At 35.9% G+C, this 129,607-nt stretch overlaps 6 protein-coding genes across 10 annotated transcripts; 3 read left to right on the forward strand and 3 right to left on the reverse strand.

The window, feature by feature from the left end:
• The first annotated feature begins 215 nt into the window (after positions 1-215).
• LOC123308669 (bifunctional glutamate/proline--tRNA ligase) lies at positions 216-62,343 on the forward strand. Of its 3 annotated transcripts, XM_044891434.1 has the most exons (19): positions 216-366; positions 420-770; positions 1,738-2,011; positions 5,889-6,208; positions 6,265-6,436; positions 11,223-11,456; positions 11,522-11,666; positions 14,920-15,167; positions 15,230-15,434; positions 15,488-15,712; positions 28,591-30,072; positions 33,479-33,907; positions 37,034-37,186; positions 37,243-37,360; positions 37,530-37,796; positions 41,844-42,085; positions 42,144-42,304; positions 42,357-42,500; positions 62,140-62,343. In XM_044891434.1, the coding sequence occupies exons 1-19, from the start codon at positions 324-326 to the stop codon at positions 62,297-62,299; spliced, it is 5,373 nt and encodes a 1,790-aa protein (XP_044747369.1). In that variant the 5' UTR covers positions 216-323; the 3' UTR covers positions 62,300-62,343. The 3 variants fall into 3 exon arrangements, with proteins under 3 accessions (XP_044747369.1, XP_044747371.1, XP_044747370.1); XM_044891436.1 differs by lacking the exon at positions 28,591-30,072; XM_044891435.1 differs by lacking the exons at positions 216-366; positions 420-770; positions 1,738-2,011; positions 5,889-6,208; positions 6,265-6,436 and adding an exon at positions 10,533-10,645.
• A 4,879-nt stretch (positions 62,344-67,222) lies between these two features.
• On the reverse strand, positions 67,223-85,332 carry LOC123306512 (NAD-dependent protein deacetylase sirtuin-2-like). Of its 2 annotated transcripts, none has more exons than XM_044888554.1 (7): positions 85,146-85,332; positions 84,901-85,073; positions 84,510-84,606; positions 81,089-81,445; positions 75,304-75,496; positions 71,109-71,295; positions 67,223-67,512 (listed from the first exon to the last, which is right to left on the reverse strand). In XM_044888554.1, exons 1-7 carry the CDS (start codon positions 85,159-85,161, stop codon positions 67,402-67,404), a joined length of 1,134 nt encoding a protein of 377 aa, XP_044744489.1. In that variant the 5' UTR covers positions 85,162-85,332; the 3' UTR covers positions 67,223-67,401. The 2 variants fall into 2 exon arrangements, with proteins under 2 accessions (XP_044744489.1, XP_044744490.1); XM_044888555.1 differs by lacking the exon at positions 85,146-85,332 and adding an exon at positions 84,664-84,830 and having other exon boundaries at positions 84,901-85,043.
• Positions 85,333-85,582: 250 nt separating this feature from the next.
• On the forward strand, positions 85,583-90,542 carry LOC123306511 (26S proteasome non-ATPase regulatory subunit 2). Its single transcript, XM_044888553.1, has 2 exons — positions 85,583-87,346; positions 89,356-90,542. Exons 1-2 carry the CDS (start codon positions 85,717-85,719, stop codon positions 90,381-90,383), a joined length of 2,658 nt encoding a protein of 885 aa, XP_044744488.1. The 5' UTR covers positions 85,583-85,716; the 3' UTR covers positions 90,384-90,542.
• Positions 90,543-96,929: 6,387 nt separating this feature from the next.
• LOC123307201 (F-box/LRR-repeat protein 20) lies at positions 96,930-129,387 on the reverse strand. 2 transcript variants are annotated; one of them, XM_044889419.1, is made up of 8 exons: positions 129,022-129,387; positions 113,784-113,947; positions 110,068-110,265; positions 107,642-108,103; positions 102,444-102,635; positions 102,289-102,390; positions 101,963-102,175; positions 96,930-98,133 (listed from the first exon to the last, which is right to left on the reverse strand). In XM_044889419.1, exons 2-8 carry the CDS (start codon positions 113,808-113,810, stop codon positions 98,026-98,028), a joined length of 1,302 nt encoding a protein of 433 aa, XP_044745354.1. In that variant the 5' UTR covers positions 113,811-113,947; positions 129,022-129,387; the 3' UTR covers positions 96,930-98,025. The 2 variants fall into 2 exon arrangements, with proteins under 2 accessions (XP_044745354.1, XP_044745355.1); XM_044889420.1 differs by lacking the exon at positions 129,022-129,387 and adding an exon at positions 128,780-128,936.
• On the reverse strand, positions 115,521-116,312 carry LOC123308807. Its single transcript, XM_044891659.1, has one exon. It carries the CDS (start codon positions 116,310-116,312, stop codon positions 115,521-115,523), a length of 792 nt encoding a protein of 263 aa, XP_044747594.1.
• On the forward strand, positions 123,545-124,438 carry LOC123308813 (uncharacterized protein KIAA2012-like). The gene has a single exon (XM_044891667.1). The coding sequence runs from the start codon at positions 123,545-123,547 to the stop codon at positions 124,307-124,309; it is 765 nt and encodes a 254-aa protein (XP_044747602.1). The 3' UTR covers positions 124,310-124,438.
• Positions 129,388-129,607: the final 220 nt, after the last annotated feature.

The following is a 129,607-nucleotide window of genomic DNA, read 5'->3' on the forward strand; positions in this document are numbered from 1 at the left end:
CTCTGAGTTCCTGAGAGGAAATCTTTGGTAATATTCTACCAAAGAGGAATCTCTGTTATCTCAAAGATTAACCTTTCTCTTTGGTAATCTGTGGACATACCACAGATTACAGAGTAATCTATGTAATCTCTGTAATCTGTGGGGCATACTGCTTCTGTGGCCTGCGCTGCCAACTAACCTCATTTCTAATTTCATTACACTTTCCCTGTGGAGATTTGTGAAAGTACCATATTTGGCCAACCATAGCGATTTTATTTGTATTTTCCAGTTCCAATTTCATTTCTAATATTATTGGTCAATTTAAGGATTGAATATTTCCTAAAATGACGATTAAACTATCTTGTGATAAGTTGAATCCACCTCTAGGTGAGAAAATTGATGATGCACATGAAGAAAAATTATATCATTCCTTTTTTCAGGCGCACTATTTGCTGCTAATTTAATAAACTCTACTAAAAATGACACTATCAAAGTTGAGTGGGGTCAGAAGAACTCTATCGAAAATGCCTCTTCTGAGATGTTATGTGAAACCACTCAAGACCTAATGAGAAAAATAGCTCACATATTCAAAGAATTCAATTTGTATGGATGTACCCCTCTGGAGAGGACCCAAATTGACCATTGGTTATGTTATACTTTGGGACCTCTAGCTGCACAAAATGAGTTTTCAGCAGCTTTATCTAATATAAACAAAATATTAGGACCAGTAACATATTTTGTTGGAAATCAACTTTCAGTAGCTGATTTTGCAGTATTTGCTTGTCTCTTTGGTAAGTGATTTAATGTTTGGGGAATTCATCAATTTTGGATGAAAATAAAAATGAATGGTTTTGAAGTTAGGTTAACTTAGGTTGGGACAGTAAAAAATCAAATTTATGAATGAAAATATCATTTTCAGATATTAATTAAATGAATAAACGATTGGGTTCAGTTATTTAAGCGCTGAACAGGAAAAATGTTACAATTCGACGAATTTATATCAAAAATTCGAAATTTTCATAAGAACTTCAAAAAATCATATCTTTTAAACCATATGTCTGCTGAAGTTGAGATTTTAAATCGATTTCTCATACGTTACTTTATTTAGGTATAAAAAAGAGAGATCAAAATCGGAGATTGGCACTAAAGTAAATTTTTACTTCTTGATTTCTGTATTGACGGTGGGCTTTGTAATAGTTCATTCTTTTTGAAGCTAAAGTAGGCATTTCGATTTAAACCCTTCCTGGATCATCTTCAAAAAATTTCAATCAAACCTTGTGTGTAATATCTTCCATATTTTCATTAATATTTCAATATGGATATGTTCAACTGAAATCCTTGATACTTACAGCTGCAAGGGATAAAAAATGGCCCCTCATTATCACCTTCATCCTCAAAATATTTCAATAACAGAGCTATCATTAATTTCTAGCCTAATTGGATAGAACATGCTATCCTAGCAATCGGAATGGAACTTTTTGAGATGAAAATTTGATACATAGTTATGATGAGAAGTGATTGTGAAATATTAGTATAACAGATAAGAACTAATCAAAGATAGCCGAAAACCAAATTTTATGGATTTATCCTAATTCTTTGACTGAAATTAATCGATAGTGCATTGGCAACATAGCACAGTGTTGACATCATAAGGTCTCAGAAGTCGCTTGATTTTGTGTGAATCCCAATGTGGTTACTAGCTCAAATAACGATATTCTGGTAACTTCAGTCACATTTATTTTTTTATTTTTCTTTCAGCAAATAAACAATGGCAAAGTCTCAAATCGAAGAAGTCGGCCCCAAGCAACGTTTTGAGATGGTATAAATTCATAGAATCTCAAGACTGCGTCAAGAATGAAATCAATAAACTAACCCATCCAATTCTTGAAGCCTTGATTAAGAATGCGGAAGTTATCAGTAACGATAAAGAGCAACTTACGGCGGGAGGACGTGCTAGAGAAGGAAAATTTGTTGAGCTTCCAGGCGCCGAAATGGGAAAAGTTGTGGTTAGATTTCCGCCTGAGGCTTCAGGGTATGTACAGAATTGAACCCATGAAATTTTGCAACAGCATGTGGTCAACTCCTTCAATTTCCGAATTTTTTTTAAGGGTAAAGAATTAGAAAACCCACTGTAATACACCCACATTGTTAGTGCCCTCTTGTTTTGAGTTTGGGAATTTTCATATTCTTATTTCCAAAAAAACGAAGTAAAATAAGATACAGGGAATCCCAGTTTGGTCACTTTATTTATTTATTTATTTTTTATTTTTTTTTCTCGGTTACCTCCCTTATTTTTGAATATAGAGAATTGCTGCATTCGCGATAGTGTGATACTTTTAATCAAAAATGGTGCAAGCAGATTTTTAATAGCTCAAAAGCTTGAGATACAGGGTGGAACTGATTACTGTTCAATCACCCCTCAAATTTTTGTTGTAGAATCCAGTGATATACTTCTTTCCTCACACTTTTATTTTTAGTTCTGAAGCGAACATGTTCTTGTAAATGGAACAGCCTGTATATTATTCTCGAATTTTCTATATTCGTTAGGTATGAAGGGGGCTTTCCGAAATATATAACTGTATTCAATTATCTTCAAAAACAAGCTCCGAATTCGAATTTTTTTCCAAATTTTATTTTTATTATAATGAGTAGATAATTTATCTAGAATAAAAAATCAAATTGCAAAACCTTCACTCGCTCTTATTATTAGTGAGATGTTTCTGCAGTTTTGGTATTATTAATTTACAATACAAAATATTTGATTTATTTTACATTAATGGAGGTTTACGGAAATAATGAAGAGATATGATGGTTTGTATAAAACAAACAAGAAGCTTCTTAATCATTTCAACCGTTTCCCAAAAAAAAATTATTTTAAACACTTAAAAATGAAAAATAAAAATGGGTATTTAAAATTTAAAGCGTTTTATTCCACAAGTTGGCAACATCGACTGAAATATGCGTTGATAATAAAGGACAACAAATGCATTATCTTGATGAGATAGACGAAGATGGCTGTCTATGAATTCTGCGACGAACGTGGAAGGTCGTAAAATTTTATGGAATTTTTATGGCCGGTTGCAGTTGAAGCTCGCCAGTAAGTAGGCGAAGCTGATCGGACATTGGTCTCTTTATTTTCTAGTAGGCGCTGTTGACAAATCGTAAACTTGAAACCAAGCGATTTAAATTTCAAAACCCCATATTTGAAGAATGACTTTGAATAGTTTCCGCGTTACATTTGGAAAAATCATGAATGAAACTCATAATTATTCAGTTTAAACTTGCATATGCAGTGATAACCCAAATTGAGAATTCCCCATTACATTTTCAAAAGTGACATGAAAATTTTCAGAAAAACTTGAATTCTTAGCTTGTTTTCGAAGACAATTCAGTATGATTATATACAAGCTGTATTCAAAGATGAGACTTTTTTTGGCAGAAGTCAGAAGTCATGAAATTTCACGAAAAATTTCCTATATAAAATATTCGAGATGACGGAGCTATTAGCCCTGGAATTTCCACAAATTTCATTAAATTTCAAGTAGAAAACTGTGGAAGGCATCGGAAAAAGTAAACATAACCAAAACATATGGCTGGACCATAGACTTAATGAGCTTTATTAAGTCTATGGGCTGGATCTCGGGCGTAGTCAGGGGGGTTTGGGTGTTAAATAATTTTTTGAATTTTTCATTTATTTTTAAATTTTTCCACAACTTCGTTATTATTTTGATCAGTTCTTCGTTCTGAACAACAAAAAAGGCCTCACCTTCTAATAGACCCCGTATTTTTGGAAATCATTCATGTCTAATGATAATAAAAAATAATATACATGGTGTTCCATTCAAAAAACATATGTTTGTTTCATGACTTCAAAGCAAGAGGTGTTATGAAAAAAATAAACACTCAAATCGACTCAAAATAGGCAAAACATTCAATTAGTGCAATACGCTTTCCCAAGCCTGTGACGATGTTAATTGTGGTACAAAGATTATAGAGATACTTAAGAGTTACCCTAGTGTACTCTAGAGGTACTTTATACTCCATTCACTTTTATTTTAGCACTCGGTTGGCCAAGGAAATTTGACACATTTCACTCTGTATAGTACGAAAATGAGGGGTTATGACGCTCGTTATAGTTATTTTCCTATCAAGTGCGGAAAGTGATACTTGCCCGCACGAAACTGCCGTTGCCCGAACGATGCGAAGCAGAGTTCGGGTAAGCAGTTGAGTGCGGGCAAGACACTTTACGCAAGAGTTAGGAACAATATTTTTTCTACAAGCGCTTGAAATATATAAATATATCCATTTCACGAAACAGATCATATCTCATTTGATTGATTCATATATAATGACAGACGTAATTCTGCATGTCGTTACTATGGGTTTCTCATCGTTGACGTTCTGAGCATAGAAACATGATAGAATTTAATTTACTCTATAATATTTGCGCAAATGCGTGCGGGAAAGAAATAGCAGGCGTTTTTCGCGCACCCTTTGGGAAAGTGACTCTTTGCAACTTGGAATGCGTGCGGGAAAAAGGTTGAACGCGCACGCTTGTAGACAAAACATTTTTGTGTTTTAAATCAACGCTATGTTGCCCGTTCTACGTAAAAGTATCTGTTATTACGTATTTTATCACAATGTCGAATCTCTTCGGAAAATATGTGACGAACATAATTGAAGTTTATACGAACTGATTGAAGGCATACCAAATCCAGTTATTTGCATGAAAAATACCAGAGATCAGTATAATATCATAATATGCACAAGCTTGAAGAGAGTTGATATTCGTTATCTTCTTTGAATACGTTACATCAGTTGTAAATTTCTAAAATATTAACCCAAAGATGAAATGCATATGATGCAGTGATTGGGAATGAGTACCTATCTCCCCAAGGAATTAAAAGATGATTACAAGAATGTTGAATTCTTCAACAAAAATCATTTTGCATCGATATAAGTGAAAGGAATAATTAAAGGAAGTTTCAAGTCAAGAAGAACTTCACCTTTGAACAAAAATTTCACATGAATAAACAATTAACAGGACAGCTGTATTTGTGGCTGTTCATCTAAATACATAGATATAATAATAATAATTAGGTGTTTATTGGTACCTTAAGACATTTACAATGTATAGGACAAGTCAAATGAAAAGTAGAAAAATCAATAGTCGGGAACTTATTCTACGATGACATTCATCGAAAATCCTGTAGTAAACTTTTCGCATTAATTCACTCAAACATAAAATTCTCAAATGCCACCACTTTTTTGGGTCTCCCAATAGAAGGAAGTTCTTTGTCATCCTCTTCAATCGCAATCTATCTGATTGTGGAATTATTCAGCTGAAATATAAGTCGTTTAGATTCAGATGAAACATTATATGAATTCTCTATTCTCTTAAATTGAATATGTTCGCTACCGTCTGACGTATTGTGGATTTTAGAATATCAGGGTATAACTATTTGCATGAGCGGACCTGAAACCCTGTCCCTTTTTTCAATCACTTTCGGCATTTTCGTAATAAAAATTGATATTAGTTGTGGCAACGGCGTTATGACATTAACGACATTTCATAAGTGCCAACCTTACTCCGTTCTAGTTACAAAAACTTGAGAAAATTATTTCATGGCCAACCGACTGCTAAAATAAATGTGAATGGAGTATAGAGTACTCTAGAGGTACTCTATAATTTTTGTTGTGGTATTTTTGGACATTTGACTCAATTACTTCTGCATCTTCATACACTAAAATTGAAATTTGATAACATGCAGAAACTTTGAAGTCTAATATCTCGGAAACAAATCCTTATACAAATATTTTATTTTACATTATTTCTATCAAGAATATGAGTCTGTATACGTTCCTTTATCGTTCGCCTCGAGTTTTTAAACACCCTGTATTTGCTGCAGGTATCTCCACATAGGCCATGCTAAGGCTGCTTTATTGAACCAATATTATCAGCAAGCCTTCGATGGTAAATTAATAATGAGATTCGATGACACAAATCCTGCCAAAGAAAACACCCACTTTGAGGAGGTGATTCTCGAAGACGTGGCGATGTTGGAAATCAAACCAGATAGGTTCACCTACACATCAGATTACTTCGACCTGATGTTGGAATATTGCGAGAAAATGCTCAAAGATGGCAGAGCCTACGTGGACGACACCGATCCGGAGGCGATGAAGCAAGAACGTGAGCAGAAAGTAGAATCGGCCAATAGAAATAATTGTGAGTTGATGAAAATATTGTTATCGGCATTTTCAATTAACCTTATTCCATTCAAGCCGTAGAAAAAAATTTCAAAATGTGGGAGGATATGAAAAAAGGAACAGAATACGGGCAAAAATGCTGTGTTCGCGCCAAAATAGACATGAAATCTCTGAATGGATGTATGAGGGATCCTACGATATATCGCTGTAAGAATGAGGCACATCCAAGGACTGGAACGAAATATAAGTAAGTACAATTTTGATCAGTTTTAACTTCATGACGAGCAAATTTGAGACTATCTGTTTTTTGTTAATCAACTTTATCTCATATGACTCCTCTACTGTTCTCTGCTAATACACTCTACCCTACTCGAATCTACTCTACTGTGCCTAGCGGGTTTTTCACTATAATTTGACACCCCATTTGACTTTGTCACAAATATACAAAATACGCTTTGGCTAAAGTTGTACGGGATCAACTTATTGTTTCCAAAATGATTTCACAGGAATTATACAGGGTGTGTCTCATACAAATATTTTAACAGTAGATTCTTGAGATCAAAAGAAACACTTTTTTCCTATAACATTTTTCCCGATTCTGCCCTGATAAAAAGATATAGCCATTTTAGGTTTTCATAATGAGCTGTGCCACCTTTGGAAAAACAAAATTACCTTCAGAATAATTAGCTAAATATGTGACACTACACATCCGTGGATCTTTTAAACAGAGTTGTATTCAGCCAATGTAGCCAATTTTTCAAATTTCACAGGTACTTTTTAATTTTTTAACGTCGAATTACTCGAAAACGGCGCATTATATGAGAAAATATAATATAATATTATTTTCAAGAGTTGGGTTCTTTGAATTTTTGGTATTTTTATGGTACGTAACGGTCATAATGAGAAAACTGGAAGACGTGAGTGATATCTTTTGTTCGAAATAGATTCATCGAATAAAAAAAAACTATATTCTAAAATTCATTTCGTTCGATGAAACCGTTTGTGAGTTAGAACTATACATAAATAACATTTTTTATGGTTTTTCAACAGCCTGTATCTTTAACCGTGCCGATTGGGAAAAAAATGGAAAAGGAAAAAAGTGTTTCTTTTGACCTCAAGAATCTACTGTTGAAATATTTGTACGAGTCAAAGACTCACCGTGTATATAGGGTGAACAGCATCTGCTGTTCATGTCTTAATTTTTTTAAATTAAACACTGTACATTTTTCTATTGTTGGTTACCACTTTCTCTCCTGATCTCGAATATACAGGGTGTCCCTCGTTGGTTGTCCTATTAGACGTTTACAGAGAACAGGATCATAGGATTAGTTCTGAAAATTTGGGTACTAGGGTTTACGCATCTGATCTATACTACTAGAATATTTTCAATATACAGGGTGGTCCAGATCGTAACCAAGAAATTTTAACCACGCATTCTACATCAAAAATAAGCCCTAGATTGTCATATAAACATATGTCGAGAAATGTTTCCTCCCCGAGAAACGGGTGGAATTTATAAAAAAAAAATGTTTTTCATTAATAACATTCACATTGCTTGAATATTTTTGAAATTTGAGACAGGTTTTGAGCGTCAAGGAGCACTTTTTGCATAATATCATTTCTTTTCTATTCTATGCGTCCGTACTGCAGCGGAACTGAATATTTTCAGAGAAAAAAATGATACGCCACTGGTTTCTCCGACAATAAAAATTACTATTTGAATCCTTATTTATTTTGGAGCCAATTCGTTCTCCTGACTTTTTGCTGTACGAGGCACCGTTTCCGGTTAAAAAAATAAAACATATTCTCATGCATGAAGAAATGGCCAAAATTTGATATGGTAGGTACATAATAATAATAATAAGACCTTGATAAGCTTTTTATTGCTATATCAAACTTTGGCGAATTCTTCATGCATGAGAATATGTTTTATTTTTTTAACCGGAAACTGTGCCTAGTACAGCAAAAAGTCAAGAGACCGAATTTGCTCCAAATTAAATAAGGATTCAAATAGTAATTTTTATTGTCGGAAAAACCAGACGTATTATTTTTTTATCTGAAAATATTTAGTATCGCTGCAGTACAGACGCCACTGGTAGAAAAGAAAAGAAATCTGAGTATTTTTGTCTTTGTTTTCCCTATCTCTATTCCTGATACTTTCGGAGATTTGACGATTTTCCTCAAAAATTGCCAAAATCATGGATCCAATAAAATAGCCGTAGAAAATATACTAACTGACAAAGAAACTGCAACACCCAGAAGGAGCTGTTTTAATTTTAAAATAAAGATAGTATAGCAAGGAGTAAATGATTAAAATTTGGAAAAAAAATCGTGAAGGTTTTTTTGAAATAAACATTTTTTGTTACTTAAATATTGTAGTAGTTTTTTTCAAATTTTTTAAATTTTACAACAAACCAGCTGTTCGAGGAGATCCAATGTCGATGTTTAGTTGTTGTTAAAATGCCTAGAGCACGTGTACGCGGAATTTATCGCCAGCTAATTGAATTTGAAAGAGCTCCAATTATTGGTTTACGAGAGGCGGGGTTATCATTTCGATGAATCGCTAACCCTATGAACAGAAATCCAACTACTGTTATAAGATGTTGTCAAGCGTGGTTCGATAATGTCCAAAATAGAAGAAGAGAAGGCAACGGACGTCGAAGGAGCACAAATTAAGTTCAAGATCGGCTAAGACTTATGAGACCATTAGAGACCGATTTGCGACAACTCGATCTTTGGCTGATGAGTGGTTAGGAGAACTGTAACTGTTCGAACGGTTTACCTCCGTATAATGTCTTTTGGACCTCAGCATTATCGACCCCATCTTGTGTCACCTCTTACGGTTGAGCATCGACGGCAACGATTACAGTGGTGCAGAGAACGACAATAACATTGGGTGTGGAATGGCATCAGGTCGTCTTTTCTGATGAATCTCGATTCTCCTTGGGTGCACATGATGGCCGAAGAAGGGTAAGACGACGTTGAGGAGAAAGACGTGAACCTATTTTTGATGTTCAGCGGCATGTACACCGGACAGTAGGCGGTATGATATAGGGTGCTATTGCACATGGAAGTAGGTCACCTTTAGTTTTTATTCGAGGTAACATGACAGCGCTGCGTTACCTTCAAGAAATAGTGGAGCCATATGTTCTCCCTTACCTTAACCGGCTCGAGAATCCAATATTTCAGCAAGATAATGCTCGAGCTCATGTTGCCAGAGTTAGTTTAAACTTTTTTGAAGCGACCCCTGCGAATCTTTTGCCATGGCCGCCCAGAACCCCCGATCTCTCGCCCATAGAGCATGTGTAGAAGGCTTGGAAATTTACCTCAGCTCCCACGGACTTTGGCGGCTTTGAGACATGAAGTACAGGTAGCTTGGGATAGTATCCCTCAAGAAGAAATAGACCATCTTCTTGCATCAATGCCAAGACGTGTTGGGGACAAACACATTATTAACAAATTTAATAAAAAAATGTGAACCCTTCGTTTTTGTTCTTCAAATTTTAATTATTTACTCATTGCTATACTATCTATGTCTTACAAAAAAAAAATTCGAATTTAAACAGCTCCTTCTAGGTGTTGTAGTTTCTTTGTCAGTTAGTATATTTAAGGGAGCAGAAATTTTGGAAATAGGTCACTATTATACTGTGGATGAGTGTCGTGTAGAAATTCTTGGCTTGTTGTGTACAGGATGTTCTCAAATTCTTCGTCTTGTCGCTTGATACAAAAACCTCAAGAAGTTGATCTTTTCAAATGTAACACCTTACTTTCCATCTGATACTTTTAGAGAAAATCAAAATGCACATCTAATGATGTATAATGTTCCTATGCGAAAACTTGGTTTTGAAAAAAAAGGCAAATTTCTATAGAAGTGAGGTTTTTCAGAATACCACAATTCCTTTTACGAATGGGACAAGCACCTTCAGTCGAGTTTTCAATGATCTCAGAATCTCACGAAATTAACGTGGCAGTAGTCTGAAAACCCTAACCTTCTTAGAAATTTGAAATTAAAATGGCTATATCTTTTATCGGGTCCGAATCAGAAAAAATGGTATAGGAAAAAAGTTCACCAAAAATTGTCTATATGAAATATTCAAGATGGCTACAACACCTAGAAGTTGGACAAATTTTCATCAAATTTCAAGTACGGCACTGTGGAATGTTACTACGACATCAGAAAAACGAAACAAAACATGAACATGTGGCTGGACAATGAATGATTGAGTACTTCAGAGTTTATCTTATTAGTTGCATCAGGTCACTTGAAAGAATTGTTGTATCGTGCAATTTATGGTGAAAAAATGTAGAAAATTGAGATAGTTTATTGAAAGTGCTTATGTTGACCAAAGTGCTATCATTGTTTCCCCATTTTATCCCATTTTTACGACGATTGTTGGAAGGTTCAAATAAGAAGAAGATTGTGATGCCCATTGTGAAAAAATTTCGAATCTTACTGATGAGATTTTGAACTGCTATTCTATTTTTTAAACTTGTGCCCTTAGTCTTTTCTGTCAGTTGGTACCGAAATAAGCCATTTCATAAAATCGTGTAAGTTACTGAATAACGTGAAAAATCGGCAATCCTAAGTTTCTATTTTCATTCCCAGGTAAAATTCGTACAGGTCGATATAACCTCATGGTTGAGTCAGACATAAGGAGATAAGTTTTTTCCACTGCTTTGCGATAATACAGCTAACAAACGGTCTAGGGTCGTATTAGGATCTATTTCAGTAATCATTTTCAATTTTTTTTCAACTTAGTCATTTTGAAAGTTTTGTATGGGTGATTTTTGGTGAAACGCTTGATTTTGACCAGTTCTACTTTGTGTTGAAAAAAGCCTCGCCTTTAAATACACCCTGTATAACGCCAATAGTCAAAAAGCTACAAACAACAAATCCACGCTTGACATTTCTTACAGATACAGGTTAATGCTCTGAATCTCTTTCATACAACACAGTCTCATATTTTTCCATTTTTTATTGCTGATTAAGCTTGTTACCCACTGTATTTTGATGATGAAGAAACGACTTCCAGGGTTTATCCGACATACGATTTCGCTTGTCCGATTGTTGATGCCATCGAAGGAGTTACACATACTTTGAGAACCATGGAATATCACGATAGAGATCCTCAATTTTATTGGTTCATTGATTGTCTGGGATTGAGGAAACCTCACATCTGGGAATATAGTAGACTATCTATGACGAATACTGTCCTTAGTAAAAGAAAACTTACCTGGTTTGTGGAACAAGGGTTGGTTGATGGATGGTAAGTTCTTCATTGGACTAGGTCTTATAATAATAGTCCATTAATTTCATACATTTTTTTATAAGGGATGATCCTAGAATGCCAACGGTAAGAGGAGTTTTAAGGAGAGGTATGACAGTGGCAGGTTTGAAAGAATTTATTATAGCGCAAGGGTCCAGCAGATCAGTCGTTTTTATGGAATGGGACAAAATTTGGGCGTTCAATAAAAAGGTAAGAAAAAAAACATCGACAGAATTGAATTTAGATCTATCTGCGGAACGGATCAAAAGTTCGGTAGATTTAATACACATTCAGGAGTATTTCTACCTCACAAGCCATGTTTTCGTAATCTGATACAGTTTGAAAAATACAAAATACAACAATAACTTATACTGGGTGATTCATAACTATTGGGACATAGGTTGAGGGCAGATTGTTTGGACAAAAATATGGCGATAGGACCAAATATCCTTCAATAAAATATTGCTGTGGAAAAAGATAGAGGGCGTTAAAGTTGGATTTTTTATAAGGGGACAGAATAGTATTTTCTTCGAAGTTCTTTATTAAAAGAATTAGAAAGGGCATAGAAATCGGAGGAGGCCACGTAGAACATTTAATTTAAGTTTATTCTTTTTATGTTACATTATTTTTAATTAGGCTTTGTCGTCGAAATAAATAAATCAAATTAATAAATCGTTACTTCAAATCCCCGATGTTCTGAACTGTTTAATTGTGTTTTTCTTAAAAACGGATGAAAAATATAGAGTGAAATTATTAGCAAAAAACTAAAAAAAAATTCGACTTTAACGCCCTCTATCTTTTTCCACGGCAATATTTTATTGAGGTATATTTGGTCCTATTGCCATATTTTGGTCCAAACAATCTGCCCTCAGCCTATGTCCCAATAGTTATGAATCACCCTGTATATCAGGGAGAAATAAAAACTTCTCTCATTCATAATATATTTTTCAATTGATATATTACCAGAAAAAACAAATGAAAAATACAATAAGAAACACAAATATTTTAAGATATGTGCAGGTTATCCCAAATTGCTCGATTTTGGCTGTGTCTGGTATTTCTAGACTAGATTGGTAAAAAAAACTTTGATAAGAGTCCTGGTCTCGATTTTCGTAAAAAGTCTACAACTGAAAAACGTTTCACGATACATGTCTTCATTTGTCTTGAAGATTTGACAAAATTTTGATATTTTGTCAATTTCGAAAACGTACCACATAACTTTTTTACGTTCGAAAATATCTGAAAACAGTAAAAACTTTCTACAGGCACTTTTTTATTGGAAATACGGTACCATATTCAACTTTTTTTCATCTATTGTACTGAGGGTGGAAAAAAACAACATTATTTAAAACACGAATGCATTCTTTTTTTGGCCTCATATTATCCAAAAAAAATTAGCCTTTCGAAAATATATACGAGGATGTTATCTAGTTAGCGTAGACCAGTTCCATGCATAGAAAAAATTTTGCGTTACCATAGCAACGAACAATAACTCATCAGAAGAGTCAGTGTGAAGTTTGAGGTCAAAAAAGTAAGCCAGAGTTACGCAATAAATTAAAAGAAAGAAGATGTCCACCGAAATTGTGGAAATCGAAAAATTGGAGTATAGAGCCATCATCAAATACCTGTATTTGCTTATACTGTCAAATTGTTGTCAAAGTTTTATGAAACCTGCTGTTAGTGTTTTGTTCATTCATTAATCAATTTGTATATTGTGTCACATATCATAAAGAAATCAAAAAGAAATCACCAAGACATAAAGGTCTTGCATATCTCTGTAAGGTTTTTTTTTAAGTGTGGTTCTGAAAATTCTATGAATAATGCCTACATATGAGGGGTTCATAGCTGAAGTGAACCAAGTCCATGCAGTCTAGTTTTGAGATAAATAGCTTAGAAGTTGTTTATCACCAATTAATTCAAAAGTGACTTCTTTAGATTTTAAAAGACTAGAATTTAAGCATGTGCTTGCATTCATATTACACAAATCTAAAGAATTCACTTTTGAATTAATTGTTGATAAACAACTTCTAAGTCATTTACCTCAAAACTAGGCTGTATGGACTTGGTTCACTTCAGCTATGAACCCCTCATATGTAGGTATTATTTATTTTTAACTTTAATGGAATTATTTGGTATTATTTATAGAATTTTCAGAACCACACTTAAAAAAACCCTTACAGAGATATAATGCAAGACCTGTATGTCAGTATAGTTTCTTGGTGCTTTCTTTATGATTTCTTTATGATATGTGACACAATATACAAATTGATTAATGAATGAACAAAATACTCATAGCAGGTTTCATAAAACTTTGACTTTCCAAACAACAATTTGACAGTCACTCGGTTCCCAAATGGAAATCAATAAAACCTCTAAATTTCTGAATATATTGAAAGAGTAGCAACTGAAAATCATTGAATGGACCTATAAAGGTCATCATTTCCCCTTAATAGGCCGTTCATGCAAGGGATGCTTTCTGCATACAACAATTTACGTGGATGAACAGTTCTCAATTGTCCTGCAGTAAAATGTTCACTGCACGTAGTAGTCAGTAGTGTTTGCTAAAGTAATTGTCTTCAAGCCCTGAGAATTTTATCCACTTCGTAGCACTGAAAATTAGAATCACTGAATGACTGATTCACATTCCACTTCCATTTTCCTTAGTTGAGTGAAAAACTCTCTAAAATCTCTAAAAATCCATTTTATCATTTGATCCACCGTTCTTCACCATTCAATAATTTTCGAACAATAATTTGCTGTTTTCACCAAGAAATAATACAAAAAAATTCAATAATCAGCTACTAGAACGAGCCAGATAAACAAAAAGCGGTACTAGAATCTAAACACTCAAAACCTCTTTGATCAAATCTTTCATCGTTTTAGTAAGAATATGGCGGATTTGGTCACGTGACATGACGTGAGCCAATCCGCATTCAGAATTAGAGATCATAGCATTGAAATCTGTGCTTCTAAGCCGCCATATTCTTGCTAAATTTCCAATTGTCGCTACTGTGTTTGATAGAGTCACTGTATTTAGTCGCCCCTTTTCCCATCTTTATACTCTACTAGCTGACCCGGCAAACGTTGTTTTGCCATATAAATCATTTCCATATTGTATCATAAAAAAATAGAAATTAAAAATTTTGTCTAAAAAATAAAAAATAAAAATTTAGGTGTGGACTACCCCTAACATTTAGGGGGATGAAAAATAGATGTTGGCCGATTCTCATAGATACCGGATAAGCACAAAAAATTTCATCAAAATCGGTCAAGCCGTTTCGGAGGAGTATGGCAACGAAAACTGTGACACGAGAATTTTATACATTAGATAATCTTTGTATGGCAGATTACAGAAATCTTTCAATGACATCCAATAATACCAGTACCACCCAGCGTCAAAACTAAAAACTTGTATTATTTCAGTATTCGATATTTTTAATTCCGAAACTTGATTACTTTTCAGGTTATTGATCCAATTGCTCCACGTTACACGGTTGTTGATTATGACACTCATGTCCCGGTATCGGTGATAGGTGCTAAAGAAGAATGTTTGTCCGTTCCTAAACATCCTAAGAATCCAGACATGGGACAAAAATCAGTTTGGGTAGGTCCCAAGTTGTTGATCGATAGGGCAGATGCTGAGTGTTTGAAAGAAGGGGAAAACGCCACTTTCATACATTGGGGAAATTTAATGATAAAAAAAATTAACAAGTGAGTTCCTTACTCGATGAATTAATCCGACTTTATATCCATATCTCCCTATTATATTCTAGGAAAGATGGAAAAGTTTCGTCGGTAGAAGCTGAGCCTAATCTGGATAACAAGGATTATAAAAAAACTATGAAAGTCACTTTCTTATGCGACACACCGAAAGCGAAGTTTACGCATACATTTTGCGTATATTTCGATCATATAATCAGTAAACCTCTTCTCGGCAAGGACGAAGATTTCAAACAGTTCATCGGTCACGAGACGAGGGTAAGTGAGAACTTTATATTCGTCCATTATTTCTTATAATTTTCCATTTCCAGAGGGACGTACGGGTTCTTGGTGACCCAGAGTTGAAAAATTTGAAAGAAGGAGACATAATTCAAATTCAGAGAAGGGGTTTCTTCAGGGTAGATGTACCTTTTGGAGAAAGGAGCCCCTTCACTTGTAAAGAACAACCGGTTATTTTGTTCTACATTCCCGATGGTTCGGCCAAAGACAATTCTGCCTCCAGTGTGGCTGCTAAGCAGAATAAACCCGTTAAGAAGGTAATTTTTTTTAACTCGAATAGGAATTTTACAGAGGATCAGCCTCAGTACAGGGTGGGCAAAATTCGTTGTCTACTGAAAGGATCTCAAGAACTATAACAGCTAGAAGAAAACGGACAAAATTAAAATTTCAACTTTGGTCATTATCTCCGTTTCTGTTTGTGCTAGAATGTTGAAATGAAAACATTATAGAGACACTTTTTTGATAAAGACCCAGTGGCGTACTATGTTTTTTCCAACATTGATGGGGTATAACACAAAGATGTGTTTTTATAAAAACAGTAATTTAAAATGACTTAGAAAGACTGAGGGGTATGTCTGATACATTTCTGAAACGGGGAAAAAGTGGCATTTTAAACTGCTGTTTTCATACGAAAAAAAAGGTAGAAGAAAACTGATAACACATTCTCGAGCTCTTTTTTCTTGACTAATCCAAAACTGTAAACAAATCCAGCCTAACGGTCATAGATTTTGAGTTATGAACGAAAATTGAGACTCGTATTCGAAATCCGTTGGTATATTCTACAGGCACTTTTTTATGAGGAATTCGAATATGATATTATTAAATTTTTTGATCCAGTCATTTACGAGATACGACAGGGTTTTCTGATTTTTCAAATGTAAGCTATAGTGGAAAGTTCTTTCATCTTGCAGGAATTTTTTTGCTGATTTGAAAAATGTATAATATGTTGCTATTAACATGAATGTTACACGACCAAAAAAATTCGATACTTTTTCCTGCTTTTCGATTCTCTGTTCAAATATAAGTAGGCTTGCTTACCATAGCAACCGTTGAATATGCATTATATTTTGTTAACCTGAGCCTCTATGATTGGAATCACGGATTGCTGAGTAAATATTTCGATGATTAATTGGTCGTCGTTTGTTCTCGCGATATTTGGCATGCTTATCTTACGATGGTTCACAATTCGAACACTAACAACCGCTAGTGCGCTTTTATTTTAGCACTCGGTTGGCCATGGAAATTTGACACATTTCACTCTGTATATAGGAAACTCTAACGATTTGTCAAAATCAGCTAAGCGTTCGCTGCCGTGGGGCACACAAGCTTTTCCCTCCATTGATTCGTGTGCTGTTTTGGTCGAGTATTGTGTTTTGTGCATGTTTTTGGAAAAAATGTTCTTCCCGACGTTAGATTAGAGTGATTAGACTATAACTTTCTAAGAAATGCCTCTTTACACTGATAATATAAACCTTTGTGTGCCCCACGGTAATGAACGGTCAGCTGATTTTGACAAATCGTTAGAGTACTCTATTACGAAAATGTGGGGTTATGAAGCTTGTCAAAATATTTTTGGGTTTTAAATCAACGCTATTTTGCTCGTTCTACTGAAAGGTTTCTGTTATTACGTATTTTATCACAATGTCGAATCTCTTCGGAAAATATGTGACGAACATTATTGAAGTTTATACAAACTGATTGAAGGCATACCAAATCCAGTTATTTGCATGGAAAATACAAGAGATCAGTATAATATCATAATATGCACTAGATTGAGGGGAGTTGATGTTCGTTATCTTCTTTGGCTAAAGTTTGAATACGTTATATCAGTTGTAGATTTCAAAAATATTAACCTGAAGATGAAATGCATATGATGCAGTGGTTGGGAATGATGAAGAAATTAACAGATAATTACAAGAATGTTGAATTCTTCAACAGAAATCATCTCGCATCAATGTAAGTAAAAGGAATCAAAGGAAGTTTCAAGTAAAGATGAACTTCACCTTCGAACAAAAATTTCACACGAATAAACAATCAACAGGACAACTGTCGCGTATTTGTGGCTGTTCATCTTCATCTTAATACATTGATATAATAATAATAATTAGGCATTTATTGGTACCTTAGAACATTTACAATGTATAGGACAAGTCAAACGAAAAAGAAAAAAATCAATTTTCGGGAACTTATTCTACGATGACATTCATCGAAAATCCCGTAGTAAACTTTTCGCATGAATTCACTCAAACATAAAATTCTCAAATGCCACTACTGTTTTGGGTCTCACAATAGAAGGAAATTCTTTATCATCTTCTATATTCACGATATTTCTGATTATGGAAATATTCAGCTAAAATATAAGTCGTTTAGATATAATATGTTCGCTATCGTCTTACGTATTGAGGATTCTAGAATATCAGGGTATAACTATTTGAATGAGCGGACCTGAATTCTAAATAGCACTTCCTGAAACCCAGTCTTTTCTTTTTTTTTTCAATCACTTTCGGCATTTTTGTAATATTGATTGATATTAGTTGTGGCAACGGCGTTATGATATTAACGACATTTCATGAGTGCCAACCTTACTCCGTGCTAGTTACAAAAACTTTAGGAAATTATTTCATGGCCAACCGACTGCTAAAATAAATGTGAATGGAGTATACCTATTTTTCATCATCTTAATTTTGTAAAAATTATAATTATAGGTAACTATCGTATTTTATTTATATTACTGACTCTAAGTTTCTTTCATAATTAGAAAAACGATTATAATAATCAGATGAAAGTCTTTTACTCTCATTTAAAGGATATCGATATATAATAGTTATTTAATCAATTAGGATATTAATGAAAGCAATTAATGATTGGGATATTTTAACGTGCAAGCGAAGCGAGCACGTTAATGTTCGAGATCATTAATCGCTCAATTAATAAACCACTTGATTACAAGATTTTTTCCGCCGACCACATTTTGAATTGAATGTAAATTCTTGATTGCAAAAATGTTCTATCGATACCTAGTCAAACTTGACACCTTATAAATTTTCTTTATTCATATCGGAATGTTGATATTTAAACAGCCGATCGAACAATTCCGTAGAGGGCATATTCGAGTTGTGACATTTTGAGTAAATCACATTGATATCATTCCCTATAATATCTGTTAAGGAATGTGTAGAGCTGGTGGAAGCTGGAGTTGTAGTACATAGATATATTGATTACTCTCTAACCATCATAATTTTTTTGCAACCTCCATAATTCATCTCTTCTCAATTCACCCGCTAGGTATTACGAAAATCAATGCGACATACAAATAAAATAATTATTTGGGAAGCTGCTGAAAACTTCTATGTTCGATTACCCATGACAATAATGCATTAATAGGAATTTAACCAATAAAAGGGTTCATCAGCAACTAACTTCGTGTACGTTAAACAGTGCTATATTGAGAGGTCGGCGGAAAAGAAATAAATATTCGACAGTCGGTGATTCCTATCACAAGGTTGAGATCACATAGAATAGGGTATTTTCCTAAATCTATGTTATAGGGAACTCTAACGATTTGTCAAAATCAGTTGAGCATTCGCTGTCGTGGGGCACACAAGCTTTTCCCTCCATTGATTCGCATGCTGTTTTGGTCGTGTATTGTGTTTTGTACATGTTTTTGGAACAAATGTTCTTCCCTACGTTAAATTAGAGTGATTAGACTATAACTTTCTAAAAAATGCCTCTTTACACTGATAATAAAAAGCTTTGTGTGCCCCACGGCAATGAAGGGCCAGCTGATTTTGACAAATCGTTAGTTAGAGTACCCTATATTAATAAAAGAGGATCTATGGTTTACTTCAAAACGCTTTATTGTTCAAACGATCGCACCAAATTGGAAAATTCTTTTTTTGTTGTGTTTATTATTGTTAGGGCAAGGTTTATATAAAAAAATATTCCCAAAAAAAATTGAACAGAACAGAAAAAAAGGCATTCCTTTTTCTTACGACCAATCGAGCAATCACGATGAGTTAGTTATTATTATCTACCCTAGAAATAATTTAAATGGCAAAACTAGGTTTGCCGGGTCAGCTAGTTTCAAAAAATATGTTATTAAAATCCTCATAACTCGAATATATCGAAATATATTTTTTTCGAACTTTAACATATTGCATTTTGTCTGTATTCACTCACGTAAATTCTTATTTAAGAAGTGCACTCTTATGAACATTTTCCGTCATTTTCACAATCCGGTAACGCCCATCGTGTCAATAATGGTCATGAAAGTTATCTGATCAACATAGACTAAATAAATAGCAAGTTTTGTGACAATTGACAAGAAAAACAAACAATGACACAAAATGTCATCGGTTTTGGGAAGGTGTAGACACAGATTACAGAAACAATTTTTTGTAATCTGTGGATATAGAATTCTATATATTCTTGATCGGTTCCAGTGTTGTCGAATCGATAAAAATTACAAGACTTCAGTAAAGGCATTCTACGTCACGAGATTTTACATATTCGAATGTTTACTAAGTTTCCAAAGGTGTATTTCTGAATTTTGAATTGACTCTTTTACGTGTTGGATGACTCATGGAAAGGGGTTTCCAAAAATAATCTTAAATTCGATTTTGGAGTTTAAGGAAACTTGCCCATTATGTGGAGTTCACGAACCATAATGAATTTTCAACGGTCGCTATGGTTACGCCAGCCTACTGAATTACAGTGAATCGAAAAGCAGGAAAAAGCATTTTTTTTTTCTTATGTTACATTCATATGAATAGCGACATACAGGGTGTTTCATCATAAACTGGACAAACTCATATGACGTGTAGAGAACATCGGGAGAATCATTTTTTCTTATGAAATATTTCCCGTTTTCGAAGCATAAGGGAGATACACGGTGTTTAATGTCATTTTCGAGCGTTATTATATTGAGTGTGGTCGGTTATGTATAAGACTGGAAGTAATGGTTTCTTGTCATATCGTAGTATTTTTGGATGCTTCATTCAGAAATGGTGTAGAGCACCGAAAAAAAAATTACAAAATGGCGGAAAACCTGCAATGTTCGTGATTTTTTTTTTCGGTTGCCAAATTGATTTTCATTTCCTAAATTAACACAATTTTTAAAGGATATCTGTGAAAAATTTTTTTCAGAAATCGAACACAACTTTTTTTTTACATGTCTACAGCGAAAAAAAAATTTCACTCGAAATTGATGAAATTTTTCACGATTGTACTTACTTTCATACCTAACACGAATATCAAAACAGAATCGAAAAATATCAAACGGTTTCGTTTTTACAGCCATTCAAATGTCCCGTTCGAATATCTGAAATAATAAAAAAACATGACACAGCTTGTGTTCTTAGGCCCATAATTTTTGAATTTGTATGTCGAAACATTCCAGATTGCAAAATGAATTTAAAATATCAGTGAAACTTCATTGACGGTCGAACTCCCTACTCTGAGTTAAGTATTAATGTGAAATATGAGTCTGTTCTAAGGTTCTGAGTATACATATTAATTTTCGTTGCCGAGCAACAGTAGCTGATAGAATTTGACAGGGTATTTGAATTTTACTGAATAATTCGAGTATATTGAAACGATTTGTATGCAAACGAAATTGAAATATTCACTTTTAGAAAAAAATTATATGGTTCAGGCTTATTATGAAGCGAATTCCTCAGGGAGAAAAGCAAGGGAAATTTACGCTCGCAGATTTCCAAGCCGAAACGTTCCTAATTTTAAAACTTTCATAGAAACAGTGCGTAAATTACGTGAAGAAGGTATTCTTCACCGCAAGAAGAAGGAAACAATCCGAAATAACGAAGAACGTATCCTGGATTTAGTGAGTGAAAATCCGATGGTATCAACGAGAACTCTAACAAATCATCCAAGTGTGAATAAGAGTAAATCCACTGTATGGAGAGTTTTGAAAAGAAATCGCTACCATCCGTACCATTTCCATTCATGTCAAACCTTAGAAGAAGGTGATTTTGAGAAGAGGAAAGAATTCTGTGAATTTATTTTAAGAAGGAGAAGGACACGTGAGAATAGGAATTTCCTATGTCTCATACTGTTAACGGATGAAGCAACATTCCACAGAGATGGTTTCTTCAACAAAAAAAATAATATAATATGGCAAAGGGAAAATCCACATGCAACAGTAGCAAAAAATAGCCAGAAGAGATTTTCTGTCAATGTTTGGGCGGGAATGAAGGATGGATTCATTATAGGACCGTACATTCTTCCTGAAACATTGACTGGAAATGGCTATAATCAATTTTTGAGGGAAACTCTGCCCGATCTATTGGAAGATATTCCCTTGAGTCACTTTCAAGGAATATGGTACCAGCATGATGGTTGCCCTGCTCACACAGTGAGGAGTGTACGAGAATTTTTAGACTCTCAATACCCTCGCCGATGGATCGGCCGATTGGGACCTGTCGCATGGCCTCCTTGTTCTCCAGATCTTACACCTATGGATTTTTATTTCTGGGGTCATATGAAGAGTCTTGTTTATGATAAGCGAGCTCCAGTGACTTCGAGAGGAGAACTGATTCAAAGAATCGAATCAGCCGCCGAAAAGATTCGCCGAAACCCGGAAATGGTTCGTTCGGCGGTGGATAGTGTGGCGAAAAGGGCGAGAAAGTGTATCCTGAAAAATGGCAATATTTTTGAGAACGAATTATGAATAAATTTTATACTAATAGGTTTTTTTTTGTTGCGTTTGTGAAATTGTGGAATTATTCGTAGAAATTTCCGCAATAATGCCATGCCATTAATATCTGAGAAGTATTAACGGCCAATTTCTACTCAAACTGCATAAATTGGTTTCAAGATAGTTGCAATATTATATTCAGTTAAATTCAAATACTCTGTCAAATTCTATGAGCTGCCATTGCTTGGCAACGAAAATTAAAAACCTTTGAACAGTCTCAATTAAGATTCCACATTTATTTTAATAGGTACTTAACTCAGAGCAGGGAGTTCGACTCTCAATGAAGTTTCACTGATTTTTTTTAAATTCATTTTGCAATCTGAAATGTTTCGACATACAAATTCAAAAATTATGGGCCTAAGAACACAAGCTGTGTCATGTTTTTTTATTATTTCAGATATTCGAACGGGACATTTGAATGGCTGTAAAAACGAACCGTTTGATATTTTTCGATTCTGTTTTGATATTCGTGTTAGGTATGAAAGTAAGTACAATCGTGAAAAATTTCATCAATTTCGAGTGAAATTTTTTTTTCGCTGTAGACATGTAAAAAAAAAGTTGTGTTCGATTTCTGAAAAAAATTTTTCACAGATATCCTTTAAAAATTGTGTTAATTTAGGAAATGAAAATCAATTTGGCAACCGAAAAAAAAAATCACGAACATTGCAGGTTGTCCGCCATTTTGTAATTTTTTTTTCGGTGCTCTACACCATTTCTGAATGAAGCATCCAAAAATACTACGATATGACAAGAAACCATTACTTCCAGTCTTATACATAACCGACCACACTCAATATAATAACGCTCGAAAATGACATTAAACACCGTGTATCTCCCTTATGCTTCGAAAACGGGAAATATTTCATAAGAAAAAAATGATTCTCCCGATGTTCTCTACACGTCATATGAGTTTGTCCAGTTTATGATGAAACACCCTGTATAATACACTTTTGAAATCAGCAAATAATTGCAGCAAGATGAAAGAACTTTCAACTATAGTTTACATTTGAAAAATCTCGTATCTCGTGAATGACTGGATCAAAAAATTTAATAATATCATATTCGAATTCCTAATGAAAAAGTGCCTGTAGAATGTAACAACGGATTTCGAATACGAGTTCAAATAAGCGAGTTATTCAGCTTAATTGAAAATTGATTAATTAATTACAATTTCTCAATTTTCGTTCATAACTCAAAATCTATGGAAGTTAGACTGAATCTGTTTTCAATTTTGAATTAGTCAAGAAAAAAGAGCTAGAGAATGTGTTATCAGTTTTCTTTTAGCTTTTTTTTTCGTATGAAAACAGCAGAAATGTATCATACATACCACATACCCCTCAGTCTTTCTGAGTCATTTTAAATTACTGTTTTCATAAGAAAAAATATATCTTTATGTTATAGCTCAGCAAATATAGCTGTTGGAAAAAAACATAGTACGCCACTGGATCTTTATCAAAAAAGTGTCTCTATAATGTTTTCATTTGAACGTAATATGTCATGCACTTTCCTCTATCTAGTTGGCTTGAAAAAGTTGTAGTTCAGGTATCACCAATTTTGCCCAAGTTGTCCCAAGCAAGATGTCCAGTGAGGGTATCTCGGAAACTAGAATAGCTAGAGCAAAACCCGATAACACTCACCAAGCTTTTTTTCAGAGAAACAAAGAATAATGAAAACCGTAACTTTCTACGGTTCTTCGTTATGGAGTTATTACCAAAAAATGAGATTTTGACGATTTCGAAAAGTTCTCAAAACTTTTTTGTCTTTGAAGTTGCAGATGTGAAACATGAACCATTTACAAGCACTTTTCTACGTAGAATTCAATGACGAGCCAAAAAAAAATTTTCATTTCGAATCATCAGATTCTACGTATAAAAGTTGCGTTCAAAAAAACGAAAGTTCGATTCGAAATAAAGGAATATTTTTAGTTCGTCAGTGAATTCTACGTAGAAGGTTCTTGTTTCAGATCGGTAACTTCAAAGACAAACGAGTTGTGAGAACTTTATGAAATCGTCAAAATCTCAATTTTTTGCTAATGACTGAAAAACGAAGGATCGTAGGAGGCTACTTTTTTCACCATTCTTTGTTTCTCTGAAAAAAAGCTCAGAAACTTGTCTTCGGTTTTGCTCTAGCTCTTTTAGTTTCCGAGATTCCCTCACTGGACATGAAACATGTCCATAAATTTTAACAGAAGATTCTTGAGGTCGAAGGCAGCACATTTTCCTCTTTCCATTTTTTTCAATTATACTCTGTTGAAAAGAAGAAAAAAAAAACAATAAAAAAATTTAAATTTCGGTTATATCTGGCACGCATTTCATGTTGTAAAGTGTCACTTTCCCTAAAAGGCGAGAAAAACGCCTGCTATTTCTTTTCCGCAGTCAAATGTATGCGGAAAAAAGTATTTCTTTTGACCTCAAGAATCTACCGTTAAATGTATATAAGTCAAAGACTCAGAGGTGAACCAGTCCAAAGTTCAAGGTGAACCAATCCTGGGTATTCTTTCATTTCACCCCATTTTCATACTGAAACTGAATGTGATTTTTTTGAATCATAATTATCATTTTACTATTTTTGAAGACTTTGAATAGCCGAATTTTCAAACCAAAAATTTTGACTAGCAAAATTTAGAATTTTAACTCTACCATGGCTCATTTTCTGTCTTGGAACGTCAATGCAACGACGAAATGAAAAATAAATTTTCCAATTGAAGAATTTTTGTTTGAAGCGGGAAAAAGCAAGTTATTAATATTTTCAAAGTGAATTTTCCGATTGATTCTATGTATATTCATTTCTTATCAATTATATTGGTTCTAATTGATGCAAAAGAGCGTATTCAATGTAAAAAAAAATCTACACACAATTACACTTGTACTATTTCGAGAATTCCTGGAAACCTTGTTTAAACAGTAACCGTACATTCAGGAAATGAGCGAAAATGAGTGAAAATTTTGGGAAAATCTCTCCACATTTCTAATAGAATTATTTTATTGAAATATGAATTACAATATATATTTTTAGATAGATTGGTTGTAAACGAATAAGATTTGCGAGTTATTCGGATTGAATTTTTTTTTAAGGAAATTAATCAAAAACTAAATTTTGGAAGAATCAATTTGATTTCATAGGGATTTACTAGTATACCACAACTTGGGTAAAAACTCAACGGATCATGAGTTTTGGGATTCTCATGAAAATAACAAGTTGAAAATGGGAAGTTACACCTCTTTCAATACTTTTGCTCAGGAAGGTTTTTTCGAATGTTGACGGTTCTATTTACGAAAGCTACCCATCAAAAATATTCCGAAAAGTGTCCCCTCCCGTTTTCTGAATTTTTTTCACAAGAATTCTAATAACTCATAAACTGTCGAGTTTTCACTCACAGCATGACATACTGTTGAAATTACCATCAAATCAGCTATCTAACGGTGCCAAAATATACTGGGTGTGGGATTTGCAATAAGAAAGTAGTACGACCGGAAATTGTAGAGGCTGGAAAATATTTTGGGAAGAAAGTTCTTCATCGGAAACCGCAACGTGTAAATTTTCAGCCAAAAATTATGATGAGTTCTTCATAATCGTCTAATAGGCCATCGCGGTGACTCCCCCTCTATATAGGTAGAAAAAAAATGAAAACCGCGATATTTTTGCCACTATTTTGAGTAACTCCAAAACGAGGTTTTAGAGGAAAGCTCCAGAAACAAAACATGTAGAACATAAAATATAAATAAAGTGGCATAATTCCCTGAAACTCTTATATCTAGGGGTAACGGGTGTGGGAAAATACTATAGATATAAAATATGAAGTTAACCATTTTTTTACTGAGCAAAAAACATCCATACTGAAGTGGCGAAAGTTTCTCAACCATACTTGAACCTTGGCCAGCAGACCTTAAGTAGGATAGAAGGGGTCTTTTCATTGGAGAAGACCCTATAAACCCATTTCAGAGCCTCATGCTCTACAGACATCAGATTAGCTTATAGAATTTGTATTCTGATTGCTAATGAATAAATGAAATGAAAAAAAAAATACTTGAACCTGATGGTAGGTTCTTAATGAACGAAGACGAGCTGTGTCAGATTGGCTGAAGCCGTGATAGGTTGACTTTGCCAGAAGTCTCATATCTCAACAGGCAACAGGTCCATTGGCTTGTATGCAGATTTTGAGGAACGTCCTGAAAAAATGCTTGTCAACATATTCTCCTACTGCAGCAATGTCATCATGGCTGCTGCTGCGGCTTTACTGTTCAATATTTTCGCCATAGCTGTCTCGACAATTGCTGACATGAGTATGCCTGTAAGAGGTGTTGGAATAAGATTCAGATTTGATGGAGGCCTATTTAACCTGAAGCGCCTCATAGCAAAAACTCGTTCAAAGTTTATCCAATATGCAGACGACTACGCACTTATCGCTAGCAGCTCAGAGGATCTACAGATAATGTTGGACACCTATAAACATATATACGAAGCTTTAGGCCTTAGACTCAATATCGAAAAAAACAAAATCCTGGTAAGTCGACCAGAAAGGCTTCAAACAGATGAAACTCCAGAACAGGTTGAGCAGTTCAAATACTTGGGAAGCTTCATAAATACTAGGGCTAACCTAGACACGGAAATACACAACCGTATCAATTCGGCATCACGGGCATTCTGAAAGCTAAAAGACAGAGTGTTTCAAAATCACGACCTCAATCTGAAGATCAAGACAGCTGTTTACAAAGCAGTCGTCCTCCCAACGCTTCTTTACGGAAGCGAAAGCTGGACGCCCTACAGGCGACACATTAAACAGTTTGAACAAATGCAACAACGTCATCTAAGACAAATAATGCACATCAGATGGTTCCACAAAGTTTCAAATGCAGAAGTCTTGCAGCGCGCGAGTTGTATAACAATCGAGACTCAAGTAACGGGCCCGTCTCAGATGGAGCGGCCACATTCTGAGGATGCAAGACACAAGACTTCCCAAAGTAGCTCTGTATGGCGAATTGATAGAGGGAGCCCGGAAACCAGGAGGCCAGTATAAGCGGTTTAAGGATATACTGCATCAATCTCTGAAATCAGTTAATGCCACTCATAACTGGGAACAACTAGCGGTAGACAGATCACAGTGGAGGTTTTTGGTCCACAGTTATAATGGAGACTCGAGAAGAACAAAGCGGCGATCGGATGTGGTTGGTGACTATACATGCCTGGAGTATGGAAGGATCTGTAGGTTACGGTTGGGTCTCTTTAGTCACAGAAGGGCACAGAGTCGCAATTAGCCCCAATAAATTATAAGTTTAATCGCATCCATAGTTTTGTTTTTGAGTCTTTTTGTAGATTTATTCTCTGTAACGAGATACAGCAATGAATGAATGAATGGTGGCGAGCTGAGTGTGTGTCTCTGGGGAAGGTGCCCGGAAACTTGAGAAAGCTAATGGAATAAATGTTTATGCCAAGAAAAAAAGCTGAGCATTGCTTGGTCAGTAACTTCTACTTCTTCTTTTAAGAGCCTGTGGCGACAAAAATGCCACAATTCGACAGAGAAGAGTACCTCTCACCATAGCAATCGTGGGTGTTGTATTTCGTAGGTGTGGTATCCTTACCTTTCAAAATTGATGTGGATGAACGGCATACATTCAATGTTTAGACAGCCTTACTTTGGAATTTATTCATAATGGTGCGGCTACAGTTCTTACCCACGGAAGTCCACTGCACTATGCGTAGGTTAGGATAGGTCTCACCACTACCGGTTTTTGACCGGTTGAAAAATATGGTCCAGGCTGTGACGCGCTTCGTATTGGTCGTAGAAAAAAACTTTTATATGTATAGAAAACTTGAAATTTGTTGTTCTACATATTTTGTTTCTAGAGATTTTTCTCTCTAGCAACTCGTTTTGGGAATATTCAGAAAAATCTGAAACTAGGGCTAATAAATCGAAGTTTTTGGGCTGCCAAAAGTTGTGCCAAAATTTCAGGGAACACATTTTTTTACTCAATCACTTTCTTCAAGAATACACAAGATAAATATAAAACTACTGGACCTTTAGTAAGGTAAGACATCCTTTTTGAATAATTTTACCGTACTAAGAGACAATGTGCGAATTTTATAGGGAATTTTAACAGGTTTCCATGTAATTCCGAATGGCCGAGTTCAGAAACGCTTGCTAACATTTCGAATATTCGAAAAACCACTTACAATGAAAATGTTTTTTTTAGATTCTTTTTATACCTTTCGGTTGGCTTAATCATTTAACCAACTCCGGAAAAGCACCGGCACACAAATGCAAGTGATGATGTCATTTCGGCAACACAGCATTTCAGAGTAACCTTATGGCCTTTCTCATTTCTAGTAGGCTCATACACCATATCATGCTTTTTTCCTATCCTGTCTCTCCTACTGCTTGAGAATATACTTGTGCTCTCCATGACTTTTTTAATAAAATTTCAGGAAGAAAATTCCACGAGTGAACAAATTGTTTCATCAGGAGGAACAAATTCAGCTCAGAAACTGGACGAAGACATTATAAAACAAGGGAATATTGTCAGAGAGCTCAAATCAAAAAAAGCGGCCAAGCCAGATATTGATGCTGCTGTTAAAGTTCTGCTTTCTCTGAAGGCAGAATACAAGACAGTTGCTGGAAGTGAATGGAAACCGGGCTGTACGCCTCAAAAAACAGTAGCTGAGTCTAGGTCTGCTGAAAACCAAACCAACACAAGATCAGCAGAAAACATAAACGAAAAAATTATAGAACAAGGTAACCTCGTGAGAGAGCTAAAAGCGAAAAAAGCAGCAAAGGGAGATATTGATGCTGCTGTTAAAGTTCTGCTTTCTCTCAAGGCAGAATACAAGGAAGTTGCTGGAAGTGAATGGAAACCGGGCTGTACTCCTCCAAAAACAATAACTGAGTCTAATTCTGCCGAAAACCAAACCAACACAAGATCAGCAGAAAACATAAATGACAAAATTGTAGAACAAGGTAACCTCGTGAGAGAGCTCAAAGCGAAAAAAGCAGCAAAGGGAGATATTGATGCTGCTGTTAAAGTTTTGCTATCTCTCAAGGCAGAATACAAGGAAGTTTCTGGAATTGAATGGAAACCGGGCTGTACTCCTCCAAAAACAATAACTGAGTCTAATTCTGCCGAAAACCAAACCAACACAAGATCAGCAGAAAACATAAATGACAAAATTGTAGAACAAGGTAACCTCGTGAGAGAGCTCAAAGCGAAAAAAGCAGCAAAGGGAGATATTGATGCTGCTGTTAAAGTTTTGCTATCTCTCAAGGCAGAATACAAGGAAGTTTCTGGAAGTGAATGGAAACCGGGCTGTACTCCTCCAAAAACAATAACTGAGTCTAATTCTGCTGAAAACCAAACCAACACAAGATCAGCAGAAAACATAAATGACAAAATTGTAGAACAAGGTAACCTCGTGAGAGAGCTCAAAGCGAAAAAAGCAGCAAAGGGAGATATTGATGCTGCTGTTAAAGTTCTGCTTTCTCTCAAGGCAGAATACAAGACAGTTGCTGGAAGTGAATGGAAACCGGGCTGCACGCCTCCAAAAACAATAACTGAGTCTAAGTCTGCTGAAAACCAAACCAACACAAGATCAGCAGAAAACATAAACGAAAAAATAATAGAACAGGGTAACCTCGTGAGAGAGCTCAAAGCGAAAAAAGCAGCGAAGGGAGATATTGATGCTGCAGTTAAAGTTCTGCTTTCTCTGAAGGCAGAATACAAGACAGTTGCTGGAATTGAATGGAAACCGGGCTGTACGCCTCCAAAAACAATAACTGAGTCTAAGTATGCTGAAAACCAAACCAACTTGAAATCAGCCAAAACCAAAGGAGAGGAAATCACAGAACAGGGTAATCTCAGAGGAAAAAAAGCAGCCAAGCCGGATATTGATGCTGCAGTTGAAGCTAGCTCTAAGGTAATGATCTCGTTATACTAATTTCGTGAGCACCGAGTGGTAGAGGCAGGAGGGGATAAATCAGCTGATTTAGTGGGTTTGGAAATCTCTTGAGCGAATCACCGCGAAAAATGCCAAACGAAAAACGAATAACCGGAATATAAGTACACTCTCGAGCCGGAAAACAGTTCGAATATAATACAGAAAACCTTCAGAAATTAAAAATTGTCCAAAGCGAATGTAAACAAATCGAACAACTTTATCTCTGGCTTGGCGTTTCTTAAATTTTCGGAAGGATTTTTATAATTCTCGAGAACATGTGTCATTTTCTATGTGAACCCTACCTGGAAACGCCTTCGAATGGCAAGAAAATTATTTTCCATATCCCGTACCACGATCCGTTACCCACTTTTGCGCCTCAAATATCGTCTCAATTTTCGAAATTTCAAGATCACTTCGCTCTGTTTCCTCAAGTCAATAAGGTCCATTATTCCAAAGCTACTATAGGTGTTGCGAACGCAACATTATAGAATAATAATCTTCACTCGCTTAAAGAAGAACAGTGAGCTACCTTGTCACTGGTTACGCAGAATTGCGGAGACTAGAAATGTAACTTGGTAGAGATCGTATTGCAAGGATAATGAAAGACGGTTAATTTAACTCGTAACAATTATATTTACAGTCAAACCAACTATTGAGCAATTATTTACATTATTTGAGTAAAAACATCAGTGTTACTAGAAACTGGGTTTTTTCACGTTCTTAGCTCGGAATCGCTGAATGAGTAAATGGAATTTTCTGACCTTATATCCCTTAGCTTTAGATTTATTGCAGGTTGCAGGCAGTTCAAAGTATACTCCAATCGTCTGGTTGAGACCTTCGGGTGGAAACTAATTGTCCTCTTTTTGATCGATATGAGTGTCCTGTGTTTTGGGAACCTCAACTCTGCTTAAACTACCTGTTTAGATACTCGGCCAAACTCAGTTGTACTGGTGATTCAATCGGACACAGTTCACTGATTACTTTTCACAAGTAAGGATAAAAGATGATGATAAGCGAAACACACTGCTTATCACGGTTTTGAAGACTTTTGAAAGAAACAACGAGAGAAGAACAAAACTAAATGAGAGAGAATGCCAACAAGAACTACACCCCTGTGGTGCTTGGGTCGAACGCCTTTGTTTCTTGAGTAATTCTCGGCTAATGTAGCGTGGGTACCGCGGTCCATCCCTTGGAAGAGCGTCTGGGGAAGTTTTGCGTCACATGTGTGACAACCAATGATATTTGCAGATTTAGCTCATTACCATATATGGACATATTTGGGAAGCAGGTACGCGGCAAGATCCCTAGGAACTTTCGTTCGTTCCTTGGTTGCGTTTTTTATCGCAACAATAGGAGACCAGCTGATATTGACTTATCCTCTCTTACTTCACAGCTACGATCGGAGATCAGCTGCTATCGACGTATTACAGCCGCTGAATATTCAAGTTCTTATTAAACTTGGACCAGGTCATAGATCAATTAATCTATGGGCCCGGTTGTACAGTTGAGGTTCAAGGGGTGTTCAACGTTGAACTCAGCTCAACCTTTCAATTCAAAATTGAACGGAATTGTCAAATTTGACTTGAACTTAAATCTTCCCCTTAGGCCTGTTTGCACCAATACCCCTTAAAACGAGTACTTAACTAAGTGTCGTTTATAGTTAATGGACGCTTAATGTTATTCCCAGTTGCAGGACTGTTGCTTAACAGAATCTTAAGTAAGGGTCCCTTAAGTTTTTTTTATCTAGTGATATTTCAGTTTTTTATTTTGGTGCAACTTCATTCTAGTCCAATAAAGCCATTTCATTGGTTGGCCGGTTGCCGATGATCGTTGTCACTTCATTAACCTAACTTTATTGTCCTGTCAGTCAGTGTCAAGGATATTATTATAATATTATCAAAGAGTAACAACTTCTCGTTGTTGAATTAGCATTAATATTGATAATGATGATGATTGTCAAATAAAAGGTACCTAAGTTTATATAAGTACAACACTTTCTTTGTAAGGTCTTGTGTGAATTTGTTTTACTAATGTTGAAGAGGAACGTGAAGAAAATGTCCTTATTGCTCTTGTTAGTACGAATACGGTAAATGATTGCCAAGCAAGTGGTGGTAATTTACGAAGGGCACTCAACTTCTCAACAGAAGAAAAGAGTTTGTTGCTAACTATAGTATGATTTGTGACACCAAATTGAAAATTAAAAAAGACTGATGGCATTACAATACAGGCAAAAGAAAAGGCTTGGTATTCAGTAATGAATTCATTCAATTTTCGAAATCCATCAAAAATGGGAAGTTCTGCAGCCAGTTCAACAAATTTTGTAAAGTTAGAATTCCGCCCTTAAATACCTAAGTGGTCATTACAGGAGCGCTTAAATCTAAGGCTAGCTTTAGCCATTTAAATGTCACTTAACAGTTGTGCAACGTAATTTAAGTTACGGGTTCATTTTAAGGGACACTTAACACTAAGTGCGTTTGGTGCAAACGGGTCTTAGTACGAATACGGTGAATGATTGCCAAGCGAGTGGTGGTTAATTACTAAGGACACTCAACTTCTCAACAGAAGAAAAGAGTTTGTTGCTTACTATAGTATGATTTGTGACACCAAATTGAAAATTAAAAAAGACTGATGGCATTACAATAAAGGCAAAAGAAAAGGCTTGGTATTCAGTAATGAATTCATTCAATTTTTAGAATCCATCAAAAATGGGAAGTTCTGCAGCCGGTTCAACAAATAATTTTAGTGCAACGTAATTTAAGTTGAGGGTTCATTTTAAGGGCGTTTGGTGCAAACGGGTCTAAATCTTTAATCTTTGTATGCCAGAATCTTTCATAGGTATGTGAAAGGTTATGTTGAGATTCGTGAACAACCAGTCTTTGAAAATACTTCTTCCCAAGGGGCTGAACTGTCGAACAAAGTTGAGTATGTATGTACGAAAAATAGCAATAAAATAATAACAATCAAATAATAAAAAGGAAGAACTAGAAACTAAAATTGTGTTTATGGAAAATATTTTAATTCCATGTGATGATCAATACAATGGGTTGAAAAACAAAGTTTCAATATTGTGGTAGCTGTTTATAGACCTCAAAATAAGTAAAAAATATAAATGTGGGTTCGCAAATGGGCCGTTTTGGAGATAAGTATTTTCGGTTTTCAAACCTACTACTAGCTCAACCAAATACGATATTCGATTTATTTTCATTGTCGAAAACCCCAATATACAAATTAACAGCACAAAATTATAATTAGTTCACCGTGGACTTCTGATTGATGTTATTTTATGCAGGCATCATTAAAATGGTTTCATTGTATGTACATATTTTTATAATAAAACTGAAACTGTAGAAGTTGCTGTAGAAAAATTATATATGCCCTATTTCAGGCCCCCTCAGGTGCAGAATCCAAGAAAGATGAGGACAAGAAATTGAAAAAACAGACCCAATTAGGTTCGGAGGCCAAAAAAGAAGAGAACAGGAATGTGAAAAAACAGACCAAATTAGGTTCGGAGGCCAAAAAAGAAGATGACAGGAATGTGAAAAAACAGACCCGATTAGGTTTAGAAGCCAAAAAAGAAGAGGACCTCCCCAACTGGTACTCACAAGTGTTGACGAAGAGCGAGATGATAGAGTATTTCGATATTTCCGGTTGCTACATTTATAGGCCGTGGTCTTATGCAATATGGGAAGAAATCAGGAACTGGTTAGATAAGGAAATTAAGAAACTAGGTGTACAAAATTGTTATTTCCCAATTTTCGTATCGAAAGCAATGTTGGAGAAGGAGAAAACACATATTGCAGATTTTTCGCCAGAGGTAAGTAATGAAAAATACTGCACAATACTAAATGATATTTTTACCCTGAACACGAACGAAGTCCGGCCCTGGAATATCTAAATAGTTCTTGCCTTATCCTCTGTCAACAACGTTCCTAAATTCCAATAAATTCCGTCGATTATTTCGGTTTTAGAGTACTTGTTCCTACGAATTCGGAAAATCATCCTGTAGATATCTGAGAATATTTACAGTCATATAGTCAATCCGTACCCAACGAGTCATACTCTATTCTGGTGAGAGTATGAACGGGGTATCCCAAATAGTTTGATTTCAGCTGTTTTTGGTACTTCTTGACTACATAGGTAAAAAGAAAGAAATTGTTCAAAAAAAAGTAGTGGACTGTAAAAACATTTATTGTATATCGTCCACAATCATAAAATGAATAAGTCACCTGCATGAAGCTAACACAGTAATTAAAAATAAATATTAACAACATCTATTCGCGAATCCAATTACCGTTGAGGGCGCTGCGAAATGAAAACAAACTTTGACGTTTGTCAGTACTCTTTTCGAGATTTGTACCGCCTAACAGAGTTTTTCTAGAAAATCAAGATATTTATCGGAATTATCGGAAGTGAATTGATTGATTTAGTTTCGTAAAGAAAGATCAACATTCTTTGGAAATATTTCATTTGAAAAGGATGAATTTTGGAATAAAATCCAGCGATGATATTGGTGATCCACTGTACCTAGACACAAAATCCTATTATTTCACAGATTCTTTCTTGAATTAAACCTAGCTAATAATGTTGAGGCAGTAAATACTGAGTTTGTGAAGTTTCTATTTGAAGTATTTCAATTCCATGTTATGATGTAGGTATTCCTCATACTGAAATCTCAAGAGACATAAATATGATTCAGTTCATGGAACAAGATCTACACATGAGAAAAAGCATTCATTTGGAAGTATGAAAATTATGAAATTGTATTCCTAAATCATCAATTGAATTTAGCAGAAAAATCTCGCAAAGAAAAATCGTTTAACCTTACTGCTGCCAGTTGAAAGCACTGATATAAATACCTTTTCCAATATTTTTTCGGAATCAATATTTCTATTCAGAAACCCAGACAATAATCCCAATATAACTTCTCCAAATAATAATTATAATACTTTGTTGGACAACGTGAGATAAGAAAAAACATAAGGAACTAAACTTGTTTTGACTTTGCAGTACTGACAAAGTAGTTTCGGAATTCAGTCGGCAGAGGGCGTCTAGATTTTTGGATTCGCCAATAGACTCAGAGAGACATCATTCAACTAAAAGCAGAGATAATCCAGAGCAGTTCAAATGAGAAGTCACAGACTTAGACTTTGAGAAAATTCGATAAATTCAAAATTAACACAATATTTATGGTGACAGAGCAATCAATGAAAATTGATTGCGAGCGCCTCTTTATTTTATCAGAAAAACACAGTTATGAATTTCAATAAGAAAACTGAGTTGTAATAGTGAAATAGGCCTAAATTGTCTAAGTCTGGTCTTCAATGAGAGATCAATACTTGAAATATGAGCTGAGCAATAAAAATAATTTAAATATGAGCAGATCATGAATATTATAAGTTAAATGAGAAGAGCAAGAATATGATAATTAATATACATAACATTGGTCTTGAAGAGTGCAAAAATTTATCGATGAATACAACATTTACAGAGACGGACTGCTTACAAGTAAGCACGATCAGAACTTCCATCAGAAAAATAGAAGATACAATTGATAAATTATGAGAGGTACAAATCGAGAGTATTGATGAGGGAAACCACTAATCGTTGGTTTCCAGAAGTGTAGAAGGCTGAGAACTAACATGTATATCGAGCACGATGAATGAATATGAGAAGTAATGAGAGTTCAAATTACAATGGGTAGATCATACCAATTGAGTGTGCACGATTAACGATTACCAGAGCAGGCCTTCTAGGGTAGTTACTGATTATTGCATTTTTATGCTGATTTATCCTTGAGTATAAGTAATATATCGACATATATACAGGGTGAGTCTTTGACTCGTACAAATATTTTAACATTCTTGAGGTCAAGAGAAGCACTACCATAAAAATACCAAGAATTCAAAGAACCCAACTCTTGAAGATAAGTTGAACGCTATCTAATGAATATTTGAACGTTTCGTAAAATGATAATATTCTTCTAATTTTCGAGTATAATGCGCCGTTTTCGAGAAATTTGATGTTCAAAAATTAAAAAGTATTTGTAAAATTTGAAAAATTGGGTACTTTGGTTGAACACAACTCTATTTGAAAGAGTGGCACAGCTCGTTATGGAAACTTAAAATGGCTAAATCCTTTTATCAATGTCGAATCGGAAAAATGGTAAAGAAAACAGTGTTTTATTTTACCTCAAGAATCTAATGTTAAAATATTTGTACGATTCAAAGACTCACCCTGTATATATACATATATTTCTGAGCAGCAAAATTTTTTTGTTTAAGAAATCAAAAAAAGGATGCATTCTTATTTGAAATAACAAAGTTGTTTTTCCACTCTTAGCACAAGAGATTAAAAAGAAATGTCTTGAAGATATAACCAAATTTTGATATTTTGTCGATTCCGAAAATGTGCCATCTCTTCTTCATATTCAAAATTATCTAAAAACAATAAAAACTTTATACGGGCACTATTTCATTGGCAATGAAAATCATCATTTCATTTCTTTTTAATCTCTTGTACTTGTACTTTGTGAAAAAAAAACTTCGTTAGTTCAAGTACGAATACATTCTTTCTTTAATCTCATATCATGAAAAAACATTTGCTGTTCAATATAGTGTAACATTGCCAGCGAAAACATTTCCCTATTTAGTCTAGAACTAATAAAAACAGCCAAAATCAAGCAATTTGGGATGCCTAGTACGTTTTATTCCCGAAAAACTCTGTGTTCGGAATTGAAATTCTCTTTTTGTGTATTGTGTGTAGTTTACCTGATTATTATGATTATTATATTATTGATTATTTCTCTTCAACCCCATCTGAATAGTCACGTGGTATAATTTCCTCTTAAGCAACTAACGACTAGTTGTTCTGTTTTTTATGTCAGTTAGGTTGAACAATTTATTTTAACCGCATATAAGTTCATTTGTTCACTCGTTTCAAGGTGGCTTGGGTGACTAAATCGGGTGATTCTGAAATGAGTGAACCAATCGCAGTGAGGCCAACTTCGGAAACTGTCATGTATCCAGCGTACGCAAAATGGATTCAGTCATACAGAGATCTTCCTATCAAGTTGAACCAGTGGAACAATGTTGTGGTATGTGCCGGAAGTACTTCATATTTGTTCTGTTCGATTAGTGATCAAATTTTCAGAGGTGGGAGTTTAAACATCCACAACCGTTCTTGAGAACCAGAGAGTTTTTGTGGCAGGAAGGACACACTGCTTTTGCTACATCAGAGGAAGCCAAAGAAGAAGTTACTGTTGTATTAGGTAATTCATTTTTCTCTATAAATTTTTGTCAATTCAATTTTCCTAAATAAATTTACGTTCTCTGTCCAATTGCGGTTATCCTGGGCCCACTGCTTTCAACAACGTCCAGCATATTCCTCAATAATTCCTTTCAGCTTCAGCTTTTAATGAACAATTTAAAATTTCACAGATCTCTACGCTAAAGTCTATACTGATCTCCTTGCTGTACCGGTAATCAAAGGTAGGAAAACTGAAAAAGAAAAATTCGCTGGGGGAGATTATACGTACACAGTGGAAGCTTACATCTCCGCTAGTGGTCGTGCTATACAGGGTGCTACCTCTCATCATTTAGGACAGAATTTCTCCAAAATGTTCGAACTCACATATGAAGATCCTGATACTCAAGAAAAGAAATATGTATATCAGAATTCATGGGGTTTGACGACAAGAACTATAGGTGAGTTAATGGAACTGTACTGATGTTAACAGCGAGTAAAAAATCGCACAAAATTCGCACTAAATCTTCGTTTAGTGCGTTGTCCAAAAGTTGGTCTTTTTGTTCATTAGCTAGTTCTATTTAGATTGTGACTTTTTTTTCATTTCCAAATGTAATATGGTTGGCTTTGTCCCATGAATTACATTTTTCGTTAACAATTTTCCTCCAAATGAATTAAAATAAGTTCATGTGTGTGAAGTTGGTCCAGCACATATCGATTTTTGAAAAAAAAAATTTTTTTGCTGAATTGTGCTAGGTTTGTGCTACTTAGTGCCGTTGAAATTTTTTTCAATTCTATACGGTTCTCAAGATATTTCACAAAATACAAGGGATGGGTCAGCCCAGCACTTCTAGAAAAAATGGGTTCTTAAGCTTGAAATAGATTGTGCTATACATGGCTGAGTTGTACCGATCGAATTTTTACGAAATTTTCTCTTATGTCCCAGAAAGTCGAAAATGAAGGAAAAAGTTAGACCAGCACTTTTGTTTTTTGTTCCTGAAAATGAGTGAAATAATTTGTGCTGGTTTGTGCCGTTGAAAATTTTACGAAATTTTTTCTAGTTTCCCGAAAAATAAAGATTTTGGAAAAATATTGTCATAAATTATCAGAATAACAATGTTGCCAGAATTCCGCTTTTATAAGAGTCATCTCTCGTAAATGGGAAGTTCTCCTCAATTTGGGTTATCAGTGCATATGCAAGTTTAAACTGAATAATTATGAGTTTCATTCATGATTTTTTCAAATGCGCTTCGTTTCTAGTTTACGATTTGGCAACAGCGCCTTCTAAAAATAAAGAGAACAATGTCCGATCGGCTTGTTTGTAAAATAACAACTGTTGATTTACAGCCATCATAGGGCGAACCTCAACAGCAACCAGCCATAAAAAACCCATAAAATTTTACTACCTTCCTCGTTCGTCGCAGACTTCGTAGACAGCCATTTTTGTCTATCTCATCAAGATAATGCATTTGTTCTTTATTATCAACGCATATTTCAGTCGATGTTGCCAACTTGTGCAATAGAAACGAAACGCTTTAAATTTTAAATACCCATTCTTATTTTTCAGTTTTAAGTATTACTTAAAATATTTTTTTTGGGAAACGGTTGAAATGGTTATTTCAAAATGTGACGTTTCAAAAATATTTCATAAAAAATACATCATTTTCGTCAGAAGGAGTATTCCCTATTGAGCTTGATGAACTCCATCTTGGGTAGCCGATTAGCCGATGATTATTATTGTTCCTGAATAAACCTTTTTGCCAAGAAGGTGAGTCAGGCAATAGTTTAGCAGATGAAGCCAAAATTTCATTTTCCCCGAGAATTAACTTTTTTCTTAATGACAGTTTAATTCTGGCAATACACTGTGTTATACACTTCATATAATTAACGGGTCGTATGTTGTGTATGGAGAGTTGCGATCCTCAACGGTATAAATATTAATCCTGTTGCCATGTACACTGATTTTAAAACAATTTTTTCAATATCCACCATTCAAGGAAAAAGTTGGGAATTTTTCTGAAAATAGCAAGGGCACAAGTTAGCACAAATATATCACAAGTATGTAAAAAAATTTCTACAAAAAAAAACACGAAAGTGCTGGGCAAAATTTTTTCCAAAATTTTTATTATTCGAGAAACTTGTAATGAACGTATATTTTTCTAACAAAAATACACCCTCCTTTTAGAATAATCCCTCTATTATATTTGGTGGGCTGTGGGGACAGTAGGTTATTAAAACACTGTTATTCTATTGCCAACGTTTCGAAATTAATTTATTTCTTTCTCAAGGCTCTAAAATTTATCGTGATTTAACCAAAATTCGGATGAATAAGATATTCTGACGCCTACACATTTAATACCATCATCCTCTCAAACATAACAAGAGAATCCAGATGACGAAAACCAACACAGAAACAAACTAAAAATAAACTAAATATAATAGAGTTCATAATCTAGGAACGCAAAATCCATATTATGATGTTTCAGAATAAAATCTTTTAGTTTCATTTTCGTAATTTTATTTTTGAATTAATTTTGGAGAGAAATATTTTCAGTTTCCAATTCAGGATTCCGACATCGTTCGGAATTGTAAACATTCCGCACCGTTTTTATTCCGTTTTCAGTTGTTCATCCCTTACTCCCCGGTTTAAGTTCCACTCCTCCTGCTGAAGAACCCCGCTGGCGTAGATACTCAGGGGGTTTAGAACACACTTTGGAGTGGCGAAAAACTTCCTTCATCCCTTACTCCCTAGTTTAAGTTCCACTCCTACTGCAAAACGCACTTTGAAGTGGCAAAGATCTTCCCCATCCCTTACTCCCCGGTTTAAGTTCCACTCCTACTGCTGAAGCACCCCGCTGGCGTGGATACTCAGGGGGTGCGGAACGCACTTTGGAATGGCTAACCCTCCTTCCTCCCTCGTTTGTCCGACGCTCACCGCTGCTGTTATCGAAGAACCCAGCTGGCGTGGATACTCAGGAGGTGAAGAACGCAACTAGGGGTGAGCTGTCGGGAATCTGTGCTGTCTTGTTTCATCCCCTAAACTGGCTGTGGTCCGATACCTGTCCGTTAATTGTGCGTCTTAGGTTATGGCTGGCGAACACGTCCGTAAACCCCGTATCACTTCGAGATCGGATCCTGTTTCATTCCGTCCATTTTGTCCTGTAAATTCACTGATCTCGAGTCTTTCACTTTTATAATAGTGCCATTTGTGTTTCCTTTTACGAGTCGACAAATATAATTTGTGTACGTTGATTTTGACTTTCACTGGTTGTCGCTAACACCCCAGACACCGACGAACCTTGTCTTCGGCTCGTAGCTACCAGGGTAGGTTTGCTATTTTCCCTTAAAGAATAGCTGGCGCTCGAGTACCCCGGGAAAAAAAAGCCGTGACAAACTAGAAAAATTTCAACGAGTGTAGATTCTGTGGGGAGAAGGAGGAAACTCCTATTCACCTGGTTACGGAATGCTTTGCCATTGCAAGCCAAAGGAAAGAGTGCTTTGGACGAGAAACTTGTAGGAGTGGGGAATTATCCTCGTTGAAGCCGTCCCAGATATTGGATTTCATCAGATTTCTGGATCTGGAAGGCGAGTTGTAAAGGGCGCGATGAAAACAGCTCTGTTAGGGGGCACAATAGACCTTAAGGTCGCAGTGAACTGTAACCCCTTCTCACTATATACTATATATAGTACACGTCTACATGTGTAACACAATTTTTTTCCATATGTTTTCATTAATCAAAAAACGAAAGTGCTGGGCTAGCTTTTTTTCTCAATTCGACGAATTTTCGAGAAAATATTCACGGCACAAGTCAGCACAAATGTAACACAAATTATTTCACCCATTTTTAGGAACAAAAGTGCTGCGCTAACTTTTTTTTCGATGTCGCAATATTCGAAGAATTTTCCAAAACGAATTTTCCAAAAAATATTTACGGTATACGTCAGCACAATTGTAGCACACATTATTTCACTCATTTTTAGGAACAAAAAACAAAAGTGCTGGTCTAACTTTTTTCTTCATTTTCGATTCTCAGGAAATTTTGCAAAAATTCGAAAGGCGCAACTCATAACATGTATAGCACAATGTATTTCATAAAATAGACATAAAAATCCATTTTTGGCCCTTTCCATACATTTTGTGGAATATCTTGAGAACCGTATGGAATCGAAAAAAATCTCCACGGCACAAAACAGCACAAACTTAGCACAATTCAGCACAAAAAAATTTTTTTCTAAAATCGAAAAGTGCTGGGCCATCTTCACACACATAATGAGTTCACTCTCTGTATCCAGATTGATAAAACTTATTTTCGTACATATTCCGCTTGAAAAAAATAACAAAACTAAATGAATACGGCATTGCATATCTTTGAGGAGGAACGAATTTCTCCGGGTCATCCAGTTCAACATGAAAATATGAATTTTGTGCGTTACTTTTTACTATCTTTGGGTTCTGATGACGTTGTTTTCCTCTGTTTTCTTTTCTTTTACTATTCGGCCCGTTTTAGGAGTCATGATCATGATCCATTCAGACAACCAGGGTCTCGTGTTACCTCCAAATGTAGCTAGCGTACAAACTGTAATTGTGCCTTGTGGAATAACCGCAAATTTATCTCAAGAAGGACGAGCAAATCTTCAGTCTTCATGTAATTCGTTAGAATCCGACCTGAAATCTGCCAATATTAGGGTATTCGGAGATTACAGAGATAACTACTCTCCCGGTTGGAAATTCAACCACTGGGAACTCAAGGTATGGAACTTTTAAAATAACCACCCGGTTCTTCTACAATGTTTCGTTTAAATCTTAGGGTGTACCAATTCGAATTGAACTCGGTCCCAAGGATATCGAGAAGAAACAGTTGGTTGCCGTACGAAGAGATACAGGTGAAAAACTGACAATTCCGCTGAAGGACGCCGTAGAAGAAGTTCAGAAACTGTTGAAGGCGATACAAAACAATCTTTATACAAAGTAGGTATTTTCGAATGAAGAAATTCGATTTATTCATGTTTCTGAATCTTAGGGCATGTGAAGAAATGAAGAATCACGTGGTTACCTTCAAGAATTGGTCCGATTTCGTGCCGAATTTAGAAAAGAAGAATTTGAATTTAGTTCCGTTCTGTGGGAGCGAAGAATGTGAAGACAGGATTAAGGCTGACAGTACCAGGTAATTCATTTGAAATGCTAGTTTTAATAAGTGGTTTTTCTCGCTTTGGATAGTATGCAGGCTCATGAGGGTTGCGTTCACAAACTTACTCTGAGCAAGCTCTGAGTAAGCTCTGATTACCCGAAGCGTTCACAAACGTACTTTTAGTTCCTCAGAGTATGCTCTCTGAGCATGACCATACTCATACTCTACTCTCGGAGTAAGTTTATGAACGTACCCTATATACTTCATTCACTTTTATTTTAGCACTCGGTTGGCCGTGGAAATTTGACACATTTCACTCTGTATAGTACGAAAATGTGGGGTTATGACGCTCGTCAAAACATTTTTCGGTTTTGAATCAGCGCTATGTTGTCCGTTCCACGTAAAAGTCTCGGTAATTACGTATTTCATCACAATGCCGAATCATTTCGAAAAAAATGTGACGAACATAATTGACGTTTATACAAACTGATTTAAATCATACCAAATGGAAAATACAAGATATCAGTTTTTAAATATATTTATTTTTGCTATTCATTCGCGTCTCGTCTTTTATGCAGTGCATATGTATCAGATACGAGTCCCGAATATAATTGATATTTTCGTGCGGTTCTGAGGAAAAGTGAAATCACAAATTTGATTTTTCTTGCTCCTCCATAAGTGAATTCCGAATTTCAAGTAAGTGGATGAACACTGAACGATTTTCATTTTACTATTTGTTTACAAACAAAATTCAGTTGAATTAATTCAACGACCACTCCGCCTGCGGCTTATCGCGGGCGGCCGCAAAAAAATGTACGAGACATATTACCACAATAAATTTCCTGTAATATAATCGATACGCACCAACATAAGAAAACAATTACATGATGTCAACTTCTGACTACAGGGGTGCATCTAGCCCGAATCAACCAGAAACACAACCACTACAGTACTCCCAAGTAACCAAACAATTCAAGTACCCTTCAAAAAATCAAGCAATTGTTCTAAATTACTATGAATCACTGACTTTGAATGAATATGTGAAAGCTATAGCTGAAAAGGTACAAGCCAAAAATATCACTCACGTCTCTCGGATTTCTAATAACAGAGTATGCATTTATCTCTCATCGAAAGAACTCGCCGAAAATCTCACAAACCAACACAAAACCCTAACAATAAATAATACGGAGGTGGAAATGAGAATGCTGATGACACCGTCAAAAAGAATAATATTGTCCAACGTTTGCCCGACAATACCACATGACTCTCTACTCGCAGAAATTAGAAAATTGGGCTTTGTTCCTATGTCAAATATGACTTCTTTACGAGCAAGCTTGCTGGGTGAGGAATTTTCACACATTATGAGTTTCCGAAGGCAAGTATACGTACAACCAAATGAAAACTTAGAACTGCCATCATCAGTGGTCATCAATCACGACGATACAAACTACAGAGTATTCCTAGCTTATGACGTACTGACATGGTTCGCATGTAAGGAAACAGGACATATCGCCAAAAACTGCACAAAAATACCGAACTTAGATATTGTACAAACTGTTTCCGCTGAAATCCATTCATCGAATTCAAGAACACCAGAAACGAACTATGAGGAAAACGAAGAAAGCACAACTTCCGCCGGACCGACTCAAGAACAGGAGAAAACAGTAGCAACAGCAATCATGTCACAAGACCATCCCTCATATGCTTTAAACAAACATTATGAAGAAAACAAAAACAAAAGACCACCACCACCTTCTACAACTAGTTCGTTCAACTCTACAGTAAGCAACACCAGTCAAATCCCATCGCCAAAAAAACACAAAAGGAAAAAGATAGCGGAATCAATACAGAGTGTCTCTGTATTGGAAAAGATCACACCAGTCAAAGAACTCATTGAGAAATCACCTGAAGAATATGTCTTGAACTACGAACAATTTTGTAATTTCCTCGAAACTACTCACGGCTCGAAAAATCCACTAAGCATAGCACTTACCTACACAAGTAACATACCAGGACTTTTAGAAATGTTGTACAAACTCCACCCACACATAGAAGACAGAGCAATTAAAGGGAGGACCACAAGAATCCGTAACAAAATTAAGCGACAATTAAACCCTCAAGATTTCTCAACAGCCTCTGAATTTGACTCTGATAGTTCAACTTCTGGAAATTAAAGAGAACGATAAATTTATACTTCAATGGAATGCGAACGGAGTTAAAACACAAAATGAAAAATTAGCGCACCTAATAAATCTAAATAAACCACAGATAATTTGCCTACAAGAGACCAATTTCAAAGACGAGCATCACAAGCACATTAAATATTTTCAGTGTTATCACAAGAACAGACCTAATACCACCAAAACAAGCGGAGGAGTGGCGACATATGTACGAAATTGTTTCAATGCAGAAAAAATAAACATTTACTCCCAACAAGAAATAATAGCAGTTACAGTTCAATTCTACCAGCAGAAGATCACAATAGCGAATGTTTATATTCCTCCGAACTCTGACACAAGCACCATAGAAGAACTTGCCAAAACAATAGACCAACTCCCAAAACCACGCCTCATCCTTGGAGATTTCAATTGTCATAATACATTATGGGGATCAAAATTCACTGACAGAAGAGGGAAAGAGCTAGGGGAATACTTGGACAAAAACAATTTTATTTTGATGAACAATGGGAAAGGCACCAGATTCAATATTACAACGGGAGAAAAAACCTGCATAGATCTCACATTCTGCGATCCCCAGTTACTCATCTCTCTACAATGGGATGTAGCCGACTACCTATATGGAAGTGATCATTTTCCTATATTTATTGAGCATGAAGAACTACAAAAGAGAACGAGCACCATACAAACGACTAATACATGGAATATTAAATTGGCAAACTGGAGCAATTTCACTGCAATGATAGAAAATGCAATTCCGATAATTCAACCAACTACAGATGTCAACTATAATGCAGAAATATTCGCTTCTATAATAACAGAAAGCGCTAATGCAAATGTGGGAAAAACTAAACTCCCCCAACAACGCTGTGTACCCTGGTGGAATAACGAATGTAAAATGGCCATAGCACAGAGCAAACACGCCTATTATACATACAGAAAGCGAAGAACAACAGAAAACCTAATAGAGTTCAAGAGACTAAGAGCTAAAGCTAGATACATAGTAAAATCAAGCAAGAAAGCCTCATGGAATGAATACACCTCCTCAATAACCCCTGAAACACCATCAAGTGAAGTATGGAACAAAATTCGTCGAATTAACGGGGGAATAACTGTAAGAAAAATAACAAGCATTGTACATAACGACATTATTATATCGGACGACAAAGAAATGAGCAATGCTTTCGCAGAATACTATGCCGAATTATCTAGCGATAATAATTACCACCCCGAATTCAGAACCATCAAATCAGATACCGAGAACAACGGAAATTATTACATACAGGAAGAAACTCTAAATCATAATGAACTGAACAACCCCATTACAATGAGAGAACTGAATAGTGTTTTGGAGAACGGAAAGAAAACTTCGCCAGGGCCTGACAATATACCATACATATTCATGACACATTTGGGACCAAAAGCAAGAGAATACCTACTTGAACTTTACAACCAAATTTTTTCCACTGGAACATTTCTCACAATTTGGAGAGAGGCTATAGTTATCCCTATTCTTAAACCAACGAAGAATAAAATGCATGTGACATCTTACAGACCTATCTCACTCACCTGCACAATGTGCAAATTATTAGAAAAAATAATAAATGAGAGACTCTCATGGCATCTTGAAGTGAACAACCTCCTCTACCAACAACAAAATGGTTTCAGGAAGCACAGATCTACCAATGACAATATTATAGCCCTGGAAAGTTACATACATGACGCTTTCGCATCAGACCAAAAAGTACTTGCCGTTTTCTTTGACATAGAGAAAGCGTTCAACATGACGTGGAGGGCAAACATCCTTGAAACACTGAAATCATGGAACATTTGTGGAAACATCCTGCTTTTTATCCAGAACTACCTTAAGGACAGGATTTTTAGAGTCAAGGTGAATGGAACAACATCTAGTCAGCAATGTCAAGAGAATGGTATAGTTCAAGGCGGCGTTCTCAGTACAACTTTATTCGACGTAGCAATACAGGAGGTGGTGAAGAGTGTGGCAGAACCAGTAAAAATTCTGTTATTTGCTGATGATTTTACAATATTCGTATCCGGTAAAAATGTACTTACACTACAACTGCTGATACAACAAACCATAAAAGAAATAGAAAGGTGGAGTTCTTCAACTGGTTTCAGTTTTTCTACTCAGAAAACGAAGGCAGTTATCTTCTCCAAAAGCAGAAATAAAGAAACAATTCAACTTCAGCTGAATAACCACACTATACACCAAGGGAAACAAGTGAAATTTTTAGGGATGATTTTTGATGACAAACTAACATGGAAGCAGCACATAGACAGCATAAAGATCAATTGTACACAAGGCCTAAATATTATAAGAGTACTCTCACATCACACATGGGGGGCTGACATAGACAGCCTCACGACCATCTACAAAAGTCTCATCAAATCTAAACTGGAATATGGTTTTCTAGCTCACCTCAATACAAGTAAAACAAACATAAAAGTTATCCAAAGGATAGAGTCCAAGGCCCTACGATTGATTACAGGAGCCTTCTGTACAACACCCATTAAGAGCCTGTACTGTTTATTAGGAGAATTACCCCTTGAGCACCGCTTCAAAAAAACAACAATTAACTACGCTATAAAGAGAACCACCCACCCTACTCACCTTAATCATGAACTGATTTCCCTAAACTATTTTGAAGATACATACCACAAAAACCCAAATATAAGGCCATCCTTTCATCGTAGATTGAGTTGCTACTTAAATGATATAAACTATGTCATTCCTGACCTGCTTCAGGCGTATAACAGCCATACACCGCCTTGGATCGTCCCTACAGCTCACACTAACACCAGGCTTACAAAGTACTGCAGAAACCACATAAACCAACAAATAATTCACAACCATTTCAAGAGTATACAGGATGAATATATCAACGCACAATTCTATTATACTGATGCATCATCAACAGACGGAGGAGAAACAGTTGGATTCGCGGTAGTTAGTCCTAGAGAAATTAGAAAATACAAGATGGAAGGAAGTGTATTCTCAGGAGAATTGACGGCAATACACCACGCACTTTTAGAAATACTCGATGAGCAACATGAACAAGCTCAATACGTAGTATGTACAGACTCCTTGAGCGCAATTAAAATCATCGAACAAACATACCCCCGTCACCCTCTGGCCCAACAAATACAACATCTACTTTACCTACTACACCAGCGTCATAGAACAGTCACCTTCATATACGTACCGTCACATACCGGAATAAAGGGAAATGAGTTAGCAGATGAAGCAGCTAAAGAGGCACTTGAAAGCCAACACTGTAAGAGAGTCTTCATTGGAGAAGAAGCCAATATTCAGGTGAAGAGGAAAATAGAAAGCAAATGGCAAGAAGAATGGATAGATAGCCCATCACATCTCAAAAACGTTAAGCCAACCCCATTGAGGAAATCATTTTACCCAAGCGGACGCAGAAACCAGATTAAAGTAAGCCGCTTGAGAAGTGGACACACAAAACTAACACATGGATTCCTGCTTTCAAGAGAAGAACCTCCACAGTGCGACCTATGTGAAACACGAGTGACAGTTAAACACGTAATAAGTGAGTGCACAAAATTTCAGGCAAAACGGCATGAGTGCGGAGTGAGTGCGCGGATAGAAGTTGCGTTGGGAAATAACAACAAAGAACTAGAAAAGACACTTAACTTCCTCAAAGAAATCGAACTTTATTATAAGATATAGATCAGGTACTAACTCTCATTAATATAGAGTATACACCCAAAATGATATAGCACATAATCACACATGTGACTCCAAATTTCTAAATAGTGGCCTGTGCTAATGACTCTCAGCGGTTGAAGCACAAGAATTTTAAATAAAAAAAAAAAAAAAATTTTTGCTATTGAAGAAAATTGAATTATTTACACATAATATGCAGTAGCTTGGAGAGAGTTGATGTTGGTTATCTTCTTTTACTAAAGATGGATACGTTACGTCAGTTGTAGATTTCAATATGTAATATCAACCTGAGGATAAATGCATACGATGCAGTGGTTGGGAACAAAAATTTCACATGAATAAACAATTAACAGGACAACTGGCTCGTATTTATGGCTGTTTATTTTCAAAACTTTGATATAATAATAATAACTATGTATTTATTGGTACCTTAAGACGTTTACAATAGGACAAGTCAGATGAAAAATAGAAAAATCAATTTTTGGGGAACTTATACTACGATGACATTCATTGAAAATCCTGTAGTAACTTTTTGCATTAATTCGCCCAAACATAAAATTCTCAAATGCCACCACTTTTTTGGGTGTCCCAATAGAAGGAAATTCTTATAGTTGATGCAAAATCGGGATTTACTCGAGCGTCGTGGAGACCTAGTAGATTTTGAAGATTAGATGGTAGAAAGAAAAAAAGGTTCCATGATATATGCACTTTCAGCTGTGGGGAAAACGTCTGCAGGTTCTCGAAGATGTAAAAAAAATCGTCAGGTGTACATACTCGAGCGTGTCAGATTAAGATACTGTATATGCCCTACGTGTCTCTGATAATGAATTCATGCTCATCTGACAGTTTGCGCGTTGGGACTGGCCGTACGGAAGAGTTGTCAATGGTAAAAAAAAAAATTTCTAACATGTCAGATTTTTGGAGGATATGTTAATTGGACCTAAAGGAAGCTACTTTTCCAAATTTGGACGTGACGCAAGGTCACAGCGGTCCTTTGAAAATGTAAAAAAAAATCGTTACTTGTACATACTCGAGCGTGTCAGATTTTCATACAGATGGTTAATCTCGGTGTTGTAGACGTGTTGACCCATTAATCTGACACTAATGGGGGGGTTTTCTTAATCTGACACTTTGAAGATGATAAAAATCCCTTTTTCTCGAGTATTTCCCTCCCTGTACGTTTTGTATTCATTATGAATGTTGTAGATAATAAAATTCTACACAACTTTTGTCTGAAGCAATTTTACATACTGTTAACCGTTCTCTAGCTAGAGGGCGATAAGGGCGAGAAGCTTAGCTACACATGCGAAAGAGCAAGGTCAATGTAGAATTCATAGACTTAAAATAACATGGACTCCGCCTGTGAGAGAGAAGTCGGTAGGTTGAATAAGATGGAGAGTTTGTGGGCAAGCTGTCAAAAGATTATAGAACACAAGTTTATGCGAAAATTTTCTTCAATAAATTTTAAACAAGCTTCCGAGAAGACACACAGGAATTCCATAGCATTCCTTCGAAATCAATTATGTCAAAAAATATGTGAGTTTTATTCAAGAATAGATGTAATGAGAATAATAATCAACGTATCAACACCTTGTGGGCAAAGTCTGCGAAAATTGTAAAAATTTTCCATAATAAATGTTCAACAAGCTTCCGAGAAGGCAGACAGGAATTCCTTAACATTCCTTCGAAATGGAAAATATAAAAATTAAGTGAGTTTCATTCAAGAATAAATATAATGTGAATAATACTCAACGTATGAACACCTTGTGGGCAACGTCTGCGTTTATATCCATCATATGATTTTGACATTGCCCACACGGAATCAGTTCATCTCTTTCTTATTCGATTAGAACGCATAAGCTCTTCTCTCTTTAATGCACCCAACCTCTCGATCTACTGAAAAGTCACGTGACAGTGAGTCCATGTATTATAAGTCTATGTAGAATCCCAGTCTAATCTACAATTATCAAAATGACAAGGTATTTCTATGATGACAATTTTGAAATTAGTCACGAAAATTTTAGTGTTGTCTGTGTCTGAACCTTAGAATGTACTATTTTCCAACGAGTGAATTTTCGCTTCAGCATGTATCGCTAAACACCTCGCATTAATCGTCATATATCGCAAAAACGTTTGAACGTAGACAAAATTGTAGGGGGCCTGCGAATTGACAGCCGAGGTTAGCAAGCAGGCGAGACAATATAGACAGTTTTTTGCCGAGGTGCATATTACATTTTTGCGTTTCGCATACCTTTTTGTAAGTAAGAACTCACCTGTTTGCTGGCCTCGGATACGTCACCGTAATTTCCAATTCTCTCAGCTCTGGGGGAGTATTACTGATATCGATTTCGCTCTCACTATCCATTCTTGATTATAATGAACACTTATTCCAACTACGTTCTTATTTCATACTTCTAAAATCTAGCGGATTCCGTAAAGAATTAATTTGAGAGCAGAAAATGACAGTTATTATCATAGGCACTTATGTTTTTATATATGCAATTCCGATAATTCAACCAACTACAGATGTCAACTATAATGCAGAAATATTCGCTTCTATAATAACAGAAAGCGCTAATGCAAATGTGGGAAAAACTAAACTCCCCCAACAACGCTGTGTACCCTGGTGGAATAACGAATGTAAAATGGCCATAGCACAGAGCAAACACGCCTATTATACATACAGAAAGCGAAGAACAACAGAAAACCTAATAGAGTTCAAGAGACTAAGAGCTAAAGCTAGATACATAGTAAAATCAAGCAAGAAAGCCTCATGGAATGAATACACCTCCTCAATAACCCCTGAAACACCATCAAGTGAAGTATGGAACAAAATTCGTCGAATTAACGGGGGAATAACTGTAAGAAAAATAACAAGCATTGTACATAACGACATTATTATATCGGACGACAAAGAAATGAGCAATGCTTTCGCAGAATACTATGCCGAATTATCTAGCGATAATAATTACCACCCCGAATTCAGAACCATCAAATCAGATACCGAGAACAACGGAAATTATTACATACAGGAAGAAACTCTAAATCATAATGAACTGAACAACCCCATTACAATGAGAGAACTGAATAGTGTTTTGGAGAACGGAAAGAAAACTTCGCCAGGGCCTGACAATATACCATACATATTCATGACACATTTGGGACCAAAAGCAAGAGAATACCTACTTGAACTTTACAACCAAATTTTTTCCACTGGAACATTTCTCACAATTTGGAGAGAGGCTATAGTTATCCCTATTCTTAAACCAACGAAGAATAAAATGCATGTGACATCTTACAGACCTATCTCACTCACCTGCACAATGTGCAAATTATTAGAAAAAATAATAAATGAGAGACTCTCATGGCATCTTGAAGTGAACAACCTCCTCTACCAACAACAAAATGGTTTCAGGAAGCACAGATCTACCAATGACAATATTATAGCCCTGGAAAGTTACATACATGACGCTTTCGCATCAGACCAAAAAGTACTTGCCGTTTTCTTTGACATAGAGAAAGCGTTCAACATGACGTGGAGGGCAAACATCCTTGAAACACTGAAATCATGGAACATTTGTGGAAACATCCTGCTTTTTATCCAGAACTACCTTAAGGACAGGATTTTTAGAGTCAAGGTGAATGGAACAACATCTAGTCAGCAATGTCAAGAGAATGGTATAGTTCAAGGCGGCGTTCTCAGTACAACTTTATTCGACGTAGCAATACAGGAGGTGGTGAAGAGTGTGGCAGAACCAGTAAAAATTCTGTTATTTGCTGATGATTTTACAATATTCGTATCCGGTAAAAATGTACTTACACTACAACTGCTGATACAACAAACCATAAAAGAAATAGAAAGGTGGAGTTCTTCAACTGGTTTCAGTTTTTCTACTCAGAAAACGAAGGCAGTTATCTTCTCCAAAAGCAGAAATAAAGAAACAATTCAACTTCAGCTGAATAACCACACTATACACCAAGGGAAACAAGTGAAATTTTTAGGGATGATTTTTGATGACAAACTAACATGGAAGCAGCACATAGACAGCATAAAGATCAATTGTACACAAGGCCTAAATATTATAAGAGTACTCTCACATCACACATGGGGGGCTGACATAGACAGCCTCACGACCATCTACAAAAGTCTCATCAAATCTAAACTGGAATATGGTTTTCTAGCTCACCTCAATACAAGTAAAACAAACATAAAAGTTATCCAAAGGATAGAGTCCAAGGCCCTACGATTGATTACAGGAGCCTTCTGTACAACACCCATTAAGAGCCTGTACTGTTTATTAGGAGAATTACCCCTTGAGCACCGCTTCAAAAAAACAACAATTAACTACGCTATAAAGAGAACCACCCACCCTACTCACCTTAATCATGAACTGATTTCCCTAAACTATTTTGAAGATACATACCACAAAAACCCAAATATAAGGCCATCCTTTCATCGTAGATTGAGTTGCTACTTAAATGATATAAACTATGTCATTCCTGACCTGCTTCAGGCGTATAACAGCCATACACCGCCTTGGATCGTCCCTACAGCTCACACTAACACCAGGCTTACAAAGTACTGCAGAAACCACATAAACCAACAAATAATTCACAACCATTTCAAGAGTATACAGGATGAATATATCAACGCACAATTCTATTATACTGATGCATCATCAACAGACGGAGGAGAAACAGTTGGATTCGCGGTAGTTAGTCCTAGAGAAATTAGAAAATACAAGATGGAAGGAAGTGTATTCTCAGGAGAATTGACGGCAATACACCACGCACTTTTAGAAATACTCGATGAGCAACATGAACAAGCTCAATACGTAGTATGTACAGACTCCTTGAGCGCAATTAAAATCATCGAACAAACATACCCCCGTCACCCTCTGGCCCAACAAATACAACATCTACTTTACCTACTACACCAGCGTCATAGAACAGTCACCTTCATATACGTACCGTCACATACCGGAATAAAGGGAAATGAGTTAGCAGATGAAGCAGCTAAAGAGGCACTTGAAAGCCAACACTGTAAGAGAGTCTTCATTGGAGAAGAAGCCAATATTCAGGTGAAGAGGAAAATAGAAAGCAAATGGCAAGAAGAATGGATAGATAGCCCATCACATCTCAAAAACGTTAAGCCAACCCCATTGAGGAAATCATTTTACCCAAGCGGACGCAGAAACCAGATTAAAGTAAGCCGCTTGAGAAGTGGACACACAAAACTAACACATGGATTCCTGCTTTCAAGAGAAGAACCTCCACAGTGCGACCTATGTGAAACACGAGTGACAGTTAAACACGTAATAAGTGAGTGCACAAAATTTCAGGCAAAACGGCATGAGTGCGGAGTGAGTGCGCGGATAGAAGTTGCGTTGGGAAATAACAACAAAGAACTAGAAAAGACACTTAACTTCCTCAAAGAAATCGAACTTTATTATAAGATATAGATCAGGTACTAACTCTCATTAATATAGAGTATACACCCAAAATGATATAGCACATAATCACACATGTGACTCCAAATTTCTAAATAGTGGCCTGTGCTAATGACTCTCAGCGGTTGAAGCACAAGAATTTTAAATAAAAAAAAAAAAAAAAATTTTTGCTATTGAAGAAAATTGAATTATTTACACATAATATGCAGTAGCTTGGAGAGAGTTGATGTTGGTTATCTTCTTTTACTAAAGATGGATACGTTACGTCAGTTGTAGATTTCAATATGTAATATCAACCTGAGGATAAATGCATACGATGCAGTGGTTGGGAACAAAAATTTCACATGAATAAACAATTAACAGGACAACTGGCTCGTATTTATGGCTGTTTATTTTCAAAACTTTGATATAATAATAATAACTATGTATTTATTGGTACCTTAAGACGTTTACAATAGGACAAGTCAAATGAAAAATAGAAAAATCAATTTTTGGGGAACTTATACTACGATGACATTCATTGAAAATCCTGTAGTAACTTTTTGCATTAATTCGCCCAAACATAAAATTCTCAAATGCCACCACTTTTTTGGGTGTCCCAATAGAAGGAAATTCTTATAGTTGATGCAAAATCGGGATTTACTCGAGCGTCGTGGAGACCTAGTAGATTTTGAAGATTAGATGGTAGAAAGAAAAAAAGGTTCCATGATATATGCACTTTCAGCTGTGGGGAAAACGTCTGCAGGTTCTCGAAGATGTAAAAAAAATCGTCAGGTGTACATACTCGAGCGTGTCAGATTAAGATACTGTATATGCCCTACGTGTCTCTGATAATGAATTCATGCTCATCTGACAGTTTGCGCGTTGGGACTGGCCGTACGGAAGAGTTGTCAATGGTAAAAAAAAAAATTTCTAACATGTCAGATTTTTGGAGGATATGTTAATTGGACCTAAAGGAAGCTACTTTTCCAAATTTGGACGTGACGCAAGGTCACAGCGGTCCTTTGAAAATGTAAAAAAAAATCGTTACTTGTACATACTCGAGCGTGTCAGATTTTCATACAGATGGTTAATCTCGGTGTTGTAGACGTGTTGACCCATTAATCTGACACTAATGGGGGGGTTTTCTTAATCTGACACTTTGAAGATGATAAAAATCCCTTTTTCTCGAGTATTTCCCTCCCTGTACGTTTTGTATTCATTATGAATGTTGTAGATAATAAAATTCTACACAACTTTTGTCTGAAGCAATTTTACATACTGTTAACCGTTCTCTAGCTAGAGGGCGATAAGGGCGAGAAGCTTAGCTACACATGCGAAAGAGCAAGGTCAATGTAGAATTCATAGACTTAAAATAACATGGACTCCGCCTGTGAGAGAGAAGTCGGTAGGTTGAATAAGATGGAGAGTTTGTGGGCAAGCTGTCAAAAGATTATAGAACACAAGTTTATGCGAAAATTTTCTTCAATAAATTTTAAACAAGCTTCCGAGAAGACACACAGGAATTCCATAGCATTCCTTCGAAATCAATTATGTCAAAAAATATGTGAGTTTTATTCAAGAATAGATGTAATGAGAATAATAATCAACGTATCAACACCTTGTGGGCAAAGTCTGCGAAAATTGTAAAAATTTTCCATAATAAATGTTCAACAAGCTTCCGAGAAGGCAGACAGGAATTCCTTAACATTCCTTCGAAATGGAAAATATAAAAATTAAGTGAGTTTCATTCAAGAATAAATATAATGTGAATAATACTCAACGTATGAACACCTTGTGGGCAACGTCTGCGTTTATATCCATCATATGATTTTGACATTGCCCACACGGAATCAGTTCATCTCTTTCTTATTCGATTAGAACGCATAAGCTCTTCTCTCTTTAATGCACCCAACCTCTCGATCTACTGAAAAGTCACGTGACAGTGAGTCCATGTATTATAAGTCTATGTAGAATCCCAGTCTAATCTACAATTATCAAAATGACAAGGTATTTCTATGATGACAATTTTGAAATTAGTCACGAAAATTTTAGTGTTGTCTGTGTCTGAACCTTAGAATGTACTATTTTCCAACGAGTGAATTTTCGCTTCAGCATGTATCGCTAAACACCTCGCATTAATCGTCATATATCGCAAAAACGTTTGAACGTAGACAAAATTGTAGGGGGCCTGCGAATTGACAGCCGAGGTTAGCAAGCAGGCGAGACAATATAGACAGTTTTTTGCCGAGGTGCATATTACATTTTTGCGTTTCGCATACCTTTTTGTAAGTAAGAACTCACCTGTTTGCTGGCCTCGGATACGTCACCGTAATTTCCAATTCTCTCAGCTCTGGGGGAGTATTACTGATATCGATTTCGCTCTCACTATCCATTCTTGATTATAATGAACACTTATTCCAACTACGTTCTTATTTCATACTTCTAAAATCTAGCGGATTCCGTAAAGAATTAATTTGAGAGCAGAAAATGACAGTTATTATCATAGGCACTTATGTTTTTATATATGCAATTCCGATAATTCAACCAACTACAGATGTCAACTATAATGCAGAAATATTCGCTTCTATAATAACAGAAAGCGCTAATGCAAATGTGGGAAAAACTAAACTCCCCCAACAACGCTGTGTACCCTGGTGGAATAACGAATGTAAAATGGCCATAGCACAGAGCAAACACGCCTATTATACATACAGAAAGCGAAGAACAACAGAAAACCTAATAGAGTTCAAGAGACTAAGAGCTAAAGCTAGATACATAGTAAAATCAAGCAAGAAAGCCTCATGGAATGAATACACCTCCTCAATAACCCCTGAAACACCATCAAGTGAAGTATGGAACAAAATTCGTCGAATTAACGGGGGAATAACTGTAAGAAAAATAACAAGCATTGTACATAACGACATTATTATATCGGACGACAAAGAAATGAGCAATGCTTTCGCAGAATACTATGCCGAATTATCTAGCGATAATAATTACCACCCCGAATTCAGAACCATCAAATCAGATACCGAGAACAACGGAAATTATTACATACAGGAAGAAACTCTAAATCATAATGAACTGAACAACCCCATTACAATGAGAGAACTGAATAGTGTTTTGGAGAACGGAAAGAAAACTTCGCCAGGGCCTGACAATATACCATACATATTCATGACACATTTGGGACCAAAAGCAAGAGAATACCTACTTGAACTTTACAACCAAATTTTTTCCACTGGAACATTTCTCACAATTTGGAGAGAGGCTATAGTTATCCCTATTCTTAAACCAACGAAGAATAAAATGCATGTGACATCTTACAGACCTATCTCACTCACCTGCACAATGTGCAAATTATTAGAAAAAATAATAAATGAGAGACTCTCATGGCATCTTGAAGTGAACAACCTCCTCTACCAACAACAAAATGGTTTCAGGAAGCACAGATCTACCAATGACAATATTATAGCCCTGGAAAGTTACATACATGACGCTTTCGCATCAGACCAAAAAGTACTTGCCGTTTTCTTTGACATAGAGAAAGCGTTCAACATGACGTGGAGGGCAAACATCCTTGAAACACTGAAATCATGGAACATTTGTGGAAACATCCTGCTTTTTATCCAGAACTACCTTAAGGACAGGATTTTTAGAGTCAAGGTGAATGGAACAACATCTAGTCAGCAATGTCAAGAGAATGGTATAGTTCAAGGCGGCGTTCTCAGTACAACTTTATTCGACGTAGCAATACAGGAGGTGGTGAAGAGTGTGGCAGAACCAGTAAAAATTCTGTTATTTGCTGATGATTTTACAATATTCGTATCCGGTAAAAATGTACTTACACTACAACTGCTGATACAACAAACCATAAAAGAAATAGAAAGGTGGAGTTCTTCAACTGGTTTCAGTTTTTCTACTCAGAAAACGAAGGCAGTTATCTTCTCCAAAAGCAGAAATAAAGAAACAATTCAACTTCAGCTGAATAACCACACTATACACCAAGGGAAACAAGTGAAATTTTTAGGGATGATTTTTGATGACAAACTAACATGGAAGCAGCACATAGACAGCATAAAGATCAATTGTACACAAGGCCTAAATATTATAAGAGTACTCTCACATCACACATGGGGGGCTGACATAGACAGCCTCACGACCATCTACAAAAGTCTCATCAAATCTAAACTGGAATATGGTTTTCTAGCTCACCTCAATACAAGTAAAACAAACATAAAAGTTATCCAAAGGATAGAGTCCAAGGCCCTACGATTGATTACAGGAGCCTTCTGTACAACACCCATTAAGAGCCTGTACTGTTTATTAGGAGAATTACCCCTTGAGCACCGCTTCAAAAAAACAACAATTAACTACGCTATAAAGAGAACCACCCACCCTACTCACCTTAATCATGAACTGATTTCCCTAAACTATTTTGAAGATACATACCACAAAAACCCAAATATAAGGCCATCCTTTCATCGTAGATTGAGTTGCTACTTAAATGATATAAACTATGTCATTCCTGACCTGCTTCAGGCGTATAACAGCCATACACCGCCTTGGATCGTCCCTACAGCTCACACTAACACCAGGCTTACAAAGTACTGCAGAAACCACATAAACCAACAAATAATTCACAACCATTTCAAGAGTATACAGGATGAATATATCAACGCACAATTCTATTATACTGATGCATCATCAACAGACGGAGGAGAAACAGTTGGATTCGCGGTAGTTAGTCCTAGAGAAATTAGAAAATACAAGATGGAAGGAAGTGTATTCTCAGGAGAATTGACGGCAATACACCACGCACTTTTAGAAATACTCGATGAGCAACATGAACAAGCTCAATACGTAGTATGTACAGACTCCTTGAGCGCAATTAAAATCATCGAACAAACATACCCCCGTCACCCTCTGGCCCAACAAATACAACATCTACTTTACCTACTACACCAGCGTCATAGAACAGTCACCTTCATATACGTACCGTCACATACCGGAATAAAGGGAAATGAGTTAGCAGATGAAGCAGCTAAAGAGGCACTTGAAAGCCAACACTGTAAGAGAGTCTTCATTGGAGAAGAAGCCAATATTCAGGTGAAGAGGAAAATAGAAAGCAAATGGCAAGAAGAATGGATAGATAGCCCATCACATCTCAAAAACGTTAAGCCAACCCCATTGAGGAAATCATTTTACCCAAGCGGACGCAGAAACCAGATTAAAGTAAGCCGCTTGAGAAGTGGACACACAAAACTAACACATGGATTCCTGCTTTCAAGAGAAGAACCTCCACAGTGCGACCTATGTGAAACACGAGTGACAGTTAAACACGTAATAAGTGAGTGCACAAAATTTCAGGCAAAACGGCATGAGTGCGGAGTGAGTGCGCGGATAGAAGTTGCGTTGGGAAATAACAACAAAGAACTAGAAAAGACACTTAACTTCCTCAAAGAAATCGAACTTTATTATAAGATATAGATCAGGTACTAACTCTCATTAATATAGAGTATACACCCAAAATGATATAGCACATAATCACACATGTGACTCCAAATTTCTAAATAGTGGCCTGTGCTAATGACTCTCAGCGGTTGAAGCACAAGAATTTTAAATAAAAAAAAAATAAAAAATTTTTGCTATTGAAGAAAATTGAATTATTTACACATAATATGCAGTAGCTTGGAGAGAGTTGATGTTGGTTATCTTCTTTTACTAAAGATGGATACGTTACGTCAGTTGTAGATTTCAATATGTAATATCAACCTGAGGATAAATGCATACGATGCAGTGGTTGGGAACAAAAATTTCACATGAATAAACAATTAACAGGACAACTGGCTCGTATTTATGGCTGTTTATTTTCAAAACTTTGATATAATAATAATAACTATGTATTTATTGGTACCTTAAGACGTTTACAATAGGACAAGTCAAATGAAAAATAGAAAAATCAATTTTTGGGGAACTTATACTACGATGACATTCATTGAAAATCCTGTAGTAACTTTTTGCATTAATTCGCCCAAACATAAAATTCTCAAATGCCACCACTTTTTTGGGTGTCCCAATAGAAGGAAATTCTTATAGTTGATGCAAAATCGGGATTTACTCGAGCGTCGTGGAGACCTAGTAGATTTTGAAGATTAGATGGTAGAAAGAAAAAAAGGTTCCATGATATATGCACTTTCAGCTGTGGGGAAAACGTCTGCAGGTTCTCGAAGATGTAAAAAAAATCGTCAGGTGTACATACTCGAGCGTGTCAGATTAAGATACTGTATATGCCCTACGTGTCTCTGATAATGAATTCATGCTCATCTGACAGTTTGCGCGTTGGGACTGGCCGTACGGAAGAGTTGTCAATGGTAAAAAAAAAAATTTCTAACATGTCAGATTTTTGGAGGATATGTTAATTGGACCTAAAGGAAGCTACTTTTCCAAATTTGGACGTGACGCAAGGTCACAGCGGTCCTTTGAAAATGTAAAAAAAAATCGTTACTTGTACATACTCGAGCGTGTCAGATTTTCATACAGATGGTTAATCTCGGTGTTGTAGACGTGTTGACCCATTAATCTGACACTAATGGGGGGGTTTTCTTAATCTGACACTTTGAAGATGATAAAAATCCCTTTTTCTCGAGTATTTCCCTCCCTGTACGTTTTGTATTCATTATGAATGTTGTAGATAATAAAATTCTACACAACTTTTGTCTGAAGCAATTTTACATACTGTTAACCGTTCTCTAGCTAGAGGGCGATAAGGGCGAGAAGCTTAGCTACACATGCGAAAGAGCAAGGTCAATGTAGAATTCATAGACTTAAAATAACATGGACTCCGCCTGTGAGAGAGAAGTCGGTAGGTTGAATAAGATGGAGAGTTTGTGGGCAAGCTGTCAAAAGATTATAGAACACAAGTTTATGCGAAAATTTTCTTCAATAAATTTTAAACAAGCTTCCGAGAAGACACACAGGAATTCCATAGCATTCCTTCGAAATCAATTATGTCAAAAAATATGTGAGTTTTATTCAAGAATAGATGTAATGAGAATAATAATCAACGTATCAACACCTTGTGGGCAAAGTCTGCGAAAATTGTAAAAATTTTCCATAATAAATGTTCAACAAGCTTCCGAGAAGGCAGACAGGAATTCCTTAACATTCCTTCGAAATGGAAAATATAAAAATTAAGTGAGTTTCATTCAAGAATAAATATAATGTGAATAATACTCAACGTATGAACACCTTGTGGGCAACGTCTGCGTTTATATCCATCATATGATTTTGACATTGCCCACACGGAATCAGTTCATCTCTTTCTTATTCGATTAGAACGCATAAGCTCTTCTCTCTTTAATGCACCCAACCTCTCGATCTACTGAAAAGTCACGTGACAGTGAGTCCATGTATTATAAGTCTATGTAGAATCCCAGTCTAATCTACAATTATCAAAATGACAAGGTATTTCTATGATGACAATTTTGAAATTAGTCACGAAAATTTTAGTGTTGTCTGTGTCTGAACCTTAGAATGTACTATTTTCCAACGAGTGAATTTTCGCTTCAGCATGTATCGCTAAACACCTCGCATTAATCGTCATATATCGCAAAAACGTTTGAACGTAGACAAAATTGTAGGGGGCCTGCGAATTGACAGCCGAGGTTAGCAAGCAGGCGAGACAATATAGACAGTTTTTTGCCGAGGTGCATATTACATTTTTGCGTTTCGCATACCTTTTTGTAAGTAAGAACTCACCTGTTTGCTGGCCTCGGATACGTCACCGTAATTTCCAATTCTCTCAGCTCTGGGGGAGTATTACTGATATCGATTTCGCTCTCACTATCCATTCTTGATTATAATGAACACTTATTCCAACTACGTTCTTATTTCATACTTCTAAAATCTAGCGGATTCCGTAAAGAATTAATTTGAGAGCAGAAAATGACAGTTATTATCATAGGCACTTATGTTTTTATCAAATACTGGATTGACGAAGTTGATTCAACAGCCCCTCCAGTATTTGTATCTCAGTGACGAAAAGAGTTAACGGAGGAAAAGTGTTTGATGCGGACGGAAAATACTTATGCAGCCAAGTCACGAAACTTTTGTCAAAACGAATAACACACCGAACGATACCATATGTATGCTTTGTTTTATTCATTCATCTTAGGTTTATAAAGATAAATTTTTAATTTGATCTGCATAAACCCACTTATTCTATGGCTAACCGACTGCTATGAATGGTCGATGGTCTGTCAATCAAATTAAGGGGAATTTAATCAAAATGTCTATTGTTTCTTGAATATAAAATTTGGTCCACCTCATTGTTAAAAATAATTTTGTTTCAGGGACGATGGAAACACAGATACTGCTGCGCCCTCAAGTGGAGCTAAATCACTGTGTATTCCTCTTGAGCAGCCTGCAAAAATAGAACCTACCGACAAGTGTATTTATCCTAGTTGTAACAATAAGCCCCAGTTTTACACGTTGTTCGGTCGAAGTTATTGATATTTTATCAATTTTTATTTGAAATAAATACTCTCATTTTAGAAGGCATTTTTTCCCTTTACGACATCATCATTACTATATATCCCGTCACCAAGAATAAATCTACAAAAGACTCAAAAACAAAACAATCGATGCGATCAAACTTATGATTTCTTAGGGCTACTTGCGACTATGTGCCCTCCTGTGACTGAAGAGACCCAACCGTGACCTACAGATCCTTCCACACTCCGGGCATGGATAGTCACCAACCAGATCTGGCCGCCGCTGTATTCTTCTCAAGTCTCCATTATAGCTGTGGATCAAAGACCTCCACTGTGATCTGTCTAACGCTAGTTGTTTCCAGTTATGATTGGCATTAACTGATTTTAGGGATTGATGTAGTATATCCTTAAACCGCTTATACTGGCCTCCTGGGTTCCGAGCTCCCTCTGTGAATTCGCCATACAGAGCTACTCTGGGTAGTCTTGTGTCTTGAATCCTCGGAATGTGGCCGCTCCATCTGAGTCGGGCCCTCGTTACTTGAGTCTCAATTGTTGTACAACTCGAGCGCTGCAAGCCTTCTGCAATTGAAACTTTTTGAAACCATCTGATGTGCATTATCTGCCTTAGATGACGTTGTTGCGTTTGTTCAAGCTGTTTAATATGTCGCCTTTAGGGCGTCCAGCTTTCGCTTCCGTAAAGAAGCGTTGAGAGGACCACTGCACTGTATACAGCTGTCTTGGTCTTCAGATCGAGGTCGTGATTTTGAAACACTCTGTCTTTTAGCTTCCAGAATGTCCGTGATGCTGAATTGATACGGTTGTGTATTTCCGTGTCTAGGTTAGCCCTAGTATTTATGAAGCTTTCCAAGTATTTGAACTGCTCGACCTGTTCTAGAGTTTCATCCTTCAGGCTGATGTCTGTTTGAAGGCTATCTAGCGGACTTACCAGGATTTTGGTTTTGTTTAGGGAGTCTAAGGCCTAAAGCTTCGTATTTATGTTTATAGGTGTCCAATATTATCTGTAGTGTCTAGCGATAAGTGCGCAGTCTTCTGCATATTGGAGTTCCGTGATAAACTTTGGCGCTTCAGGTTAAACAGGCCTCCATCAAATCTTAATCCAACACCTCTTACAGGCATACTCATGTCAGCTATTATCGAGACAACTATGGCTAAATTATTGAACAGTAAATGCGTTATCACGCAGCCTTGTTTTATTCCAGAGTTGGTTAAGAAATGGTCGGTTGTAGAACCATTATGCTGTATTCTAGCAGTGTTGTTGGTATGAAGGCTTTTACACACTGCTAAGAGTTTTTCGGGTACTCCAAGGCGTCCCATGATTTTCCATAGCGCTCTCCGATTTACCGAGTCGAAGGCCTTACTTAAATCGATGTAGGCTGTATAGATCCTTGATTGTTGTTCACGGGTCTTCTCTTGCAACTGTCGCAGTGTGAAATTTTTTCTTTGTGTACATCAAAAAGAATGAACACACTGGCTATATTCCTGGAAATAGAGGGTGCATTTAACAACACTGCGTTTGGCGCGATGCAAGCTGCGTTGCCCAAACATGGCGCTGAACCGTCATTCTGTCTAATGGGAGCTCGCAGCATAAATGCTCTGCTACGGTTGCGTTCACAAACTTACTGATTCTCCGATTACCCGAATTTACCTCTCTCTGATTACCCGAAGCGTTCACAAACGTACTTTTAGTTCCTCAGAGTATGCTCTCTCAGCATGACCATACTCATACTCTACTCTCGGAGTAAATTTATGAACACACCCTACGCTGCTCGACAATCCGAGGCTCACCGTCCTGAATGGGCTCCTGGCTGCCAAGGGCTGGGTTCGTTGTTATGGCCTATGCGGATGACCTTGTCCTACTGATCAGAGGTAAGGTAATCAGTGTCGTCTTCGATCTGATGCAGAATGCTCTGCGTGTCATTGTACTTAAAGAACGAACTCTCGGTTAATCGTGGTAAATCGGAGATGGTTCTTTTTACTAAGAGGAGGATGCCCCGTAACATCAAGCTTCCTAGCTTGTTTGGGATTGGGTCCACAAATTACTGTGGAATAAACACATTGAGACTCAATCGAGCAAGGTCATGTAATTTTTTGGTCTATTCTGAAAGGACTTATAAGGGATGGGACTTCAAACCACACATCTATTTAAGCTTTACCCATTGCATGGATGTCAGCACATGAAAAATCTGTTACCACTCTTGAAAAAGCTGGCCAGAAATGTTGGCCTTCACAAGCATACCTAAAATCGTTCTAGAATATAGAATTTGAATCATGTACTGCTGAAATCATTGAGAATATTGGAAATATTCTTCGAAATTCTTATTACAGCTGTATAGAAATAAATCCTTTCACATGAATTCGTAGGTTTTCTAACTACCGAGCCTGTCGCATCGAAATGAATCTAAGGGGGAGCGCCTACTAAAGTAGCTCACTTCACCCAGATGTGCGATTTCTGAAAATTATGCGTCGCTTTTGTCATGTATGTGCCATGTCAGTGCTACGCTACTTTGGTTGGCGCACCCACTTAGGTAGCACATTATCTATTTTAGCCTTCAGAACTTAAATCTGTTGAGTACTGAATAATTTAATGTTGAGAGGAACACTTATTTCTTGAATGAAATTAGGTTGCAAAGTTGTTCTGACCTTATTTTTTACACACGACATCAGCAAATATCAGATTTGATATTTGCAGATTTTTTTCAACAAGTAGTAACTGCTGAGACTCATTTCTCCTTTCTTCCTTATAAGCTAAGTTTCAAATGTTCTAATTTTCTCTTCCTTTCTCTTTCCATCCTCCTGACTTGTAAGGTCATGTAGTCAGGATGACATATCCCGTTTTAGAGATGAGAATTTTAAATTTTTTGCATTTACTATTATTATTATGTTTACATTTGGCTGATAATATGTAAACTGACCACGTTTTGGGGAAAACCAGATATCTTAAAAACTATGAGGCATAGGTACATTATTCACATACTTCTTTATTCTATTTCGCAACTATCTATAATTGACTTAAAAATAAAATTTTGAAATTATTCATTTTACATTCTAAAGAATTTTTAATATGGCCGGGCATACTGTTGAAAATTGTCAAGCTATATAGCATATACAGAGTGGACTTTTTAAAACGAAACAGACGAGATAACGAACGGAATAAATTAATTTCGAAAAAATGCACGGACACGTCGATTTTTGTTTCGAGGGGGACCACTTTTAAGGTCAAATTCACAACTATATCGCTTCAACCCTTAGTGTTAGAACACCAACCCCTAAATTTTGAATAGGAAATATTGGGTGAGTGATACCTCATTTGAAAGGCCTTTTTATGATGAATTGGGCGGATTAATTTTTTTCTCATTTAATTCATTCGTTTTCGAGATATTATATTTTGAATTTCGTACAGTACCAGTCATTCCGCTAACCATGCTATGTGAAATCATCAATTATTTGACTAATTCATTCTGTGGCTACGATGGAAACCGTTAATTGTCAACATTAGACAACGAAATAATTATTATTGGTTCTTACTTTCTTCAACAATTGAGGTGAAAATGGTTTATTCTTTGGCGGAAAGAATTGAAATTATTTCTTTATTTTTCATTGTTGATCAGAGAAATGAACATTATTTTGATGTCTGGTGTATGGCAGTTATGGAGTTCCATCAAATCTACAAAATAAATGAATAAATTCGCTTGATTCAGACCGCTTGCTTGACGACAATACCATAGTTGTTTCAAATTCAAATGTCAATATTTCAAGAATTAAATGAAGAAAAAACCAATATGCTGAACCTAGGATGAGAAGAACTTCTAAATGAAGTGAAATTTACCACATCTTTCTTATTAAAAATTTAGGGGTGGTTGTTCTAACACTCAGGGTTGAAGCGATATAGTTGTGAATTTGTCCGTCGAAACAAAAATAGACGTGTCCGAGCATTTTTTCGAAATAAATTTATTCCGTCCGTTATCTCGTCTGTTTCGTTTTAAAAAGCCCACCTATGGGACTCTTCCTCCGACTTTCTGTTTATGCTCTACATAGGTAATATGAATTCTCAGTTGTTTATATTTTGGACTCTCTTCAAGAGATTTTGACTCTTTTTATGTGTTGATTCTCCAGCTTTTATACAAGTTAACACTGTGGCAACTTGATCAATTTGTCCAGCTTCAAGTATATAATTTTCCAAACTGCCTCGCTTATGGTGAACGCTCCTTCATATTGGTTACAAGCATTGAATTTTGAGGCGAAAACTTTGGAAAACGCGACCTTCTTGGAATGCTTGGGTAAAACTGTCAACGGAGATCCTTTAGGAGATAAAAGGTTCAAAATTTCTTTAGGAATTTGAAAATATTTAAGGTCTGAGCATAGCTGTTTTGTACATTCCTACTATATTTGCTTCAAAGGTGAAATCCACACCCTAGACCTCTAGGCAATGATTTTGACTTGTAGCATTCGATAGCAAATCTCAAGGAGTATATTTTCTGAAAGTTTCATCTTGATACACGACCGTCTTCAGGTGGAAATTCGGAAATTTCCTACTATTTTTGCTTCAAAGGTAAAAGTCCCCTAGGAAAGAGATTTTTTTGCATTCGATAGCAAATCTCAACGAGTATATTTCCTGAAAGTTTCATTCTGATACACCACCGTCTTCAGGTGGAAAATTTCGAATCATCAAAGGTGAAATGAACCCCCCGGTCCCCTAGGAAAGGAGGTTCAAGGATTCAACTATGAAACATTGCATACCATAGTTGAAGTTACGTTTCGAGTTTTTAACAGCACAAGGAAACTCAAAATGGATCAAACCTCTTTTTAATTATATGACGTTTTTATTTCAAGACAATATGTACAAAAATAACAGCTAATTTTTCTACTATATGTAGTACACGAACAGCCGACAATATAAGTGGTGCGTTCATATTAAAAACAATTTTTATTTCATTAATTTTATTATTAAGATACGAGGAATAATTTAATTGCTTCAGGCATTAAAATTTTCGATTTCAAAAGCAATAACAAAATCAACCTAAAATAAATATATGGAAAATATTAAACTTAAGAATCATAATAGTTATAAGAAAATAAGGCATCACTTCTTCACCTCACGAGTCAAAAGACACCCGGAAATTCCTTCGTTCCAGTGTTCTCGTTCTCGGGGACACCGTGATCGCCGTCGTCAATGCGACGATATTCTTTTTTGATTAGTTCATTCAACTCAGCCTAAAATCATACAAAAGATGAAACATGAGTATATTTCAGCAAATTACATTCTATAAAAATAATCTGTTTGTCAAAAGTTGAGTTGAGGGGTTTAAAAAAAAATCTAGAATTTAAAATTTTCCCATTACATATACAGGGTGTGGCGTAATGAATGGATAATATGGAGCCTGCGGGTAGAGGACTCTATGGCGGTTCAGAAAAATTTAACGTTTAGTAAAAGTGCCTTGGTTTTCGAGATATCGGAGATTTTCGAAAATTCAAGAGAATTACACCCTTCGCCACTCGTTTTTCAGGCAAGGAATTTTTTCAAACTGTTTTTTGAATAGTATTCCTAGATAGATGATCTATCGAATGTAATTCATTATTTTTGAGGCGCATGAATAGTTCTTCATGAAAAAAAGATCTAACTCAACTTTTCCGTTTTGCTAATTTTTTTTTCTTAAGTTCAACCTAGCGATGTGTAAAAAATAATATGGTTAGCTGAGAGCCAATGCAATAAAAAACATGCCAGTTTCATTGAGATTCCGAAAAGGTATAACTCTCTGTATTTTCAGCATTTAATACAAAATAGATTCCTATTGAAATCAGTTGAGGCCTAGTGTAAACACTGTTACCAAAATGTTTAGCAGCTAAAATGAGAAATGCAAGCAGAATAAAGCAATCATCTATAAGAAAGTATACAGCATGTACTGAAGCTCATGGTGGCTTCTTAGAGCATCTTTTGTAAAATTTAATTCAATGAAACGATATTTCAAAATTGTTATTTTTTCTCGTTTTCTTTTATTATTGAACCCCAACGTTGTGAAATCAATATTTTCAAGTTAATTTCAAGTTATGAATTAAATTTCAGCATTTTTGTAACAAAGGTCTTGACTCAATGTAGGAGAAATTAATTTTTAGCTTTTTTTCTTAATTACAAAAGTGCTAAAATTCACTTCGTTAATTGAAATTCGCTTAAAAACTATTAACTTTATAACTATAGGGCTTAATAATGAAAGAAAACCAGAGAAAAAAACAATTTTAAAATATCGTTACAAAAAGTGTTCAAAGTGGGCATCAGGAGCTCTACTAGATGCTTTACAACTTCTTATGAATAATCGCTTTATTCTGCTGGCAAGTCTCATTTCAGTTGCCAAAAATTAAAGAAAAAGGCTTACATCAAACTCTGCCTTGACTCATTGTAGTAGAAATTTCTTTTTGTATTTAATGCTGGAAATAGAGTGAGTTATACCATTTCAGAATCTCAGTGAAACAGGCATGTTTTCTCTTGCTTTGGCACTCAGGTAACCTTATTATTTCTAACACCAGGCTGGGTTGAACTTAGGAAAAAATATAAGCAAAACGGAAAATTTGTGTTGAATATTTTTTTTATGAAAAACTATTCATGCGCCCCGAAAATAATAATTTACAATCGATAGCGCATCTATCCAGGAATACTATCCTAAAAACAGTTCGAAAAAATTCTTTCATTTGGAGTCTTGCCTGCAAAAAGAGTAGCGAAAGGTGTGATTTTCTTGAATTTTCGAAAAACCAAGGGACTTTTGCTGAACATAAAATATATTTTTCCGAACCGCCAGAAGGTCCTTGACCCGCAGGCACCATATTATCCATTCATTATGCCACACCCTGTATAGTATTATAATACTGTTTACTCTTTGGAAATAAAATGTCCAGGGTGTTAATGAGAAGATCATCAAGTTGAGACAAATCGTATTAATCAAAACTCAATGTTTTATAATGGATGAGTCTTTGACTCACAAATATTTTAGCAGTAGATCCTTGAGGTCAAAAGAAACACTTTTATCCTTTACCATTTTTTCAGAATCGGCTCGGTTTGAAAGATACAGGTTGAAAATCATAAAAAATGTTATTTTCAGTTCTATCTCACAAACTGTTTCATCGAATGAAATGAATTTCGGAATATAGTTTTTCATTTATTTGATGAATATTTTTCGAACACAAGATATCACCCATGTCTTCCAGTTTTCTCATTATGACCATTATGTATAATAAATATACCAAAAATAAATATACCAAAAATTCAAAAAACCCAACTCTTGAAACTAAGTTGGACGCTATCTGATGAATATTTGAACGTGTTGTGAAATAAAATTATTCTTCACATTATCTCATAAAATGTGCCGTTTTCGAGTAAGAATTTGATGTGTAAAAATTAAAAATATCTTTGATGGTCGGAAAATTGGGTATTTTGGCTGAATACAACTCTGTTTAAAAGATCCACAGATGTCACAGATTTAGCTAGTTATTCTGAAGGTAATTTCGTTTTTCCAGAGGTGGCGTAGCTTATTTTGAAATTTAAAATGGCTTTATCTTTTTAGCGAATCAGAAAAAATGCTATAGGGAAAAAGTGTCTGTTTTGACCTCAAGAATCTACTGTTAAAATATTTGTTCGAGACTCACCCTGTATTGCTTCAGTCGATTCTTCGTAGAACAAGAGAGGAGGCTACCTAAGTTGAAAAATTTCAGAGTTAGGTATCTAAGAGAAACATGAAATAATGAAAAAGCGCCATTTCGAACAACTTGATTATTCTGCGACTTGCAGAATCTACAGAAAAAACTGAAATTCTATGTTCCGATGAATAATTTTGACATTTCATCCGATGAATTGTTTGTTGGGATTTTTGAGAATTCATCAACAATTCATGAAACGTCAAAATTATTTTTCGAATCGAATTTAAGTTTTTTCTTTGGTTTCTGGAAATAACAGAATAATTAAATAGTTCGAAATTTAGGCTTTTATCAAGTTTTTCATTGGTAACTACTCTATCTTATTTTAGATATAGGGTTCAATTAGGTAAACCCGCCTGTTTTTCTACGTAGAATCGACTGCAATTATAAAAAATATAGGTTGTAATTTGAAAATCACGAATTTTTATTAAATCAATTTGTCCAATGTTCTTCTCATAAACAACCTAAACATTTTAGGTTCAAACAGCAAACAGTATTATAATACTATATAATTGGCGAAATTGAAAACAGTTAAAATTTTTTTCAGGAAAATTGAAGACATTGTTTCAGAAAAAAGCTTCTCAGCAGAAATATTCCAATAAATTGTGACATCTTGTTCTCACCATTTTTTTCATAAGAATCCCAATAACTTATTGTTAAGTTTTTATCCAAAGAGTGGTATACTGTTGAAATTACCATCAAATCAGCTATCTTAAGATTGAAAAATATACTGGGTGAGCTATTAAAAAAAGAAAGTAGAAGGTTTCAGAGGTCTGAAAATATTTTATTATTGTCCTGCAAATTTTCAGAACAAAATTGAGGTTGGCTCGATAAAAACTTACTTCCCCATGTAACAGAAGACTTTCATATAATCCATATGAGTTTTTGTAATTGGAGAAAAAATCAAGATGTTACAGAAAATATGCATCTTCAGAACACATCAATAAATATCGTTAACATTTAACGGCCAGTTCAAAATATCTTTTGAGAAGAAATATAAAAAAAAGATGAAAATACACCTCGAGAAAAAACACTGAATACTCATATTATTTTTCGACCTAAAGCGGTACAAAAAATATTCAATTTAAACTAGAAATCCCGAGTTGGACTCTCATGAGATTACTTACCCCCCATCCTAATTTTTCAGCGAGTAATTGACACCCATCATCACAATCTCCCAGCCAGAAAACATCCCTTTTTGTTTTTTCATTCTCGAAGTCTAGACCTCCCCTTACGCCCATGAGTGCCATAAGGCCGGACCTCTGGCCAGCCCTCTCTCTGTTGATGAGTAATCTGGGACAATCCCTTTGTACCCTGAAAAAAAATCATCTTCAAATTGAGCGTTCTACGTCGTGCCTGCACAGGATGGGCAAAATTGGTGATACGAAACTACAACTTTTCTAACAGATAGAGAAAAATTAACGGCGCATTGCGGTTACCTTTTTTCGGGAAACTGCATTTCCCTATCTTCATTCGTTTTCGAGTTATAGGCCAAAATTGAAATTTGGGCGATTTCAACTTTGGTCATTATCTCCGTTTCTGTTTGTGCTAGGATGTTGTAATAAAAACATTATACAGACACTTTTTTATAGCAGTCCACTGGCGTACTCGTAACTGACAACATACGAGGGTGTATTGATATCAAGTTAGCCTAGACCAGTTCCATGCATAAAAAAAATATTGCGTTACCATAGCAACAACGAACAATAGTTCATTAGAAGTGTCAGTGTGAAGTTTGAGGTCAAAAAAGTAAACCAGAGTTACGGAATGAATTAAAAGAAAGAAGATGTCCACCGAAATTGTGAAAATCGAAAAATTGGAGTATCGAGCCACCATCAAGTACCTGTATTTAAAAGGGTTAAGGGGTAAGCAGATTCACGAAGATACGCTTAATACCCTTCTTGGTGATCAATGTCCTTCATATGCTACCGTGAAAAATTGGACTGCAAGCTTCTAAAGAAGTAAATTTTCCATTGAAGATGATGACCGATCGGGAAGGCCAGTTTCTGTGTCAGTCCCCGAAAATATCGATGCAGTTCATGACTTGATTTTATCTGAATCACTGAATATTTCATACGAACGCGTTCATCATATAGTTCACGTCAATTTGGACATGAGAAAAATTGCCGTAAAATGGATCTCCAAACGTTTGAATGTTGACCAAAAGCTTACAAATGTAGCTGTGCTCGATTTGAAAACGATGTAGGGGAGACTGGGGAGGGTTGATACGTTTTTTGGAATTTTTATTCTGGAAACTGAATTATATGAAGAAACAGGACTTTTCTTATATTATATAATTCTTCAATTAATCGTTCAACAAAATAAATATAGAAGTCTCAAAACATAACCATCTTATTCTATACAGAACGTTGAACACAAAAACATGCAAACTGTCTCAAGCCTCCCCACATATGGGAGGATTGATACGATGTACTGGGAGAGTAATCGAGAGGATTATTAAGCTCAGTAGGTAGGTCAGCAATGATACTGGCTTGCTTTGGTCCCATAGATATAGAAAAATCATGAAATGGTCGGTTAGTCACTTCCGCACAAGAAAAGTTGACCTCGTTAAATACATGGGGATTGTACGGATAAATTCCAGTTGTTAAAAATCCCTTTGATATGTTAGATGGTGAAAACGCCTTCATGTAGGCCTATCCAACTAGCTACGGAATATTTTTTTGAAGATGATTTATTTATCAGGCCTCCCCACGACAAATGTCTCAAACCTCCCCGAAAGCAATTTTTAAAGGGATTTATGTTTTCATCTTATACTCATATATTTTGAAAGGCGAATAAAACTGTAAATTGAGTAGTTTTATGCATATTTCCCAGTGAAATGTTTGTTTATGCCGAAGAATTAATGCATGATCATAAAACCCTTAGGTGACTTGAGTAAAAACTTACAATTTCTCACCTCGAAACACTCTTCGTTGAATATTTCACAAACAAACTACTGTAAGCCTTACAGATTAACGTCACGCAATGCCCTCTGCCAAAGAATAGTGTTCACTAGTATAAAACTTTTGAAAACGGCTACAGATCGCGGATATAAGCCTGTATCAAGCCTCCCCATGTATCAATGCTCCCTAGTCTCCCCTACATAGACTTCTTAATCCGAATTGTTACTATAGATGAGACTTGGGTACATTTCTACGATTCAGAAACAAAGCAACAATCGATAAGGGTAGAACAATAACCGGAGATTACTACTTGACATTACTGAACACTCTACGGGAAAAAATTAAAGAGAAAAGACGCGGAAAGCTATTCAAAGGTGTTTTGTTTTTGCAGGACAACGCCTCTGCACACAAATCCCATGTTGCCATGCAACAAATTCGTGATTTAGGGTTTGAATTACTAGAACACCCCCCTTATTCATCAGATTTGGCTCCATCCGACTATCATCTCTTTCTTCAACTGAAAAGAAGTTTAAAAGGTCGTAAATTTTCTTCCAACGAGGGAATGAAAAAAGCTGTGGAGGTCTGGTTTGCAGAGCAAGAAGAAACATTTTTTTTGAAAGGTCTAGAAACGTTGCACGTTCGCTGTAATAAGTGTATTCAATTAAGAGGAGATATCGTATTCAATCGTTTTTAAAAGCATGTAATCATCGAGAAAATCGCTGTAAAATCATTTAAAACTCAATAACAACTTGAATCGATCCAATAAAAATCAGTATGAGACATTTCGTCAATCTGGTCTCTTTTTTTCTGAAGTTTGATTCTTTGCATATGCTTCATGAATGTTCTTATTTCGAAATGAAGTCAGTTTATCAACGGCTTCGATTTGAAACGAGTTTTCTGAAAATGCCAAGGCGTAAATTAACAAACGCTGAGGCTAATAGGGCTATCGGAATGATACAGGGTGGCATAACTCAGGTTGTTGTAGCGGAAAGGCTCCAAGTCAGCCGAAGTGTGATATCTCGACTTTGGAATAGGTTCAGGGAGACAGGTTCCTTGTTGGAAAGACAGACAGACAGGCTTGGTGGGCGACGAAAAACAACACCTGCTCAGGATCGTTTCATCACCGTTTTGGCGAGAAGAAACCCTACATCTACGTGTAGAATGCTACGGAATACTCTTCAAAATGCAAATGGGGTCCAAGTTTCCATCGAAACCATCAGACGACGTTTGAGAGAGGTGAATATAGGTTCTAGAATTAAGAGGAGTTCCATTAACACGTGACCATAAGCGTCAAAGACTGGAGTGGGCAAGGCAACATATCAACTGGAAGGATCAATGGCGTGGTGTCCTTTTCACTGATGATTCTAAATATGGACGATTTTCAGATTCTCGAAGAATAAGGGTATGGACAATCCCACACATGCCCCGTAATCGTCGCTATGTCCAAGAAGTCCATCCATTCCGAGGGGGTGTGTTATGGTATGGGCCGGGATATGTTTCAACGGGCGCACAGATCTACACATTTATCCTGGGAATATGACGGCCTTACACTATAGGGAGCATGTCATTGTCAATGTTGTGCCAAATTTTCATGTTGCTATTGGTGAAACTTTTCAATTTCTAGACGATAACGCTAGACCGTACCGTGCAGCCATAGTTGAGAATGCGCGCGAGGAGCTTGGTATTCCACATTTACCAATACCTCCGCACTCACCCGATTTGAATTGCATAGAACATGCATGGGATATGCTCCAAAAAAGATTAGATAATCAGCAACCTACCTCAGAATCCTTAACTGATCTGAGAGAGCTTCTGCCCCGTTTATGGAACCAAATTCCTCAAGAAATGTTCAACAACCTCTTGTGTAGAATGCAAAGAAGATGTCAAGCTGTTATTGATGCCCGTGGAGGGCATACATTGTATTGATAGTCTTAAAATGCTTGAATTCTCTGAGAATAAAATTTCGTTATTTTACTCGATTTTTCTTAACCACCCTGTATACGCTGCAGACCTACAGACTAAAATTAATTTGCAACTTGAAATCATATTAATATGAATTTTCATCACAAAAATCTTATTTTAACTATATTTTTTTGTAATTTAAGTCAATATCCCTAACTCATGTGCGCAGTTTATTTTGACATTAAAATTTTGTTTGGTTCTATAGTAGCCTAAGAATTTTTCAATATATCCTCGTAAACATGAAAAAAACAATACTTCAAACATTATCAGTTTCTCGAAAAAAGATAACCGCAAAGTGCCATTAATTTTCCTCAATCTCTTTGGCTTCAAGAGTTATCCCATTTTGGACACTCCTTCGGGATATCTTCCTTATCTTTAAAGATAAGTGAGCATCGGTCCTTCCCATTGAAACAGCCTTCATTTATCGACTCTAGACAGATAGATTGGATCGACTTACCTATCAACTAACGAAGCAAAAGGCTGAACGGCCAAAGATGATCCCAGAATGATGAGGAGGTCGCATTTCGGAAAATCTGAGAATAGCATCTTATGGAATCTGCTTGGAAGGTTCTCTCCGAAGAAAACAATGTCTGGTTTCACCACCCCACTGCAAACTTCGCACTGCGGCACTTCATCCCGGAAAATTATCTCTGCAAATATCAAATATTTACTAATTATTTTCAGTTAAGTGATCCAAAATTGGTATCGATGAACGATTGGTTGGGTCGTGGATCAATTAGTTAAAAAATTAAATTATTTTCTCTCTGTCAACGTTTTCAACTTTATTGAGTTCATCCTCAGGGCTCTAAAACAACAGGTTTGTATCTATCATAATAAATAATAAATAATAAGTGTCTCAGGTTGATACCAAATTTCATAAAACAATAATTGTTCGCTTGACAATTATTTAGCTGTCACTTGATTACTAAAACGAAATCACTTAACCTTTTCATTTCTGAATATATTGAAGATCTGGCAATTGGGAATAATTGAATGGACGTATACAGGTTGTTCTCGAAGGTGAGGCTTATTTTTTGACATAAGGTAGAACTCATCAAAATTAGTCGTTCAACCAAAAATTGTCTATATAAAATATCCAAGATGGCTGAGATACAACCCCTAGAAGTTCGACAAAATTTCATTGAATTTCAAGTACGGAAGGTGGACTCCGGCATTGCAAAAATGAAACAAAACATAAACATATGGCTGGACAATGAATGGTTCAGTACCAAGTTCATCCGATTAGATGCATCAAGTCACTTTTGAGAGAATCATAATTGTTGTATCGTGCAATTTAGGGTGAAAAAATGTAGATAATAGTGTTTCTTAAAAGTGCTTATGTTAGTTATCTTGAAAAAGTGCTATGATGTTTAACATCCCACTTTTACGACGATTGTTGGAATGTTCGAATAAGAAGATTGTGATGTCCATTGTGAAAAAATTCGTGAATAATTTGGGCGAATTTAATTGGTGAGATCTAGTATTATTATTCTATTTTTTACACTTGTGTCCTAAGTCTCTTCTGTCATTTTGGTATCGAAATGAGCCATTTCATAAAATCGTGTAATCTTAACCCTCAAATGCCCAAGTTTTTTTTCCTTTTTAAAATTATTTCCGTATAGTTAGCTAGTTAATATAAGTTAGCTTATGTATAATCTACATCTTTTTTTCGCAAATAGTTAACTGATTTACATTAACACCTGTTCTCACAAAATGAACCTATACTGAAGGCGGACATGGGCAGTTGAACTAAACTGCTCACAGGGAATAATTTTGTATCCACTTACATGCAACCAGTCTCAAGGCGGAATTGGGTATTAGAGGGCTAAGTTTCCATTTTCATTGCCACGTAAATATCGAACGAGCCAATATCCTAAACGAAACCACATGGTCGAATCAGGAAATAAGTTTTTTCCCACTGCTTTGCGATTATTCAGCTAAAAAACGGTCTAGGGTCGTATTATATTATCTATGTGCCTATGTTACTTATGTTGAAAAAGTGCTATGATGATTCCCCATTTCATCCCATTTTTACGACGATTGTTGGAATGAACAAGAAGATTGTAATGCCCATTGGGAAAAAATTCGTGAATAATTCAGACAAATTTTATTGATGAGATTTTAAAGTATTATTCTATTTTTTACACATGTGTCCTAAGTCTTGTATCTTGTAAGTTACTAAAAAATAATGAGAATAATTCGGCAATTCTAAGTTTCCACTTTCATTACCACGTTAATATCGAACGAGCCAATATCTCACATGGTCGAATCAGGAGATAATTTTTTTCCCAGTGCTTTACGATAGTTTACCTAACAAACGGTCTAGGGTCGTATTAGGATCTAATTCAGTAATCCTTTAAATTTTTTTTTCAACTTTGCCATTTTGAAAGTTTTGTATAGGTGATTTTTGGTGAAACGCTTCATTTTGACCAGTTCTACCTTGAAAGCCTAACTTTCAAATACACCGTGTATAGATCAGGTGATACCTGAATTACAACTTTTTCAACCCAACTAGATAGAGGAAAATGCATGGCACATTACGTTCGTCATTTTTCAAGGAACTAATAAGGCCATCAACTGCATTCCTCTATATTCCTTTATTTTTGAGTTATAGGCCAAAATTAAAATTTATTCTTCAGTCATTATCTCCGTTTCTGTTTGTGCTAGGATGTTGAAATAAAAACATTATACAGCATTTTTTTAAAACAATCCAGTGGCGTACTATGCTTTTTGCCGACAGGTATATTTGCTGAGCTATAACATGATGTTTTTTTTATGATAACAATAGTTTAAAATGACTTATAATAGATAGACTGAGAGCGATGTATGATATATTTCTGAAACGGTCATTTTAAACTACTGTTTTCATCGTGGTTTTCATACGAAAAGACACAACTTTATGTTATAGCTGTTGGAAAAAATCATCGTACGCCAGTGGATTGCTATCAAAAAAGTGCCTGTATAATGTTTTTATTTCAACATCCTAGCACAAACAGAAACGAAGATCATGACCAAAGTTGAAATTCCCCTAATTTCAATTTTGGCCTATAACTCGAAAACAAAAGAAGATAGATATCAAAATTAAATGAATCAACGTGATTCATTAATATTATTATTAATTGATTGACAATTAATGTCAAACAAAAGATAGAATTCAGAAGATCTTCGAAAATTGATTTTCGTCTAATGAAGGAGTCTGATATAGACTCCGAAACGTTACAATATAAAATTATAATTTCAAAGTTCTTTATTTTCAGTTCATTGTCAGGCAACAATTTTCTGTAGTTGTTTTGCTCCTGACAAATTAGTTTATTTCATTTTTTTTATTGATTTTGTTTCAGAGATTGGGAGTGAAAACCCTAAAAAGTTTCAGGGGTAAACTGAAACAACTTGTCTAAACAGCGAGTTTACCCTCTATCTGGTTGAGTTAAGCTGTAGTTCAGATTTTACCAATTTTGTCCACCTTGTACATACATTTTAACAGTAGATTCTTAAGGTCGAAGGAAACACTTTTTTTTCTCTGCCATTTTGACGGTTCGGCCTGGATGCAAAGATATTGCCTTTTAATGTTTTGGAAAGTCTGGAACCGCCCACTGAAATTTTCCGAGCATTTCAACCTTCTCAACTTTATTAGAAAAACAAGCATGACCTCGCTCTTTCAATTCCATTTGGCGAACGAATTAGTATTTATACCTTCCTGTCAATCAACTGAAGAATTAGTATTTATAATACAACAAATGAATTACCGGAATTTCGTTGGCGATAAATATTGACAAAAAATCTCTTGATGTACAGAGTGCGGTAGAGCCGATGGACAAGGATTATTGCTCTGGCTGTGGAGGGGGTAGGTAGATGCGGAAGGGTTCTATGTGTTCCTTAGGGTCTGTAATTTCTAGTCTTTGGGGCTTTGCTGTCCCTACGTTTCCGAAAACGACCGTTCTGTGGGGGGTTTCGGCGTCATTTCGACATTCCTGTCAATGTTGGCATAATTGGTGATATCCGAACTACAACTTTCCAGCCCAAAAAGAAAGAATAAAATGAATGGCACATTACGGTTACTTTTTTTCAGAGAATGATAATGCCATCAACTGCAATTCTCGATCTTCTTTCGTTTTAGAGATAAAGGCCAAAATTGAAATTTGGGTGATTTCAACTGTGGTCATTATCTCCGTTTCTGTTTGTGCTAGGATGTTGAAATAAAAACATTATAGACCATATTAGTGAGGTTAAAATTACTCAATTGGCGGGAGATCCATATTCAAATTGTTTCACATAGGAATCAACTATAAGTTGGAATATCGCTAGCTAGAAGTAAATGTAAGTATAACGACAATATACTTTTATATGTCCTAAAATCAAAATTAAACACATTATTATACGGAATATATCCGAATGTCGTAGATCATTTCTGCTATACGTCAATCATGAAACGTAACAAGGAAAATGACATGCTGCTTGCGCGTTAGAATGATGTCAGCTTCAGAGGTTAGAAACGAAATGAAGCTACGACAAACTTCCATGGATCTTGCCGACCAATTTTATATTGATCCATTATTAAAAAAATATACCATTTTATTTCGAAATTTTGTTTTCAGCTTGTTAAGAAAGGTTCATAGAACACATTCCAACAGAAATAAATCTTAAGAAATTCGCTAAAATATCCAAAAACAGGCGAGAAGTACGCGGAATTTTTAGTCCCATAAGAAATGCATAGGGAATTCAGGGACCAGATCCACGAATGGATCGCAATTCAAAATTCCCGCCTAACCTCACTAATATGGTCTATACAGACAGTAGATTGCTATCAGAAAACATCCTTGCACAAACAGAAAGGGAGATAATGACCAAAGTTGAAAACGACCAAATTTCAATTTTGGCCTATAACTCGAAAACAAAAGAAGAAAGAGAAATGTAGTTGATGGCATTATCGGTTTCCCGAAAAAAGGTGATCGCAATGTACCATTCATTTTCCTCTATTTCTTTGGATTCAAAAGTTGTAATTAGGTATCACAATTTTGCCCACCCTGTACAGGGTGGGCAAATTTCGATGTTTTAGCACTACAACTTTTAAACCAGTGGAGATAGACAAAATCTGATACCCCATTCTCGTTCTCTTTTTCTGAGAAACTAACAAGAGTAGTAGTCATTTTTGGCCACCTTCTTTTGTTTTCGAGTTATAAGCGAAAATTGGAAAAATGGCGATTTCGAAATAAATTTATATCTCCGCTTATACTGATGATAGAGCTCTGAAATTTGAACATTATACACGCACTTTTTTAAGTGGAATCCAGTGGCGTGCTTCCTTTTTTAACAGGATTTTTAATTACGAAGCTATAACCCAAAGTTAGGTTTTTTTTAATGGGAACACTAGATTTCTGTGCAATTTTTTGAAAGCTTAATTTTTACTGATTTCAAAAATATGTAACATCATATGGTTTGTATCAATATAAATAATAGAAAATGATCAAAAACCTTTTTTCTCAATATTTCTATGGTTTCATCTTTTGACGAGCACAGAAAAATAGAGCTTCCTATAACAAGAGCAGTCTCCTTCCGGCAATGTCATTCTTTCTATGCTTTTTACCAATTTTCACAAAATTTGAATCTTGGAGAAATTGAGTGAGAAGCATAGAAATGAAAGGACTAATAGAAGGAGACTGTGGTAATCATAAGATGCTACATTTTTCTATTCTCATCAAAAGTAGAAACCATAGAAATATTGAGAAAAAAGGTTTTTGACAATTTTCTATTATTTATATTGATACAAACCATATGATGTTATATTTTCTTGAAATCAGCTTTGATAAAGCTTTCAAAAAATTGCACAGAAATCTAGTGTTTCCATTTGAAAAAACATAACTTTGGGTAATAGCTTCGTAATTAAAAATCCTGCTGAAAAGGCGAGCACGCCACTGAATTCTACGTAAAAATGTGCCTGTATAATGTTTTAATTTCAGAGCTCTATCATCAGTATTAGCGGAGATATAAATTTATTTCGAAATCGCCATTTTTCCAATTTTCGCTTATAACTCGAAAACAAAAGAAGGTGGCCAAAAATGACTACTACACTACTCTTGTTAGTTTCTCGAAAAAAGAGAACGAGAATGGGGTATCAGATTTTGTCTATCTCCACTGGTTTGAAAGCTGTAGTGCTAAAACATCGAAATTTGCCCACCCTGTATAATAAATTATTCCAGCGAAGCCGCAGGTTCAAGCTAGTTCATAACTAAATCAATGGCTACCTTTCATCCATTCCTGAGGATATTCTTTTTGACATTTCAAACAATGACCAGTGTGAAAAGTCCCATGAGCCTCCACTATCTTATCCCCGGGTATTCCAGCGACCCTCTCCAGAGTATCTATATTTTGAGTATAATGTCTCAGAAGGATGCCCTTGTCGTCCAGCAGTTTGATGAAATAGTGGCACGGGGTAGGTTTGAACTTTCCAGGATACAGTTCCTTGGCCAACTCGAAGAACGGTCTGGGGTTCTCGTGGAAAAAACTCAACTCGAACACAGCCGTTGGATGTGGCAAGTTGTATTTCTGTAAATTGTGGTAGAGGCCGCTGCCAGGCGATCGGAAATCTGGTATCCCGGCGGCTGTAAGAAAAATTTGGATGTTTTTAAAGACCTGCAACTTTTACGGGGAATTCACAAAGATATTCGCAATTCAGATTCTAGTTTTCAACAAAAAATCTAGTTCTTTATTACAGGGGCGAACCCAAATTGTTTTCATTGAAGTCTTATTATTCATTCACACTATTTCTCTCTGTATTAAGTATTGTAAATTCTTTCTATATGCCGATGATATGTAACTATACTCCATTCACATTTATTTTAGCAGTCGGTTGGCCATGAAATAATTTTCTCAAGTTTTTGTAATTAAAACTGAGTAAGGTTAGCACTAATGAAATGTCGTTAATGTCATAACACTTATAACGCCGTTGCCACAACTAATAACAATTTTTATTACGAAAATGCAGAAAGTGAATGAAAAAAGAGACAGGGTTTCAGGAAGTGCTATTTAGAATTCAGGTCCGCTCATTCAAATAGTTATACCCTTATATTCTAAAATCCACAACACGTCTGACGATAGCGAACATATTCAATGTAAGAGAATTTATAGAATGTTACATCTGAATCTAAACATTTCAGCTGAATATTTCCACAATCAGAAAGATTGCAAATGAAGAGGATGACATAGAATTTCTTTCTATTGGGAGACCCAAAAAAGTGGTGGCATTTGAGAATTTTATGTTTGAGTGAATTCATGCGAAAAGTTTACTACAGGATTTTCGATGAATGTCATCGTAGAATAAGTTCCCGATAGATTTTTCTATTTTTCATTGGACTTGTCCTGTACATTGTAAATGTCTTAAGTTTCCAATAAATACCTAATTATTATTATTATATCAATGCATTAAGATGAACAGCCACAAATACGCGCCATTTGTCCTGTTAATTGTTTATTCATGTGAAATTTTTGTTCAAAGGTGAAGTTCATCTTTACTTGAAACTTCCTTTAATTCCTTTTATATTATATTATACTTATATTGATGCAAGAAGATTTTTGTTGAAGAATTTGACATTCTTGTAATTATCTGTTAATTCCTTCGGAAGATACCCAATCCCAACCACTGCATCATATGCATTTCATCTTTGGGTTATTATTTTTGAAATCAACAACTGATGTAACATATTCAAACTTTAGCCAAAGAAGATAACGAACATTAACTCTCCTCAAGCTAGTGCATATTATGATATTAAACTGATCTCTTGTATTTTCCATGCAAATAACTGGATTTGATATGCCTTCAATCAGTTTGTATAAACTTCAATTATGTTCGTCACATATTTTCCGAAGAGATTCGACATTGTGATAAAATGAATAATAACAGAAACTTTTACGTAGAACGGGCAACATAGCGTTGATTTAAAACCCAAAAATGTTTTGACAAGTTTCATAACCCCACATTTTCGTACCATCCAGGGTGAAATGTGTCAAATTTCCACGGCCAACGAAGTGCTAAAATAAAAGTGAATGGAGTACATTTAACCATACTTTTTTCTTGAATGATCAAATATTAATAGACTTGTGGGATACTGTCAAAATAATAGCCTATTTCTAACTTTATGGAACTGCAACTGTATGACCTTCATACAGCCATTTCGAAAGGGGAAAAAGTCACTTTAAGAAAAATCATTAGTCCCAGATTTTTAAGTGAAGTTTATTTTTCATTAATGTTTTTGTATAATTAATAAATCCAACAAAATAACATATGTTCTCTATTTCTCATTTTCCATATTCAGTTCTGTTAACACTTTCTTATATTTTTCATATGAAACTTATTTTTGTTGGTTTTGTTTTTATGACTGGATTCAGGCCCTTTTGAAATTGAAGCAATGAAGTTGAGAATGCATTAGATAAGTGAAAACTATTTTTAAGATCTTTCGTATTTAAAAAATTGAAGAAAAAAAAATGGAACTTTTGGAACTGTCTAAACATTCTTAACTTTTGTAGAGCTATACAAGGTGATTCTTTGACTCTTACAAATATTTTAACAGTAGATTCTTTGGGTCAAAAGAAACACTTTTATCTTTTACTATTTTTTCCGAATCGGCTCGGTTTGAAATATTCGGGCTACTGAAAAACCATAAAAAAATGTTATTTTTAGTTGTCACAAACGGTTTCATCAAATGAAATGAATTTCATTTATATGATGAATCTTTTTCGAACACAAGATATCACATATCTTCCAGTTTTCTCATTAGGATCATTACATATCATAAAATACCAAAAATTCAAAGAACCCAACTCTTGTAACTAAGTTGGATGCTTTATAATGAATATTTGACAGGTTTGTAAAATAAACGTATTCTTCATATTTTCTACTTCTGCTGAATGCAACTCAGATCAAAAGATCCATAGATGTGTAGTGTCATAGATCCACCTTGTTATTCAGAAGGGAGTTTTGTTTTTCCAGAGGTAGCATAGCACATTATGAAAACTTAAAATTTTATCAGGGCCGAATTGGAAAAAATGGTATATGATAAAAGTATTCCTATTGACCACAAGAATCTACTGTTAAAATATTTGCATGCAAAGATGAAAGGGTAAATCACTATGACCATCTTCGTGATCATCCCAAATAAGGAATTTTTCTCTAAAAGCTTCAAAACATCTGGAAAGCTTCAAAATATCAATGATTTCATGAAATTCCATCGAAAATCAATAAGAATTAGAAAATGTGATAATTAATTGAGAAGGGCACTTGAGAAAGAGAAGTTGATAGCTACTTCCTTCAAAACTATAAGTAATAGAAACTAATAATAACCGAATTCCCCAGAATCTTTACAGAATTTCTTCACTCATTTCCAAAATCAACACAATCACTTTCATTGCCATCTATCTTCTGTGATTATCAGATGACAATTGTGCTTGGCTAACTGAGTTTTGACGCCTTGAAACTGACAAATATTTCCATTAAAATGTAGAATAATAATTAAAGACATGCCTTATGATTTCTCAAATTATGAAAAATTAGATAGGGCCAAAGAGGGAGGCGCAATATCCATAATTTTCAAATCAAAATAATTCAAAACTTACAGAAAGCATGCTGAAGAATAATAATATTAGTTGAACATTAATTCTAATGAGACTCACACGTAGATATACCAGCTCCTGCCATTGTTATGATATTCTGGCATTTGTTCTCTTGTATATACTTCACAATTCCATCTAAAGATTGCTCATCCAGAATCTAAAAATGTCGATTTAAACGATATATGTTATTGTCAACAAAGATTTTCCAACTCACTGATATAGGATATTCTTGCACACAACAGAAATATTTCATCATTTTGATAATTTTTTAAAACTATTGACAGTTGTGGCTTTAACTACTTTCCAAATTTGACAATACTTTCGATGTGTGTCAAACAAGCTATGACTATAAGATATCTCGTCGCCAAAGTGGATTCAAAACTGGGAAAGTTTATAAGGCTGTTAATTTCAAATTACGCAAAGCTTTCGTCATAAATTATTAGACACTTACTTGAACTTCATTTTCTTGGTCATCTTCTTCCTCATCGAAACCAATTCTTCCAAGGAAGAAGTGTCGTAAATTATCAATAGTGCTCTCTATACTTTCAGTTAAATTATTACTTTCTACACCATACAATGAAGGACCTGCTTCATCATTTGAATCCTTAGAAGGATAATTCGAATCTGAAAATTATAAATCAGATATAACATACAGCAAAAACATTCATATCTCTAGTGTACAAAAACATTTCTTACAATCTTCTTCGGACATTTTTAGGAATTTTAATTGACAATTGTTTCAGTATAGCTTTGGTTTGATAATTAGAACGTTACATTTGCGAATTTTTTTCAGACATCAATAATTATTGAGAATTAATTAAAAATTATTGCATTTTTCTTGACAATTGACAACCACAAACAGAAACTCTGACCACAAACAACTTCGTTACTTCCGTGGTCAGCCGATTGTTATGAGCTGAGTGTTCTGTGGTAATGAGTTATCAAAAAATAAAGATAAAGATTGTTGGGCCTGGTTTATGTGAAAACAGTAATTACGGGAAGGCATGAACTGTACATGAAATCTGAATATCAAAGATTATAGAGTTAACTATCAAATGGCCGAGGATTGCGCTTTTTATTGAACGTAGCATGTTTATGACAGTTGGAGATTTTGACACTGACACTGACATTACTTAACCACAAAAACTTTTTGCTTATATGCCGTTACTCAGCGTTTCCTCTGTATACGAGTCAAAGTTTGTTAAATATTAGAAAAATCCCAAAAGATCAATTACGACTTGTTGTTAGTTGATATACTTCCGAAAAGATGACTGATGTGAAAGCAGCACCCCCTAAAACTGATCCCAAAACAACGGAAGATGAAAAGAATGATTTATCCGAAGAAGATAAGTTACTCCAAGAGGAACTCAATATGTGTGTTGAAAGGCTTGAAGACAAGGACGAAAATTTGTACCTTCCGGCACTACAATCTCTCGCTAATCATATAAGAATGTCTACAACATCCATGACGTCTGTGCCCAAGCCTTTGAAGTTCATGAAACCCCATTACGGTACAATGAAAAAAGTGTATGAGAAAATCTCAGATACTGAAGTTAAAAAAGTATGTGCTGACATTATATCAGTTCTTGCTATGACTATGGGAGAAGGCAGAGAATGTTTGAAATACCGTTTACTAGCAGATCTCAATAGCATTGGAGAATGGGGCCATGAATACGTTAGACATCTAGCTGGAGAAATTGCTGCCGAATGGCCAGAAATTGATGCGGAAGAAAAAATAAACAATGTGATTTTATTAGTGAAACAAATTGTTCCATATAATCTAGCTCACAATGCTGAAGCAGAAGCTTGTGACCTTCTCATGGAAATAGATAAATTAGAATTATTGGAGGAATACGCAGATGAGAATACTTATCAAAGAATTGTTCTGTATTTAACAAGCTGTGCCCCCTATGTAGCGGAGCAGGATGTTCAAGTGCTGTTACGAGTAGCATTAGCTTTATGCCGAGAATTTGATCAATACGCTCAAGCACTCAGAATCGCCATGCAAATGAATGAACTTGTGCATATTGACGATATTTTCTGTTCATGTCCAGATATTGCTATTCAGAAACAGTTGGCATTCATGCTGGCTAGACAACAAATCTTCCTCGAAATAACAGACGTTTTACCAGAACATGAAGATCTTGTTGATATCATGTCTAATTGTCACCTAAGCAACCATTTCCTCAATTTAGCCCGAGAATTAGATATCATGGAGCCGAAAACGCCTGAAGACGTCTATAAATCCCATCTAGAAAATACCAGGCCCCAGTTTGGTGGAAGTCAAGTAGATTCTGCCCGTCAAAATTTAGCATCAAGTTTCGTGAATGGTTTTGTAAATGCAGCGTTTGGTCAGGATAAACTTCTAATGGAGGACGGTAACAAATGGCTATACAAAAACAAGGAGCATGGAATGTTGAGCGCTACAGCATCCCTAGGATTAGTACTACTTTGGGATGTAGATGGAGGTTTGACGCCAATCGATAAATATTTATACTCGTCAGAAGACTACATTAAGTCGGGAGCACTTCTTGCTTGTGGTATCGTCAACTGTGGAGTGAGGAACGAGTGCGATCCAGCTCTAGCTTTATTGTCTGACTATGTTCTTCATAACTCTAACATAATGAGAATCGGTGCAGTTGTAGGCCTTGGATTAGCTTATGTAGGCTCTAATAGAGAGGCTGTTCTGAGTCTCCTGATTCCAGTATTGAGCGATTCTAAATCTAGCATGGAAGTTATTGGTATGGCCGCTTTAGCCTGTGGAATGATTTCTGTGGGATCGGCGAACCATCAAGTAACAAGTTCTATAATTCAGACCCTCATGGAAAAATCCGAGACAGAATTGAAAGATACGTATGCAAGGTTCCTGCCTTTGGGATTGGGTTTGTGTATGTTGGGTGAGTAGAAATCTGTTACTGCTTAAATTACTCTCATTTGGGTTTTCTCACAATCGGGAATTCTCCTCAATTTGGGTTATCACTGCATATGCAAGTTTAAACTGAATAAATATGAGTTTAATTCATGATTTTTTCAAATTCACCATTCAAAATCATTCTTCAAATATGGGGTTTTAAAATTTAAATCGCTTTGTGCTGAGTTTAAGATTTGGCAACAGCGCATACAAGATAATGAAAAGAACAATGTCCGATCAGCTTGTTTATAAAATAACAGCTGTTGATTTACAGGCGCCTACTTACTGGCGAGCTTCAACTGCAACCGGCCATAAAAATCCCATAAAATTTTACGACCTTCCTCGTTCGTCGCAGACTTCATAGACAGCCATCTTTGTCTATCTCATCAAGATAATGCGTTTGTTGTCCTTTATTATCAAGGCATATTTCAGTCGATGTTGCCAGCTTGTACAATTCTCTCAAAACGCTTTTAACTTTAAATACCCATTTTTATTTTTCATTTTTAAGTGCTTAAAATAATTTTTTTTTGGGAAACGGTTGAAATGGTTATTTCAAAATGTGACGTTTCAAAGATATTTCATAAAAAATACATCATTTTCGTCAGAACTGCTCAAATGAAACCATTTCATCAAAAATCTTTCATATTGGCTTCAAGAATTATTGACATTGAAGAAACTTTGTACTTTACTTGTAACAGAAGATCATTAATAATTTCTGTACAGGGTGTCCGAGTTAAAGTGTCAGAAATTGACTGTTGTAAAACATAGATACTATGTTGAGTAAACGATTAAAATTTGGAGAAAATAATCGTGAAGATTTTTTCATAAAAACATTTTTTGTTACTTAAATATTGTAGTCGTTTTTTACAACAAACCAGATGTTCGAGGATATCCAAAGCCGATGTTCAGTTGTTGTTGAAATGACTTATGGCCATTAGAGACCGATTTGCGACAACTCGATCTTTGGCCGATGAGTGGTTAGGAGAACAAGACCATCCTGTAACTGTTCGAACGGTTTACTGCCGCATAAGTTCTTTTAGACTGCAGTATTATCGACCCCATCTTGTGTTACCTCTTACGGTTGAGCATCGACGGCCAACGATTACAGTGGTGCAGAGAACGACAACATTGGAATATGGAATGTCATCAGGTCTCTCATCTCGATTCTCCTTGGGTGCACATGATGAAGAAGGGTAAGACTACGTCGAGGAGAAAGATGTGAACCTCATTTTGATGTTGAGCGTCATGTACGCCAGTCAGTAGGTGTTATGTTATGGGGTGCTATTGCTCATGGAAGAAGGTCACCTTTAGTCTTTATTCGAGGTAACATGACAGCGCTGCGTTACCTTCAAGAAATAGTAGAGTCATATGTTCTCCCTTACCTTAACCGGCTCGAGAATCCAATATTTCAGCAAGATAATGCTCGACCTCATGTTGCCAGAGTTAGTTTAAACTTTTTTGAAGCGACCCATGTGAATCTTTTGCCATGGTCGCCCAGATCCCCCGATCTTTCGCCCATTCAGCATGTTTGGGACATCATGGGTAGAAGGTTTGGAAATTTACCCCAGCCCCCACGGACTTTGGTGGCCCTGAGACATGAAGTGCAGATAGCTTGGGATAGTATCCCTCAAGAAGAAATAGACCATCTTCTTGCATCAATGCCAAGACGTGTTGAGGGGTGTATAGATAACCGCGTTGGACAAACACATTATTAACAAATTTAATAAAACAATTGTAAACCCTTCGTTTTTTTTTTTTCTCCAAATTTTAATCATTTACTCCTTGCTATACTATCTATGTTTTACCAGAAAAATTTGAAATTTAAACACCTCCTTCTGGGTGTTGCAGTTTGTCAGTTAGTGTACTTCCTTACTTGATCAGCAAAACCTACTATGCATCATTTATAATCATTCAGGATGAGATTCTTTCCTGTCTTACATCTTGATTCTTAGATGAGTGATGTATCTACATTATTTATATTTTTTTTTATTCCAGGAAAACAAGAAGGGGCAGATGCAATTCTTGCAGCTTTGGAGGTCATCCCTGAGCCATTCAAGTCCATGGCGATGACAATGGTTGATATATGCGCTTACGCAGGTACAGGGAACGTTCTGAAAGTCCAACAACTATTGCATATCTGTTCCGAGCATTACGAATCTTCCGACAAAGACGACGCAAGCAGTAAAAAAGACAAGGACAAGAACAAGGAAAAAGAGGATAAAGACAAAGATCTGTCTTCGAGGCAGGCTATTGCAGTACTTGGAATTGCGCTCATAAGTATGGGTGAAGATATAGGAAGTGAAATGGCTTATAGGACTTTCGGACATCTGTTGAGATACTGTGAACCTGTTATTCGTAGGGCGGTTCCGTTAGCACTTGGTCTTATTTCAGTGTCCAATCCCAAATTGAATATTTTGGATACACTCAGCAAATTCTCTCACGATAGCGACGCCGAAGTCGCCCATAACGCTATTTTTGCTATGGGTTTAGTTGGTGCAGGCACGAACAATGCCAGATTAGCTGCTATGCTCCGGCAGCTAGCTCAGTACCATGCTAAAGATCCTAATAATTTATTCATGGTCAGAATAGCTCAAGGTCTGACACATTTAGGTAAAGGAACACTCACGCTGAGCCCCTATCATAGCGATAGACAGTTGATGAGTCCAGTTGCAGTTGCTGGTCTCCTTGCAACTCTTGTAGGATTTTTGGATGTCAAAAATATAATTCTTGGCAAATCCCATTATTTACTCTACACTTTGGCAGCGTCAATGCAACCGAGAATGTTGGTTACTTTTGATGAAGAACTGAATGCCCTCCCTGTACCTGTAAGGGTTGGTGTAGCTGTTGATGTTGTCGGACAAGCCGGTAAACCTAAGACTATTACTGGTTTCCAAACTCATACAACTCCTGTACTTTTGGCGCACGGAGAAAGAGCAGAATTGGCTACAGAAGAATATATTGCTCTCACGCCCATAATGGAAGGATTTGTCATTCTCAGAAAGAATCCTAATTATAACCCTTAAGTTGATTTTTTATGATAATCTTCATTTTGAAAAAAAACCATGTTTTTCAGAACCCTTTAACTATGTGTTATATTCCTATATTTCATCAATATAGATCATAGTGGAAATATAATTTAGATTAATAAAGAGTGAACTGTTTCATAAAAAAAATCCAATATACAGGGTCATTTATTCTTAACCTACTACAAAAGTTATTTTTGTACCAAAGAAGAAAAACTGCTTATTATGGTCGAACCTGCAAGCAGGCGAGAAAATAGACAGTTCTTTGCGAAGATGCATATTACATATTTTCCTCGAACTCGTTTACCTTTATGAAATTAGGTAAGTTCTTCCTGTTTGCTGGTCTTGGCTACGTCGGCGTGATTGCGAATTCCCTCTGGAGGAGTATTGCTAACCACTTTTTTAATACAGTCGTAAAAGGCGGATTTCGTAAAGAATAAATTTGACAACCGCAAAGGACAGTTGTCACAGGCACTTGTGTTTTTATCGAATCTTGGATTCACCAAATTGTTTCAATTGCCGCTCTTTTATGTGTATCTTAATGACGAAAAGTGTCTGATGCGGACGAAAAATAGTCGAATTTTCGTTCGCGAATTAGAACGTAAAGGTAAAATGTCATTTTTTGCGTTGGAGTCAACGAAAGAAGATATTTTTGATAAATTCACAGCTTAAACCCGCGACATAAATATTATAACAACATTCATTCATTCATTGCTGTATCCCGTCACCGGGAATAAATCTACAAAAAGACATAAAAAAAGAGCAGACTTATAATTTCTGCCCTCCTGTGACTGAAGAGACCCAACGGTGACCTGCAAATCCTTCCACACTCCGGGCATGGATAGTCACCAACCAGATCTGGCCGCCGCTGTATTCTTCTCGAGTCTCCATTATAACTGTTTACCAAAGACCTTCACTGTGACCTGTCTAACGCTAGTTGTTCCCAGTTATGATTGGCATTCATTGATTTTAGGGATTGATGTAGTGTATCCTTCTTAAATCGCTTATACTGGCCTCCTGGTTTCCGAGCTCCCTCTGCCAATTCGCCATAGAGAGCTATTTTGGGGAGTCTTGTGTCTTGCATCCTCAGAATGTGGCCGCTCCATCTGAGTCGGGCCCTCGTTACTTGAGTCTCAATTGTTGTACAACTCGCGCGTTGCAAGACATCTGCATTCGAAACTTTGTGGAACCATCTGATGTGCAATATTTGTCTTAGATGACGTTGTTGCGTTTGTTCAAGCTGTTCAATATGTCTCCTGTAGGGCGTCCAGCTTTCGCTTCCGTAAAGAAGCGTTGGGAGGACCACTGCTTTGTAAACAGCTGTCTTGGTCTTCAGATTGAGGTCGTGATTTTGAAACACTCTGATCTTTAGCTTCCAGAATGCCCGTGATGCCGAATTGATACGGTTGTGTATTTCCGTGTCAAGGTTAGCCCTAGTAGGTATTTATGAAGCTTCCCAAGTATTTGAACTGCTCGACCTGTCCTAGGGTTTCATTCTCCAGGCTGATATGTGTTTTCATCTACAGATAAACGATCCTGGTATAACAACATCTATAGACTCGGAGAGACATATTCAACTAAAAGCAGAGGTAATCCAGAATAGTTCGAATGAGAAGTCACTTGAGACTTTGAGGAAGTTCCGCAGATCAATGGAAATTGATTGCGAAAGCCTCTTTATTCCACCAGATAAACATAAGGATAGAATAATGAATTTTTATGAGGCTGAGTTCTAATAGTCATATAGACCAAGAGGTAAAACTAATTTGTCTCTGGTCATCAATGAGAGATCAATACATTAAATGTGAGTGCAAGAATATTATAATCAATATGAGTATATAACGTTGGTCTTGAAGAGTGCAACAATTCACCAATAAATACAACGTTTACAGAGACGGACTGCTTACAAGTAAGCATGAAAAGAACGTCCATCAGAAAAATAAAAGATACAATTGATAAATTATGAGAAGCACGAAACGAGAGTACTAATGAGAAAAACCACTAACCGTTGGTTTCGAGAAGAGCAGAATAAGGCTTAAAAACTAACATATATATCGAGCACAATCAATGAATATGATAATGTACCAATGAGAGTACAAAGTATAGCGAACCTTCCAGGTTGGAACCAGGACAACCGTTGACCGTTGAACCATATTTGAGAATTTCACATCGTGTTCTAAAGTAAAACTAATCCAGGGTCCACACTAGAGAACATGAGGATTCATTCATCTGGAACTCGACAACAGTAATTTAGTCATATGTATATAATTGAGCGGTTAACAGAGTTGCCTGATAAATGAAATAAACTGATTCAAATAAAAGAGATGATCGTGAGAAAACAATAAATCAATATTCATTCAGTCATCAATAAGAAAGACGAGAAGAATTCAATTCTGGTGCTACATACCCATTTTCCATGTGAGAAGATCTAGAGAGTTCTGAAAATCTATGTAAATTATAAAAATATAATAAAATATATAGTTCTGAGCAGACAAATGAATAATTTGACTCGATTTGACATATTAATTAAGCAGTACTAGTCAGGATTATAAATCTGTTTGAAAATTCTGAAATAATCTTGCACTCATTTCATCAGAATGAAAAGAACACGAAAATGGTTAATCATTTTGAGAAGACTGCATGCGAGAACATTACCTTTTGAGTTGAACAAATTAGCACCAGAAGTGACTGAGAAGACTTGAGAGAAAATTATTTTGATGAGGTGAACAGTTGAAGAAGTGTAACATGATCACCTCGGAGAAAACTTATCTCGAGCGCCAGCCATTCCTTTCACTAGGAAGAATAGCAAACCTACCAGAGCAGCCGCTAGTCGGAGACAGAGTTCGCTGTTATCTAGGGTGGTATATATATATATATATATATATTGCTGTAACTCGATGACGAGTATAAAACGTTACACAGAAGGATTACATTTTATTATATGATAGAAGATAGAGTTGAAACTCCCACACAGATCCTATCTTCGGTGAGTCCTTCGATGACTGAAAAGACCTATTCTCGAGGTGATCACTCTGCCACATTCAGGACATTCAAAATTTCCTTGCGCTGATGGATTTCGACGTCTGGCCGATTCCGCGCTGTAGCTATTCACAACACGTCTCCATTGCGATCTATCCTCTGCCAGAGCCTCCCAGTCGTTCTGTACATTTAAGAGTTTAAGTTTCTCATGAAGAGAGTCTTTATATCTCTTTAGCTGCCCGCCTTGACTTCTCTGCCCGCACACCAGCTCTCCGTACAAGACGCATTTAGGAAGTCTATTTTCGGGCATACGCTGGACGTGCCCGGCCCATCTGAGTTGCGCTCGGCCAACTAAAACATCAATGCTCTGGCTGTTAGTTCTTTCGAGAACAGCTTTATTGGAGATTTTATGAAACCATTTGATGTGCGCTATCTGCCTCAGGTGCCTTTGTTGTAGTTGATTTAATGTTTTCAGATGTCGCCTGTACGTGGTCCACGTTTCGCACGCATATGTCATGGTCGGGACTACCACAGCTCGGTAAACTGCTGCTTTGGTTCTGATTGACAGGTCGTGATTGTCAAATACTCTCTCTCTTAGGCCCCAAAAAGCTCTTGATGCCGCACCGACTCTGTTTCTGATTTCGTCGTCGATTGTGGCTTTGTTGCTTACTACGCTTCCAAGATAATGAAAAAATTCGACATATTCCAAATCTTTGTTTTCGATCTTCACTCTGGTCCTTTCAGCATTTTGTGGGGTACACATAATCTTAGTTTTAGCAATGTTGATTTTCAGCCCCAGCGCTTTATATGCCCAGTCGAAAGTCTCCAAAATTTTTTGCAGGCTGTCAGCGGAGTATGAGGTGAGGCCGCAGTCATCTGCATACTGAAGGTCGGTAAGGACTTTCGTTCTCGTTTTCGCTCTCAGCCTTTTTAGGTTGATCAGTCCACCTTCGAAGCGGTATTTAATTTCCAAGCCCCTCGAAAGTAATTTACTGTCTACAATCATAGACAGGGCTGCCAAAAAGATGTTAAACAAAACAGGTGCTAAGACACAGCCCTGTCGAACGCCAGTATTAGTCTGGAAGGCGTCTGTGGTTTCACCATTGTAAAGAACACTGGCCATGTTATTCTGGTGGAAGCTTCTGCAGACATTCACAAATTTCCCAACCGCTCCATGAAACTCCACAAAGCCTCTCTGTTCACCGAGTCCAAGGCTTTGGTCAGGTCTACAAATGCTACGTATAATTGGCTATGCTGTTCCTTGACTTTCTCCTGAAGTTGTCTCAGAGTGAATATGTGGTCGGTTGTTCCCCGATTTGGTCGAAATCCGTTCTGGGATTCGGGGATAATCAGCTCGACATGTTTCATAAGTCTTGAGGCCATTATTCTTGCCAGAATTTTACCGCCTGTTGAAAGAAGCGAGATGCCTCTGTAATTTCCGCAATCAGAAGCGCTCCCCTTATTTTTGAACACATTTACGATTTTTGCATCTCTGAAGTCTTGTGGGACTGATTCAGTTTTCCAGATAAGGTTAAATGCGAGCTTCAGAGGTGGTAGCGATAACGAAGCAGTCAAAATCAAATCATGTGTTTATTCACACCTTCGGAAACTGATTATATGTACAACAGCGATATGTGTATGTATGAAATATGGGCGAATCTATCAGCAAACATACATTCGGGAAATTCTATCCGGTCACGAGCACGTAAAGTTTATACCGGGTAGGTACAGTGAAAAATCAAAAGTTTGTCAATAAAATGCGCCAACCAGATCTGACGAAATGAATACTAAGGATGACCTCGCGAAGTGCAAGGACTTGCTATACGGTATCGGGATGTAATTGTATTTCTCCAGAAATGAAACACAACCAGGGCGGGTCTATTCGAGACTTTTATTCGCTACCCCAAGGGCTATAACGCTCCATGACTGATAGCGAAGAAAAGGTCTATTTTTAACGCAACTACGGGATTTCACTGACGACGAGCGGTATCTCTTATTCTCTACCCCAAGGGCTATAACGCTCCATGACTGTTAGAAAAGAAGAGATTTCGGATTCAACACTTATGACGCGGAACGCGGACAGGAGGGTTGACGGGATTTTTCCTTCAGTACCCCAAGGGCTTACGCGCCATGACTGATAGCGAAGGGAAAAGTCAGACCCGCGAAACGGGTTAAGAACGAAAAAATATAACAGAAAGCGATACAGTACAGCAGTGTCAAAGAAGTAACCGGTGTAGGTCTAATGAAGAAACTGAACGGTAAAGACGGGGACCTACCTCCTTTATTTCAGGCACTCGCGGAAAATAAATGAAAAACTAAAAATTAATCCCTAATAGCACTGATACTAGCAACACAAAATTATTCTTAACCGTCGAATCGCAGAAAGTACGGAGCATAAACTGACTGAAGTAAAAGAGCAGTAAAAGCGACTGAAGTAAGAGAATCAAAAGTCAAAAGTAGAAGTAGAAGTGGCCGTCGCGGGGGAAAATCTGCTTTTATAGGCTAATCCCCACACGTTAAAAATCTGAAAATTCCAGAATGCGACAAGAATGAAAAACGTCGTCAGCTCCGGTTTATCGCATATCAACATCAGAAAAACGTCGAAATCTTCAACGGCATGCAAGAAAAACAACGTTAAACACAGATAAACGGTTTCTTTACATTTACTCTGCCTATCGGAATGAACGTACTGAATATTTGAGAATTAAATATTTTCAAAGGCGGAAATATGAAAACGAAAGGAATGCACTAAAATGAACTCCAATTTTCCTCAGAAAACTGGGATTTATTACAGAAGTTTTACAATAATCTAAGTGAGAACAAAAATAAGTTACTTCAACAGAGTTAACAATGGAGAATGGAGAGAAAATATGTAAGTTTTCCTCCTCTGAAAACACAGAGAGTGGGGCTGCTGCTTCGGTCAATTAGCGCACCGCAGAATTGGGGCACTATACGGAGTTGGTCACGAGCGTCGACAAGGGAAAGGTCGGAGGGGGGTCTCCTCTACTTTTAACATGGTCAAATATATTTTAACAGAACTATCACATTTGCTTTGCTGTCCTTTAAAAATGAATTCATCCGGTAGTAATTCACGAGTTACCTATATCTGTTTCCTTTAGAATTGAATAATACTAGTTTTTGCTCCACTGAATCATTACACTGAACATAAATTCAACGGACAGTGCTCTTTTGATTGAGTTAATTGTTGCATATTCTTCATCATCTTTGAAAGTTGAATTAATGTTTATCACCTTAGTATATTCATTCTATTTTTTTTTTGAGGTTTTATTTTATTTACTTGGGTCCATTCCGATGTGAAAACTTGGAGGCTAGCCTTTATGAAGACTATCATATTTATACGAATTGGATCAAACAGCTAGTATTTTTTTGTGTAGTTTCCTTTAGATTGTACCAGAGCTTGATAATTTATAGAGTTTACTGTTGCAACACCTCAGATGTCTCCGAATAGTACTCAGGTGGATTTGTCATTTTTTCTCCTTTGAAAAAATAGCTGGCACCTGAGAATAAACTCTTATAATAACCTCAGTTATAGAATAAAATGAAACCACATTTAAAAGTTACAATTTAATAAAAATCAAAAGGCTTACACCGAAAGAGAATTCTCGAATGGAAAATTACATTATCCAGATCAATTTTTGAGTAAGTATACAAAATTTTAATGAATTCCATAGTAGAGTAATATAAGCTTACATTAATATTCACAATTTACAAATATTCAAATGTTTATCACAGGCTTCTTTCTCTCCAAACATACTTTCGTATATATGTTCCCTAAAATACTACAAGAATCGATTTCAATTTTTCTTAACAATAAGAAATAACTACCGATGTTCTATTAGGATACCATCAACATGCATCAATGAAATGTGTACAATTCATTCACTTCAAATAATAAGTGAAACCAAGAATTAAAAGAACCCTGGGGTGTATTAAAAAAAAACATGAAAATTATTACACAATAATCTAAATTCAAATTCTCCATATGAATAGGTATTAGGTAGAGCAAGTTATGAAGTATAATTTATTTCAATAGAAATGACATGAACGTCTAATATGGCGAAATTTAGTTTCCAGAAGTTCGTTCTTATTTTGAGTCCTATATAAAATATATGAATTTTCAAAACTGAAAAAAATATAGCGTTACAAAGGATTTACCTGGCTGGAATATATGTTAAAAGCTTCTTGTCCCAATAAACTGGAGTTAAATGAATAAGTAAATGTAGTTCAAACTTTTTTTTACATTCGCGTGTATTTCAAGATACGAATCGCGAATAAGCACAGATTTCTCAGTACCCTGTATAAACTCCAATTTTCATCAAGAAACTGAAGTTTTCAATCTCATCATATGAACATTCCTGGCAATTCAGTTTCTGGATTATCATATCATCTCATTTTAATCCAGTTTGGTTTCTACCAAGTACCACACATTTAATTGCTCGTAATAACTTTCGTGGATGACAATTTTATTACTAATAACTTCAAAGACATGTGTGACCATGCAACAAGACACCAAGAATCGTTCGACAGTTTCCTAATTGTTGGAAATGTCTCGTAATCGTGCACACGTTTAAAAGCGTGCTGAACACATATCATAATGGTGGTGATAATGTAATCCATTTCAGACTCAGAAGTATTCGCATACTATTCATAGGATGATGCAGCATCTACAGTATCTCTGACGGTTTCCTCCTGCCGATGGGGGCGGCGTTACAGGTGCGAAATATGCATGAACTTTGATATTGGGAAGATGGCTCTGTAAAATGTAGTAAATCAAAGGAATTAAAAATCTTAAAGATTTGATTGAATAATTGGCGATGCAAGAAATTATTTTCATTCAATCGAGTGAGGCGACACTATGGTTAGTGTTGCCGTAAAGGTTCTATAACTTATATTTGTACAGTGTGTTTCACGTGAGCGAGACATTGGATTTCATTTTGCGAAATTGAACAGTGTACCATAACTATGATTGTTCAAGGGCCAATTATGTGTTATCGAAAAATCTACTCTTGCAATGGGGTCATTTTGAAGAAACTTTTTTGTAGATTTTACTGCTTTTCTGAATTTTACAGGGCACGTATAAGCGCTGTTAAATTCATCTTCTCTATAAACGTCGTTAACTTTCGTTTGTTGAATTTAATGACCACCCGTGACTATTTCGGATATATTTGCAACCGTTTATCGATTTGATAGTTACTGAAGAGATACCGAGGAGAAAAAAAAAACTCCTTCATGCTTTGCTGTTTAGCAATTTATTTGAACTGCCCCATAAGAGTTAGGAATATCGTATTCAATCGTTTTTAAAAGTATGCAATCTTCGAGAAAATCGCTGTAAAATCATTTAAAACTCAATAACAACTTGAATCGATCTAATAAAAATCAGATTCCGTCAATCTGGTCGCCTTTTTTCTAAAGTTTGGTTCTTTGCATATGCTTTATGAATGTTCTTATTTTGAAATGAAGTCAGTTTATCAACGGCTTCGATTTGAAACGAGTTTTCTGAAAATGCCAAGACGTAAATTAACAAACGCTGAGGCTAATAGGGCTATCGGAATGCTACAGGGTGGCCTAACTCAGGTTGTTGTAGCGGAAAGGCTCCAAGTCAGCCAAAGTGTGATATCTCGACTTTGGAATAGGTTCAGAGAGACAGGTTCCGTGTTGGAAAGACCAAGGCTTAGTCGGCGACGAAAAACAACACCTGTTCAGGATCGTTTAATCACCGTTTCGGCGAGAAGAAACCCTACATCTACGTGTAGAATGCTACGGAATACTCTTCAAAATGCAGATGGGGTCCAAGTTTCCATCGAAACCATCAAACGACGTTTGAGAGAAGTGAATCTAGGTTCTAGACGTCCATTTAGAGGAGTTCCATTAACACGTGACCATAAGCGTCAAAGACTGGAATGAGCAAGACAACATATCAATTGGAACTATCAATGGCGTAGTGTCCTTTTCACTGATGAATCCATATATGGACGATTTTCAGATTCTCGAAGAATAAGGGTATGGACAATCCCACGCATATCCAGTAATCGTCGCTATGTCCAAGAAGTCCATCCATTCCGAGGGGGTAGTGTTGTGGTATGGGCCGGGATATGTTTCAACGGGCGCACAGATCTACACATTTGTCCTGGGAATATGACCGCCTTACACTACAGGGAGCATGTCATTGACAATGTTGTGCCAAATTTCCACGCTGCTATTGGTGAAACTTTTCAATTTCTAGACGATAACGCTAGACCGTACCGTGCAGCCATAGTTGAGATTGCGCGAGGAGCTTGGTATTCCACATTTACCAATACCTCCGCACTCACCAGATTTGAATTGCATATTACATGCATGGGATATGCTCCAAAGAAGATTAGATAATCATCAACCTACCCCAGAATCCTTAAATGATCTGAGAGAGCGTTTATGGAACCAAATTCCTCAAGAAATGTTCCACAACCTCGTGTGTAGTATGCAAAGAAGATGTCAAGCTTTTATTGATACCCGTGGAGGCCATACATTGTAATGAAAGTCTTAAAATGCTTGAATTCTCTGGGAATAAAACTCGTTATTTCACTCAATTTTTCTTAACCAACCTGTATACGCTGCAGACCTACATGCTAAAATTAATTCACAGCTTCATCATATTGATATGAATTTTCATCACTAAAATCTTATTTTAACTAAATTTTTTGCAATTTAAGTCAATATCTCTAACTCATGTGGAGCAGTTTATTTGATACATAAGACAACGAATCATCGAAATAGATAAAGCGAACAGACATGCTGAATGCGTCGTAGTATCTGTTGAATAATTTGAAAGATTGTTTCGGTTTTATTTCTTCTGGTAAATTGTTGGTTGGTTCTGGTTTCAGATTTGGATCAGTCTGGATACAAGAGTTCGAGAATGTGTCATCCGTTTTCTTTTAGCTCTTAGGCCAGGCGCAAATAGAAACGCAGGTTGATGAGGTGACGCAGCTTTTTCCACTGCACTTACTATCTGACAAGTCACTGTCACGCTTTATTTGAGCGATCTTGTTCTTTTCTATGTTTCACAAAAACTCACTCTGCGTCACCTCACTAAACTGCGTTTCTATTTGCGCCTGGCCTTTTAGTTTTATAGGTCCACTCAGTAGGCAACGAATTTTATCCACACTCTATATTAGAGAGTTCAAAAAAAGATTATTCTTCCTCGGAACCACGCTCAAAAGTTTCGTTTTAATGCCAAAATAGGCCTCTGAAAATATGAGCCTTAATATTAATGTTTAGTAAATGATGAGTTTAATGTCTGATAATTTTAATATAATGAAAAATTATCGGTATACAGACAAAAATGGAATTCTGAAAAAAGTACTCCCCATAACAGGACTGCCTTACGAGGGAGGAAGGAGGGTTAGCCACTCCAAAGTGCGTTCCACACCCCCTGAGTATCCACGCCAGCGAGGTGCTCTAGCAGTAAGAGTGGAACTTAAACCGGGGTAGTAAGGGATGGAGGTTATCTTCGAATTCAGGATGTTTTATACGGTGCGACATCGTTTTTGAGAACTGAAAAACGGAATAAAAACGGTGCGGAATGTTTACAATTCCGAACGACGTCGGAATCCTGAATTGGAAACTGAAAATATTTCTCCCCAAAAGTAATTCAAAATAAAATTACTTAAAATGAAACTAAAAGATTATTTCAAAATGAGGGCGTATTTTTGTCAGAAAAATACACACATTACACATCATATGGTTTATATCAATATTAATGATAGAAAATGGTCAAAAACCAATTTCGCAGAAAATATATTCGAAGCATAGCATTTTTCCACTCTTTTACGAGAAGAAAAAAAATACTTGGCGAACGTTTTCTTCATCTACAATAATGCTCCTGTTCTAGTAGGTATTTTTTTCAGAATTCAATTCTTGTCTGTATACCGATAATTTTTCATTATATTAGTTTAGTGGTCCGCATCACACTTTTCGATTTCCCATAAGAATAACACAGGAAAAAAATTTTCTTCTGATTTTTATAAATAATGAACGATGAGTTGCATTGCAATATCTTTTCTATATTTTGTAGAGAATTTAACGTTCTACAAAAAAGGTCTGCTGTCATTTTTCGATAAATGAACTCAGCCGAAAGTTATTCTAGGGCAAAGTTTAATTTACCCTCTATTTAGCCGTTTTTTGAACGATTTGCCGAAATATTATGTATTTAGAAATCATTTTTTTTTTAACTCTGAGAATTTAGAGCTAAATTTAAATTTTTTTTTCAAAACCTGTCAACCTGTCATAAATTTGAGAGTATCATAAAGAAAACGGCTGAATTATGGATAAATTGAACCTTGAACAATTTTCGACTGAGTTCATTTATCGAAAAATGACATCAGACCTTTTTTGTAGAGCGTTAAATTCTCTACGAAATATAGAAAGGACACTACAATGCAATTTATAGTTTCTTAACATACGACTGCTGGAAATTTTTCTAGAAACCGTCTGTTCCGATATTCCTGCCTATTGGCCCAGTCATTCGAGTTCTATTGTTATTCGATTGCGGGCCAGTAAAACCAGCAATATCGGAACAGGCCCGAAATAATTTATTTGTTCCTCACCCTCAATCTTCTGATCCCATATCTTGTGATTAGTTGACAGTCGTATAGTTCTACTCGTTGAAGATTATGACAAGATGTGAGATGTTCCAAAGATACGTCAGTAATAAGGGGGCAATTGTCCAGTTCAAGAATAGTCAAATTCTCGGCAGCACATGGAGACGTTGACAAATGCCTGATGCCTTCATCTGTTATCAATTCGCAATGAGAAAGAGTCTGAAAGGAAATCGATTCATTAACATAAAAAAAAACAAAGTAAAGAATAAAAATTTAACAAATTGTACAATACTTTGGGTAATTGGGCTAATGTAGCCTAAAGTTAGCCTTACCAAATATTCTATTCTGGGGCAACCCATCGCCAAATTTATCAAAGTTGAATCTGTGATCAGAACGCATTCATCCAAATCCATTTTTTCTAAATAACGACAACTCTGAAAAAATTCGAATAGAATATTTTATTTTTTTGTTGAAGAGAATGTATCACCCTTGCTAGAGCTTGGAAGCCTGCATCTGTGAACTGGGAACAACCAGCTACTTCTAATGTGGACAGCAACGGACACTTTTGAGCTAAAGCTATCAGAGAAGCGTCTGTCAGAAATGAACATCCAGAGAAGCAGACATAGTGCAAGTCTGGACATTTTTCGGCTAGAGACTGCACGGCTTCATCCCTTATGGACTGTAAAGGAAAAATATGAATCAAAAGAGAATTGAAAGCATAACTGTTAACAATAAAAAGATACAAAGTTAATATTAGAGAATAAATTCAGTACTCTTTTGTGTTTTTGAGGTCAATGTCACACACTTTAGAAGGATAATTCTTTTTTTTTTGTTGTGTTTGTTATTATGAGGACAAGGTTTACGAGTTGAAGTATTTCAGAAAAAATCGTACGGAGAAAAGAACTGTTCTTTTTTCTTCGAACGAACGAGCAATTATAGTGTTTTTTTTTCTTTCTTTTAATATATCCATGACTGATGATGTCATTCAGTATATTTTATGTGCATTCTGACGCTGAGACAGCAAAGTGAGGTTATATCGAGTGAATCGAAAATTGAGAATATAATTATTATTCGAAAAATTCAATAAAAAATAACCATCGTATACAATAATTTTCTACCATTGATACATGGATGTATTTTGGGTTGCCTAACTGATTGACACTTTGACAGTTGACAAATGAACAAACCTCAAAGGTAAGAGTCCACAGTTCCGCATCGTACGCAACGCACGGATCGCATCGAAAATATTTCAGAATGCTTTGTATAAAAACTCATATAAGTGCGTCAACTGATACGTATCGTACTGCGTATTCATCGCTTGATTTTTTCAATGCGATCCGTACGATGCGGAACTGTAGACGCTTACCTCGAATTGATGATATTGATTTCCAACGTCCTCAATAATTATTGTGAGTCTGAGGCCCGTTTGCACCATTCCCCCTTAAAATGAGCACTTAACTAAGCGTAGTTTGAAGTTAATGGTCGCTTAATTTTATTGCCAGTTGCACGACTGCGGCTTAACATAATCTTAAGTAAGGGGCCCTTAAGTATTTATATCTAGTGATATTTCAGTTTTTTATTTTGGTGCGACTTCATTCTAGTCCAATAAAGCCTTTTCATTGGTTGGCCGGTTGCCGTTGATCGTTGTCATTTCATTAACCTAACTTTATTGTCCTGTCAGTCAGTGTCAAGTAAACTATTATATTATTATCAAAGAGTGACAACTTTTTGTTGCTGAATTAGAATTATTATTGATAATGAAATGGATTTTCAAATAAAAGGTACTTAACGTTATTAGAAAAATCACAGCAGTTCTGCAGCCAGTTTATGAGTTTAACAAATTATTTTAGGTTAGAATCCCGCCCTTAAATATCTATACTTCATTCAGATTTATTTTAGCAGTCGGTTGGCCATGAAATAATTTTCTCAAGTTTTTGTAACTAGAACGGAGTAAGGTTGGCACTCATGAAATGTTGTTTATGTCATAACGCCGTTGCCACAACTAATATCAATTTTTATTTCGTAGATATATTTCTACTTCTTCAGGGCGAAGTCGAAATATATCTACGAAACGTTGGCATTAGTTGAATGTAGTTTTTTGACCAACTGCTTTCCTCAAAGTTCCGTGAAAATCAATCTTACATGTCTCTACAAGGAAATGATCTATCAGACCATCAATTTTTATTACAAAAATGCCGAAAGTGATTGAAAAAAGAGACAGGTTTCAGGAAGTGCTATTTAGAATTCAGGTCCGCTCATTCAAATAGTTATAGCCTGATATTCTAAAATCCACAATACGTCAGACGGTAGCGAACATATTCAATGTAAGTGAATTTACATAATGTTTCATCTGAATCTAAACGACTTATATTTCAGCTGAATATTTCCACAATCAGAAACATTGTGAAAGAAGAGGATGACAAAGAATAACCTTCTATTGAGAGACCCAAAAATGTGGTGGCATTTAAGAATTTTATTTTTGAGTGAATTAATGCGAAAAGTTTACTACAGGATTTTCGATGAATGTCATCGTAGAATAAGTTCCCGATAATTGATTTTTCTATTTTTCATTTGACTTGTCCTATACATTGTAAATGTCTTAAGGTACCAATAAATACCCAATTATTATTATAATATCGATGTATTAAGATGAACAGCCACAAATAAGCGCCAATTGTCCTGTTTATTGTTTATTCGTGTGAAATTTTTGTTCCAAGGAAGTTCATCTTGACTTGAAACTTCCTTTAAGTCCTTATTTTGATGCAAGATGATTTTTGTTGAAGAATTTAACATTCTTGTAATTATCTGTTAATTCCTTCGGGAGATACCCATTCCCAACCACTGCATCATATGCATTTCATCTTCGGGTTAATATTTTTGAAATCTACAACTGATGTAACGTATTCAAACTTTAGCCAAAGAAGATAACGAACATTAACTCTCCTCAAGCTAGTGCATATTATGATATTATACATACTGATCTCTTGTATTTTCCATGCAAATAACTGGATTTTGTATGCCTTCAATCAGTTTGCAAATCATCAATATAAATTTTTGTTGAAGAATTTAACATTCTTGTAATTATCTGTTAATTCCTTCGAGAGATACCCATTCCCAACTACTGCATCATATGCATTTCATCTTCGGGTTAATATTTTTGAAATCTACAACTGATTAACGTATTCAAACTTCAGCCAAAGAAGATTATGATATTATACTGATCTCTTATATTTTCCATGCAAATTACTGGATTCGGTATGCCTTCAGTCAGTTTGTATAAACTTCAATTAGGTTCGTCACATATTTTCTGAAGAGATTCGACATTGTGATAAAGTACGTAATAACAGAAACTTTTACGTAGAACGGGCAACATAGCGTTGATTTAAAACCCAAAAATGTTTTGACAAGCTTCATAACCCCACATTTTCGTACTATACAGAGTGAAATGTGTCAAATTTCCATGGCCAACCGGCTGCTAAAATAAAAGTGAATGGAGTATAAGTGGTCATTACAGGATAGCTTAAATTTAAGGTTAGCTTGAGCCATTTAAATGTCACTTAACAGTTGGTGCAACGTAATTTAAGTTAAGACTTCATTTTAAGGGACACTTAACACTAAGTATGTTTGGTGCAAACGGGTCTGAGTGATTAGTACATTTATTATTTAATAGTGTATATCTCGATTTTGCTTTGCTCTTTTTTATTCACAATAAATTTCGGCGAGACGGTAAGTTTAGTACAATACATTTACATCAAAAAGTACAGACTTATTGTACATTTATAGTTAAGCTGCAATCCACATCTTTTGACAGTCTTGAACAACAACAAAGAATGTTGAAAAGCATAGCCCCCTACGAGTTTTCGTTCTTGAGTTATAACTCAATGCAATGTTGACGATTTCGAAAAATTCTCAGAACTTTTTTGTCTTAGAAGTTACAGACCTGAAACTTGAACCTTCCACAGGCACTTTTTTACGTAGAAAATCCACTGATGAGCTCAAACTTTGTTTTCATTTCGAATAAATAGGCGAACTTTCGTTTTTGTAAATGCAAACTTTCATTGAATTTGTTATTTCTGAATTGGAAGAAAAACTTTTGTCCCTAGATTCTCAACAGGAAGGAGGAGAACTGGCATCAACGAATATTTATCACTTTTACCAATTAATTGTCGAAATGAAGAATGTAAGAAGATTTTCAACTTGTAATATCAGTTATCGAGATCAAGTGAACCAAGATTAGACTACCCCAGAGTTAAAATATACTAACTAACAAAGAATCTGCAACACCCAGAATGAGCTGTTTAAATAAAAATTTTTTTTTGGTAAAACATAGATAGTATAGCAAGGAGTAAATGATTTAAAATAAACATTTTTTGTTACTTAAATATTGTAGTCGTTTTTTGCAAAATTATTTAAATTTAACAACAAACCAGCTATTCGAGGAGATCCAAAGTCGATATTTAGTTGTTGTTAAAATGCCTACAACACGTGTACGCCGAATTTATCGCCAGCTAAGTGAATTTGAAAGAGGTCGAATTATTGGTCTGCAGGAGGCGGGGTTGTCATTTCGAGAAATCGCTAACCGTACGAACAGAAATCCAACTACTGTTGTGAGATGTTGTCAAGCGTGGTTCGATAATGCCCAAAATCGTAGAAGAGTAGGCACGAGACGTTGAAGGGGCACAAATGAAGTTCAAGATCGGCGTCTAAGACTTATGGCCATTAGAGATCGATCTGCGACAACTCGATCTTTGGCTGATGAGTGGTTAGGAGAACAAGGCCATCCTGTAACTGTTCGAACGGTTCACCGCCGTATAAGGTCTTTTGGACTGCATCATTATCGACCCCATCTTGTGTTACCTCTTACGGTTGAGCATCGCCGGCAACGATTACAGTGGTGCAGAGAACGACAACATTGGAATGTGGAATGGCATCAGGTCGTCTTTTCTGATGAATCTCGACTCTCCTTGGGTGCACATGATGACCGAAGAAGGGTTAGACGACGTCGAGGAGAAAGACGTGAACCTCATTTTGATGTTGAGCTTCATTTACACCGGACAGTAGGCGTTATGGTATGGGGTGCTATTGCATATGGAAGTAGGTCACCGAGGTAACATGACAGCGCTTCGTAACCTTCAAGAAATAGTGGAGCCATATGTTCTCCCTTACCTTAACCGGCTTGAGAATTCAATATTTCAGCAAGATAATGCTCGACCTCATGTTGCCAGAATTAGTTTACACTTTTTCTGAAGCGACCCAGGTGAATCTTTTGCCATGGCCGGCCAGATCCCCCGATCTTTCGCCCATAGAGCATGTTTGGGACATCATGGGTAGAAGGCTTGAAAATTTACCCCAGCCCCCACGGACTTTGGCGGCTCTGAGACATGAAGTACAAGTAGCTTGGGATAGTATCCCTCAAGAAGAAATGGACCATCTTCTTGCAACAATGCCAAGACTTGTTGGGGAGTGTATAGATAACCGCGGTGGACAAACACATTATTAACAAATTCAATAAAAAATTTGTAAACCCTTCGTTTTTTTTCTTCAAATTTTAGTTATTTACTGATTGCTATACTATCTATGTTTTACCAAAAAACATTAAAATTTAAACAACTCCTTCTGGGTGTCGCAGTTCCTTTGTCAGTTAGTATATCCCATTAGAGACTAATCAATACATATTATACTCACACAACATCCCAGCAAATTGATAACTTCCAGATGTTTGCAGAACCTGGCCAGGCAAATAACAGCTCTAGAAGTGACTTGTTTGCATCCCTTAGATATGAAACTCTTCAATCTCGGACAGCCCCTAGCCAAAGCTTCGACTCCGTTTTCGGTGATGTTGCTGCACCAGCTCACGTTGATGTGGGTGAGATTGGGGCATCCGTCGCTCAGCGCTTTGAGCGACATGTCCGTGATCGCGGCGCAGCTGTCCAAATTCAACTTTTGCAGTTTGCTGCAGTATTTGGAGAAGGCGTGGCAAGTTGAATCGGTCAATTTCTTGCAACCGTTCAGGTTTAGATCCTCCACGTTCGGACATTGCTGGGCCAGAGTTTTCATCGAGCCGTCGGCGATAGATTGACATCCTCTGAGAGAGAGCTGCCTCAGGAACCCGCCACATCTTCGCGATATGTTTTCTATTATTGGACCCTGAAAATGTTGGCGGATAAATAAAAAGGATTATACACTGCTCCACAAGAGTTAGGGATATCGTATTCAATCGTTTTTAAAAGTATGTAATCTTCGAGAAAATAGCTGTAAAATCAATTAAAACTCAATAACAACTCGAATCGATCCAATAAAAATCAGTATGAGACATTTCGTCAAGCTGGTCGCCTTTCTTCTGAAGTTTGGTTCTTTGCATATGCTTCATGAATGTTATTATTTTGAATTGAAGTCAGTTTATCAAAGGCTTCGATTTGAAACGAGTTTTCTGAAAATGCCAAGACGTAAATTAACAAACGCTGAGGCTAATAGGGCTATCAGAATGCTACAGGGTGGCCTAACTCAGGTTGTTGTAGCGGAAAGGCTCCAAGTCAGCCAAAGTGTGATATCTCGACTTTGGAATAGGTTCAGGGAGACAGGTACTGTGTTGGAAAGACAAAGGCTTGGTGGGCGACGAAAAACAACACCTGCTCAGGATCGTTTCATCACCGTTTCGGCAAGAAGAAACCCTACATCTACGTGTAGAATCATTGTATAAAGACCCTGTGGTCTTTATACAATGGTAGAATGCTACGGAATACTATTCAAAATGCAGATGGGCTCCAAGTTTCCACCGAAACCATCAGACGACGTTTGGGAGAGGTAAATCTAGGTTCTAGACGTCCATTAAAAGGAGTTCCATTAGCACGTGACCATAAGCGTCAAAGACTGGAATGGGCAAGACAACATATCAATTGGAACGATCAATGGCGTAGTGTCCTTTTCACTGATGAATCCAGATATGGAAGATTTTCAGATTCTCGAAGAATAAGGGTATGGACAATCCCACGCATACCCCGTAAGGGTATGGACGCATACCCCCTAATCGTCGCTATGTCCAAGAAGTCCATCCATTCCGAAGAGGTAGTGTTATGGTATGGGCCGGGATATGTTTCAACAGGCGCACAGATCTACACATTTGTCCTGGGAATATGACCGCCTTACACTATAGGGAGCATGTCATTGACAATGTTGTGCCAAATTTTCACGCTGCTATTGCTGAAACTTTTCAATTTCTAGACGATAACGCTAGACCGCACTGTGCAGCCATAGTTGAGAATGCGCGCGAGAAGCTTGGTATTCCACATTTACCAATACCTCCGCACTCACCAGATTTGAATTGCATAGAACATGCATGGGATATGCTCCAAAGAAGATTAGATGATCATCAACCTACCCCAGAATACTTAAATGATCTGAGAGAGCTTCTGCCCTGTTTATGGAACCAAATTCCTCAAGAAATGTTCAACAACCTCGTGTGTAGTATGCAAAGAAGATGTCAAGCTGTTATTGATGCCAGTGGAGACCATACATTGTATTTATAGTCTTAAAATGCTTGAATTCTCAGGGAATAAAATTTCGTTATTTCACTCGATTTTTCTTAACCACCCTGTATAGGCTGCAGACCTACAGGCTAAAATTAATTTGCAACTTGAAATCATATTAATATGAATTGTCATCACAAAAATCTTATTTTAACTCTATTTTTTTGCACTTTAAGTCAATATCCCTAACTCATGTGGAGCAGTTTAAATGTGAATGTAGTACAATATTAAATCATCTGATGTAACCTTAGAGCTTTCTGCATTGAGCGGGGAATTTTTTAAATGTTGATATATACGTTTTTATGACAGGACAAGGTCTGTCGGTGCGCTAATTGAATGAAAATTAACCTGAACATTTTTACGAAATAGTGAATCCCGAAGATATGTATGTATATACATTACTTTTCACTCACTCTGTATATGAGGAATAAATACGAACCAAATTGGGGAAGACGATTATTCATCAGCAAAAATATCAAAATTTCAAATATGTATCTCCAACGATTCTTCAGACTAATTGAGCATACTAATCATTCTTGCCTAGATCCAAAGAAATATCGCCTTCTTTGATATATTTATACTCACCTCAACGTCCTTTTGAAAGTCGAATAAATCGATCCTCTGCCAATTCGATCCATCTAGAGCTAAGATATTCCACGATTTTGAGACTTGGGCACACCTGCATAGGGATACTACATCTAAATATGAGAATATTCTCAGTAGCAACTCCTTTGGTAATTTCTTATTTATCAATGCTTCCTCGTCGTTGAACACCTTATTCAGCTGAAAAAAAAATTTCCACAGTTACAGCTGAAATAATATGATGTGTATTAAGCGATATAGAAAACACAACACCCAGTATTAATGAATTCATTAAAAAGAATTTCTAGGAATATAATGATAACAACAGAGAAAAAATTAAATAAAGAGAAAATTGAAAGTCTCGGTTGAGATATTGATTGTCAACGTTATCAACAATTATTGTTAGTCTGAGTGATCAGTTCATTAATAATTAGGTACTATAGGTATGTACAGGGTGGCCCGTTTAAAGTTCCCTATCCCCTTATTTGTGAGAGTATAATAGCTACAAAATAATTGCATATAATAGTTGTTCATACTCTTTCGAAATTTATTTTTTTGATAAATTTTTAAGAGAAAATCAATTATATACAGGTGGCAAAAAGTTCTGTTTTGTTAAATGGAAAACTTCAAATATTATTATATATTTGAATAGAGCTTGAAAATACATTTTCGAAAACATAGGTCAAAGAGGGTCTATGATTTTTTGTTTTTGACTTATAAGCATTTATCTGTCAAAAAGTGTCCAATTTCAAAAGCCTGTAAAATGTTTTCAATTGAAACTAGAAAGTCCTACGTGGTGTCAAAAAACTTGTCTTCTACTTATTAATGCTTTCAAATTTTGAATACTAACAACAAGTTATCAGTGTTGCCAACATTTGAAAATTGTAGTTTTTCTCAGTTTTTCTAAATGGAACACATATATTTATACATTTTCAAATTGAGAATTCCAATAGCTAGTTGATAATGTATCATATCACAGGTATCCTAGTCTTAATGTAAGAGGTACTTATCAAATTTAAAAAAAAAATGTAATTTGATTCTTATTTGTGGATGTTTATATAGAAAGCGTTGCTTTAGCAACAAAAATTATCTCCCTAATCTAGAGCTGACATTTCTAGCTTTTTTTTATGTTGTTATGGATACGATTTTACTCATTGAACACTTAATTATACCAATATTCTAGATTTACCAAAGTAAATTAGTTGTAACTCTTAAGCTATGACCAGTAGACCAATGATATGCTATATCATCAAAAAGCTCTTGGAACGCTTTACGCGAAAATGTATTAATACATAGGGTAATCCATTTAGAAAAAATTGAGAAAAACTACAATTTTCAAATATTTGCAACACTGATTACTTTTGTTGGTAAATTTCAATGTTTAAAAGTCGAAGACTAAATTACAATTTTTTTGACACCACGTAGGACTTTCTAGGTTCCATAGAATATATTTTACAGGCATTTAGAGTTGGACACTTTTTGACAGATAAATGCTTATAAGTAAAAAAACAAAAAATCGTAGACCCTCTTTGACCTATGTTTTCGAAAATGTATTTTTAAGTAATATTCCAATTTCTGATCATATACAGAGTGTTCCATTTAACAAAAGGTTTGTAACCACCCTGTCTGTAATTGATTTTTTTAATTTTTTTATCCGAAAAGTAAAGTTCGAAACAGCTAAACAACTTTTATTTGAAACTATTTTTTGTAGTTATTTCTCAGAAAAGGGGATAGGGATATACAGGGTGTGGCGTAATGAATGGATAATATGGTGCCTGCGGGTAAAGGACTCTATGGCGGTTCGAAAAAATATATTTTATGTTTAGTAAAAGTCCCTTGGTTTTCGAGATATTAGAGATTTTCGAAAATTCAAGAAAATCACACACTTCGCCACGCGTTTTGCAGGCAAGACTCCATATGAAGGAATTTTTTCAAACTATTTTTTGGATAGTATTCCTGAATAGATGCGCTATAGAATTCAAATTATAATTTTTGGGGCGCATGAATAGTTTTTCATAAAAAAAAGATCTAACTCAAATTTTCTGTTTTGCTTATTTTTTTTTCCTAAGTTCAACCCAGCGTGGTGTAAAAAATAATATGGTTATCTAAGTGCCAAAGCAAGAAGAAACATGCCTGTTTCACTGAGATTCTGAAATGGTATAACTCACTCTATTTCCAGCATTACATACAAAATGAATTTCTATTACAATGAGCCAATTTTCAAATTTCATTAATTTTTGGCAACTGAAATGAGACTTGGAAGCAGAATAAAGCAATTATTCATAATAAGTTATAAAGCATTTAGTAGAGCTCCTGATGTCCACTTTGAAACTCGAAATTAATTTGAAAATATTGATTTCACAACGTTGGGTTTCAATAATGAAAGAAAACGAGACAAAATAACAATTTTAAAATATCGTTTCATTGAATACAGTTTCACAAATGATGTTTAAATTGGCCACCATGAGTACTGATACATGCTCTATAGTCTCTAATGAATCATAGCTTTATTGCAAATCAACAATTTAAAAATGAGTATCGTTTCATTTAATTAAATTTCACAAAAGATGCTCTAAGAGGCCACCATGAGCTTCAGTACATGCTCTATACTTTCTTATAGATGATTGCTTCATTCTGCTTGCATTTCTCATCTTAGCTGCTAAAAATTTCAGAAACAGTGTTTACATTGAACTAGGCCTCAACTGATTGCAATAGGAATTTATTTTGTTCTAAATGCTGAAAATACAGAGAGTTATACCATTTCGGAATCTCAATGAAACGGGCATGTTTTTTTTTGCATTGGCTCTCAGGTAACCATATTATTTTTCACACCACGCTAGGTTGAACTTATGAAATAAAAAATTTGCAAAACGAAAAAGTTGAGTTAGATCTATATGAAGAACTATTCCTGCGCTTCAAAAATAATGAATTAATTTCTATAGATCATCTATCCAGGAATACTATATTACAGTTTTAAAAAATTCCTTCATTTGAAGTCTTGCCTGCAAAATGAGTGGCGAAACGTGTAATTCTCTTGAATTTTCGAAAAACCCCAATAACTCGAAAACCAAGGCACTTTTACTAAACGTAGAATATATTTATCTGAACAGCCATAGAGTCCTCTACCCGCAGGCTCCATATTATCCATTCATTACGCCACACCCTGTATATCGCTACAGTGCTTTGCTCTTTTTTATTCACATTAAATTTTGGTGGGACCGTAAGTTTAATAGGATACATTTACTTCAAGAACTAATGCTATACATTTTTAGTTAAGCTGCAATGCCACCAAAACGACGGACCCATTCAGGACATGCAAATGTTGCGATTGAGTTGAATCGCGCTGTATTTAACCATAATGCAGCAATTTATTATATTGCACATCATTTAGTACTTATTGGACCAATGATAGTTTCTATTGCGGAACTTTTAAATGCAAAAATGAAGCCTCTCGACAGTGTTGTAAAGTTCAATGATTGTCAATTCAAATCGACAAATACCACATGGTTTTTTATGCCACTATCCCCAGCATACAACAAACAGATCGATTACAGAGGGCAACAGCTGATAAAATTAAAAAAGAATATGATAAAAACATGTAGCGGTACCAGATATGTTAACAAGTTATAAATTTGAACAAGCAACAAGGCCTCAAAAGCTCCTGACTCAAGTCATTGATTTCCCCATTTCTTCGTTGAACATCAAACACTTCCACTCACCTGCTGCTTTACAGAATCAACAGCCATCTTGTCAAGCGATGGGCAAATTATTCTTGGGCAAACCAGGAAGGTTGGGACTTTTTTCTCGATGCTTCTACTACTTTGCCATTCGTTCTTCTCGCCTAATTATCGACGTGATTGGTCCAATATATCTCAAGAGAGATCTGAAACAAACAAACGTGATATAATTTGCATCCTTTGGAATTGAAACGATGCTTCATTTACATAATAATATGCCTAAAAGCAGAATCTTTTTTTCTTTATAATATTCCGTGATAATCTGAACCAACGAATAATTTTTGACGAGTCGAAAATAGAATTGCGTATAGAATAAACGTCCAAACGTCATATTACGCGAATAGTACGTTTTATCGTTATTAGCGACGTAAAGAAGCCCGTTATAACGATAATCTTTATCTAGGTACCTTTCTTCGCATTATTTCATGAGGATTTCGACTTGGCCGCAAGTAAAATATCATTGCAATCCAGCAGATAGAGTATGAATATGAAGCGGAAGTATCACAGGTAAATGAAGATATTAATAGGCATAAGCGTCTATCGATTCAATTGAAAACTAAGAGAATCGAACAAGTCGGTAGAAAGATGGAATTTTATTTCTCTCATTCTTTATCGAGCTATCAAGAAACGGAAATGAAAATAATTTTATCCCATTTTGACGTTTAAAAACGACAATATTCAACCCATGCCAACAAGGGTAAATTGACGTTTATCCACTGAGACCCGTTTGCACCAAACGCACTTAAGAGTTAAGTGTCCCTTAAAATGAACCCTTAACTTAAATTACGTTGCACCAACTGTTATGTGACATTTGAATGGCTAAAGCTAGCCTTAAATTTAAGCGCTCCTGTAATGACCATTTAGGTATTTAGAGGCGGGATTCTAACCTAAAATAATTTGTTGAACTGGCTGCAGAACTTCCCATTTTTGATGGTTTTTGAAAATTGAATGAATTCATTACTGAATACCAAGCCTTTTCATTTGCCTTTATTGTAATGCCATCAGTCTTTGTTAATTTTCAATTTGGTGAACAAACTCTTTTCTTCTGTTGAGAAGTTGAGTGCCCTTCGTAAATTACCACCACTTGCTTGGCAATTATTCACCGTATTCCTACTAACAAGGGCAATAAGGACATTTTCTTCACGTTCCTCTTCAACATTAGTAAAACAAATTCACACAAGACCTTACAAAGAAAGTGTGGTACTTTTATAAACTTAGGTACCTTTTATTTGACAATCATTATCATTATCGATATTAATGCTAATTCAACAACGAAAAGTTGTTACTCTTTGATAATATTATAATAATATCTTTGACACTGACTGACAGGACATGTAAGTTGGGTTAGTGAAATGACAACGATCATCGGCAACCGGCCAACCAATGAAATGCCTTTATTGGACTGGGATGAAGTTGTACCAAAATAAAAAACTGAAATATCACTAGAATATAATTAAGCGTCCATTAACTTAAAACGAGGCTTAGTTGAGTAATCCTTTTAAGGGGGATTGGTGCAAACGGGCCTGAGTGAATTAAATTTTTTTTAATTGACTAGTGAAATAAAATATTGTCCACTCACTCTCTGCAAATTATTCTTTCCATAAAAATGCAGGTAAGACTCATTTTAAAGTAAGTTTATTATAACTTCATCGAAAATTCTTTGTAACAGTCAGTAGAAATTACAATCATGAAGATTTTCAAAATGAAATTGAAAACCTGTTAACCTGCACCTCTTTCAAAAGAAACACGCTCAGTAATAGCATATGTGTTTGTGGAATTCTCAGGCCCTGCTGGAATATCCACTTCTGTATCAGAAACTCCAGTTTTAGTCACCCCACCAAGTATTTGTTCAGAAATACTGATTTTGTTCTGTAATGAATCCTCAATATGTCCTTCTGCAACAGAACTTGAGCGCCATCCACCATGTCTCTTCAAAACTGTCAAATATGCCCCAGAATTTGCGAGTACGGTTGCAGAAGATCGCCTGAAACTATGCCCTGTATATTGTTCAGCATCAGAAAGACCCAAATACTTTGCAATTGTAGCGGGCATTTTAGATAATAAGTTCACACCTACAGGCTGGACAGTACATTTTTCGTTTTTACAATTTAGAAATAGTGGCTTGTGATCAACTTTGTTTGGCCTCAAGTTCTTATACTTGCGGAATGTATCAAGTGCAACCTTATTACTACCATTGACCAAAGTGAAAACTCTTTTCTTATAGGTTTTCATATCAGGAATCTGAATAACCAATACGCTGTCCCGACCTTCCACATCATCTACGGTCATATTCACCAGTTCGCCAATTCTACACCCTCCAGCAACACCCATAATAAAAACTACCTTTATCAATAAATATTGCTCATCAGGAGCGGCATCTAAAAAATATTCTAACTCCTCTCTTGTGAATACTTTCGACTTCTTTGCTACGTATCCTCTGGAATGTTGCTTTAAAAAGGCGGTGACTTGGTAAAATCTGCCGATGTCTATTTTTTCTTTCAGAGCCAACATTTTTTCGAGTTGTATAGTATAGTAGGACCATAAAGACGATGACTAAACTTTCTTGGACCTTTCGGAAATATAAGCCAAAATGATTTTTTCGTTGACACCTTTGGCTTTCTCATTATTTCTCCTGGTACAAAATGCCGTATATTCCTTTTCGTACAAAGTTTTTGATTTTAATGGAATAACTGCTTCTGCTGCCTCGTTTGCTCGGGCCATTTATTGGACCAGGAACAGGCTATGTGCTATGTTTTGTCACGAAGGACCGAATTAAGCTTTAAATATACTTTTGCCCACTTTTACTACCCCCAAATACCCGAAAATTGCGTAAGAAAAAAGTGGAGTTTTTGACAAATTCTCAAATTATCTTTTTTCCATTAGCTGACAGAAAACTCAGCAGAGAGCTGCTGGGCCTGACCAGAAGCGGACTCTGAACATCGAGATATTTCGTTTTCATTATGGCTATAAGAAAAAATGGGGTTCTGATTTGAAAAAATTGAGGTTTCACCTTCTCGAGATTCCCAACTTTGACAGCGATTTTGTGGCCTTCTGTATCATAATAATTTGTAATTTTGAATTGATGAAAATCCATAACTGAAGTGAAAACGGAATTATATAACTGACTGTGCGACCAATCAGCGATAAGCAATAAGCATTATAATTTGAATTGAAACAATAAAATTATCTCAAGAAATTACTGACCACTATCAATATTATCACCAATCATAAACGTGATAATACAGGGTGATTCACCCGATGGCCTATTAGTATAATGATTAGAGAATTAATCATATTTTGTGCATGTTGGTATTTTCGACAATGAGCTTCTCCGAGGCTTTCTCCCTAAAATATTTTCGCCTGCTAAAAAGGCGAGCACGCCACTGGATTCTACGTAAAAAAGTGCCTGTATAATGTTTCAAATTCAGAGCTCTATCATCAGTATTAGCGGAGATATAAATTTATTTCGATATCGCCATTTTTCCAATTTTTGCTTATAACTCGAAAACAAAAGAAAGTGGCCAAAAATCACTACTACTATTGTAAGTTTCTCGAAAAAAGAGAACGAGAATGGGGTATCAGATTTTGTCTATCTCCTCTGGTTTAAAAACTGTAGTCCTAAAACATCGAAATTTGCACACCCTGTACATAGTTGCTATAAAAGTGCGTTAAGGTAGAATTTTCATCAGACATAATCTTGAAGAATTTTCCTACTGTTTCGTAATTTCTGAATTACAAATGCCGGTTTCTGAATTACAATTGACTAAACTGAATTACATTTGATGTTTTCTGAAATAAAAGTGACTTAACTGAATTTCAAATGACCATTTCTGAAATCAAATTGACTAATCTGAAATACAATTGACGGTTTCTGAAATAAACTTGATCAATCTGAATTTCAATTGATGCTTTCTGAATTACAACTGGAAATGGTGTAGAAACACCTCGAAAAGTTTCCGAATTGCAAAAGGCAAACAACGCTAAAGCTAAAATAATCGGAAACATGTGCAATATGAAAATATTTTTTCGATCTTTTACGCCTTTTTATTCGAGTAAAAAACACTTCCATCGGGTTTCATGAAACTTTGATTGTTCGATCAACGATTTGACAGTCAACCGATTTCTAATAAAAGAAAATCACTGAAACCTTTTCATTTCTGAATATATTGAAGAATTTAATGCGAGAATGATATTCTGAATGATCATGACTGAATTATCGATTGAAAACAAATTGACGTCTATTCGTCAATCAAGCGTTGATTCCCCGATCAAGCTTTATGAAACCCGGGGTGAATTTTCTTTTTTAAAGAAATTAAATTTTAAAAAATCATGAATCATCTTTTCAAAAACGCATTTTATGAATTACCATCGTATATATTTATATTAAAGTATCCTCTCTAATTGTTGAAAGGTGAATTTTCACAAATTTCCTAAGAAAAGCTCAACAAAAATGGAAAAAAATCAAATTTTGAGTTGAACCATCAGTATACAGGGTGGGTCTTAGACTCGTACAAATATTTGGACAGTAAATTTTGAGGTCAAAATAAACATTTTTGCCATTTTTTTCCAATTCGGTCCTGATAAATAGATATAGCCATTTTAAGATTTCATAAAGAGCTGAGCCAACTCTGGAAAAACAAAATCACCTTTAGAGTAACACAACTAGATCTGTGACACTACACATCTGTGGATCTTTTAAACAAAGTTGTATTCCGCCAAAGTACCCAATTTTTTAAACTTCACAGATACTTTTGTATTTTTGAACATCAAATTACTCTCAAACGGCGCATTATACGTAGAATACTTTTATTTTACAAAACGTTCAAATATTCATTAGATAGCGTCCAAATTAGTTTTAAGAGTTGGTATTTTTATGGTACGTGATGGTCATAATGAGAAAACTGGAAGACCTGGGTGATATCTTGTGTTCGAAAATGATTAATCGAATAAAAAAAAACTATATTCCGAATTTCATTTCATTCGATAGAACCGTTTGTGAGAACTGAAAATAACATTTTTTTTATATGGTGTTCCAACAGCCTGTATCTTTTAAACCGAGCCGATTGGGAAGAAATGGTAAGGGCAAAAAGTGTCTCATTTAACCTCAAGAATCTACTGTTAAAATATTTGTACGAGTCAAAGACTCACCCTGTATAGTCCATTAAAAAAGAATGATTGACATCTCGAGTGGACATGGAAGATCGAATTTAAGTAGTTGGTAATAGTTAAGATTCTGTGTTGCGGAATTCAGGTTGGTATTGTGAATAAACATTAATCTACAGACCTATTAAACGTGAATCTATGCACAGACCGAAGAGAATTTGAATTTGAGGTAAAAAATTTTTGGCGAAAACGATTCCTCAAAATCACGTTTTTCATACACCGTTGTAAAGAGGCTTCTAAGACCTTTCACATGAAGTATCACTCAACTCCCCTCCCCTATTCAATTTTGAGGGGTTGATGTGCCCCTTCTTGGGGGGTAATATACGTCAAAAAATGTCACCCAAACAAAATCATTCGATGTGTTTCGGGAAATTTTTCCAATCTCTATGGAATAAGAAATATACGGCGTGGATCGTCTGAGATGGAACACCCTGTATGTAATAAGTTATAAAGCGTCGTCAAGCATTTCGACGTTTGAATGTTTTCTGCTTGAACCACTACTTTATTGCGACACGGCAAATACGTAACTTTTCGATATGTAGCAGGTCAATTTCCATTAGAAAACTTACTCTGAGTACTTCAAAATAAATCGAATTGAACTTTAATTCGTTCAACATATCTGTTATAGAGGAGAAAACGAGAAATTATTATCAATGAAAGATCACTGTGACCTTGTACGATCATTGGAGAAGTTGTATTTATATTTCCACAATGAATATGCATTATATCAATTTTCAAAAATATTAAGAATGTACACAAAGCCATTTTACATTAATCCTTTCATCTTATTTTTTTAGTTGAAATCTGCATGATTCAAAACGTGAACTTCAAACAAGCCTTAATAGTTAGACCAATAATTAATCGGTCAACCAAATGTAACAACTGGAATTTCTGCTATTAGAAATTGATTAGAAATCTTAACAATTCAAAATCGATTATACGTTTCTGATGTATACATAAATTATTTTCTTAGTAAAATCAAGATTTGTGAAACTAGTTATAATGAGTCTTCCAAAAAAATTCATTATAGATTTCTGACAGAACCACTCAACCACTACAAGAGACACAGATTGACAATATTAGAACATGTGATTTATATCAACCTATGACGAATTTTCATATTATGTACCTATAAACGAACTTTACACAGAGGTTCAAAAATAGAACAATTTGCTCTCATTCTATTATTTATAGTGTTGAAAATTGAACAATGAAAAAACCTCCTTGAATTCGGATTGGGAATACACATTTCCTTTTCTTCAACTTCTACCTATCTTTATCAACTCCTGAAAATACAAACTTTTTAACCTAACCCTGAATCTTCAACATTTGGGAGAGCTTGAACTTGAACAGATAATGAATTAGAATTATAATAGCATAAAATAGAATAAAATAAAATTAAATAAGAATATGATGGTTAAGCATTCCTACATGAAAAAGTGTCTGTAGAATGTAACATTTGTTTTTCGATATCACTGATACTTTACGAAATAGAAGCACCAGTACGAAGAGCTGAAAAATGAGTTTTCACTTATAACTTGAAAACAAAAGAAGATAGAGGGATGCGGTTTGGGCCACTAACAATCTTTTGAAAATCGAGGTCGGAAAAGTACCATCCATTTTTCCCTAGCTCTCACAGTTACAGAGCTGTCATTCAATGCCATTGAAATCCATTCGAATTCAATCCATCAGTGACCTCACTGACCTCAGAAATAGATGAGCTGGAGCAAAACAGATGGAGATGGCACTTTTCCGAGCTCTTTCATCAGAGAAACGTAGCCTCCTACGATCCTTCATTTTGCAGTTATGTATTAGCGAAAAATTTGATTTTGACGATTTCGAAAAGATCTCATAACTTTCAAGTAATTGAAGTTACAGATTTTAAATCTGAATCTGCTTCAGAAACATTTTGAATGTAGCCATAGACATAGAGACATTGACTGTGCATTCCCTTTCTATCTATGCATGAAATACGGTCAAAAAAAATGACGTAGAGAAACCATAAACCATTAACACATTGTGTTTAATATGTCTATGAGAGAAACTGGACATCGGGCATGCAGTTATCTTCCTCTAGAATTTTGATTGGTCCATACTCACCTTTATGTGAACAAAAAAGAGAAGGTGAATGCCCAATAATCTTTCTAACGTGCGTTCAAAAAAATTCGTCGTCAAGTAGGCTATGGAATTTTGAACGTCGATATTTCGTGTCTAAACGTAATTCTTAGCTCGTGCTTTACTATTTTCCAGGTGAACTGTCATTTTAGCATTTTGGATTGTTGTTGAATTAAAATTATCAGCAAATTATAAAGATGGTTTTTACAGACGTGTGAAAGACTTTTACTATTGAATTCTACTTCAAAATTGGAAAGAAAATTGAAGGAAAATGGAAATATTCTGTTCCGGCGACTTCATTGAAGCCTATGTTGCTGTAGATTATTAAGAATGAATTTTTCCATTGTACTGTTTTGCGATGTGTTGACGAAACAGGTATGTTCAAACAAAAAAGGAAGTGGTATACCAAAAAAAAAACTCCAGAGTTCAGTAATAATGAAAACATGATGACAGAAGCTCGACAAACCTCTCTTCAGATTTTATCTCAAGTGGATGGAGTATCCGTTGGCATATGCCACCCGATTTTGAAAAAAAGATATCCATTTGTTTCCATAAAGATTGACATGTTCTCAGAAAACTGAAAAGGTTGTGATTACCTAACCTTGAAGCATCCGAGAGAAAATTGGAGTTCAGTATCATACCTAACTGATGCATACTGACAGTATGCATCAGTCAAAGGCAAAATGTGGACCTACTTTCTTTTATGGAACTTTAATAGCAGAACGTTATGAAGGAGAAAGCATCATGCCTTTTTATAGCTGAATTGAATTTTAATAAATTATCCAATAGCTATTTTCATGTAATTCAGTTCTTTTAGTTTAGTCATGGATTTTCAGTAATGACTGAATCAATTCAATATTTATAGAGAATTAATAAACATATTATTGAGAATCTTACTGTGATCTATTCATATGACTGAAGTAACTAGAACCTTCTCACAAAAAAACATACTACCACGATAAATTCAAGATTCATGTCTCTTACGTATGAAAATAGTGGACGGTTAAAATTTTTACGAAAAACTTTTCTAACCGCCTCAGATTGTTTGGATTCTTGCCATCTTACTCAATGAAAGAAATGCTTTTCGAACGTTAGGTGAAATTTACAGGTAACCTTTTCTGAAAAGTGCCTTTCCGTACAAAATTACGATATATAGGTTAATGTCATCATTGTTTACATTTTGGGAGGATGAAGTAATTCAAGGAAAGACATACGTTCAGCCACCGAACATCAGCCTTCAAAATTTCATAGCCTACTTGACGACGAATTTTTTTGAACGCACGTTATAAAAAAAGCCAATTTCATGCTGACATTGCTCAGTTCAGGCAAAGAGAATTGGTACTTTTTGGTTCATGTCTCAATGTCTATCATAGACCTAACAATATTTTATTAGGTCTATGATGTCTATGGATGAAGCTAACAAAAGAGAGGTTAACTCCCAAAGATTATAGCATAGACATAGAGACATGTCTATATGTCTATGGATTATAGCCTAACTAACTAACCTAACTCTATAATCTTTGGTTAGCTCCGATAACAGGCAGGGGTGGGTAGTACCAATTCAACAAATCGATAGCGAAAGGCGAAAGCCGAAAAGTACGGTTTATGGTCTAATGTATTTATGGAATTCATTTTATTATGTTTTTTTTTGGCAAATCCAGCCGAAAAGGATCTCTTCCCCTGCCAGTTCCTCATTTAATTACATTTTGAAGATTCGAAAAAAAAAATTGAATGTCGTTAGACATTATCAACCCGTGGTACCATCGAATGATTGATTTTTAATCTAGATTTGAGTGATCATTTGTGCTTACACTGAATGGAATCAACAAATAATCTGCCTATACTCCATTCACTTTTATTTTAGCACTCGGATGACCATAGAAATTAGACACATTTTACTCTGTATAGTACGAAAATGTGGGGTTATGAAGCTTGTCAAAACATTTTTGGGTTTTAAATCAACGCTATGTTACCTGTTCTACGTAAAGGTTTCTGTTATTAAGTATTTTATCACAATGTCGAATCTCTTCGGAAAATATGTGACGAACATAATTGAAGTTTACACAAACTGATTAGACCTTGTGAGCGGCGGCTAAACCGATAAAAACGGTCGTGTCACGTAAGCGATAATTAGTGCGATAAAGTGGAAAAAATTGGATCGAATTTGTGAAAAACTGTGAGATAAGGTTTTTGAGCATTGAAGTGTGCCTAGGATCGGTGATAGAAGTGGTTGAAATTGAATTTGCAAAGGAAGTTTTACGGAATAAAAGATTAAGGTTAAAGATAAAATCGGACAATAACAAAAGAATATACATATAAATTCTGTAACTGGCGAGCTAGCGAGGGAGCGGGTCGGTTCCTGAATCAAGTAGGGGCCCGGCGCAACTGTTCTGTCGACGCACGGCGGTTACGGAGTGGGAAATTCCTGAGAAACTCGAAGAGAGTGCAGTAACTGGAGATCTCAAATGAAAAAGACCGAGCACAAAAGGAATAGAAGCGAGGAAGAGGAAGAAGATATTTTAGTGGAAAATAAAAAAGTACTGCGATCGCCGACTGTTAAGAACAGGGGAAAAGAGATGGACATCGAAAATTTAGAAAGAATGTTCCAGAGGATGATGGAAGAGATGAAGTTGGAGATCAGAAGGAATACTGAGGAAGTGAAGTTGGAAATGAAGAATTTGAAAGAAGAGATGAAGAAGAGAGAAAAGAAGTGGGAGGACGAGAGGAAGGAGTTGGAGGGAAGAATAAAAGTTTTGGAGGAGAAAGCGGATCGAGAAGAGAAAATGAAGAGGAAAAATAACATAGTAGTGAAAAATTTGAAGGTTTATGATGGGAAAGAAAAAGAAGAAGTTAAAAAACTGGTTGATGAAGAGTTGAATTTGAAAGTGGACATAACTAAGGCGTATAAAATAAATCGAGGAACGAAAGTAGAGATGATAGTCGCTGAAATTGCAAGCTGGGATCAGAAACAGAATATAATGAAGGCAAAACAGAGATTGAAGGGGAAAGATATTTACATAGATAATGATCTGACTCTAAAGGAAAGACAAGTTCAAAAACAGATTCTTGAAATAAGCAGAGTTGAAAAAAGCAAGGAGAAGAAAGTGAGGGTAGGATATAGGAAAATATTTATAGATGGAAAGCTTTTTGTATGGGATGATGACGAACAAGGGGTGAAGGAGAAAGAGTATGCGAACATAAATAAAGAGGCTCACTCGTCAAAAAACTAGTGAAAAAAGGAGGATGTAGGACCATGGCAACGACCCAGCAGGAAAAGGAATCTGAATTTGGAGAAAAACTTTGCACTACACAGGGAAAATTTAGAGGAAGAGATGGAAATATAAACTCGTCGAGGAATCAGCAGAAAATAACAGCAAAAATGGAGAAAAATGTGAAAAAGGAAATATACAAGATTGGGACATGGAATGTGAGGGGAATTTCGGGAAAGGAGATGGAGCTTTGCGGTGAATTCGAGAATTCTATGTTGGATATGTTGGTGATAACTGAAACTAAAAAGAAGGGAAATGGAAAGATGGCAATAGATGATAGGTATACATTGGTATGGAGTGGTGTACATCAGGATGAAAGAGCTAGAGGCGGAGTAGGGTTCTTGATGAAAAGCGAGGTGGAAGAAAAGTACCTGAATAAATGGGAAGCAATTAATGAAAGAATAATGGTAGTTGAAATGAGTTATGGGGGGGTGGTGGAGACGATCATAGGTGTTTATGGACCAAATGAAGACGATAAAAAGGAGGAAAAGGATCATTTCTGGAATGAATTAACTTTGGTAGTGGAGGAGGCTAGAGGAACGATCTATATTGCTGGTGACTTCAATGGCAGGGTGGGAAAAAGAAGTAACCACCAAACAAGATGTATCGGGGAACACGGGGAAGATGTGTTAAATAGTAATGGAAAGCGATTGTTGGAATTTTGCGAGATACACGGATTCATCATAGGGAATACTTTCTTCGAACATAAGGACATACACAAGTACACAAGAGAGGTTAAGTCAAGAGGGGAAAGATCAATAATAGATTACATACTGATAGAGGAGACAAACCGAAGTCAATTAAAAGATGTGAGAGTATACAGGGGGTTCGAAATATCGAGTGATCACTATCTGTTGGTTGCAAAGAGTAAAAAGGTGAATGGAAAATTTTCGGAAATGGGATCGAAGAAGGGGAGAAAGGAAGAGACAATAAAGTACTACAAACTGAGAGAGAAGGAAGTTGCTGATCAATTCAGATATGAAGTGGATAAGAAACTGCTTGAAGAACTAACTGAAGATGCATACGACGACAGAAGCTTGGAAGAATTATGGCAAGCATTCAAGGAAGCGCTCATACAGTCCGCTATTAAAGTGTGTGGTACTAGGAAAATTGCGAGGTATAAGAGACAAACGAATTGGTGGTCTGAAAGTATCAGGATGGAAGTAAAGAAAAAGAAAAAGATCTGGAAAACCTGTCTGCAAGGGAGAAATGCAACAATAATGGAGGAATATAGAGCACAGAGGAAGAAAGTGAAAGAGCTGATACAAGAGGCGAAGCGAAAGAGCTGGGAAGAATTTGGCAATAGATTGGAGCTGGATAGCAGGAAGAACCAAAAATTATTCTATGCTGCAATGAAGAGCATGAAAGGAGGAAAAGCGACAGAGTTAACTTTTAATATCAAGGATGAGAAGGGAAATATAATAAGGGATGAAGAAAAAGTTCTACAGAGATGGAAGGAATATTTCGAGGATTTACTGGGAGTGGAAGAAGAAACAGATGATACATTGGTGAACGAGGGAGACATTCAAGAGGAAGAAGAGGCAGAAATAGAGAAAGAAGAATTGATACAGGCACTGAAGAGTATGAAATTGGGTAAATCACCAGGGAGAGATAGAATAAGTGTGGAAATGTTGAGGAGTATGGGTGATAGAGGATTTGAAGTACTTTGGAGGATTATTCGAAGAGTTTGGCAGTCTGAGGAAATACCAAAGGAATGGGAAGTAGGGTTACTGGTACCAATATACAAGGGCGGAGACAACAAAGAGTGCAAAAACTACAGGGGAATCACGTTGCTCAGCACAGTAAGGAAGATTTATGAAAAGATATTAGAGAACAGAATTAGAAAGAAGATAGAGAGCAAGTTGTTGAAATCTCAAAGTGGATTTAGGAAGAATCACAGCGTACAAGACCATATTTTCAGTTTGAAAGAATTGATGAGGCGGACTTTGGGAACAGATGAGGTTCTCTACCTGGCTTTTGTAGATATAGAGAAAGCTTTTGACAGGGTGATACGGGAGACAGTGTGGCATGCGTTAAGAAGGAGAGGAGTCAGTGAAAAGATGATCAGCTTGATAAAGAAGTTGTACGAAAATACCGTGAACCAGATTATACTGAAGGGAAGAATTTCAGAGAGTTTCACGACGATAAGAGGACTGAGGCAGGGAGGAGGATTGAGCCCACTATTGTTCATAACCCTTATGGACGATATAATAGAGAAAAGCAGACAAAAAACTAAAAAGGTTACAGTAGGTTTTCATAGAATGGAAAGGGTATGTGTTTCGGAGCTAGTGTTTGCAGATGATGTAGTAATATTGGCTAAAAGTGAAGAAGAATTACAACAGAACTTGAATATCTGGGATGAGGTTATATCGGAGTATGGAATGAAGATGAATAGAGGGAAAACAAAGGTGATGGCGGTGGCAAGACAGGAAAGAAGAATGGAAGTGTATTTGGGAGGACAAAAAATCGAACAGGTAGACAGATATAAATATCTTGGAGTTATTTTCGAACAACACGGGGGACGGGTCAATGAAATCGACAATAGAATAATAAAGACAAACAAACTATACCACGCCATGAGGTCAGGCATTATAAATAAGAGAGAAGTATCAAAGTCAACAAAGCTCAAAGTGTATAAATCGATCTACAGACCAACTTTGACTTATGGATGTGAAACATGGAACCTGAACTTGAGAGAAAAGTCAAGATTGCAGGCTATGGAAATGAAATACTTAAGGAGAGTAATGGGAGTGACTAGAAGAGACAGGATAAGGAATGAATCAATTAGAGAGGATTTGCAAGTGGAATCTTTAGAAGAATTTATTGAGAGGAGACAACTGGAATGGTGGGGACACTTGAATAGAATGGAGGAGGATACAATGACGAGGAGAATTTGGGATGCCAAAGATGTCAGAAAGAGGAGACGGGGAAGACCAGAGAGAAGTTGGGGACAAGTCATTGCGGAGATATTGAATAAGAGGGGAACGAATATTCCGGAAGCTAGACGCATATCATTGGATAGAAAGAAATGGAGGGAATATATTCAGATGTAGAGGCCACACAACACCCTTACACCCAATGGGTAAAAAGGGTCAAAATGACTATATATATATATACAAACTGATTAAAGGCAAACCAAATCCAGTTATTTGCATGGAAAATACAAGAGATCAGTATAATATCATAATATGCACTAGCTTGAGGAGAGTTAATGTTCGTTATCTTCTTTGGCTAAAGTTTGAATACATAACATAGTTGTAGATTTCAAAAATATTAACTCCAAGATGAAATGCATATGATGCAGTGGTTGGGAATGGGGAATTAACAGATAATTACAAGAATGTCAAATTCTTCAACAAAAATCATTTTGCATCAATATAAGTAAAAGGAATTAAAGGAAGTTTCAAGTCAAGATGAACTTCACCTCTGAACAAAAATTTCACATGAATAAACAATTAACAGGACAAGTGACGCGTATTTGTGGCTGTTCATCTTAATACATTGATATAATAATAATAATTGGTTATTTATTGGTACCTTAAGACATTTACAATGTATAGGACAACTCAAATGAAAAATAGAAAAATCAATTTTCGGTAACTTATTCTACGATGACATTTATCGAAAATCCTGTAGTAAACTATTCGCATTTAAATGCACTCATAAAATTCTAAACTTTCAACAAATAGGTATTAAATGAATAAGCGAAAAATTTCTATACACCCTGCTGAACGTCCAGTAAAATGCGTGGGTATGTTCCAGAAATAATCGCCAAGACATGCAGTAAATATCCAATTCCATGAATATCAATTCATTTCCGAAGCGTTAACTTATTTTTCACTACAAATTCAATACGAGCAAGAAATACCTGTATGACGACGGAAAGCCCACTTTCTATTTCTGTCAGAGCTTATTTATTTTTCATTCAATAATCATTTCAGACACCAATTAAAACGCAAGGAAAATTATTATGTATAACTTACATATAACCGTAATAAATAAAAATGATAATCACTGAAGGACGAAACAATGACATCGAATGGAAAGCATAAAAAAAATATCAGTGTTTTCTTTGTTCACAATGTCCTGCCTTTTGTCATATCCAAGGTCTTGAAATAACTGAATATCCTCCTTCTTTGCGGTCATTAGCCGCAAAAAATCCTAACTTCTTGGAAGGAGAATCTGAATAGTTGGAATATTTAAATGTTTACAATTGCCAAGTCAGTTTTACTTACTCGGATAAAATTATTAATAGACAAAAATTCATCGCGTGAATGAACATAATATTGATACATCAGTGTTAGTTATCGAATGGATCAAGCGAAACTATGAGGCTCACTCCTGGAATAAAGGGAATTTTGAGACGTAGAATATGATGGCAGACATATTTGTGCGAGGATTTACGAATATCAAGCCCGAAAGTTCACTCACCTGAGACAAGAACAACGGTTAATTACGTTAAATTCCATAAATCGCCTTTTTCGCGTAAGAAATGGCCAATGAACGCAGGAAATAACAGCAATAACAAAGAATACACATGGGGTTTGACAGTCGGGCAAGTCAATCAGCTGTTTTACATCACAATATCATACTGGGAAGATAAAGCGAACTCAAACAAACCGATGATAAGTGAAGAAACCAACATAGTTTGAATAAACTTTTGATGTACTCACCAAGATTCATTATCAAACCGAACATTTGTGCATTATCGTCGAAAATCAAGCTCCAAAACGAACAGAAACTTCGATTAGTTGTCTCGGGTTTTAGTACGCAGAACCAGCACGAACGTTCAACCGAACTAGACAAGAACGAGATTGTCGACTATAGAAAGGAATGCAAAACCTGTACCCTTGGCAACGGCTCATTTTACGTCGAATGAAAAGCGACGGTTTTGTTTATTACAATGGGATTGGACCTTTCGGCATTAAACTGTTGTGCAGCAACGACGAAAGTCGCTTGCAGGTTGCAATTCTGAACGTCACCATAACAAACAGCTCGAACAGCATGCTCCAGACGACACGACTCGGATATCGAGGTAGCGTCGCGACTGAAAATTCATCAAAACAAAAACAAGGGATTTCCGCACCATGTTGCCAAATGCTTCCTATTTCTGTACTGTTATCAGGTTCAAGTTCAGCGTTACGAAACTACTTGATATTATTTCGTTCTGTACCTTTGAGTGTATTATAAAAACTCGAGATAATTTCAATGAAATGGAGATGTTCTTAGATGAAATTATTGAGAGATTTCCACGAATAA

Source organism: Coccinella septempunctata, chromosome 2, assembly GCF_907165205.1.
Source record: "Coccinella septempunctata chromosome 2, icCocSept1.1, whole genome shotgun sequence".
In the NCBI taxonomy this organism is placed as follows: domain Eukaryota; kingdom Metazoa; phylum Arthropoda; class Insecta; order Coleoptera; family Coccinellidae; genus Coccinella; species Coccinella septempunctata.

Bases quoted from the DNA above. Each gene is read 5' to 3' on its own strand.
- LOC123308669 (XM_044891434.1), top strand. From the start codon at position 324: ATGACGATTAAACTATCTTGTGATAAGTTGAATCCACCTCTAG. The intron at 771-1,737 runs GTAAGTGATTTA...TTTTTCTTTCAG, and splicing joins AGTATTTGCTTGTCTCTTTG to CAAATAAACAATGGCAAAGT. The intron at 11,457-11,521 runs GTAAGTTCTTCA...TTTTTTTATAAG, and splicing joins CAAGGGTTGGTTGATGGATG to GGATGATCCTAGAATGCCAA.
- LOC123308813 (XM_044891667.1), top strand. From the start codon at position 123,545: ATGAAAAAGACCGAGCACAAAAGGAATAGAAGCGAGGAAGAGGAAGAA.
- LOC123308807 (XM_044891659.1), bottom strand. From the start codon at position 116,312: ATGTTGGCTCTGAAAGAAAAAATAGACATCGGCAGATTTTACCAAGTC.
- LOC123306511 (XM_044888553.1), top strand. From the start codon at position 85,717: ATGACTGATGTGAAAGCAGCACCCCCTAAAACTGATCCCAAAACAACG. The intron at 87,347-89,355 runs GTGAGTAGAAAT...TTTTTATTCCAG, and splicing joins ATTGGGTTTGTGTATGTTGG to GAAAACAAGAAGGGGCAGAT.
- LOC123306512 (XM_044888554.1), bottom strand. The intron at 84,607-84,900 runs GTAAGTGTCTAA...CGACATTTTTAG, and splicing joins ACCAAGAAAATGAAGTTCAA to ATTCTGGATGAGCAATCTTT. The intron at 71,296-75,303 runs GTAAGTCGATCC...ATTTTTTTTCAG, and splicing joins TTTGCTTCGTTAGTTGATAG to GGTACAAAGGGATTGTCCCA.
- LOC123307201 (XM_044889419.1), bottom strand. From the start codon at position 113,810: ATGGCTGTTGATTCTGTAAAGCAGCAG. The intron at 110,266-113,783 runs GTGAGTGGAAGT...TTTTTTTTTCAG, and splicing joins TTGATTCTGTAAAGCAGCAG to CTGAATAAGGTGTTCAACGA. The intron at 102,636-107,641 runs GTGAGTATAATA...TTTCCTTTACAG, and splicing joins TCAATTTGCTGGGATGTTGT to TCCATAAGGGATGAAGCCGT.